This window comes from Miniopterus natalensis, chromosome 19 (genome assembly GCF_054644295.1).
Source record: "Miniopterus natalensis isolate mMinNat1 chromosome 19, mMinNat1.hap1, whole genome shotgun sequence".
In the NCBI taxonomy this organism is placed as follows: domain Eukaryota; kingdom Metazoa; phylum Chordata; class Mammalia; order Chiroptera; family Miniopteridae; genus Miniopterus; species Miniopterus natalensis.
This window is the reverse complement of record NC_142099.1, coordinates 14,976,462-15,120,640: the sequence shown is the minus strand read 5'-3', so window position 1 is coordinate 15,120,640 and position 144,179 is coordinate 14,976,462. Positions and strand designations below refer to the sequence as shown.

The 144,179-nt window shown below is 36.9% G+C and overlaps 2 protein-coding genes across 3 annotated transcripts in view; one reads left to right on the top strand and one right to left on the bottom strand.

The window, feature by feature from the left end:
* NTMT2 (N-terminal Xaa-Pro-Lys N-methyltransferase 2) overlaps positions 1-15,681 on the bottom strand; it is a 17,330-nt gene extending 1,649 nt beyond the window's left edge. Inside the window, exons 1-2 of the mRNA XM_016221326.2 lie at positions 15,489-15,681; positions 4,818-4,993 (exon numbers count right to left, since the gene is read on the bottom strand). Coding sequence (XP_016076812.2) covers positions 4,818-4,993; positions 15,489-15,642 — 330 coding nt within the window. The 5' untranslated portion in view covers positions 15,643-15,681. The remainder of the gene's footprint in view (positions 1-4,817; positions 4,994-15,488) is intronic.
* Positions 15,682-38,987: 23,306 nt separating this feature from the next.
* Positions 38,988-139,725, top strand: KIFAP3 (kinesin associated protein 3). Of its 2 annotated transcripts, XM_087827751.1 has the most exons (23): positions 38,988-39,045; positions 45,172-45,303; positions 49,815-49,969; positions 53,262-53,317; positions 53,867-54,008; positions 56,802-56,901; positions 58,168-58,292; positions 60,454-60,552; positions 63,396-63,574; positions 68,030-68,192; positions 82,224-82,324; positions 88,878-88,986; positions 90,184-90,296; positions 90,674-90,839; positions 91,396-91,521; positions 93,389-93,487; positions 96,126-96,211; positions 106,613-106,802; positions 112,471-112,570; positions 116,562-116,569; positions 122,297-122,316; positions 134,839-134,847; positions 138,687-139,725. In XM_087827751.1, the coding sequence occupies exons 1-23, from the start codon at positions 39,014-39,016 to the stop codon at positions 138,759-138,761; spliced, it is 2,385 nt and encodes a 794-aa protein (XP_087683877.1). In that variant the 5' UTR covers positions 38,988-39,013; the 3' UTR covers positions 138,762-139,725. The 2 variants fall into 2 exon arrangements, with proteins under 2 accessions (XP_087683877.1, XP_016076931.1); XM_016221445.2 differs by lacking the exons at positions 116,562-116,569; positions 122,297-122,316; positions 134,839-134,847.
* Positions 139,726-144,179: the final 4,454 nt, after the last annotated feature.

Sequence of the window (144,179 nt, the reverse complement as noted above, 5' to 3'; positions counted from 1 at the left end):
AAATACAATTTTAGGAATTCATGTGTTGGTAATTTTCTCTAAGAAATGGGTCATTGAAAGCCCTATGAAAATAGAACTTTGTTAACTGTAACTTTGGGTCAAACCCACTGCTAAATGGACCTAAACTATAGCTTATTACTTTATTTTAAAAAGCAAAGAAGTGAGAGCCTTCCTGAGTTTTAAAAGTACTTTTAAAATTTATTCAATGAACACAATTCATATTGATAAAATTGAAATTTTAGTTTTTTTCAAAACTGAATTGGGGGGCTCTGAATTATCTACTCTTCTGGTATGGATGGTAATTTTTAGGACCTGAGCTGAGGGAATACTAGGATTTTACTTCATTCTCAGGCCAGGATTTTACTTTAAACCTGGCCCTGAATGCCATATAGTGCATTCAGGTGCATAAAAGGTGATTGCAGCAAAGTGTCCTGTGTCTTTTAATGCTAAAAACTGTTCTCTGCTTTTGTACCAGACACTGCATGATTCACTTGACATAAAACCCCCTAAATTTTTTAAAGTATGTCTGTGCATACTTAAAAATGAGGGTGAAGGATGGATAGATAGGTGGTGAAGGTAGGGGAAATCAACCAATGTAAACTTTCTCAAATTTACTTCTATAAAGTGATATGTACAAATATGCCCACATACATGGCCAGCTGAATCTTTGAGATACCTATACATATCTATCCATCTCTCAAAGATTCAGCTGATATCATTGATTGGGCCACAACTGGGACTGGCGCTGAGGAGGTTTTGTGCTAGAAATGACAGCAACAGGATACTTGAAGCTGCCAATAAAGATCTCCAGAAGAAAGTCTACTCTTGATTTTTCGGGAACTTTTAAGGATTTAAAAAAAAACACACAAGAAAACCACATTTGGCTAAAGATCAAAAGGTGAAATCTGAGCAGAAGGAAAGATCAGAAATGTGCTTTTCGGTCCACCCAGAAGGCCTTCCTCATAGTAAGAAAAGTACACAAGGAAGAAAATGAAGCAAGTGTGGCTTTTCCAAATGGAACGATAATGTCCCTGATTTACTGAGCGCTTATAAGTAGCAAGCTCTTTGCATCTGTAACTAGAATAATCAAAGCAAGTCCATAAGACAATGATAATTCCCCACTTTGGAGGTGAGGAAACTTTGATTTCTAATGCCACACAGTTAATGCCAGAACTTAAATCTGAATAGGGAACTGTGTGACTCCAAAGCCAGTTCATCCTTAGGGTTGTCACCTCAACTACCAACTCTGGTTTCCTAAGTAGTGTCTGTCTAATGCCGCGTCGAAAGGAATTCCAAGGCTTCATTCACACTCAGCAGGAAAGAGACCTGTGATTGATTGGTGATGTCTGCCTTGGGTATGGGAAGGGCCCATGGTAATCCATGGGACATTTGTTTGCCATTCCTACTTATGCTATGCCACCTCCCACGTTCAAATCTTATAACTTAAACTAATTTAGAAAAAAGGCCTACACTAAAGGCTTATGTTGGAACAGCTGTAAAAGAAGCAGCTTCTAAGTAAATTCATAACATAAAGAAGATGGGGGAGAACAGGGAGATTATTATAAGCTACGGAAAATGTCCAGTAGAAATGTGTGTGCTCAACTGGAGATTATCATTACAAATTTTTCTTATCATTACTTGCCCCCAGCCTCTATGATCATGTTGCTCACATGATTATAGCAGGTGGTTTTAGAAGGAGAACCATGGACCGATAAAGCAGAGAGGCCTCCGAGCAATATGCCAGAGGGTTGATTTCAAGAAGATTCTAACAGCTGAACTCCTTTTTCTCAGTGGACAAATCAGGCTGAAGCTCCCCTGGTTACAGTGAGGAGGGCCTCACACTCTCAGCGTTCCTGTCATTCTCCTGAGAGGCCCTCGAAGGGCCTCAGCACAACCCTAGAGTTTTAAACCACTCATGCCTGATTCTCCTACGTCCGCAGGCAAAGAAACAGGCCAGGAGAAGTGAAGCGTTTGAAATAGAACTCCCTGGAAAACTCTCCTACTCTGATTTGTATTTTTTTCACCAGTTTAGACACGTGGTATTGACTACTGTTATTCTTGAAATGATGGTTGTTTACAAATAGAAAAGGTGCCTTTCACTAGAATCCTGTGTACCTCTCGCCTCTCGCCGCTGTCGCCTAGTTCTCTCTACTCCCTGCCACTCCACATAGTTGGCACTGCCTCCCATATGCTGGCACCACGTTTCTTTCTCTGTCTCAGCCTCACGCAGCTCCTCCGGGAAGGGGTATTTAAAGACTGGTCTCAGGGACGGCATCACGGCTTCTTGGACACCACAAATGTCCGGAGCAGTGACTGTATTGAGATCTGATGCCCTTGCTATCCTTATACATATGGATTCCTATAACATAGTAAAATACTCATAGGAATTTCACTGTAGTTTTGATTCTGCACATATATTTTGTTTTGAAGAACATTATATCAAGTTCATCTAGTGGAGTTTAAAACTAAAATGGAAGTGCTAAAGGTCACTGTATAAAAACCATGAAGTATACATATCAAGTTAGACCCAGAGTTTTTAGTTGTGCAATCTCTGAGAAATGTCAAAAGAGAAATACCAGCAAATACTGATATTTTTTTACAAATTGCCATCCCCCTCCCCAAGAAAGTTAAAACGGAGGAAAGTTGTCAGCTGTGTCATGGACATCATCTTGGTATCATTTATTTGCTAAAGTTAACACATTTGCAACAAGTTTGAACACCTTTTCCCACAGTCCCATGTTACTAAGTGTTGAAAGGAAAGCTAAACTTTGAATTAGACAATCTGACTTTCCCTGATTAACACAAGAGTAAATCATGTCAGATCCTCATATTCCTTCTCTACTTGTACCTTGACCTGGATACTCATTTAGCAGATTATTAAGGTCAAAGTACCAAAATGTCATTCTTTAAAAAAAGACCATGTTTGTACTTAGAGGCCACAGCTTCACAATGAGTCTTGTCTGCTAAGAAGGACTCCTCATATTTGTTTGAAAAGAGCAGCTCACTCTTTCCAACATAAATATGCAAGCACCAGGCTATTTCCTTTCCCAAGTCCGTGGGCGTGTGGATGGGCCCTGTCAGACCAGCATCCCTGTGGTCAGCTTGGCATTCCACGCGGAGTGACAAGACAGCTGGATTACTAACTAAGCCTCTGAAATGCACTGGGATCAAAGTCAGCCTCACCACCGGGCAAGCAGGAGGCATTGCTCTCGGCCAGACTGGAGGAGGGTTGAAGTCTGTGGTCCATAAAAAAAAAAAAAAAAAATTTAAAAAGCAGGGATTTTTTTACTTCATGAGACAAATGGAAAAAATATGTCATGGTTAAGAGCAGGGAGTTTGGTGTCAGACAGAGCTGTCTGGGCTTAAGTTCTAGCTCTGTCTCTTTCCAGCTGTGTAACCTTGACAACTTAACCTCTCCGAGCCTCAGTTTCCACAACTGTAAAAGCAAGGATAATAACAGTACTTACCTCCTAGAACTGTTGTAAAGAATAAACTAGAGATGCTTCTAATGAGTTTAGCAGAGTGGCTGCCCATTCTCAGAAAAGCGCTCAGGGAAATCAGTCAGTGACACTGATTTAGAAATACTCCAGGTTAACCTGACCTATAAACAGCCTTGGCCAGCAGCCCCAGCTCCGTAGTCCTTATGGCTGCAGTTGATGTCCAGACACTTTGGCCCCAATGGGCACTCCATCCTGATCCTATTTTCTACTTAGACACTCGGTGCTCCGGGGAAGTTGGCTGGGAAGAGAACTTCACCTCAACACTATGGATAGTCTTAATATTATTAAGTAAACTGACAACCTAACCCCAAATATTTGTAATATTTACAATGTTTCCTTTATCAGAATAAAATCAGCTCCAAGTTTCAAGCAAATGACTTCAGAATGAATTGGCACAAAACCTGCTTGCCAGTTAGGACTTTATACCGTCAGCAGGACCAACGGCAGCTTCATTGTTCTGACAACTAAATGAAGCTCCTTAAAATATAATGAATGTGTTTTAGGAAAGCCTGTTGTTAGTAGCAGTAGCAGTAAATTAGATTTGTTGGGTGATAATTATGTGCACTAAAGCAAGCATTTGACACATTGATCTCATCTGATCATCACGTGTCCATTGGGGCAGGTTGTATGTTTATGCCCTGATCAGAGGTAAGAAAACTGAGGCTCAGAGCACTTAAGTGACAAGCCCAAGGTTTCTTATACACTAAGTAAGAAGCCATAATGACTCTAGAGCCCAAGATTTTGGCCCCTACTCTATACTGTCTCCATATGACATGGAAGTAAGGAAGTAGAGTTTCACCCAACACAGGACTACAAAGGGATCACAGTCTTTCAAGGCAGTGTCTGAACTATGTATAAAATAATATAAAGAGATTCTAATGTACTTATCATTTTTAAACCAAACATAAGCATGCATTCCCTTACCACATCAAATTTTTGTGAGAGGTAATCAATAAATCACCCCAGGATCCCAAATGGCATGATCTCTCATCAATCCCTTGATTGTTAACTAGTTTATCTATGAGACTCTAAAAGAGATGTCTTCTTAACCTCCAAATTGTAATATTAGCACTGCTAGTTCACCTTCCCCTGAAGCATGAGCGATTAGATGGTGCTTAGGAGAGAGAAATGCCAAGTGGGATAAACCAGTGTTTTGATGTCACCCATCCTTTCTGAACAGTTTAAAGCACGCTTTCAGGCTAAACTCTTGGCTGCACCATACGGCTTTAGTATGACTTAAGTCACAACACAGAAGCATGTGAGCTCAATGCTTGCAAGGACTTTGCCTCCTCACCAAGCTGTGGTTGGATAACTCACCCCAACAAATTTTCTAAGGAATTCTCGAGAGGCCTGGATATCTGGGTTGGACAATTCAATGAAATTTCCCATCATCCCCTCTTCTGTAGCTGGTACTTCTTGGTAGTAGAGTTTAGCTCTGGCATAGAACTGCATCTCACCATTGATGACTTGACTTGTTAAAGCATACAATTTCACTGCAAATGAAACATTAATACTTATTAATATTTCTATGACAGAACAAATTCAATCTTATCACACATTAATTTCTTCTTAGAAGCCTGCATATTTATGTTCTGGAGGAACAGGCACTGGTTTGAACTTCGAAGACCTGGGTCTGAGTTGGCTCAGTGACTTACTTGCTTTTAACCTTGGGGAAACTTCTTAACCCCTCTGAACTTCTGTTATATATGTATAAATCATAATCATGTGGCATTTTCCATAGTTTAATACCCTATGGTTTAATAAAACTATACCTTATCACTGTACTAAAAAGTTTAATAGTGTTTGCTACAGTGGAATATAAATGTCACAAGTTTTACAGTGAGTTTTATCTTTGAGCTCCAAATGTTTTATGAGAATCTAAGGAGTAGCTATTTTTTCATCTTTTTTCCAAGTAACTCACACCCAAATACCTCTTTGTACCAACATTATAGAAAATGTGCTTGAGCTCTATCTTCTGGAAATAAAATAATAAAAAATATATAATATTTATTGAGCAGCTATTCTGTATCAGGTAGTGGGCTAGAAACATTATACTATGATATACTGTGTCATTTCACTATTTCAGAAACCATATGAGATATTATTTTAAGACACTTATTTTTAGAAAAACATGTGTTCTGACTTCTTAAGGGTAAATGACTCTGCATTTAAGTGTGTTTTGTAAACCTAAATGCATCCTTGCAAATATAAAATATTTTCATTAGAGCATATTCAGGAGGAAATGATAGAAATTGGATGAAAGGGAGGAACTTCTGGTTTAAGACTGTAAGCTGAATGCAAGCATTTGTCTTCCCTTCTTCCCAATACTCGCCAAGAATTATTTTAATAAACTCCACCCATCACAGTGAAGAAAATGAGAGGGGGCCATTGATGGACTCATGATTTCATCAAATTTCTGGAAGACATAGAGCACATGGAACAAAGCTAAAGAACTTGCAGCCCAGTTCAGAAAGAACTAAGAGTTAATAAAAAATCTGTCTACAGACCAACCGTTGAGGGGACAATTGCACCCTCCCAAAAGCAACAGGCATCACAGCTATAATCCTGGAGGTAGGAAGTGGGGATATTTCTCTTCTCTATATATTGAAAAAAAATTAGATGAATTGCCTAAAGATAACTAGACCAGTTAGTGTTGAGATCCTAGAACACCACTCATTTTGGTATATAGAGGACTCCAAGCACCTCACCTGCTCACACCCATTCAAAGTCTGATAAGATTGTACCTGGACATGTAGAGCTTATCATCCTTTCTACTCAGAGAAGAAGTATATAACAGAGGAAATGGTCTCCATTACCTAGAATCACTGACCCTGTCCTTTATTCCGAACTGTGGATAAAGAATGATTTCCAAACACATGGGGGTAAAATGGCAGCTTGAAAGACAAAGGTAGATCTGAGCCCAAAGGAAATGGAAATAATTCAGGAAACCAATGAGAATTTAAACCAAAACTATACAAAAAAGCTCATATTTTTTGAGAGCTGTGAGAACTGTTGTATTCATAAATCAGTGATAAGATGCTAAGAAAATGGTAATTTAAACAATAACAAAGACTTCTTAGAAATTAAAGTTTTGATTATCAAAAACTTTGGGATATAAAAGTGAATAAACTTATCAAGATATAAACACAAAGAAAGATACGGAAAACAGAAGTAAAAAGATTAGAGCTATAATAAAAACTTAATTCAGGAGGTCCAACATCAAGCTGATCAAGATTCTCAAAAACAGAGAAAAATGGAGGGAAGAAAATTATTAAAGAAATCGTATAAGAAAATTTCCCAGAACCAAAAGAGATTGTAAGATTCAGCAAGTACCAAGCAGCATGGATTAAAAATAATAATAAGTAAAGGATTTTTACATATCCTTGGGAAATTTGAAAAACACAAAGAGTAATGAGAAGATTCTAAAGATATTTAAATATCTTTAAATAAGAGTAGGGTTGCCAGGCTTAGCAAATAAAAATACAGGACAGAAAATTAGCTTTGAATTTCAGATAAACAATAAGTTATTAATGTAAGTATGCTCAAAATATCACATTGCATGGTGCATACTTATACTAAGAATTTCTTATTTGATTATCTTAAATTCAAATTTAGCTGGCATCTTATTTTATCTGGCAACCCTGTCTAAAGGACTAGAATCAGGTTTATAAAAACACAAATCTCATCAGAAACACTGAAAAACAATGGAGCAGTGTCATTAATATTCTGAGGAAAAATTATTTTGAAGCTAAAACTTAATCCCCAAATGTGAACGACTATTTACCGCCTATGGATTCATTCTTCAGAAGTTCCTTGCAGCTATATTTCAGCCCAATGAGGGTTAAAATCAAGAAAAGATATGTGATGAAAGATGATGAAATTAACCCAGGAATCCAACGAAAAGAAATCTCCAAATCACAGATATTTATCAGATCTAGAAAGAAATAAGTTTCTATTACAACAGAAAACATAGGTTTCGAAAACAATATCTTCAAGAAGTAGAATGAACTGGATTCTGGACAATAGAGTAAATAAGAAGAAAGGAGACACAAGTGATATCATAAGAAAAATGTATTTTTAATCTGAGCCACCAAAAATAAAAGATAATTGAAAGCTCCAAGCAAAATATGCAACAGTACAAAAATGTTATGATCAGGATATGAAGCAAATCAAAATATGACATAATTTTGAGTAGAAGGAATATAAGAAAAGAAAATCCATTTAACCTTAACTAGGAACATCTTTCTCCAGGTAACACCAAGATTGTGATATTGGACTAGTGCACTACTTGGCTCTGAATTGAACAACGATTACATTGTCCCAAATTTTGACTCTAAAAGTTAAAAATCCAATAAACACTTATATTGCAATGTTCCATTGTAATATGTTCCATCTGTGTAGTTATATCAGTCTTTTCCAACTTGAAGACATTGGAGCCAATGTTTGGGCCCTTCAATGATCATAAATTTGCTGAAAGGGATACAGGAATCAGTTCCCATGTATATCATTTTCTAGAGACTAAAAATATTATGTGCTATATCTCCCACATATATTATTATACAAAGATTGTTATTTTAAAAGTACAAATCTGTTAAAAGTATTAATAAATATATAGACTATTTTTGCCATTTTATACACAAATTAGCTACTGATTAAGAACGTACAACATTGAAAGGAAAGTCCTCATGTTCAGAAACACTGGGAACCACTGACCTAACCAATCTCCCGTCTCTAGCACTTGGTAAAGTGTTGTGCAAGCAGCAGGTGGCTCAATAAATGCTTATAAATTCAACAGGGATGACAAAAATCAAGCGTAACCATCTCAATAACATGACTGTTCCAAATTTCCCTGTATGTCTCAGCAAACCAGGCTAGGAAATCATAGTTCATCAAGTCTTCCCAGAGTTGAATGCTGCCTTGGATCACAGGCAAGCCACAGCTCAGAGCTCTCCGTGATCCAACCAAAGCAGCAGAACAGCCACACTCATCATCACCTGCTTAAGTCAACTAGTTGGTGGAGTCTATTAAAACCCTGAATCTGGAAATGGGAATGGTCCATTATACCAGCAACATTTAGACCACAAGTGAATGCCAACCTCAGCAGGGGTCAGATTCAATAGGTAAGTTTTTACGGTTATGGGCTTGGGCTCTCATTTTCACCTAATTGACAGGAGCATTTCACTAAAAAGATATATGAGGTGTCATGGCCAGCCCTAGGTTCTCCCCTCCTGATAGCTCCTGCTGTGGTGCAAGTTGACTCAGATAAGGTAATCAGTCATCCGCCCATGCCTCTTTGTTAGAGAAATACATCTAGTGGCTTATTCTTATAGGATTGCAGTATCTCTCTGAAACTTGGGATAGTCTAAGACCAAGGCTAGATACTCTCAGTTCTTGATATAATATGGTACTCATTCCTTTACCTACATTTTGAGCTGAACTCCCAAAGACCTTCCAATGGTTTACTTGTTACAGAAAGAAAAACAGAGTACAAGTTCATTTTCCCTGAGTGAAAATAAAGATTTTGTGATGTCTCTAAGAAAAATTATATTAATTGCTTCACACACATATTTGCTATCTTCTTTTTAATGGTTGGATATAGCTATTTCAGACTTTATTTCAGATGTTAGACCTACTTGTCAAATGAAGATTGATCTCAGAATCTCCAGAGGGTATATTGGCAAGGTTGAGACAGTAGGTTTGAAATGAGTTAAGACAGAATATTGGATAAAATTAGCCTTTTATTTATAAGAAAATAAAGTCCAATTAGGAAATGCCCTTATGAAATGTAAAGCCTTACATAAAAAGATTTCCCAATTAGTCATTAAAGAAGTAATGGTTAAAATGGAAGGAAGAGTGGGAGGGAAGAAAAGAAAGGGAAAAGTATCTGGGTACAATGGAATATTATTCAGCCATAAAAAGAAGGAAACTCTGCCATTTGTGACAATATGGTGGACCTTGAAGGCACATGCTAAGTGGAATAGTCAGACAGAGAAAGACAAAAACCATATGATCTTACATATATGTAGAATCTTAAAAAAAAAACCAAATGCATATCTATTTTTTCACCAACAGGGGAAGGTGGGAAGTGGGACTTTATCTTGTTTCTGGTGGAATCCGAAGGTCTGGGTGTGCAAGAATGCTAGAAAGTTGTCATTACCAAGTCTCGGAATGGTCCTGAGAGTCCCTCTAGGTCTTATTTGTTCCCTGTATGCTTTAGGTGTCTGGTGTTTCTCATCTCTACCCTGAAAGTTTTAGAGGGTTTTTTCCTTTTCAGCTGAGGGCTAGTTCGTTGTTTCCTAAATTCTTTTCAGGCTCCAACACAAATGAGGCCAACAAAGCTGGGGAGGGAGGGAAAGCCTTCCACTTCAGCCAGGATCCATTCAAGTTTCCACCACATGTCTCATCCCCTGGCCACTTGGCTGAGTGTCTTCCTGTCTGTTCCCACTTGAGTGTTGTACCTGACCTGTTATCAAGCTGTAAAAGGCCAGAGCCGGGCAGGTACTGGAGATTTTTCCTGATGAGGGTATGCAGCAGGAGAGTCAGAAGCTGACTCAGCAGCTGCCCTGCCTCCTCCGTGCCTCTCTCTGCAGCGCCCTGTAGTGTCTATCACGGTATCCCACCTTCCCCTGAGGTGATGTGTGGGTCTCCCTCCTACACTAACCTCTTCAGGGTAAGGTACATCTTTTCTTTGAAGCCTCAGCACTTGCTGGTATGCTTAACACATAGTAGGCCTCCTTTGAGCGTTCACTGAGTAAATGAGTATTATCTACTGAGTAAATGAGTATTATCTACTGTTTTGTACTTTGAATAATACAACAAAATAGTGAGGGCTATAAGGAAAAGCTGACATAAGCACTCACAGCTCACCCTTTTTGTACAGTTTATGAAATATCTATCCTGCTAATTACGCATACCCAAATAATTAAAAAATAGTAACTATAATTTGTCAGGCATGTCGATATGACTACATATGCTAAGCATGTGTATCTAACTGAATATGTCATATGAATGTTATATCTACAGAAGAAAACTAGGCATTAAGAGATTAACTGAATTGCCCAAGATTAAGCAGCTAAAGAGTGACACAGCTAAGATTTAAACCCAGGTCTATTTAAATCCAAACCCATATCTTATCCGTCTCTCCCTGTATCTGGAAGTCTTCTAAATAAAAAGGGAAATCATCTGGTTCTTCATTTCTTTAAAGAGAAAAAAAAATGATCTTGCTGCATTTGCATTGTAAAGGTCACAGTAAACATTTGAAAAATGTATCACTGTCCCACAAGTTGTGAGGGATGAAATCAATTCGAAAAATGCTAGCAGTTGTATGCTGACTTTCATCTGGAAGTTCCAAGTGTCTTACAGGAAATGGTCTTATTAACTCTGGCTTTTCATTGTGATGGCAAATGGGTGAGCCTTGTTCTTAATGTCCGCCTCAGAGACTGATTCCTCTAAGAAGAGGTAAGTGAAAGGAGGTACTAACAGTTGGTGGGCACCACCTATGTGCTGGGCATTCTGCTGGGCAATTTCACATCGTCGCTTCACGTTGTCTCTTTTAAGCCTCACAATGATACTACAAGACAGGGGTGAAGATCATCATTTTACAGATGAGTAATGAGAGTGAGAAGATTTGGTAACTTACTCCGTGTCGCACAGAAGTAAGTGTTACAGCCATGTCCTAACCGACACCTGTTTAAATGCAAAGCCTCTGTTCTTCCTGCTAAACCACATGGGACCATTATTCTAACTGTGACATTAGATTAAGCCTTTAACAATGTCAAGGAGTAGTGATTCTTGCTCAATTTCTAATTAATAAATATTCAATGACTTCTGTGTACTCAGGCTGTGGACAGTGCTAGGGGAATTATTGAGGGGTGGCTTACATGAACATCTTCGGTTGGGCCGTATGTGTAAAGACCCCTTTGAGCACTGGCATACAAACGGGAGGTTTATATAAATTGTTTTCCTATCCTCCTTCCTGTTTGATGAACAGCCAACTTTGGAAAATTCATTCACTCCACTGAACTTGGGCTGGTGTAACTAGATGGTGTGAACCGACTCACTGGCCTGCCTCGTTGACAATCTCGCAGAAAGCCCATGGCCTTCCTAGACTGTCCTTTACATTCCCATCAAATCGGAAAATGTGGTGAAACTTATACTGCGGCCCACACCATCGGTCAAGTTGCCCTTTCCACTGGGAGGCGGCACGATTGTGTGGTTAAAAATGACAGACTTCTGGGGTCAGGCTGCCCGGGTTCTGGTCCTGCCCCACCGCCCCCACCACCAGCATGTGACCTCTGGCAAGTGACGGAACAGAACGCCTCTGTGCAGCAGTTCTTCAGATGCAAGGTGGGGAATAGCACCACCTAATAGGGATGTCGTGAGTATTAGCTGAGATAATACACGCAAAACTCTGAGAACAGTATAGGCTCATTCCCATTTCTTTCTGAAGACCTGTTGTACTCAGTGGAGCAGCCGGGTCTTCCACTGGAGAGTGCAGCCAGGGCTATCTCAGTAAATGTCGCCCAGACGGAGGGTTGCTGCCTAGCGGGCTGGTGTGAGACCGGCTGCCTATCGCAGGCCGCTGGAAGGAGGAAGGAAGGAAAAAAGGAATCAAAGGGTCTGGGCAGCCACCGCTCTTCCCATAATCACCCCGAACAACAAGCTCTCTGTGCAGGCCCTGCAGTAGATCTCCCCAACCTTTTCAAAGAAGGGCTTTATTTTCACTTCTGTGGAGCCTTGAAATCATCAAAAGGAGGGGCAGCCACCTCTGAAACACCCCAGCAGAGCTGGGGAGGGAGCACATCCGCTGGCTGAGTCCCGTTTCCAAATGGAAAAGCTTAAACCCACTGTCGCCTGAAACTCCCTCCAGTGAATTGAGCTTATCGTCTGTAGTACTACGTGTTCTAAGGAAGGCTGCCTGGTGGTGACTTTAAGGGCCCGGCTCCAAGGAAGGAAAAGAAAAAACTAACACGTATTGAGCATTGACTTCTTATCTAATTACTTGCATTCGATCCCTTGCCCCCTGCAGCTTTGAGGAAAGTGATGCTCAGAGACTTTAGTAACTTGCAGAGGTGACTTCTCTATCAACAGCATTGTCAGAACTTGAACTCGGGACTTTGGTGACCTGCCATTCATTTTTAGTAAGGAGCCGTTTAATTTGCTTCACAGGTTTTAATTGAGTTCTTCCTATGCGCCAGGACCCGCGGTAAATGGTAAATATGTGGACCAGCAGAGGGCAAAACGGATGGGCCTCTGCTCTCCCAGCAACCAGAGTCCAACAGGGAGGGGAACTGCCGCATGGAAATGCGTCCCGTGAATACCCCTTATAATCCCCTGGGACAAGAACCGGGGGCGGAGCAAGTTCCTCAAGGGTTTGGGGAGCCTTCTGATGGGGTGCAGGTCATCCTGGCAGATGAGACATATGTACTGATTCCTTTCTGCACCATTAAGAGCTTGTAGAGCTCGCTACTTTAGAGGTACTTCAGCTTCTGCCATGAGAAGAGAAAAAGCTGCAGAAAATCCGAGTATTCACAGAGCTGGGAGCCTGCTTCCCTGCACCCTCAATTTAAAGTTTTTGAGGATTAACAGTTATTTATAGATTTACCTCCATTACCAGATGATAAAACCCTGAAGAACAGAGACAGTGTCTTATTGTTTAAATCTTCTCCAGTGCACAGAACAGAGTTCCATAAATGTCTCTTGCACTGAATATAATCGAACTGATTCGAAAGAAGAAATGTCTGGTGTTTCTACCTCTAAAAAGCAATGATTTCCCCTGCGACAGAAACATTTACTAGAGACCAAATATGCATGTACCCCTCTCATCGCCCAGCATCCTTGCTGTCAGGTAGGGGCATGTGACTGGTCTGGGCAACAGTCTCTAAACAGATGTAATGTATGTCTTTCTAGAACAAAATATTTAAGGGCTGGCCGGCAAACTTTTGGCTCCTTTCTTCCCTTGCCATGGTGACTAGCGATGTTTTAGGTGGTGGAGGCTTTACCATCTTGGATCCCTGAATGCCGATGCGGAACATAGCCCTGCCCCCTAATAACACATGTTGGAATGATGTAGCCAAAGTGAAAAATAACCTTCTACACGTTTGGCCATTGAGATTTCGGGGTGAATTTCTTAGTGCAGGCTAGCCTAGCCCATACTGACTAAAGTAGCCCTCAGTTGTTAAAATCAAAGAGATGCTTGTGGAAGCTGGGCTGTTAGTCTCAGGGGAAACTGGGCTGAATCATAGGGCCAGAGAAAATAAGCAGTACCCATTAATGGAAAACCAACTAAGTAAAATGGAGTCATCTTTGGTTAGAAGCAATTAATGGTTTTCCAGCTGTGTTTATGGAACCCTGTGGGTGCTACAGAACCCTGTGGGAACCCAGGACGCACTGATGAGGCTAAGAGGGTAGAGCAAGGGAGCAGACGATTTTCACTCCTTCCTGTATTTTACCTTGGCCTTCCCTGGAAGACTTCATCAAAAGGCTTGATTTTAATAGTAATGTGGGTGTTTTTAAGTTTGGAAATCATTGATAAACCATCAGCGCATTCACAAAGGAAAAAAGTAGATCAAATCAAAATGACTATTCTAGGTAGAAAAATAAAAAAGATTGAAGCCAAATGTAAATTATACTCTATTTGTCCCAGATAATTTTCATCCGATTTTCAGAAAAGACTGTTTTATTCTTACTTTTTAATTCATTTTCCACTACTTTCAGAGACGAGTTCCTTTTCTCTCTGGTAATTATTTTTAAAACTTGGGAGCCATCTGCCCTTTATTAGTTATTGTAATTGATGTCCTAAGAGAATTATTTATAGGCAGTGTGACCTACCAGAAAGAGCCCTGGTCTTTGGTACCTAGATGAGATCTCATAATCTCTGAATTTTCTTTTCCTCATTTCAAAAAATAAGATGGGGGTGGGGGAGAGCAGGGAAAAAAGAATGATACTTACCCTATATATCCCATAGCATGGCTGTGAGGGTCAATGAGAAACTGAGAAATTTTTTATAAGAAATATATAAATATTACATGAAAGTATATGTCTAGAAATAAAGATTCCCTCAGAAATGAATTCATAAAAAGAGACTTTGGCAGGCTGCTAGCATATAGCTTCTTGACTGCAATACAAAGACTATGTAGCCCCTTTCACGTCTGGAAACCTTGCACATCAAGTGCACAATGGGGCATTCAGGCAACCTTAAGAAAACAGACTGGGGCTGATACATACGCTCCCGCTTTCTCTGCAGGGAAATATAAATCAAAGGGGGACACTTCACTCATTAATTGGAAGTTATTTCCTTTTCAGTGCTGTTAAGAGTGGCCTGAAGTGACCGCTTTCACAGAGGCTAAGAACAGTCATGCAGACAAACCAGATAAGCTTTTTATTGCCCTATTGTCTAATTCCTCGAAAACTAGAGGAAATAAGTAAAATGGAGATGCAGTGCTGCCCCAATTTTTTTCTCAATATTCAAAGACCAAACTAAAGTCTGCTCCTTTTAAACTCTCTATTATTCTGACTCAGAAAGGCCAGAAAGGATCGTGTGGAGTGTATAAGCACACACACACACTCACACACTCACACACACACACACCAAGGATACATTGATCTGTTACTACTGGTTAGTTTTTCTTTTTAACTCTTAGTTGATACACTACTGCATTAATACTCTCATCTTTGAGTTACCTAATTTTCCCACCTTTATGTTCTTGAAAATATTAAAAACAGAAATTAGTTTCTATAAGCCTGGTACTCAGGTAACCAACACCCAGAAAAGCAAATCACTGTGCCCAGGGATGCATGGAACTCCCGGAATAGAGGCTGACTCGCCAAGCAGCACTTGGCCTTTGCACTCTCCACAAGGAATGTCCTCGTGGGTTCTTTGTGTCTGAAAAGTGTCCTTGTTCTAACTGCTTTTCCAGAAGCCCCACGACCTCACACAGCCGCTTCAGTCATTTCTCCTTCCTTATCGGGTAGCTCTGACTCACTTACCCAAGGGAATTTTTTCCAGCAGGTAGAGATAGCTCTGAAAGAAGTCATTGCGAATGGCTTTGTGAAGGATGAAGGACATGCTGTGTCGACAGAGGTCATCGTCGGTCTTCTGCCAGCGGGATCTAAAGGCAAAATGGGCTCCCAGGTGGGCCATGGAGAACGGGGATATTATTATTCCTGCAGAGAAAGGAAGCTTGCCTGACTGTTTCTCTGAATTAGCTTTCTCTTCCTACACGAACTTGAGACTGTCATTTTAAACCAGTCCCCTGTCCATCTATATCAGGACGGGCCGTCATGGGGCATGGGGGAGGGGCAGCAGGCACCAGAGGTCAGGCTCTTGGCACTTCCACCCGTCTGATTGCTTGGGCGACACCACTCCAAGCCAGCAGGTGCTAAGTAAAGATGGAAACAGGCTGAGTGAGATCCTGCCTCATCCAGGAAAAAACACACCTCCCTCCTTCAGCTGCCACTTCAAACGCAGCAGCACAGCCTCTAGCACCCTGAAGATTTGCTTTCACTGGATCCCTAAATTGCAGTGGCTTCGTTTCCATTTCAAAGAGTTGTGAATATTTTGCAAGGGATCTTGTTCCCTGACTTTCATCCACTCCTCCTGGAACACACTGAATCCTCAAGTTACAAGAACCCTTCAAAGTCATCTGAGCCACCCACACTCCTTTCATCAGTATAGTGTCGCCCAAATCATCTCATAAAGATGGATATGTGTTTCCCGTTTTGAAGGATCTTGAAGAGACACAATTATATGAAAGTCTATTTTGATGCTAAATACCCTCTGTCAGCAAACTTTTCCATCCAGCTTGCTCTAAACAACACCTTGTCAGGGAAGCCTGTTCCTTTCTCTCTGCCTATTGTGGATGTGATTTTCCTCCTAAGTGCTCATTTGGTCTCTGAACTGGATATCTTCCGATTGTCCCTCCAGGTGCACCCCCAGTCTCCCCACATTACTGTGTGCCCCGGAGGCTGACCTGTATCGACAGCATCAGTGGACTGTCTTGCCCTCTGGCTTCTGGGTGGGTTCATCCAATGGGCAGTGCCTGCAGGAGCCTCAGGGAAAGTGAGTCAACTGTGCATCCCCCTGACACCTTCCCTATGGAGATGCCAGAGGCTGGCTGCTTCAGATGGTGGAAAGTCATGACTCCTGTCTGGACATCTTCTCTTCGGGTTCTCATAGCTGTTCCCTCCCCTTACTGCTTCAGGCTTCAGGTTTGTGATGTACCAGGCTGCTGCAGACCTTGGAGAAAACCACTACTCCTTGTAATTTCCCTAAACTTACCCACACTTTAGAAATAATCCCTTTATTGCCCGGCGGGGCATAGCTCAGCGGTGGAGCATTGACCTAGGATCCAGGAGATCGGGATTCGATTCCCAGTCAGGGCACATGCCCGGGTTGCGGGCTAGGCAGCCAATCAATGACTCTCTCGTCATTGATGTTTCTATCTCTCTCTCTCCCCCTCCTTTCCTCTCTCTGAAATAAAGATGTGTTTAAAAAAAATTTTCTTTAAAGAAATAATCCCTTTATTAAACCAACAAATTCTCAACTTGTGAATGCCATCTGTTTCCTGTAAGGACAATGGCTTCCATCATTACCTGTTTAATGTTCCTAACAAGAAAAGCTATTAGAACTCAACGTTCTATTGTCCCCATGCCATGTGCAACCACTGACCACTCCTTGACCCCAAATACACACACACACACACACACACACACACACACATACAAATGCACACATTACAGTAGACAGTTCTAAGATGGCCCCTCATGATCCCTACCTCCTGCCTGATATCCAGACCTTTGTGTAACCTCCTTCCCTGAATGTACGCTAGAACTTACTGACTCCCTTCTAAACAATAAAATATGCAGGCGTGATAGATGTTACTTCCAAGATTAGGCCATGCAAACACTGTCTTGGGCTACATCTTTTGCTCTTTTGCTTGCTTGTTCTGAGGAAAGCTACCTGCCTGTTGTGAACTGCCCTACGGAGAGGCCCACATGCCAAGGAACTGAAGCCCTTAGTGCAACAGCCCAGGAGGAACTGAATTCTTCCATCAACCTTGAGTGAGCTTGGACGAAGGTCCTTCCCCAGCCGACCTGATAAAAGACCTTGAGCCAGCTAAGCCACACCCAGGTCACTGACCCACAGAAATCAATGTCTGTTCTTTCGTGCGGCTAAATTTTGAAATAATTTGTTACGACACAGCATAGGATAGCTAATTCGCACATCATCAGTAAAATATTTTTAAGATGTGGAACCCAACCATGATCTTTCTTCAAGTTTAATTTGTGTATTAATCTTTTACTGGGATAGGACGCCAGGATTCCATTTGCTTAACTTTGATTTTCCTGTGCTTCTATTTTCCCCTTTCCCCTCTGTCCACCTCAAGGGCCAGCCATTTAATCGAGGGTAGGGGGAGGCTGTTTTTACCCATGCCTTCAAGAATTGCCCAGTTTGTCATCTGAGCTATCCATTTTGCCCTTGCCGTAGTGCGTGGTTGATGAGTGCATTGTGCAGCCTCAGGCCAGTCCGTATACGGTGTCCCTCCAGCCCCGGTGTTCGTTTGAGAGCGGGCACATTATCCAGATGTGTTATTGCTAATGCCAGCTGGAGTTTGGTTTTCTGTGCTAGCAGCATGGAGTCTTATCTGACATAAATGCCATCTTGCCTCATTTTTACTTTGTTGATTCTCCTAAGGATGGAGATAATGTAGAAGATACCAAATAGAACAGGAAACTTCAAGTGAGAATATTTCATGGTGTTAAGAAGAAAGGCTCTTAACTGGAACCTAAAAGATTTGGCCGAGACACTCATTTCCACCACTCACACACTGGGCAACTTTGATAATTTCTCAGTTTCTCTGAGCTTCACTTCCCTCTTTGTAACTTGAAGATGATAATAGCATAGACCTTATGACCGTTGTGAGGACTTAATATACTCTATGTAAAACAGCACAGTGAGTATTCAATAAATGCTACCTGTTAGCATTGTAATCTTTGAGTAAAGTTGATGATACGCTATAGGTCTTGAAAATATTTTCTGTCTCTCCGGGTCTTGTTGGGTTATACTCAGTGTGGCACTGTCTTTTATGCAATGTCACCTCATACGTAGGAGATTATGCGTAGTTGATGCACCTAAGAGTTGAATGGAAAGCAGTTCAACTGAAATGCACTTTGGGGGCTCCTTCACCTAGCCTTCAGAACTTTCTGTCGCTGGGGGGAAACTGAGCGACAGAAGACGACGACTAAGGGATCTTCTTTGTTACTCGGCTTCGTCAATACACCCAACAAGAGGCAGGCTCTTAACCCCAACATTTTAGTGATGTTTTGATAACCTCCCATCTGCTGAGAAGGTCAGGGTGTTAGGTCCTAGGAGAGAGCCTGGCAATCACCGACTCCAGCTCCTCAGCATTCCTTATTTGGAAATTGATGTTGGCACATTTCTCAGCTTTTACAGAACTAATTTTCTTTCACTGTAAAATGGACATTAATTACTTGTTTGGAGACGGATTATTAAGTGATCTAAGATCTCTGTATTTCAGAGCCATAATTTCTGAGTGGGGATGAAAGACCCATTGGTTTATACAAAATGCCTTTGTGAGCTTTTATTTATCTCTGTGAGTCAGGTTAGATTTTGTGACTGCGTCTCATACTGGCGTAGCTTACATCAGTTTCTGGCTCATTGCATTTGTTTCCTTCTGTGAATAATCCTTCTCTCACAGCTGAAATGCTCTACTGGCTACCACCTCACACGGCTCTTGACTGAGCGAATGAGGTTGTGCCGCAGTGAGCGAGGTTGTGCTGTAGATCTCAAGTCTACCACGGGCATCCCATTTCGAGGCAGGAAAGGAAAGCAGTGAATGTAGAGGAAAGAAATACGACTGTAGCAAGAGGAGGTGCTAACTCTTGAGTTTCTCCAGGTTGGTTTGTCTTCTCACAAGGGATCCTTTGGTGAGGAGTAAACTACTGTTAAAAAACAAATTAGCATGGAGACAGACTCAGAAGTAAGAATGATAAAGGAAGCATGAAAGCCCTATAGGAAGCGTGCTTATTTGGCAGTGTGTAAGCTAAATATTTGGGAAAATCCACTCAAGATAAAATCCACTCAAATTAAAACTTCATAATATCGTGAACTGAGGTCAAGAAGATTCCTAGATAAACCCCTATTAATCTACAACTTATATTATTCAACACCCCACCCTACCCCCCAGAGAACACTTTTTGGATGATCGTGGCGCACCTGCTTCTCAATTCAGCAGACAATTGAGACACTCGCTTCTACATGGCACTGTTAGACTCTTGATAAAAAATTAAATGTTATTTTCTTGCTGAAAGTAGTATTAACTTGCAGACACTTCTAATAGTAACAGCTAAGTGCTTTAAATAGTAATATCTATTTAGTCCTTATAACAACCCTAGGAGGTCAGTGATACACCCATTTTACAAATGCGGAAAGTGAGGCTTAGAAAGATTAGGATTAGCTCACATCACACAGCAAATGAATTGCAGAATCAAAATTTGAACTAGAATCTGAATATATATATGTGGTGGCTGAAACAAGGCTGAAAAAAAGTAATATGTCAATAGCTGAATCAGGATTTCCCAGCTCCCCACTCAGGGAGAAAATAAAATAAATAAAAATAAGAATAAAATACACTAAAATGGAGTAAAAAAAATAAAAAGATTATATATGTATGTGTATATATATATGTTTGTTTATCACTTTTTTAAGATAATAAATTTGTGTTGCTTTATTGAAAGAAAGAAAGAAAGAAAGAAAGAAAGAAAGAAAGAAAGAAAGAAAGAAAGAAAGAAAGAAAGAGAGAAAGAAAGAAAGACCAAAATCAGCATAATTAACTTTCAGATAAAATTATCAATGTATGTTCTTATATACAGTTTTGGTGAAAATTAATGGTGAGAATACAGAAGGGGTCATTCTTGCCTAATAAACGTAATGCATATTTGTGCTAAAATAGGCATTTAAGTAGACTTTAAGCTTGGAATGAGAGATCAGTATGCAAAATTGGGCAAACAGACTTCACTGTGTGACTCTTAATACAGACCACCAGGCCTCCCTCCGCCCTGTGCTGGCCCCGCCTGACGTGAAGTGTTTGCCTTTCTTTTTCACGCTTTGTTTAAGAAACAGGCACCTAATCAAAGTTAGCCCTGATTATAACTTGGAAGTCATTAACAAAGCCCATTACCTTCCAGGTGCTTGGAATATATGGTGCAAGAGGAAGTTGAGATGATTGTTTTCACCCACTCGCAGTGCTTTGTGGAGAACAGAAAACCTGTCCATTGGGTGTCTGAACCAATCAGAGTCAAGGTCAGCAGTCGGGTCTCAACAATCATTATTAAATGAAAATGGGGCTTGAGATAAATGACCCTTTGCAGCTGAAGAAATATTTAAACCCATAATTTTCAGGTTAAGTCATTCAATTTAACAGACGGAAAGGCTGGAGTGACCCTTGAAGGACTCTTTCCTGTCTTACTGAGGAGGGAAAGAATTCAACTGGGCTGGTTGGCTCTCATTAGGGGGTTTGACTTCCCAAGCGTTTAGATTTTATTAAAAAATGCATTCACATCTTTAATAAGGGGGCTAATACCCCTGCCTAAAACATCTGTTTGGGGTGTGTGAGTGTGTACTTTTCTCGTTTCCCTCCTTTATGATAATTGAAGAAATTATAAAACATTCAAATTCATATCAAACTTTCTCCTTTAAAATACAACAATGCTTGATTTCACACAATTTAATCTTTCAATATCACTTCAAGTTGGTAAAAGTGCATAAAACACTAACCAAGAAAATTCATCATCTTTGCACATTTTCGCTAACCAAATGACATTAGATAATTCTTAATAAAAGAAAATGAAATTATAGTTCTTTCTTGTCCTTTTATTTTTTCCACCACCATTTATACCCTCCTATAAAATGGGGGGGGGAAATGGTAAGAAAAAAAATCTGTTCTATTATCAGTAAAGTAGCAAGAAAGTCTTATTGTTGGAAAATTTCCATCTGAAATTATTTCTGTGGGGCTCTTCTGCAAAAAGAGAAAAATACGCGTATATCTTCAATGAAGCGAGCCGCAGCAGGGAAACCAGACGTGAAATGGTGGAGATGGCCAAGGGCTGTCACTGGGGACTAGGGATTAGAACCTGGTCAAAGCAGCAAATAAAAAAACTTTAAAAAGCTCTTAAAAGAACCTGACAAGGGAAGCTTAAATCTTATTTAAAGGGCTGGGTTGTACTAAACCTTGAGAAATTCAGTCCTCTGGAGAACTATATCTCACTGAGAAAGGCCCGTGTAAGTTTACCATGTAGCCAACACCTAGACATTGGGCCTCGGAGACCACTAGGATAATATTTCCTCTGGATTAGCACTGAAGCTTGGAAGTGACATTTGTAAGAGGCAGGCTTTAAACTCCGGGGCTTTTCCAATTACAAAATGATCATTCTGGGGAGGGAAAGTGCTTACTGCAGAGAGGGCTGCCGTGATTTATGTCTCGGAGAATCTTCCCTTTCACACAAAGCTACTTACTCGAATAGGTATGTTTTGCTCTTCCTTCTGTTCTTAAACTAAAGTTGTCTTTTGGTTGATCCTAAGAGCAGGGTACATTTGTTTCCTTGTGTTTTTATTTTTTCAGTTCCGCCATGTCCAAAAGAATGATTGCGCAAATCCCAGTTACAGGTGACATCAGCAATTAAAGTGTGCACGTCGTGGGGAACCACCATGAAATGCCAACGTTGGGCCATAGCAGCCTCTGGCGGATCCGTCCCTGAGCAGACTCTCTGCCCTCTCCAACTGCTCTGTCTCTGATGGAGGCCAGACAACAAGGGAGTGAGGCTGAAAAGTCGCCCCTCCTTTATTCAAGGTATCTGGGATCCCCGTGAAGTCTCCTATTATTCCACGTATAAAGGGTGCTTTGGATGAATTAATATCTAGTGACAGCCCGCTCGGTAAACTTCCTGACTCCCTCGGGTCATTTCCCCGGCCTGGTTGTGATAGCTCTTTGGCCAGGATGTATGTTTTGAGCAGTTGCGAATATGGACAGGTTCGGGGACATAATTTAAAATAGTGTATCTCTCTGTTTACATCCACGTGCACACATCCGGGGCATCTAGAGAATAAGCACACAGATTTGCACCTGAAGCCAAAGGAAGTCTGCTACCTTTGGTTCCACTTCAGAGCTGCAGGCTGGATAGTAATTGACTCATCTATTTTACAAATCTGTGGGACCTGCCGGTAGTGGGCCCAAGTAACAGATCGCGGCTGGATCACAGCAAATCCATCACCCCTGGTAGAAAAACAACTCCTAGATTTACTGAGCATGTCAGTGGAATGAGTGTTACACAGAGAATTCTTCCCTCTCAGAAATAAAATAAATCTTGAAGCCAAATGTCATAAGCCAAATATGAGAAAACAATAAATTTTTTTTACATTTCCACATATTTTATAGAATAAGGATTAGAAACTTGGCATGAAGAAATTCCTGGCTTCAACCCACCTCTCCACTCAGCCCTCACCCGGCTGCTTCTCTTTCCAGCCTTCATTTCCTGTCCCTGCCCTCATCTCCTGAGCTGCTTTTCTCTGGATTCTCAAAGTTTTTATCCAGACCTGAGAGTCACAGCCAGGTCTTGAGTTGCAGGAAAGTTTTGCAGACACTCAGAGGACTTTTACCAAATTTTACAAAAATTTAGGATATACCCATTTTTAGAAATCTAAAAATTGGTGCTTCTTAAAGTTAGGAAACTCTAGAACCACATTTAAAATCAGCATTAAGCCCTGGCCTGTGTGGTTCTGTTGGTTGAGCGTCAGCCCATGCACCAAAAGGTTGCTGGTTCGTTTCCCGGTCAGGGCACACACCCAGGTTGCCGGTGTGGGAGGCAACCAATCGATGTTTCTCTCTCGCCCTTCCTCTCTCTCCAAAAAATCAAATTAAAAATCTTTAAATAAATAAATAAACTCAGCATTAACCTGTGATAACAGAATAATATTAAATTAATATTTAAAAATGGTGATTGAAATAAAATCCCAGATCTGAAGAGCCACACGAGGCAATTATTGAAAACAAGAGGAGGGCGAGCAGGAGAGCAGGTGTGCAGATCAGCTCTGACTTGATAGAATTTAGTGCATATCATCCAAGGGGTGGGGGGACAAACGGCAAAGTTTAGGACACTAACAGTTTGGGGGAGCCATGGAACGTTGGTGGTGGAACAGAGCTAATAGAAAACGAAAGCTGATGCCTAAAGACTATTTTATACCTATGGGTCCATTTAACAATAGTCTTTTTTTCCTAACTTTTCTTTTTCAATTACAGTTGACGTTGAATATTATTTTGTATTAGTTTCAGGTGTGCAACTTAGTGGTTAGACAATCATACGTTACAGAGTGGTCCCCACAGTATTCCGAGTACCCATCTGACGCCACACACAGTTATTACAATATTACTGACCACATTCCTTCTACTGCACTCTACATCTCATGACTGTTTTGTAACTACCAAGTTGTACTTAATCCCTTCACCTTTTTTATCCAGCTCCCCAACCCCTCCCTTCTGGCAACCATCAGTCTGTTCTCTGTCTAAAAAGTTGTGGTACATATATACAAAGGAATATTACTCAGCCATAAAAAAGAATGAAATCTTACCATTTGCGACAGCATGGATGGGCCTAGAGGGTAATATGCCAAGTGAAATGTCAGACAGAGAAGACAAATATCATATGATTTCACTTTTATGTGGAATCTAAAGAACAAAATAAGTAAGCAAAATAGAAACCGCCTCCTAGATACAGAGAACATCTACCATGATAGACACTGTACTAGGCACTAGGGGTCAAATAGTGAACAAAACTAATCCCAGTCCCTTGTCTCCGTGAAGCTTACAGTCAGTCCAGTGGGGGCAAAGGGAATTGGCAAGCTAATCCCCTGCTTGGGGAGGCAGGGCCTTGGTGAGGAGTGCTAAGGGGGGGCACACACACTGTGAGAGCCCACCCAAGGTGGATGGGGTCTGCTCAAGGAATGCTTCCCTGAGAAGGTCACCCTTGAGCTGACTGAGGTCTGAGGAACAAGCAGGAGTTAACTAAAGCAGAATTACAGGGCAAGGAGGCTGCTCCCTAGTAAAGTAAGGTTTTGACAGTGTTTCTGGTTGTTTTTTAACACAATTCATTGACTTAATAGTTGTTAGGACTAGGATTAAAAAATAATAGAAGCAGCAGTGTGAATGGGTGATAACTTTTTCTCTGCCCCTCCCCCCAGCTCTATTGAGGTGTAATTGACCAATAAAAATTACATATATTCAGGTATACAATGTGACGTTTTGATATTTGTATACATTGTGAAATGTTTCCTCTAACCTACTCATCTCAGTTACTTTTTTTTTTTTTTTGGTGAGAACAGTTAAGATCTAGTCTCTTTGCAAATTTGAAGTATACGATACACTGTTGTTAACTATAGTCACCCTGCTATACGCTAGCTCTCCCAAATTTATTCATCCTGTGTATCTGACACTGAAATGTTGCTTGTTCACTCCTCTGTTCAGAGGAGCCTGCTCACGCCCCTTGCAGGGCTCTGTTTCCAGGCTCTCTCCCACTTTTAGAGTGTGGCTTTGATCCTAAAGCTTATTAGGCAAAGAAAGGATAGAAGAGCAGAGGGAACAGCTTGTGCAAAGGCCCTCTAGCTTAGGCAAGAAGCAATCTGTGCTAAATTTTATAGATTGTGTCAAAGAATTCTGTCTTCATTCTCAAAACATAGAAAGCCATTTGGGGCATCTGAAGCAGAGGTAAAGAAGGGTGAGATCACCAGGTTTGCATTTTGAAAAGATTCTCCTATCTACAGTATGGAAAACAGATGGAAGGAGTAACATGATGAAAAGTTTGTGTACATAACCTTTGCCTCAGAGATGTTGCCAAAACGGAGGGCCTCTGTCACATTATGTGGAAGAAAGGCAAAATAATCACTTCTCAGTTTATTTACTCAAATGACATTTATTGTGCACCACCTATGTACTGATTCAGTACTGAGGCTAGATCAGTGACAAAGTAAAATCCTCTGCCCTCCTAGAGCTTCCGTGATAGACAAAATATAAAAGTAAATAGTATAAATGTATGATCAGGATAGTCCTCTTTGAGAAGGTGTGTTTTAAGCAAAAACTTGAAAGAAGGAAGGTGTGGCCTTACAGGTGTCTGGGCGAAGAGACTTCCTGGCCAAGGAGCAGTCAGTGCAAATTCACCCAGGTAGGACTTGCATGTGTGTGGGACAGCTGGGAGGCCACTGTGCCTAGAGCAGAGTGGACATGGTGGAGGGAAGCAGAGATGAGAACAGAGAGGTAACAGGACCCAGAGCGTACACCGTCTTGAAGGACATTAGCAGTGCTCTGAGTGAGATGAGGGTCATTGTAAGGTTGTGACTAGAGGAGTGTCATGATATGACTCCCTTTGTAAAAGGGTCACCCCCCTGCTGTGTCGAGAACGGACTGTGGAAGGCAAGAGGGGGAGCAAGGAAACCATGAGGGTCTCTGCAGTGAACCAGGTGAGAAATTATGATGGTTCAGACCATCATCACTGGACTTCCGAGTGGCAGCAGTGGCAGCTAGAAGACAAAAATAAGGGAAGATTTCCAAAAATCTGAGAAAAACTATTGTAATATTGAATTCTGATATACAGCCAAGCTATTGATTGTGAAGTATAGGAAGAATAATTACTTTTTTGACATGGACTAAGGCACCATTTCACAGGAAGATAGCAGAGAGTATGACACACCAAAATGTGAACCAAGAAGACATGGGATTGTTCATTCTAAATGAGACAAAACTCTTACAATTCTGTTTGAGTGAAGGATACAACGATCATGCCCTAGCTGGTTTTGCTTAGTGGTTAGAGCATCGGCCCACAGACTGAAGGGTCCTGGATTCTATTCTGCTAAAGGGCATGTACCTCAGTTGCAGGCTCGATCCCGGCCCAGTTGGGGCATGTGCAGTAAGCAACCAATCGATGTGTCTCTCTCACATCAATGTTTCTCTCTCTCTTTCTCTCTGTCTCTTCCACTCTCTATGAAAAGCAATGAGAAAAAAATATCCTCTGGTGAGGATTAGAAAAAGAAAGGAAGAAAATATTCATAACAAGTAAAGCTAACATAATGGGGGAAAATATTGTATACCCAATCTATCTCAAGATTAATAACAATTCTTCTTAATTCCGAAATTCCCTACTCCAAGCATCTTTCCTAACTTCTTACTATAAGTATTAACACTATGTTTGGAAGCAAAAATTTATCCAGTATGTAAACTTGAGAGTTAATGTCTACACAATAAATCTGATTTTCTTCAATGAAGGTACCTGCCTCTCACGAATGCTTATTGGTATATTGATTTGGTTGACAGTGCCTTAATTTTATGAAATCATTCATAGTACTCCCACAAGGAGTTGTGATAACTACACTCACATTTTAAGACCCTGAAAAAAAATTAAATGATTCAGAAATGATGTACTTCAGTCTACTCTGTGTTGTGAAACACTAATGAGAACTGGTCAAAGTAGTGGGCATTGATAGCATTTCATATATATATGTGTGTGTATACATGTTAAAATATAATCTGTGAAATAAATTAAAGTTGTGCTAGACTTCAACCGATTTGATTTTTATGATGGTGTGTAATACCGTACAGCTAAGACATCATCACGCTCAATTTAAATCTTCAGCACCATGGCCAGCATCTGTTTTGCTCATAAACTTTTGCATAGGCTAACAGTGAATAGCACAGGTAACATTTGATGTCAAAGTTTAGAAAACCCTTTGGTCAACCAATCAACCATCCATTTAATCCCTGGATTTTTTCTTCTTCCATCCACACTCTTGTTTGAATGATTAGCATCATCCTATGTTTATAGTAATACTATATGCAGTTCACTTTGTGTGTGTTACCTGCCATTGAGTTGGCTGCAACTCTGGGCAACCATATGAGTGAGTGATGCCCACAATGTCCTGTCCTCAACAACCCTGCTCAGCTCCTATAGACTCATGCCTACGGCTTCTTCTATGGATTCCACTTTACTAAACTATTAACATAGGTTAATGCAATCCTATAGCTTAAAAAGAAATATTTATTATAAATATGTAACTTTAGTGTCCAATAAATGCAAGTTTACCCTGACTTACTGACTTTACTTATTACAACAAGTCTCCATTGAGTAAAAGACAAACTGCTCTAAGTTTCTAGGAACTGAAATGGGCTGAGAAGTAAGAGACAAATGTGAGAAAGACACAATTATGTATCTCAAAACATCCACACTCTACTGGGTGATAAATACAAGAGTAAAGCAAGCTATACCACTGTAATACAGTCTACAATCTAAACAAAAGTGCTGGGGGAGCCTAGAAAAAGGAGAAATGCATTCTACCTTGAAAATCAGTAACTATTTTCCCAGGAGAGGTGGCATTGAAAAATGAGTCAGACTTTAAAAGGGAAATAAGCAAGAGAAGAGAAATCCAGAGGAAGCAGACTGCGTGAGCTAAGTTCCAATAATGAGAATACACAGTAATTTGGTGTTTCCAAAGCAGTCTTATATAGCTTGAAAAGAGAAGTTGTGGTGGATAGACTGACAAGGGAATGAGGTGGGAGATTGGAAATGTCCCCCAATGGCATGCTAACATCTAGAAATCCAATTAGTATGCTGAGGAGATTGTGTCCTTGTCAGGACAGGTGCCAGAGAGCTGTCTCTTTTTCTCTCTTTCCTTGTGCATACACCTTGAAAAGGCCATAGGAAAATGCAGTGAGGAGGTGGCTGTTTACGAGCCAGGAAGAGTGTCCTCACAAGGAGCTGACCCTGCCTGACCCTGACCCTGACCCGGCCCTTCAGAATGGTAAGAAAGTACATTTCTGTTTAAGCCACCCAGCCTCTGGTAGTTTGTTGTGAACATCCAAGCAGACTAATGCAGCTTGTAGGTAATAGAATGTGCTCAACTTCTCTGACTCCAAATTCCAAGCATTTCTTACAGTGCCAAGTATTTTTAAATCTAGTGATCTGGCTCGATAAGAAAAATGCACATGAAATAGAGAGGAAAAGACAACAAGTGATAAAATGGTCAACTAATTATTATGAAATGTAAAGAAGGGGTATTAGTGGAGATTCCATAGAGGATTTTAGGATTGGTACCACTTTAGCTAGATGGTAAGGTGATGGTTGGGTGGAAATGGTAGAGAAAATATAAAAAAGAGCAGAAATGAGTCTGCCAGTTTGGGCAGAAGGCACTTATATTTCACAGGAGAACTGGGATCTGAAGCACGATTAGTGAGGTAAGACGAGTTGTGGGCTTGAGATGATGGCAGAGTCTAAGGTGGGTCCAGCAGAAGTGCATCACTGTGGGAATCACCTCCACCTTGGGGCGGCAGTGGAGCTAGGGTTTCCCCTGGTAGGACAGAGCACCTTTACCTTAAAAACCAGGGGTACACTGATGCCTACCCCCCCGGAATTCAAGAGGCTCCTCTAGGACAAGAGTTTTACCAGAGGATACCTCACTAAAAAGGAGTGTTTAGCAACGATAGCCATGGCCCAGAGTGAGAGCACTCTTTAGGAATTAGGAAGCAGAAAGAGCTCTAGAGAGGTCAGGAGCCTATGACAGGGATGGGTGCCACCGTGTATTAAAATGTACCCAGGATTTGTTCTAATCAGGTGTGGTGAGGCTGGCAGATAAGGAGGTGGCTGCCATTGAAAAAACAGTTTATTACCTACAATTCCCAAGAAGAGGGGCACTCCACAGCTTGCAGGGCCCCACGGGGAAGCACTTGGGTAAAGGAAAAAAGGGAAACTGCAAGCCAGGGCCTTTACTGTGGAAAGGAATGAATGAGGCAGGGTAAGAACACCGTTAGTTTAGTATCAGATAGTTTGAATAATTTTGGCGGGCTCTGGGCTATAGGCATGGTCCCTGGCTTTCTGGTCCCTGACCCTGGGTGACATAGAGCAGGGAGACTATTGGCTTAGTGCGTGAGAGTTTGATAAAGAAAGTGATTGGAGGTATGAGCTTTGGTTGGTTGGTTTGCATATCAAAGGTGGGCTCATAAGCAAGTTTGCTATCTCTAGTAACTAGCTAACCCTGGGAGGGGCAGTCCCTCCCTGAGTCCTCAAGGTCCCCAAAATGACAAATATGGAAAATTTAAAAAATACGACTAATATACAAAATACTACCCAAAATGTGCAGGATGAAAGAGTAAACTGAAACAATAGGTAGAGTCAGGAGGCAATGTGAGCCTGATATCTGTGTCTTGAAACAGTTGATTTAGCCACTTGGATTCAAATAGATGATAGGTAGGTAGGTAGGTAGATGATGATAGATAGATGATTAGATAGATGATAGATAGATAGATAGATAGATAGATAGATAGATAGATAGATAGATAGATAGATAGATAGATGATAGATAGATAGATAGATAGATAGATAGATAGATAGATAGATAGATAGATAATAGATAGATAGATAGATGATAGATAGATAGATAGATAGATAGATAGATAGATAGATAGATAGATAGACAGACAGAGTGTTTTTTTCCCTTTTGTCTTAAAGGGGCATAGCATTCCCAGGCTAAGTTTGAGGACAGCCCATAGGTGGTCATGTAAATTTATGAATACATTCAAATAACTATTTTCAGAAATTTATGAAGTCATTTAGGCCTAAGCAGGGTGTCATACTTCACCAAATCATCCCTTTGTGGGTTGAAACAATGTGCTTCCAAATTTATAATTACATTCAGGTATTGACTTACTTAACTTTCGGTCTCTGGCCCAGTAACTTTTAATTCTGAACATATATTTAAAACAGACACAACTTTAAACCACATTTTATTAATGGGCTCTGTTTTCAATGAGTTTCTTTGTTTAAGTAATGCTACTTTGTGCTTGATTTGGTTAAAAGCTATGTAAAATCCCTTGAACCTCGAATGTAATATTATGTCTTAATGCCATTCTCATTTATGGAAATATATTGGAGGAGCTGAAATATTTATTCCCATTCTTTTTTTTCTGTTTGCCCCCCCCCAAAGAGAACCAAATATGCTTCTTTAAAGCAAAGTGACGATTTTTGATACAGATTTATTTAATTTTTTTTAATTACATAGAATAATCAAACATGAGCATTAATGAGAAACATATGTGAGGCTCCAAATATTCTGGAAATGAATGCAAAGCAGCATTCCAATCAACACGGGTCAGGTTTCCTGGCCTGTTTCTGCACATGCGAAATCAGAGAGCCAAGCTGTGAGCGTAGGTGTGTGACCGTTCATGCCTGAGGGTCTATCTGTGTGTGTTGTGAAAGGCCGGCTTCTGCTGCAGCTCCCAGCAGCCTAGAGAATCAATCTTTTACATGGAGCAAGACACGCTCCAGGATATTAACACTCTACCATTTCCAAGAGCCTCTGTTCACACCAGCTCCAGAGGAAACACCATGAAAGAAGGAGCCTCAAGCTGCTAAAAAGCACACAAAGCAACAAGGAGAAACAGTTCCAAATCTCATAAAAGTGGGAAAGGTTTCAAGAACAACTGCCCGTTTGTTCCGAGAGTGCCCACAGAGCGGGAGGGTAAATAAAACTCAGTACCTGTTAGATTTATGGGCAAATAATCATTATCTACTACGTGTCGATGAGTGAAGAATAATTTTATGCAAACCACAATAAGTAAATTCAAACAGTGCGAACTAAGCCTGCACAGTGAGAGCAGGAAGTTCAGGGAGGGGAGAAAAAATAAGGAAATGGCATTTTCTGTGTGGTGTATCACCAACCTGGGAAACCCATTATAGAGCCAAAAAACTGGAACAGGATTTTATAAAGGCGCTGGCTTGAAATAGAGCTATGCATCCCCTAGGACTTGTATGGTGATTTCATACCTTCAGCAAAACTCCGCTCCCCAAGATCTAATTACTAATTGGCCTTACGTAGAGGATTATGGAGAATTAGTAAATTGGAGTTTTTACATGACAAGTGTACAGTACAAATTCTTTGGGGGCCTTCATGGCACATTCAATTTTTGAATGAATCGGTTTCTGTCAAGTATCAGGAGCCAAGCACCCTACCCAATGAAGCTTGGGATTTTATGGACTTGTGTCTCAGAATGTATAGCTTTCTAATCAAAATAGTGCTTTTATAAGATTTTTCAAAAGCAGGACGTTTGATTTTGGCCTAGTTTAAAATCTCTTTAAATTGGGTGGGTTTCAAATTGGAAAGCGAAACCAGGGTTTTCAGGTTCAGGTTTCACTTACTCCGTATCAACGGCGGCTCCCCGGGTGGCAGTGGGAGAGGAAAGGAGGCTGTAAAGGGCTATATAGGGCCCGTAAGTAGATTCATTAAAGTAGGACACCGATTTACTGGGTTCCATCTGAAAAGCATGCGCGTATTAAAACACTGAGGAAAATGTTCTCAGAGCAAGACGAGTGTAGGTTTTAGTGAAACTAATTTTGTTTAAATGGTTTTGCTGAATTCAAAACTTCAATGACTTCACACTTTGGCATAGTAGCATAGCATAATTAAATGAGTTTGCTGAAGCTTTGAAATCAGAAACAAGTGGGTTTAAGTCCAGGCTCTGGAGGAAATGAGGGAGAATCAGAGAAAGGAAAGAAGGGACAACGGCGGGGGGGGGGGGGGGGGGGGGGAAGAGGGTGCATTAAAGAATTTCTCTGTGCCGGGCATGTATCAAGGTGCTTTCATGTATATCTATCTACTGCTGCTAGCTGTGTGATTTGGAGCAAATAACTTTACCTCCTTGGGCCTCAGGTATCCCAGGTTGGTGATACACCACACAATACTCTCTCTATAAATATATATAACTATATACATACACACACACACACACATATATATATACACACATATATACAACTATCATGGGATTCTAGGAAGATGGTGGTGGCAATATAGCTTTTGGGTCCTCTAAAATCACAGCATTAAGTAGACAGTACCAAAAAAAATTAAAACTTAAAAAAAGTTTAAGTAAAAAGATAGCACCTAGATAGAGGGCAAAAACAAAAACCCAAAAAAACTGGGCAGCAAGGTACAACAGAAATCTCAAAATACACAAGCAGGTAGAGACAAATTCTGAATAGCCACAGACTGTTATCAGCATCTGTGAGGGAAAAAGCAGAGGGAATAGCAATGATTCTAAAAAGCACCCAGCTAATAACCTGAACAGTCCAGCAGGTAGATTTGAGAACAGTGGCTGAATCTGAGAAAGGTATTGTTCACCCCAGCAGTATGTGAATATAAAGTACCTGCTGTCAGCTCTAATAGGGCGAAGCAGCCTACTGCCTAGGAACCCTCAAACCTGACCCATCAGAACAGGGCCCCATCATTTAGCAAGAAAAAGACGATAGAGGTCAAGGAAAGAAGACACAAATAAAAGTGGGGAAAGGGAACAGAACTAGGAAGTCTCAGAAAACAAGATGCTATATTTTTAACATTGTAGGCAAACAGCAGAAGAGGAATGTCTGTGAAGTTAGAAATGCTGCTGTTAATACTGGAGTTAAATCGCAGTTCTTGAGTTTGGCTGAGAACGAATCCAGAGCCAAGAACTCTAACTCAAGAAGCTTATTTAGAAAGTCACAGAAGTAAAAGAAGTGAGCCAGCTGGGCCGCATGGACTCAAGAAACAAGTTACAGAAGCAAAAGAAGGGCCTTGGAGCTCAGGAGAAAGAAAACAAAGGTAGGTGCCTAGGAAGGCGCAGGCTTGCTCTAGAGAGTGGGTGCACTGAGTCCCTTATCTTAAGAGTTTTTGTCTGTTTTTTAAAGGCAGGAATTCTATGGGAGGTCTCAGGAGAGGATCACAATAGAATACTCATCAGCTTTCCAGGTGTGCCCCCTCGGGGTCTTGGTCTCTATTGATTGGTCAGTGCTAGGGTGGCAGGTTATTGGTCATTGCACCTGGTCCTGATGTCAGCCATGGCATCGCTTTGTTTGGTTTCGTTGTTTTTCTGGGCCTGGAGCTGAAACACAACTGAGGCTGTTATCTCTAGTTTGACCGAAACTCTGTCACTGTCGTTAACAGACCCGAGGCTTTGTTCCTAAGATAATTTGATGTTGATCAGAACCTCATTGTCCTGAGGGCTTAATGCTTAAGGTAGTGGTCATGCAAGGGCTTGTATTCGAGTCGTACAAAGCTATTCTCCAGCTGCCTTGTTCCTCCTCTAAGGAGTTCTAAGCCGCATGGCTAATGACATGCTAAGGGAGGAAAGGTCACCCTGGAGGTGAGGTCCTAGCCTTTAACAGTTGTTTTCTCTAGTTTTGCCCATTGCTAGGCACCTGGGACTTTCCACCCTGGTGACATTCCATACCTGGCCTATTGTCCCTGCTCTGCTCATGCTCACTGCCTACTCGATCACTGCTACACTCTAAACATTCAGGAGAGCTGATTTCATAAAAAATTAACAACAAAAAATGTATCGAGGTCAAATCCCATATAATCACAATGAAGTCACACCAGAAAGACATGAAAGAGATCAAAACTGTAACTTATCCTGAGAGAACCCAAACTATATTAATGATAAAAAACATGAAATAATAATGTAAATCCGAAGAAAAGTCAGAAACAAGCCAATACAAAGAGCTTTCAATGGCCTGCTTTGCTTTTTCTTTGCTCTGAGTAAATCGACCTGCAAAATGAAAGAGTAGTGTGTCCCTTTAGTTTATATTTGACTTTCCAGTTCAGCCTTTTCATGTTTGTTCAACTTTAATGATATTATAAACGCAAATGTACTGGCAAGAGAGTAACCTTGGAATCAATCCTAGCCCAACATCTCAAGGTCTAAAAACAAAAGGTATTCTGGGAGCCATGAAGATATTTAATACGGTAAAATAAAACCAATCTCGCTAAAAACGTTTAAGCTGTTAATGCTTCCTGAGCTCGGGTGGAGGAATTTTCACCAGCAAGTCCTCTTGGTTACAGTGGAGATTATTTGGTAGGGTCCAGTCAAGAGGACATTCAAAGGAAAGTGCACATACCTGAACAAAACAAATGTAGTAAATGGACAGTCAGCATTTTGTGCACCTTGTTTGGTTTTGGTGATGGCGTTCTAGCACCTTTTATTCAGAGCAATGTTGACATCCTCTCAATTGACCCATTTGGAAAGAAAAAGAAGTTCATATGCCAGTGAAGGGGAGAGGCAGGAAGAGGTGCCTTTTATGAACAGAGTGGCCGGGGGTCCCCACCTTATTTTTCGCCTCTCCCTCTTAAAAAAAAAAATGGCACTGTGGGCATGGTATTGAAGTGCAAATGAAAACTAAATGAATTTTAAATGTTTTGTCACTAACACACACAGGGAAGATTCTGACCTTATTTCGGCCATTTATAAGGGCCTTTGATATACAGCTAGTTCCTCTCCTGATATAGTAATGACTGTGTTGAAAAGACATGGGCTTGGCAGGAAATTTCCAAAATCAGAAATAATTCTGCTTCCAATATGCAGTTATTTTTATGACGTAAGTGCTGTCTACACACACACACACACACACACACACACATACCAAAAAAAGGAAGGAGGGAGGAAGAAGGAAGAGATGGGTGGGGAAGAGGAAGGAAAGGAAAATAAAAGTTAAAAATGTTAAAGTCAAATAACATATGATTTCATTTCTGCCTCATTAAGGGCTGGGATTATCTCACCCATTGGAACATAATATGTTTCGACCCTGGGAGCACCAATTCATTTCCCACCCACCTTGACAGTTCTTTCTCTGACTGGCGTTGCTAGGAGGCGGTCTGGAATGCAGGCCAGTTCCGGTTCTGCCTTTTATGACGCAGAGGGATGTCACACACTCAGGTTATGGCACTATCTTTCTTCAGGAGGTGAAGAGGAGAGACGTTCCTTGGGGACCAAATAGCTTTCAGTTCATTCCAGCAGAGGTGTGTATGGCAGCTGTTGCTCTGTGCTTTCCAGCTCTAAAAATTTTCTAATTCTGCTACTAAGACTTCAGGAGGGAACACTTCATTGTTAATTTGGCCATTGCCTGACCTGATCCCATCTAGACTACTTCTTTAGCTCTGAATTGTGCCTGGAACACACAATATGCACTAAAAAAAAAAAAAAAAAAAAAAAAAAAAGTATGTTGAACAAGAGATTAGATTTACTTAATATCTCTAACTCAAATAGAAATGAAACTTCCATCATTGTGAAAGTTTATGTAATTGAAGGAATAAATTGAAAAGAGATGGTGTGGCATCTTCTTTATAAGAACAAAATCAATAAGTAAGCAGTTTAAAGTAACAAAAGAATACTTGACTTGGGATATAGATTTGGGAATATGAGTGAGACGCTTGGAGTAACCCAGTGATGTCATAATTGGCTTATATTAGTTGAAAATAGAGGTTATGACCATCAAGAAGAGGTGGTATTTTATTTTAAAGGGTCCTTTTCACTGAAATCTCCTTTGCATTAGGCTATGCAACAAGAGGTCAAATTAATTTGGAAAGTGAGAAGATGAGTGCATTAATAGCCAATGGATGTGGGCTGTTTGGACCACATTGGCCATTTGATGACATCCCAAAGGCAGTCACAAGGTAAGAAAGGACTTCCTATGGCCTTTTGAAGCAAATCGGGATTAACATTTCAAAGCAATGTATTTGGAGAATAAAAAATGTAATTCTTACACCTCTGTTCTATGTTGGTGTGTGGATAAAATATAGAACAATCAATATTGCTAAAAGTAATAAATTTCAACGTATAATTTTCCTGTATTAAAACACTTCCATGGCTCCTGATGTCTGAAGAAAATATCCAAATATCACATTTTCTTATACCAGGCCCCCCACAGTTTTGCTCCTCCTGGCTTTTCCAAACTTATTTTTCGCTGCCCTCCCACTTGAACCTAATTCTCTAACCATCTCAACTAAGTACACAATGGTGTTACGTGCATGTGTGTCTTTGTATATATTATTGCCTCTCCCTGGAACATCACTATTATGCTCTCTGCTAAGCCGATTATTCATCCTCTGTGAGCCCTTCTCTGAGCCTCTCTGCCATGATAAGTGGATTATTTCCTCCTTTGTGCCGGTGTTGGACTTGCTTCTTGCCACTATTATTACAGTCATCAATACGTTTGTTATTTGTTTACATACCTGGTGACTTTGTGTTCCTTGAAAGCTGTCATGGCATCTGATATAGCAACAGGTACCAATTATTAGCTTTACTACATGCCAAGCACTGTGATTGGAAATGTAATTGGAAATCCGTAACTTTATACCATTTGAATCACTTACTGGAGAAGATAGAGCTATAAAAAATCATGTCCGTAAAGTACAGTAAGTACATAGGAGAACAGACAAGGCACTTGAAGTGTGGAGCTTAGGGAAAGCTTCCAAGGGGAACAGAGTTTTGCAGAAGGAGCAAGCTGCAGAATCAATTCCCAAGGCAGTGCAGCCTGAATCCTATAGCTCCAAAGCCCTCCGGGAACCATCCTCGGAATGTGGATGTATTGCTGGGGTGATCTGTATTTAAATGATTCTGTCATCGGTGGATCTATGGAACTTCGTATTCCTTCTCTCCCCGAGTTAAATTATAAGACCATGAGGCAGTAACCGCTTTTTCTCAATACATTTAAACTACTCACTGCTGCTATCAGCATTCAAAATAAAAGTTGACAAAGTTAAGGATGAAGTTGACATAATAACCTCTGGCATTTTCGTGTAATTTTACAGTCTACAAGACTCTCACAAAATATTAACTCGTTTTCTCCTAACCTCAATTTTTTACAGTGGTTATTTATTCCAATTTTTCTGAATGAAGACACAGAGAGCTTGATTGACTTGTCCAGAGTTATATGATTAAGATATGGTTTTCAAACACCTAGTTGATAACAATTACTAGCATTTAAGTGATAATCACCCTGGTATAAATTTATATAACCCTGTCATTTAACACTACAGTAACTCTAAGACCTATGAACTATTATCATTCTTATTTTATAGATGAGAAAACTGAGGATTATACTGTTTACCTTGCTCAGGGTCAGAGAGTAAATAAATAGCGCATTGGGTACTCTTGTAAAAATTTACATCAGTTTTAAGAATGAATATTTGGGAATAAACATAAAACAGGAAGGCCAGTTAGGAAAGAACTGCAGTATTCCAAGTAAGATGTGGTTAGACTAGCAGGTAGAAGTGGAAATGGAGAAAAAGAGCTGGATTGCAGGGATATTTTAATGGTAGAATTTTGTAATAGTTTAATTAGAGGCATGATGCAGGGGAAGATGTCAGAGTTAGCTCCAATTACTCTTCCCTGGAAAACTGAAAGAATGGCTGCAACACTGACATAAATAGTGCTGCTGCTGGGAATGGACAGGCAGATAAAAATAATATCTCTTAGCAGGTATGGACTATGTCTCTATATTTAATATTCCATGTAGGGCACTGCAGTAACACTGCATTTGAAAAAGGCAGTGGAATAACTATGTAAACATGGCCCTAGGTGACTGAAAATATAGAACTAGAAGAGCCACAGGATTACTGCTGAGGAGAGGAAGTGGAGGTGCCTGCTTTGTATCCCTAGAGCCTGCTTTGGTGTTGGGCACAAAGCTGGCCCTCAATAGTTATTGACTAATAAATGAACGTGAGTCATTTGCATAGATGTGACAGCTGAGCCCAAGGGATTAGGCGTAAAAGCAGATGACACTTGCTAAGGTTCAAGGACATCCCTTCTTCCCTATGGCCTGCACTGCCAACAGTGGCCTGCCTTAAAAGAAACAATTCCAGAAGTGCCTTGATTTAGGGGTAATTACTGGAGGACGTGGAGTTTCACGAGCTGTTTTTGTGTGGGGGTGGTCGTGGGGGTTCATTCTAGATCTAGGGTACCAAAGTGGAATGTAAAGATATGGCGCCGAATCAAAGCTGCCACTAACTGTATTCATTCTGCACAAGGGTCAGACTGTCCGCACTAGTTAGAGCTTCTCGGGGCAGTTTCTTTTCCACAGTGTCGCCCCAAAATAAAAAACCTCACTTGACAGGTTATTAGCTGAGGGCTGGACTGCTCTGTAGCATTCTCTAAAGGAAAGGTTAAGGGGCTCCCTTTCCCTCTTTTCAGGCTGAGGACCTGAAATTCTAAATTTGGGTGACTGGGATGATTCTTCCCAACTCCCATCCCCAAGGGGGCGGTGACCAGGCGGCCACGCCTGAACCACCGCCGCCCGCGTCCGCAGCAGGAGCCGCCAGGCTCCGCGGCACCGTGCGTCAGATTAGTCCCAGGGTCCAGCGCCTCTTACTGAGCCTGCGCACCGTGGCGCCGCCGAGCGGGCGCATGCGCCTTGAGGCGGGGCTGGCTGCGGCGTCTCGGAGCGGGTCTGGGCGGCTCCAGTGTTTTGGGGCCTGGGAGCTGTGGGAGGAGCCGGCGGCCTCACCGTGGTAACTGCATCCCCGCCCGGGCTCCTCCTTGCAGGCCTCGGGCCTGTCATCGCCTTTGGGGGTCCGGGGACTTTGGCCACCGTTTCCGGAAATAGCCCCGCCGGCCTCTTTCAGACACCCCCATTCTCCCCACGTCGTCGCCGCCGCCGCCATGCAGGGGGAGGACGCGAGATACCTCAAAAGGTGACTCCCCAAGGCGCAGCCCCGCCCTCCTGGCCGCGGGCCCTGACGATATCCTTAGAGGTTCTTGGGGTTGGCCTTGAGGTGTCACTGGGCAAAGCTAGAAGCTCAGGAGAGGGGTGGGCGCCGGAGACGTCACGGAAAGGGAAGGGGAAGGTGCGAGGGGTCCTGAGGCTCTGCAGCGCCCACCTGACTCGGCGCGGCCCGGGCAGCGCGCTCGGCGGCTCCCGGCGGCGCCGCCTGGTTCTGGCGGCGAGAGGGGGGCGGAGGAAACCCCGCGTCCCCCTTCCCCTTTCCCGTTCCCACTCCGCATTCCCCCTAATGGAGCAATCCCGTGGGGCCTGGGAATGAAGTCTGGCGCCTCTGCTCTCTATCTGCAGTTTGGGGTTCACTGCCCTGGGGTTCTCGAATGATGAAGGGGAAAGAATCGACGGCTTTTAATTTACGGGAGGCTGGGCTGAGATGTTGCTTTCCAGTCTTTCTCCTTTCCTCATCAGTTTCACCCATTTGACTGCCGTGTGTACAGGATCATTTTTTGTAGGATCGTAATTATCAAAAGGTTTGTCCAGGAGCTTGATGTGGAACAGGCTGTAATTTTCGTTTAAAAATATTTTTAGTATCAGTGACTCTTTAAAGAAAACTGTAAATCTGTCGCGATTATTGGTTTGACTGCTGTCAAAGATCAGATCATCCCTGATGAAAAAGATACCTCTCAGTGGACCAGGAGTTAGCAGCGATCCAACAGAAAAAAAACAAAATTAGGACGCTCCATTTTTAAAATCCCTGTTCTGATTGAGTAGATACCTTGGGAAAGTCACATGTATTCTTTTGGACGCAGTTTCCTTATCTAAAAACGGAAAACCAGGCAAATATTACCTTGTGAGAGGACCAAATGTGAAAATACTTTTAGGAGATAAAGCATGCATGTAAGGTGGTAGTATCATTTATTATAAGTCATAATATACTTTCACTGAATTTATTTACCCTGGCTTGGCAGAGCCCAGATCATTACAGAAAGATCTTCTCATCTTTAATAGACTCTTAAAAGGGATTCAGCCAGACTGTCAACCAACTGCACTGTCTTTGCAGGACTAGGCGTCTATTGCCTGTCCTCATTTTGCATAAATATATCTGAAACTGTCAAATAACCAGGCTTCATTAGTAACATTTTTAAAAAGAATACGTAGTCATAACAAGTGTATATTCAGTATTTATTTCCTCACTGAGTTTTGCTTACATTCATCTTTTCGATATTTTTGATTGTCAATTTTGTGACAGAAGAAAATAAATTTTTTCTTTCAACTTTAAGATTATTCTAGAGCAAAGAGCCACTGTTACAACATTCACGTGCTTTCATGTAATATAGTTATGCCAGAAGGTAGTTTTTCTTAGGCTTCTTGTACCTATTTGGACCCTTAGGCAGACTATGACTTACAACTATTAACCTATTGCTTACTTTTAAAGCCGTATTATCTAGAGTTCAAAAAATAAAACCAAATGAGTCACTGTCATGTTTGAAGTAAAATAAGGTCAGAATCTGGAAAGGTTGAAATATACACTTCTCAATTTTGTCTAATTTTGACAATGTAGATAAAAAGTCTGGATGACCTGCTTTCAGATTAGAAATATGCAGCTGACTGACATATAGTCATACCAAACTGACAGTGTATGATGTCTGACAGAACCTCCCATTTTAATTATTGTTTCTTTGATGGTTACATGTATTCCTTTTGTAATTTTTTTACTTTTATATTTTGTTTTTAGCAAGACAGCAGTATGTTTTCAGTCTAATGGATTCACTCTAATTAACTTCAGTGATTTCATTGTAGCTATCACTAATGAAGCTCTTGTCTTTATGTATACATGTGTAATAGATTATAGAAGCAAAAATTGGGTTTCATTTTTTGTTCTGCTACCAGTTAGTATTTTGATTCTATAGCACTTAATAAATACTCACCACATACCTAGTGTATGCCTAGCATTGTTTTGGTCACTTGTGATTTTTTTATTTTTTCCTCCACTTAAAACTCTGATGCCTTTCCATTGCTCTTAGAGTTAGAGCACCTACCTTTTCAGCTTCTTCTCTCTGCTCCCATCCCTCCCCCAATAATTCCATACTTCTGCCTTACAGAAATAACTTCTTTTAGATGCCTATGTGTTTTAGTGTTAGGTTCTAAATGTCCTTCCCATTGTCTGGAACTTGCCTTGTTTACGTAGTTAACTCCTCATCTTTCCTGTTTTAGCTTAAACATCACTTTTTCCAAAAAGCCTTTCTTGAGCCACCCTTTCTCACCCCAAATTCTGGGTCAGCTATGCCTCCAGGGTTCCCATGATATATATCTAATACCTTTTCTTTACCCACTTACTACTTTACTGTTACTGTTTTTCCTGCTTATCTATAAGCTGCAGAAGGGTAAGGTACTATGTATCTTACTTACATTGTATCCCCAGCACCCAGCACAGTGCCTGGAATATAAGTACTCAACTAGTTATTCAATGAAGTGAGAATAGACTACAAAGAAAAATGGGCTAAATCATATAGGACTTATGATCTGTAGTAAAGAGTTGAGACTTATAAAAGCAATGGGTAACCATGGAAGGATTTTTAAAGTGAATGACATTCATTCATTCATTCATCCAGTAGTTATTTGAAATCCTACCATGTAAAAGTCACTCAGCCAGGTGATAAAAAGTATTAGATGAATGAGACACTTTCCCTGCCTTTGTGGTGCTTATAATGTAGCAAAGAATACAGACTTTGAACAGTGTATTATCAGAAGTAATTATTTTATTGTATTTATGATGTGATACAAGTATATGATAAGTTTGTGGCTTGTGTAAAGCTTTTTTCACACAGTATAATTTTTCAGCATTCATTCATGTTTTAGCATTCATCCCTACACTACTTCATTCCTTGTAATAGCTGAATAATAACCCATCTTACAGATATGGCATATTTTGTTTGTTCATTCATCTGTTGATGGACATTTAGGCTGTTTCCATCTATTGACTACTATGAACAAAGCTATGAACATTCGGTACTATTTTTTGTTTAAACATCTGTTTTCACTCTTTCGGTGTATTTTCAGTTGTTGCTGGGTCATATGCTAATTATATGTTTAACTTATTGCAGAACCACTGAACTGTTTTCCACAGTAGCTGCACCATTTTGCTTTCTTACCAGCAATGTATGAGGGTTCCAATTTCTTCACATCCTTGCTAACATTCATTTTTTTAAAATTATGACTATTCCAGTGGATGTGAAGTGATATCTTACTGTGGTTTAGATTTACATTTCCCTAGTTACTACTGACATTGAGTATCTTTTCATATGTTTCTTGGCCTTTGTCTGCCTTCTTTGGAGAAAAGAGTTCTTTATATTTTCTGGAAATTGGACCTCTATCATATCAATGATTTGCAAATATTTTGTCCCACTCTGTGGGTTGTGTTTTCACTCTCGTCATAGTGACCTTTCATATGCAAAAGTTTTAAATTTATATTTTCTTTAGTTGCTTTTGCTCTTTTAAAAAGCTTTACACGGCCCGGCTGGGCGTGGCTCAGTGGTTAAGCGTCGACCTAGGATCCAGGCGATCAGGGTTCGGTTCCCGGTCAGGGCACATGCCCAGGTTGTGGGCTGCAGCCGATCAGTGACTCTCATCATTGATGTTTCTGTCTCTCTCTCTCCCTCTCCTTTCCTCTCTCTGAAATCAATAAAGATATATTTAAAAATAAAAAAAATAAAATATAAAAAATAAAAAGCTTTACACGATCATTGATTTTAAAATTCCACTCCCTCCCTCCCCTTTGTCAACCAACTCGTTCTGTATATCTGTGGGGTCTGTTTCTGTTTTGTTTATTCATTTGTTTTGTATTTTTAGATTTTTATTTCAGAATAACATTCCTTTGTATATATGTGCCACATCTTCTTTACCCATTCATCTGTTGATGGAAACCTAGGTTGCTTCCATGTCTTGGCTATTGTACACAATGCTGCAATGAACATAAGGGTGTGCATGCATCTAGTGTTTTTGTTTCCTTCAGATAAATATCCAGAAGTGGAATTGCTGGATCATGCAGCGGTTCTATTTTTAAGTTTTTGAGAAATCGCCATACTGTTTTCCACAGTAGCTGCACTAGTTTACAGTCCCACCAACAGCGTATGAGGGTTCCCTTTTCTGCATTCTTGTAAGCACTTGTTATTTGTTTATAGCCATTCTGACAGGTGTGAGGTGATATCTCATTGTGGTTTTGATTTGCATTTCCCTGATGGTTAGTGATATTGAGCATCTTTTCATGTGTCTGTTGGCCATCTGTATGTCTTCTTTGGAGAAATGTCTATTCCAGTCCTCTGCCCATTTTTTAAATTGGATTGTTTGGTTTTTGGTGTTCCTTATATATTTTGGATATTAACCTCTTGTCAGATTATCATTTGTGAATGTCTTCTCCCATTTAGTAGGTTGTCTTTTCATTTTATTGATAGTTTCCTTCACTGTACAAAACTTTAGTTTAATGTAGTCCCATTTGTTTATTTTATATTTTTTGTTTCCCTTGCCCAAGGAGTCATATCCAAAAAGATACTGCTAAGAGCGATGTTGAAGAGTTTAATGCCTGTGTTTTCTTCTAGGAGTTTTTGTGCCTGTATCATTCTGTTCTGATTATTGTAGCTTTGTAGTATAGTTTGATATCAGGGAGCATGGTGCCACCCACTTTGTTCTTTCTCAAGATTTCTTTGGCTCTTTGGGGTCTTTGTGCTTCTATATAAATTTTAGAATTATTTGCTCTAATTCTGAGAAGCATGCCATTGGTATTTTAATAGGAATTGCTCTGAGTCTGTATATTGCTTTAGGTAGTAAGGACATGTTAACAATATTAATCCTAATAAATGAGGAAAGTATAGCCTTCCATTTATTTGTGTCTTCTTCAGTTCTTCAGTGTCTTACAGTTTACAGGTTTTTCACCTCTTTGGTTAAATTTATTCCTAGGTATTTTATGCTTTTTGATGTAATTGTAAATGGGATTGTTTTTTTAACTTCTCCTTCTGATCATTCATTACTGGCATATGGAAACACAATGGATTTCTGTATATTGTTTCTGTATCCTGCAATTTTACTAATTAATTTCTTAGTTCTAATAGTTTTTTGTGTTTTTTGGGGGGTCTTTAGGGTTTAGTTGCTTTTGATGTCATTATTTAATAGATTCAGTGACATGGAAGCATAGTTGAGACTGACGAAATGTCAGAGGGATGGAGGGGGGCAGGGGGGATGGAGGGGGAGAGAGTAACCAAAGAATTTATATGCATATATGCACAACCCAAGGACATGGACAATGGTGGGGAGAGTGACTGGAGAGGGGGAAGGAACGGGGGGGGGCGGGGCATTGGGGAGAAAAAGGGACATCTGTAATACTTTAAACAAAAATAAAAATTAAATTTAAAAAAAAAAAAAAAAGAAACTATTCCCAAATCCAAAGTCAAGAAGTTTTGCCCCTATGTTTTCTTTTAAGAGTTTTTTAGGTTTAGCCTTTATTTTTTAAATTTATTTATTTATTTTTAGGTGTAGCCTTTAAAATTATTTGATTCATTTTGAGTTAATTATATGGTGTGCAGTAAGGGCCCAATTTCATTATTTTACACATCCAGTGTCTCAGCACATTTGTTAAAAAGATTGTTCTTTCCCCCAGTAAAAGGTCTTGCCACCTTTGTTGACCATATATGTAGGTGTTTATTCCTGGGCTGAGTTCTCTTCCATTGATCTATGTGTCTATCTTTCTGCTAGTACTTCACTGTTTTGATTACTGTAGCCTTGTAGTACATTTTGAAATTGGAAAATGTGAGTCTTACAATTTTGTTGTTCTTTTTACAAGATTGTTTTGGCTACTCAGAGTCCCCTGTGTTTCCACATGAATTTTATTATCTCTTTTCCATTTCTGTAAAAAAGGTTTTGAGAATTTGATATGGGTTATATTGAATCTGTAGATCACTTTGGGGAATGTTGCCATTTTAACTGTAAATCCAATTTAAATGCATATGTTAATCCAGCCCACATGTTTTTGGAACTAGAACCTAGATAAAGACCATAGCATTTTATGAGTTTTTGATCCATCTATGCCTGTTTTTATTTTACATTGCAGGAAAGTTAAAGGAGGAAATATTGATGTACATCCATCAGAAAAAGCACTCGTCGTTCAATATGAAGTGGAAGCTACCATTCTTGGAGAAATGGGGGATCCCATGTTGGGAGAACGAAAAGAATGCCAAAAAATGTAAGTTTTCTTTACCCGTATGCATTTTGAAAGTTGTGAACCTTATACAAATTTTATAGAAATCTGAAATTATTTAAATCTGCACAAATGGCAAATGTTTATGGCATACTTCATTTTAGTGAAGCAGAGACAACATTAAACTATAGATACAGATATATTTATTTCAGGGAAGATCATGTCTATGTAAGCTTAATAGGAACCTACTGAAAAACACGTGTTCTGATTTACCCCATTTGTAAACACATATAATAGAATATAAGCTAAAATTTGTGAAATCCATTTTAAAAGTTATGTTTATGTGGGAATTTTTAGCTTAATTTAGGAAATTTGTATTTTGGGGGATCCTCCTTTTTTTTTTTTTTTTTAATGTGGGAATCCTCTTTTCTTCCTTCTTCCCTGGAATTGCAGAAAGTGGTATGATTTCCAAAATTCCCAACTGGGGCATGCACCTTGCATTCATCCCTGAAAAACCTGGCCCTCTAGAAGATCCCAGTAAGACAGGCATTTTCTGACACAATGAATTGAGCTTATGTCTCCCAATACCCTACACACTGTCCTTTCTTCATTTGTAATACTTTGAGGAGCACCTTGGGAACTGGCCTCTTTCATTAGTCTGCAGTTGTGCTGGTAATGATCTCGCCTTCCTTCCATAGTTGTCTGGAAGTAAAAGAAGTCTGAGATTACCTAACACTCTCTCCCAGCCTTCTTCCCACCATAAAAAGTTTGGTTTGGGAAGTAGTTAAAAAGAATTTTAGTGTGTTTCGGTGGTATTAAGTGTATTCAGACTGCTAGGAGTGCATGTGATAGTATTTAGCACACTGAGAAGCACTGAATTTTATTCTGTATAGCAGTGGTTCTCAACTGGTTCTGATCCGCCCTGTCCACCCTCCCCAAGGTGACATTTGGCAATACCTGAAGACATTTTTGGTTGTCAAAGCTAGAGCAGTGCTAAGGGAATTTAATGGAAAGAGACCAGGGTGCTACTGAGGATCCCACAATGCACAGGGTAGCCACCTACAAACAAAGAAGTATTTGGCCCAAAATTTTAATAGTGCTGCAATTGGGAAACTTTGGTGTATAGCAGCCCAAAAGAGCAGCTGCCTAGTATCTATTAATATCCCTAATTTGTCTTCTTCTTGGGTGAGGAGACTAAATCACACAGATAATTCATTAAAAATAACTGAGTCTTCGGATAATTTGCTAGATTGAAGAGAAATACACTCGTATGCACACATACACGGTAGATCCTAACTCACATGCTCACATATTTTTGTGTTTTCTCACACCTTCTCTCTTCCATTTGTGTGTTTGTAATTGCTGCCTGAGTTTTGAACATTTTGAAAATGTGAAAAATTTCTTGACAACTTATTAATTTGACTGCCAAATAGAAGCCAGCAGAGCAAGGTCTTTGCCTTTAGAACCTCCTACATCTACATTTCATGAGAGAAATATAGATTTTAGTTCTTGAGAATGCAGTCAGCAACCTTATTTAACTAGAGTTAAATGAGAATGCTGTTAGTGTTTGAAAACCTGAAATCTTTCTAGACAAGGAATGCATTTACTAGAGCATCAGCGAGCTAGAAAAAGTTACTACCTACTGTGGCTGCAGTAAGTGGATTTAAACATCCATAAGGGAAAAACCCAAGGACCACAATTTTGGGACACTCCGTCCTGGCTGCACACGATCTGGAGAGCAATCATGTTGTGGGACCAAAAGCAGAATGTGGCCTGTTGATAGCTCAAGAGGTTTTATCAATGGCAGCAGCTGGGTTGGGGGTTGGGGTGTTTGGAGGGGACACTCATATAGGTTGAGAGAGGTATAAAGTGAAACTGTCATTAAATTTGGGTAGTCAGTCGGGAGTGAGGGGGTGGGGGGGAGAGATTAACCAAAGAATTTATATGAATACATGCATAACCCATGGGCACAGACAATAGTGTGGCGAAGGTCTGGAGTGCGGGGTGAGGTGGGGTGGAAGGGGGCAATGGAGGGGAAAAGGGGGACATCTGTAATACTTTCAACAATAAAGATAAATTTTTTTAAAAAGCCTAAAAAAAAAAAAATTAGGTGCTAATCAGTGCCATGGCCCAGGTCAAGAAGACTTGTATTTTAGTCTTCTTTATTGGGCAAAGGAGTATATAAGCCCATCTTCAACAGAGTCCCAGTTTCTGCAGATTTCTTTATGAGAAACTGATGGTTATAGTCTAAAAATAATGAGTATTTTTCTTGTGAATTTTTGGTGTTCTTAATAGATATGGGCTGCCTAATGAAGATTCTAGTTTTTTTATTATAGGAATAATACAGTAAACATCCAGGTAACATTTTCTGAAACACTAAAAGAGGAAAATCTGTCTATTACTGTTAATGAAAATAAAATGAATCAGATTGCTAATATATATGTTGGTAGAAAATAGATCTAAAAAGAAATAGAAAAATCTGGTAGAAGTATAAAATGGTACAGCCACTCTGGAAGACAGTTTGGCAGTTTCTTCCAAAGCTAAACATAAACTTAGCATATGATCCAGCAATTGTGTTCCTAAATATTAACCCAAATGAATTGGAAATTTATGCCCACAAAAAAGCCTGCACATGAATGTGTATAACAGCTTTATTTATAATTGTCAACAGTTGAAAGCAACCAACATGTCCTTCAGTTGGCAAACAGATAAGCAAACAGTGGTTCGTCCATACAATCAAGTATTATTCAGCACTAAAAAGAGACTGACTAGCAAGTTATGAAAAGACATGGGGAGACCTAAAGGCATATTACTAAGTAAAAGAAGCCAGACTGGAAAAGCTACATTCTATATGATTCCAACTACATAACATTCTAGAAAAGGAAAAACTAAAGTAAAAAAATTGAGGTTGTCTGGGGTTCAGGGGGTGGGGGAGGAGAGAATAGGTGGAGCACAGAACATGTATAGGGCAGTAAAACTATGCTGTATAGCACTATAATGGTGGACACATGACATTATGCATTTGTCAAAGCCCACAGAACTATCCAACACAGTAAATCCTAATGCAAACTGTGGACATAAATTGATAATGTATCAATATTGGTTCATCAGTTGTAACAAAGGTGGTAATAACAAAAAAACTGTATTGGGGGGTTAGTGGACGTATATATGGGAACTCTATACTTTATGCACAATTTTTCTGTAAACCTAAAACTGTTCTGAAAAAAACTAGTAAGAAATTTTAAAAATATATGTTTAAAGTGTTTCTATTGTGCCTCTTCTTAATCAGATTTTATAGAATCCGTCAAGATTTCCATGGTCCTAGATAAAATTAAACATGGAAAGTTCTTTGGAGAGTTTTTCTCTGAATGGACTCTCCTTTCTACCTCTGTCTTCAGATGTGCAGTAAAATTATACAGAAATATAATCAAGACTTTAAAAGACAAGGTAGAAATGTAAACAACCAAAAAAATTCAAATAAAGGGACAGAGTATTGCTAGGGTTCTTGTTGCAAACATTAGAAGCCATTGTAGCAAATTTAAACATAAAAGGAATTTATTAAAGGCTATCAGGTAGTTTGTAGAATCCCAAGAGGACCAGGCTTAAGGATGACTATATAGTTGTGAATAATTTCTAACGCACCCTACTCAACTTGTTTCTGGAGAGAACACCTACATCTGAATGATGATTTCACAGATGCTTAGTACAGGACCTTTTTCTAACATCTGTGTCCTTGCTGCCTCTTAACACCTTGATATCTCTCCAAATATTGGCCATCTTTACCAAGAAATAATACTATACAATGGCTACTTTCTTATGTTTCTCTCTTTGAATCTGAGCCTTGCATGAACATATCTGCTTGAGTCTTCACCCTGAACCTAAATTTATGTTTTCATAGCTCTCCGTGGTGCTATAAATTCATGTGAACGGGCAATTGTTTCCAGACTCTGAACAACCTTTTTTTAATTTATCTTCCAGTGAATCTCCTGGACTAAATTAAAAAGGAAGAAGAAGCTGGTTTATTATTTTTTTAATGTACTAACAAGTATAAAATGTTCCTCAGAATTCCTCATATAGGCTTTAAAATGTATCCTGCTTCTTTTCTTCTTCCTTCTACATAATTTCCACAAGAATAGCTGAATCCGAAATGATCAATATTATATCTTGTGCCTAACTGAAAAACATAAATGATTTCATGACTGTGATCAGAAAGTGATTCACTTTTGGCAACATGAATTCTCACATCCAAAGACTAAAGACTTTATATGCATTACATCAGAAAGACTGCTTTAAAATGAGGTCTTCCAAAATGCCATTCTTCCTGGAAGAGGCTGATGTAGGTTTTCTGTTCCTTTTGTTACCACATTTGTCCAGCTCAAAGAAAATCTTTGCTTTGCATTGTTCTAAGACTAATTATATCTAACACTTTATTATGTTTTACTAAAAGAGTCTATGTAATGTACATTTAAATGCTTTATAAATTATTTATTTAATGAAACATTGTTTACCGCTTACTCTAATAATACCTGAGTTAGAATATTCTGATGTGCTTGCAGCATTCGTCTTAAGAGTCTCAATGCCAACACAGATATAACTTCGCTGGCACGGAAGGTGGTTGAAGAATGTAAACTCATTCATCCCTCAAAACTGAATGAGGTAGAGCAGCTGCTCTACTATCTCCAGAACCGTCGCGATTCCTTGTCAGGAAAGGGTGAGTTCTGACTTTTTAATTCAAAACCAGACTTGTTTGACTGTAGTTTGCACTTCAGATAAATCTTTGTGTGTGTGTGTTTTGTTTTTGCTAGTTCTGTGAGTAAGTAAATGAAAGAATAGACAAGCATACTCGTTTTCTACACGTTGAGCTTTATATTAGATGGTTCCAACAAAATGATGTTTCTATTTCATATTGTGTGTGTGTGTGCGTGCGGGGGCTTGGGTGCACATATGCTGAAATAAGGAATAAAAAAGCAAATATCTGTCATACTGATTCTGGAATAACAAAAGGAGAGAATTTGTGGCAGAAAACCTACTTTCTCTACTCCAACTAGATTTATGTTTTCTCAATTTCTTATTGACCTTTAGTTTATTATTTGAATGGATGACTTAGTATTTAAATGTTAAAATATATGTCATATGCTTTAGACTATCCTAAAGATATGTTTTCTAAATCTTTCTTAGGAAAATATCACCTTTTCATTCCTCAATGTCTCTGTTGCTATCATTCTTCTATCTTCAATTCCCTCATACAAGAATTAAGCCATTATAATATTAGAGCTAAGCCTGGTTGGTTTTGTTCAGTGATTAGAGCATCAGCCCACAGACTGAAGGGTCTCCAGTTCAGTTCCCATCAAGGGCACTGACCTCAGTTGCAGGCTCAATCCCCAGCCCAAGTTGGGATGCATGCAGGAGGCAACCAGTTGATGTGCCTCTCTCACATCGATGTTTCTCTCCCTTTCTCTTTCTCTCTCTCTCCCTCCCTTCCTCCCTTTCACTCTCTCTGAAAAGCAATGGAAAAAATATCCTCCGGTGAAGGTTAAAAAAAGAATTTTTTTTAAATAAATAAAATAAAATATTAGAGCCAAGTGATTGATTATTTATAGACGACATTTTCAAATAATCTAAGCCAAAAATGAAACAAAATAAAAATGCAGACATTTTAATGCAAAATCATCTCAGATTATTGAATGGTTGGTTATTCCATTGCATAGTATTACTTTTACATGTCTTTTTTCACCATGGGTGAGTTCCAAAATATGGTGCCTTTGAAATAACTTATAAAGGATTAAGTTTTGATTGTACTAAGTAAAAAAATGGAATCGAAAATTTGTTTAAACTTTTTTCAAGTTAGTTTTCTCTCTCTATCCACAGCAAATAAAATGCCTTGTGCCTAACATACACTTTTATTAGTTAGCCCTAAATACAGTTTTTAACTCACATGATCAATAGGTTTTTGTTGAGTGAATTGGATGGCTGTGAACTTATTTAAAAGCAAAATTAAGCATTTTGAACTTAATTGCTTTCAACTACATAACTGGCACTCGGTGTATACTTGTTAATTATTAGTAAGTGCTATAAGGGAAATATCAAGCAGAGTTTTATTTTTTTTAAATCCTCACCCAAGGATATGTTTTCATTGATCTTTAGAGAGAGAGGAAGGGGGGCGGGAGGGGGGGGAGAGAGAGAGAGAGAGAAAGAGAAAGAGAAAGATCTGATTGGTTTTCTCCTGTATGCGCCTGACTGGGGATTGACCCTGAAAACTTTTTGGTGTACGGGATAGTGATCCAACCAACTTGTACCACCTGGCCAGGGCAAGAAGAATTTTTATTAAATATTTTATGTTAGTGTATTCTTGCTAAGATGTCTATAAATGATGAGAGATAACATTTTCAATAATTTAAATAACTTCAAAGTGAGCAAAGTAAATCCTGTACTTTTTAAAGATGTGTGTGTACTTATTGTGGGTGGTACAAAATAGTTAAAATTGATCTTTACTAATGCCAAATTAATATAATTCCAGTGGCATTTATAATAAAATATCTTTAAACTAAAGAATAGCTTTTCACTGAGTTTTCAGAGTAAATCAGTCTTCTCATCTCCTTCCTCGGAAATTAGGGGAATATGAGGAAAATTTTCGTATCATCATATATGGATAAGTTAGGTCAAATTAATATATTTCTCTGTATAGGTATTAATATTTGAAGACATATGAAATGCTATACTATATTAAATATATACTTTTTTAAAAATATATTTTTATTGATTTCAGAGAGAGGAAGGGAGAGAGGGAGAGAGAGAAACATCAATGATAAGAGTCTCATCATTGATCAGCTGCCTCCTGCACTCCCCTGACCACCGGGAATCGAGCCTGCAACCTGGGCATGTGCCCTGACCGGGATTCGAACCTTGATCTCCTGGGTCCTAAGTCATTGCTCAACCACTGAGCCATGTCTGGCTGGGCTATAGTTATTTTTAAAAACTACTTTTCTTAACTTTTTACTTAGTATTCACTACTTCAAAGTCAGAAATATTGCTCTAGAAGTGAGTGAAACAAAATAATAATATGTATTTGATTATATGATTCTTTACCTTAAGCAATTTTTTCTTTGCTTAATTAAAACCACTGTCATAATTACTTATTTGAGGCAAAATCTAGCTCTTGAGAAGCATAATCTTATCTATAATGGCCACTATTCTCTGAAAACCATCAAGGCTAATTTCTATTATATATAAAACATATTTGCTAATTACAGAATCAAAATTTGGTACTATTTGAACTTATTTTAATGTACATGCATTGCTTGGGTTAACCCAGATCAGTGAAGTAGTTTTGATAATTTTTTGTTAAAAAATGAAATTCTGCCATAAATAAAATAATTGAGTATACAAATGGCTCAAAATTGTGTTCAACACCTTTGGATACTCTTGAATTTATTTGGAAACAAGTGAGGATTAACACAAATATTAAATATTTGCCTTTTAATTTATGATCCCAATTTTACTTGTTTAAAAGAATCAGCAACTACTCTTTATTTTAGCTTTTAACTTTACCCAAGTTATTTCTTTTTCTTTTTGTTTGTTAATTTTATTTTAGTTTTAATACTACTCAACTCACTTTTTCTTTGCCTTACTGATTTTTATATTCCCACTTAAATGTGAATTAGGCGGGGGAACGAGAGAAAAGACTTTTGCTTCTTGTTGGCCAGTTTAGCTATCTACCCAAAAAATCAACCAGGGAGGAAGTTAAAAGTGTTGCCTGACATAAGTTGGGGAATATTTGTTTTTATTTATTTATACCCTCCTTAGTGTATTCTCAGTAGAACAGATGGATTATAGGTGAGCATTATTTTATACATAGGAAAAAAAGATTATTTCATTAACTTCAGTTTTAAGATCCCCAGCTTAGCTAGAGTTAATAAGCTGCTGAAAATAAAAATTACTCAGAAGTGCTAAAAACCTGGTTCTTCTCATTAAAAAAAAAATATATATATATATTTTTTTTACAGAAAAAAAAGAAAAGTCAAGCAAGCCTAAAGATCCACCTCCTTTTGAAGGAATGGAGGTAAGACTATATTCTGATCTAATAGAAATCTGATTGTAAGGTGTTCCCTTTTACCATCAATAATTCATACAGTCACATTAAACAGATGTATAATTTTTAAAAAATGACTGAACTTAGAAGTGCCTGAAAAGGTAGAAAATCAGTATTTAATTGATAAAGGCAAAATTTATTGGGTATGTTTTTTAGATAATTTTGATAGAAAAATAAATTGTGAAGTGTTTTAAATATTTTTTATGTTTTGAAATATTGTTCATTGTAGTGATACAAGTTACTTTGCATCACATTTAAAATATTTTATAATTGACAGACCAGTTTTAGAGTTTATATATATCCCATTTTATCATATGGTTTATAATTACTTTTGTATTAGAGTCCTAACACCCAAAGGTCTAATTTCCCCCTCTACAAAAAGATGCCTACTATGAGTCCTTTGAAAACTTGTGTATTACTATGAAAGTCAATATATTGATCACAAAATATCATTTCTTTGACAGTGGCTCTGTTCAGCATTATTGTTCTTTTGGAGTACTGTCTCCCTCTTTGTTTCAGATTGATGAAGTTGCTAACATTAATGACATGGATGAATACATTGAGTTATTGTATGAAGATATTCCTGACAAGGTTCGGGGTTCTGCTTTGATCCTGCAACTTGCTCGAAATCCTGATAACTTAGAAGAACTGCTATTAAATGGTAACTTATAGTTATAAATATTAAAATTAGAAAGAAAATTATTTGCCTTTGGCTGTTGCCAGTTTGACTATGATGTGTTTAGGTGTTGATATCTTTGAATTTATCTTGCTTGGAGTTTGTGGAACTTCTTGGATGTGCAGATTAATGTTTTTCAGCAAACTTGGGAAGTTTTTAGCCATTATTTGTTAACTATTCATTGTACTCTTTTTCATTCTTCTCTCCTCTTGGAACTCCCATTTTGTTTATTCTTGCTGAAGTCCCCCAGGTCTTTGAGGCCCTGTTTATTTATTTTTCATTCTTTTTTCTTTCTGTTCCTAAAGCTAGATAATTTTAATTGACCTGCCTTTACATTTGTTCTTTCTTTTTCTGGTTCATATCTGCTGTTATGATTTTTAATGAATTTTTTATTTCATATATTGTAATTTGCAATTGCAGAATTTCCACTGGTTTATTTTTTAATAATGTGTATCTTTTTATGATATTCTTTGTTTGGTGAGACATTCTCTAACCTTCTCATACTTTTCTTTAATTCTTTCAGTATGTTTTCTTTTAGTTCTTTGAATATATTTACAATAGCTGATTTTAAATCTCTGTCTCATAAGTTCAATATCTGAGCTTCCTCATGGACAGTTTCTATTGACTGCTGTATTTCCTGATTAAAAGATATACTGTCCTATTTGTTTGTATATCTTGTATTTTTTATTGTTGTTTTGAAATAATGTTGTGGAAACTCTGAAAATCTGATTCCTACTCCTTCCAGGGCTTATTTTTGCTGTTCATTTGTTTAATGAGTTTCCTGGATTATTTCTGTAGTGATTAGATAGAGATTTCCTTAAATGCCTGGCACTGCATGCCCCAGCCTTTGCTGAGGGGCCGTGTGTGTGTGTGTGTCTGTGTGTCTGTGTGTGTGTGTGTTGTGGCATGTCTTCAGTGCACAGGCAGGTAGTTTATACCCTTATCTTCACTTTCTGCTTGTACATTGCCTTAAGGTTGTCCAGAGATGAGAGATTAGGTTCTTCTCTGGTCTTTCTCTGGCAATTGCATATTCCTGCACATGTGCATGGCCTTCTAGAATCCCAGAAATATGTTGGAGTTTTTCAAAGACCCTGTGAATATCTTTTTCCAATTATTCCTGTTAAAGATTTAGGTCAGCCTCTTGTTAACTACAACTGGCAAGGCTGCTGCACATAACTGCCACGTCTCTACGAGTAGTTTTCAACAAATGCCGTGGACTGCACAGAGCAAGCTCTGAGTCAGGTCAAGTAAAGAAAACGCTGAGAACAGAGCTTTTCAGCAAGCATCCAGATGGATTAGAGAGTGCCAGTTCTCTGGAGTAGGGATTTGGGGTGCACCAAACTCTTCTGCCTCCTCCAGTTGCTGCTAGGGTGTTGTTTTTCAGAGATACCATAGTTGTGATTTTCTTGTGTATTTTGTACATTTCCTTTATTATATTCTCTAAAAATTCATAATGGAATTTTAATTATGCCTTCTATAAACTCTAATTTTCTTTTGGCTATTTCTTGATAGCTCATGTATAATTCCTGTAGCTGCAATTTTATCGAGATATTTCTCTATTCTATACTAAAGGATAAAAATGAAATAAAAATTGAACAGTAGGTCACTGACCCTATGCCTAAGTCATGATACTATAGTTCATTAATTCCAAAGTATATTCTATGAAATCCTGTTTCCTCTGGTTTATAGTGGTGAAATGCCCAGATTCTTTGTTAGGTAGGACTTTTTGGAGCTTTTTGTCTATTTACTTGATTCTAGAATGATTTTGGAGACAAGTATATATTATATGTGCTCTGCATTGTGAATATGAATAACACGAAATGCCATTACAGGATTTTTTTAGTTTGTTAAAAAATTTTCTTACAAAGGAGATTAATATCATAGTGAATTCTTATTGTTTCATAGTCTGAATAGCCTGAAAGCTCAAATTAATTGAACACTTTCATTACAATGATAAATACTGATAATGTAGTTCATGAAGTATAATAGATCCTGAGTGCCAAAGAAAGTTCAATTATGAATTATATATAACACAGATATTCTATTTAATTTTTATTATTTTAAGAATTGGTAGGCCATGTAACAACACTAATTTGAAAACAGTCTCATTACTTTATGTTTACTTAATATGTGGTAATTCTTGTTAATTCATTAATTTCACTTTTCTCAAGATAAAAATCTAGCATGGATGTTTATTAATCTACCCTGAAGCTAATTTTGTGAAAGATTTTTGTTTTACTTATGTCTGTTGGCATCGATTTAACATGATATTAAAATATTAGACTTATTATTTTGTGTATAACTTTTATTTGGTTATTAATTTGCTTTAATGGAGCTAGTGTTAGCCTGCTAAACTGCTCATTATGTTTTTAGAGTTGTTCTAGTTTTTTTACTTATTCACAAACACCTTAAATCAGATGTTAAAAAAGAAAAAAATTGGTACTGCTGTAGCAAGATTATAAGTGGAAATTCAACTCAAGAAATAAATGGTCTTATTATTTTATTGTCACCCAAAATATATTTATACTACTTTATCTAAATCATATTTTATTTTCCTTTTTACAGTAATAGACTTAAAGCTGCATGTTATGAGTTTTCAAGTAAAAGTTGAACTTCAGTTTTAAAAATAGCTTTCTGTGTTGGAAAGAAGCATCCTACTTTTTGTCCCAGTTCTATCTTAGCTTTGTTATTTATTAATAAGTAGACATTTAAAACCAATCACTCTTTATACCAGAGGCAAGGTGAATGATTATTTTTGCATGTCCCATTTTTCTTTAGAAACTGCCCTTGGTGCACTAGCAAGAGTCCTGAGAGAAGACTGGAAGCAAAGTGTTGAATTAGCTACAAACATAATTTACATCTTTTTCTGTTTTTCCAGGTAAGTATTAAAATTAGAAAATACAAGTACTAGTCTATCTGTATTTCTCCGTATGTATGACATTGGTTTAGAGTGTAGATCATTGGTTTACTAAGTCCTCTGTGTGTCTGCCCATGCTTTGCCTCTGAACTCTTACTCTATTTTCGATCCTCTGTCCTCTCTGTTATTCTGTCTTTAATTTAGTCTGTACTCAGCCATGCATGTACATGTGAGCACGTGCATGCATGTATGCACACCTGCCCACTCATCACACGCACATACACAGAGTAGGATGGTATAATTGTTTAGAGTTTAAGAGTATGGTTTCTAGACATAGACTGTCTGGGTTTGAATTTAAGCCCTGCTATTTATTAGCTGTGTGATCTTGGCTACATTACTTAACTTCTCTGTGCCTTGGTTACCTCATCTGTAAGCTGTGAATAGTAGTAATAGTATCATCTTTCAGGTAGCTTTTAGAATAAAGTCTGACCCAGAGTAAGTGCCAGTAAATGTTATGCATTCATATATATTATTTTACACGTATATTCTTTAGAAAGATGTTTATTGAGACATTGTAAAAAGTCTCTAGCTAATTTCTAGAGAATTGCCTTCCTCTAGTCTAAAATTATGTCCAGAATTAGGTAATAAATATTTACTGAATAAATACTTGGATGAATGAATTGTCTAGGAAACATATGTAAAACATGACTGGTAATACTTGTTTTAAATGTTTTTAATTGGTTTTAGAGAAAGAGGTAGGGAGCGAGAGAGAGAGAGAGAAACATTGATTTGTTGTTCCACTTATTTATCCATTTATTGGTTCATTTTTGTATGTGCCCTGACTGAGGATCGAACCCACAACCTTGTCAAATTGGGACGATGCTCTATGCAGCCAGGGCATGATTGCTAATACTTTCCTACTTTATTCTTTGGTATCAGTTTTATTTAATAATAGTACTGTTATAGTATTAGTTTTGTTAGATGGTAGTCTGAAAATTTATTTTGATAGTATCTGAATAGTTTAAATGGTTGTTAATTATAAATGTGTTTTGTTTAATTTCTAACTTAAAAATAATTTCATTTTGGGTCAGGGTAATATGTTAAAATATAGTTAAAGGAATCTCATAATTTCAAGTATTTCTAGTATGCTATGGGTATATTTATTTATTGAAATATGTATATCAAATTTATTTTCTACACTGTTTGTACTAGTGTTTACCCTAAACAAATTTCCTGAACCCACAAAATGTATTCCATTAAATACATACTAAAATCTCTTCTTTAAAGCTTTTCTCAGTTTCATGGACTTATCACTCACTATAAAATTGGAGCTTTGTGTATGAATATCATTGATCATGAATTAAAAAGACATGAGCTTTGGCAAGAAGAACTTTCTAAGAAGAAGAAAGCTGATATCCTTTTAGAGTGGTATTTCACCCCACTGTTGTTGCCTGTTGCTATGAGGTTTGGATAGTTGGGATTTTTTTTTCTTTTTTTGCATTCACAGTACATGAAAAATGCAAGAGTGTTTTAAAGGTTAGGTGAAGATTGAAACTGTCAGAATGAATATAATTTGACATATACTTTTTTTTATCTCGTTTCAACTTTGGTTAGTCGATAAGATAGAGGGAGTAAAAATTAGTGGTCCTGGATATTGAATTGGTGAATCTCTAAGTAGCTACACTTATGTGCCCTAAGATCCTTTGGTTAGCTCAAGTCTCGCTCATTACTGTTTCCTATGTAGTTCCTTCTCTGTAATAGGTGATTTTGATTGGAATGGATGTAAATTTGGTGATGAACCTTGTTTTAAACTCTGTGTTTCTAATCACAATAATACTTTTCTTAGTACATACAAATTTGAGAGGACTACAAAATGATAGAACTATGAAAAGAATCTTAAAGATTATGTATTTTTAACCTGTCTTTCAATAGAGGAATCATTTCTGCAACTTCCCTTACAAATGGGTTATTTAGTCTCTTCCTTAACAATGTCACTGCTTATTCATTTAGCTCTTTCTGTGATGTGGTATTCTATTTATTATAGTGTTCTTTGCTTAGTGTACCAAAGTCTACTCCTCAAGAACTTCTATCCCTGGGTTCTAATCTTGCATACTAAAGCAATATAGAATAGGATATTTTCTTCAACATCACATGTATTATATTTGAAGATATTTATCATATTGCCTCTACAACTAATTCTTCTAAATTGAGGTCCTGGTTTATTCATGCCTGTCCTTATATGACATCTTTTGCAGATCAACAACCAACCCATACTGATAACTTTCCTTTTATCCCCAAGTGTATTGATCTCTTTTAAAAAGTTAAAATATTATTCCTATTGTTCAAAGTGTCATATGTTTCTTTCCCTCCCCATCATGGAATCCCCAAGACACTATAAAAATGCACCCTCACACCTCACACATACATAAGCTTTCACTTTACTTAATTAGGATCTTTCAAGGTTTAGAAATTTCCTGAATATGCTATAATCTTCTGACATTACCTTAAACCACATGGATAACTCAAAATCCTGGAGATTTTAGATTCTTTCTGGAGTCCCAAGTCTCCTGAATGTACCTAAAATTCATTTAAACTGGAGGGGTGCATAGAGGACCGCTAATGAGACTTTAAGGAACCATTAAGTTATACATTGTTATTGTTTGGTTCCTGATACTTTCGGACATATCATATTCCTATAATTGTCAGATACCATTGGTTGTTATATGTACCATTATTTATGAACCACTAATGAAAAAAATGCTTCCATTAAACTCTGGCACATTGTGGATTATAAGACACAATTCTGGAGATGTTATGATGTGGGAAAATGTGTCTTAGAATCCCTGGATTACAGTAATTGAAGGAATATAAAATGAACTATCAGAATTCTGGCCATTTATCTTAAAATATTGCTATTTTATTAAGTTTTAAGTTTCTTTGTGTTTTAATGCAAGTAGCATTCAATAGGGGAGTTGTTTTTAGAGCTTGGGGATTTTAAGTCAGACTGAAATAACTGGTTATTTTCTGCAGATGTCCAGGAGACTGTTTGGGGCAATAAGATGTAATTTTAAAATTTTGTTTACCTCTAACTTTGGCATATTTCTTTTTTCGCATCTGTTCTGAAGAGGGTGCTAAAAGGCTTTAAACCTAGTCCACGTCCTTTGACTATTCTGGGCATCTGTGTGAAGTGGAATTCAGTAGTCTGTTAACTAAATCACTCTCTAAGGCAGTAATCATTTTGGTACATGGACCCACTTGCCAATCTGTTGAAAGTTAGAGACTTGTGCACATACATAAAATACTAGCATGTGATTTCTGGGGATTCAAGTACTTGTTGAAGCCCAAACATGTGTTTACCCAAGGACTCGAAGCACATCCTTGAACCCTTGGTTAAGAAGTCCTGTTATGACACAATTAACACAACTATTGTGCAGAGAATACCGTTTTAGTTAAACTGTTAGAGTAAATAACTGGATAATGTTGCACATACAGTTTAATAGCGCTATTCTTCATAGTATTTTCCAGTAGGGTTTCTTTGTTTCAGTGAATATGGAAGATCCTTAGCTTGTTTACTTGATGAAGACCCTGAAAACCAAACCTTGAGAAAAGAGTATGAAAAAACCTTTAAAAAATACCAGGGGCTTGTGGTAAAACAGGAACAGCTCTTACGAGGTACGAATTCTTTTTTCTTTTTTTTAATTTATATTTATTGTTGAAAGAATTGCAGATGTCTCCTTTTTCCCCCATTGACCCCCTCTACCCTGCACTCCCCCCCACCCCACCCCAGACCTTCACCACAGTATTGTTTGTGTCCATGGGTTATGCATTTATACATATAAATTCTTTTGTTAATCTCTCCCCTCCCCACCCACCCACCCCTGCCTTTCTTAAACACTGAGAAAAACAACATGCTTACTCTACTTTTAGTTCCATTTTTTGTCAGATCAGTAAAGCTAATACCAGAATAATTGAGAGTTTTATACATTTTAATATGCTACAAATTCTGTGTCTTTAGCATCGGTAATAATGTTTTAAATTTTACTGTTTTCTACCAAAAGACCCACTCAGTTTTTAAATATATAGACACTTGTTATTTATTTACTCAGAGATGATTTTTAATCCATTGTGTGATCTTTTCAATAGTAAGAATCTTCTCTCAAACCCTTACATACTTAAATAGTGAATTATTTTGTTGCTTTCGTAGAAGATTGATATAAAAATTTTCGAAGTATTTCTCTTTAATAAAAAAGAGTCTTCTTTGGGAGGTTATTGAAATTTACATGTTCACTAGTATGGTTTTGCATTCATGACAGGCAAAATCTTACAAGGGTTAGTGAGAATGATCTGGGGCTTTCAAGTGTACATTCAGTTTTTGCTTTGTAGCTATTGATTTTTTTCAGCTTTAGAGATATAATTGACACATGACAGTGTAAGTTTAAGGTATCAATGGGATGATTTGATCTATATATATATTGCAAAATGTTTACCACAATAAGGTTAACACATCCTTTACCTCAGGTAATTACCATTTTGTTGTTACTGTTATGGTGAAAACATTTAAGTTCTCTCATAGCAACCTTCAGCTGTATAATACAATATTGTTAATTCTGGTCATCATGCTATATGTACATTAGATCCCTGGAATTTATTCATCTAATAACTGAAAGTTTGTACCATTTGACTAATATCTCCTCATTTCCCCCCACAACTCAGCCCCTGGTAATCGTCAGTCTGCTCTCTGTTTCTATTAATTCAACTATTGTAGATTCTACATATAAGTGAGAACTTAGAGCATTTGTCTTTCTCTGTGTGACTTATCTCATTTAGCAAACACCCTCAAGGTCCATCTGTGTTGTCACAAATGGCAGAATATCCTTCTCTCTTTATAGATGAATAATATTCCATTGTGTGTATTATATATAGTGCATGTGTGTATGTGTATATACATATAAATATATATGTGCGTGTGTGTGTGTGTGTGTGTGTGTGTGTGTACATATATATATATATATATGATGGTTACCAAACGGGAAGGGGAAGGAGGAGAGGTACTGAAGAGTAAAGGGGGTCAAATATATGGTGACAGAATGAAATTTGGCTTTGGGTGGTAAACACACAATGCAGTGTACAGATGGTGTAGTATAGAAATGTACACTTGAAACCTATATAATTTCATTAACTAATGTCACCCCAGTAAATTTTATTAAAAAATAAAACGACATGTTAGATATAAACCCAAATATATCAGTAATTACATTGCATGTAAGTGGACTAAATACAATTTGGATTCTACTTTAAGAAAAAAATCGGGCCCGGCCGGGCGTGGCTCAGCGGTTGAGCATTGACCTAGGATCCAGGCGATCGGGGTTCAATTCCTGGTCAGGGCATATGCTCATGTTCTGGGCTGCAGCAGATTAATGACTCTCATCATTGATGTTTCTATCTACCTCTCTCCCTCTCCTTTTCTCTCTCTGAAATCAATAAAGATATATTAAAAAAAAAAAAAAAAAATCAGTTACTATTTATATATTAACTAGTATAGTGCCTGGCATACAGCAAGTATTTAATTAGTGTGAATTACCTTTCCACCTCAAATATTTGTTAAATAAATTTAATATTTATACATATTTAAATATATTTAATATTTATGCATACATTTCTTCTATTCATAAGAGTTTAGAAATAGTTTTTAAGAATACATGAAATGAAATACTAAAATAATAAAATTGTGGCTCGAGGAAAGCAAAAATATTATGTTGACCATTATAGCCTACATAATTCTGACAGAAAGCTTTCAAGTCTTAACTCTGAAGCTTTCTGTCCATCAAGAAAAAATGGACATTTTCCCATTACATAATTCTCATTGTCAAGAAAGGAACAATTATATGAGTTATGACAACCTAGTTGTTTTTATTACAGGTATCTAAAAGAAATTTTACTTAGAACTAGTAGACAGTGACCTCAACTTTGTCTAGTATAACAATTATATTACTGAATTTCATATAGTTTTTTTCTGTAGTGACTATCAGAAAATCATTTTGAAAATGAAAAATGGTTTAGAATCCTCAGATTCAGCTCTAGCTGTACAATACATTTTGGATTATAGCTCTTTTTAACATAGCAGCCCCTAGTTGCTGAAGTTTTACCTTGTTTTCTACATGTTTAAAATTATTTTTCCCCATCTGCCTATTTTATTATTTGCTAACATATTCCTTTAATTTCCATTCGATTACTATTAAGTGCTAAGCTCCAAGAGAGTAGGAATCATTATCTTATTTTGGTTATTGTGCCCTTCTCAGTATCATTAGAATGTTATTTTATATATATGTTTTATTTTATATAACATAGCACTCAATAACAATAAATGTTTTCTAATGAATGAATTAGTTAAAATTTTCAAAATAATATATTCTCTTCTAAGAACTACCTCTGTTACTTTGGTGAGTAGGAATGATCTATTCAGTTATTGATTCAATATGCCAGTCTTTTAATTCTCATCTGTTTTACTTTTCTAGTTGCTCTTTATTTGCTTCTGAATCTTGCTGAGGATACACGCACAGAGCTGAAGATGAGGAACAAGAACATCGTTCACATGCTGGTGAAGGCTCTTGATCGGGACAATTTTGAGCTGCTTATTCTAGTTGTGTCATTCTTGAAAAAACTCAGCATTTTTATGGAGAATAAAAATGATATGGTAACTTACATTGAAACAGTCCATATTTACCATTTTCAAGTTAGAATATTTTGATAAAAAGTAAACACATTATCCCCCTACTGAGATAATTCTGAATGAAAGTTTAACAATAGCAGTAACTCCCTTAAATGGCTTTACTGGAAATATATTTCATGTTACTGTACTTTATACTCCAGATAATTGAAGCTTATAGAAAAAGATAAGTCTTTTTCTAATACTGTATGAGAATGAATGTTTTTATGTTAAACATAACACATAGAAAGTAATTTAAACTTAAGATTGTGCTTCAGAGTCATCTGCCCTTATATTGTTTTTCCCTGAAGTATTTTTTTCTCCTGCATTTCTGATATTTGTGTATGGAATTTCAGTTTAGCCCAGTCTTTTCTTTCTCACCTACTGTTTCAACTGGGAGGCACAAGCTGCCAATTCTGCTCTTAGTATCCCTTCTTTCTATTCCACGTGTCATTGTGCCAGTTCATGCCCTCTTTCTTTATACCCTCTTCATTTCTTGTTTGAATTATCGCAGCGGTCTTTGAGACATACAAGTTAATTGTGTATTATTTCACCTTCTGAAAAATATGTATAATGCAGAAATATATAAAGATAGAATAAAAATTACCTGCCTTTGCCATGTTGTTAAAAAGTCTTTGTTAGAACAATGTTTTATTAAATAGATCAGACATTAGCCTTACCTTGTTTTCAAATATCTAAATTGTTTATAATTTTAGCTATTATAAATAACACTTCAGTGGACACATTTGTACATGTATCTTTGCCTATATTTCTCATTATTTTCTTAGGATATATTCCTGGAAATGAAATTATTGGCTCATTGGCCTGACCTCCACTGAGGACCATTTTAGAGCTATATGCTAATATAAGTCATTATGTCACTATGTATTATTAGTATAAATGGATTCTCCTTTACATAGTCTAAATATACAGTATTTCTTCCTATTCTTTTTTCTTCTTTTAAAATCAAGTGAACTAGGAAGTAGCTTATGCTTATCGAATGATACAGTATGCTCTTTGAAGACCTAAGACTGATTTATCAGCTTTAATAAGTGCCTTCAATCTGATACTTGAAATATGAAATTTTATTTTACCCACAGGTGTTTAATATCTGTCAACTTTATCATTAGTATATAATTATTGATGGTCACTGTATGTCTGATATTGTTTTAAGATTGAACTTACTTAAGAGAGATTAATGAAAAATATTTTTTAAAATTGACTGATCTTATATTTAAGAGGAATATGATGGCATGGGGATATATATACTGCTGAGGAATTAGAGTGTGGTAAATAGTTGCTTCCCCTTGTTTTAAGTTGAAGTATAGTCTTCCATTTACATGTTTAGATTAAGGTCACCTTTAGTAGTAGGTTCACAAAATTTAAATTGATTTGTCATCAGCATGTCTATTATATGTTGATTAAATTTATATTTAATACACATATGTTTATTCTATCAAAACTTATTTCAAGAATATTATTAAAATTATTTTCTGGTAAGATCAGAGATTCAGAATATAAAATGTCTCATCAAACCTCATTTTTTATTAAGGAGGAAAAATGAAGTTCAGGAAAGTTAATCCATGCATAAGAATGATTAGCCAGATTTTTACTATAGATGGTATGCATTTCACCTTTTATTGTAGAATAAATGCATTTTATTTAAGGATATTATATAGCATCAGGATTTTTAGAGCTTGACTGGACTTTACCTCCATGTTTAGATTTAGTGAATTACCTCCTAATTTTGCAGATGAAATAGCAGAGGATCAGAGAGGTTAAGTAATTTGCTCAAAGATCTCCAGGTTATGCTTCCTATTCTTTCTCTTTGCCTTCAAGAAAAATTTTTTGTCTTTATGTTGTTGTTGTTTTAAAAATAAAAAAAAACTTTTAGCAAGCTTAAGTATAAGCAACTTTTAAATAGCTGCCAGAAACACGAAAAAGAATTACTTAAAGGCTGAAATAAATTTACTCAAAGATTGTTCATAAGCTGACCTTTTACATAGAAAGTTTAATAAAAGAATTAACTATACATTCCATTTTATAGATATACAATTGAGAGGGAATTACTTGTTGAAACAATTACTAAATTTAGCCTTTTGTATTGAGCTTTTATAAACCTGAAAGACATGATTAGAAGGCTGTGTCTAGTGCTTAACTTAACTGGTTGGACTACCTGGCAATTTTACATTCCATTCTCTGCAGTGGAAATACAAATTAATTTTTTTAAAAAACTCTCCAGGTTACTTTATTATAAAGTTTTCTATAACACCAGTATGTACTGTTGCTTTTTCAAAAGAAAAATATTACTTATTATAATTAGTAACAGGTGAAGCCTGTGGCAATTTTATTTAAAAGGAGTGGTGGGGAGAGATGGCTGATCTATTTGTGAGGTTGTATTATTTATTTAAATAATGTGTTCATTTTAGTGTTGATGTGAACTAATATTGACCTTTTTAGAGTTATATTTTTAAAGGAAATTTAGTTTACTTTAAAAATCCTTTAATTAATAATTTAAATTGAATTTTTGTATTTTAATACAGTATAACAAAAAGACATTAGAATATGATTTTAAGAGTAACAAAGAGGATGTATATTCTTTGGGTTAATTTCTTATTAAATTTTGAGAGTTTTTTTTTATATTTTGAATATGTCTTTTATCAGTTATATGTTTTGCAGATATTTTCTCCTAGTTTCTGTGGCTTGTCTTTTCATTCTTCTATGAAGAGCAGAAGGTTTTAGTTTTTATAAAGTCCAGTATATCAAATAACTTTTAATGGGTTGTATTTTGATGTTGTATTTAAGAAATCTTTGCCTAACTTAATAATAAAGATATCTTCCTACATTCTCTTCAAGAAGTTTTATAGGGTTTATGTTGTTGCTCTTTTGTTTTATTAGTCTGTGATCCTTCTGTTCTTAGTTAATTTTATATATGGTCCTAGGTATGCATTAAGATTCATGTTTTGAAACGGATACTCATTTGTTCCAGCACCATTTGTTGAAAAGACTATTCTTTCTCCACTGAATTACACCATAATGAAATTGCCTTTGTACCTTTGTTGGAAATCAATTGGCTATATATGTGTGGTTCTATTTTTGGACTCCCTCTCTCTTCTGTCCCATTGATCCATGTGTCTGTGCTTTCACCAATACTTCTTTGTCTTGATTACTATAGCTTTATAGTAAGTTTTGAAATCAGGTAGTATATGGCCTCAAATGTTATTCTTTTTTAAAATTATTCTGGCTATTTAAGATTCTTTACTTTTCCATATCCATTTATAATCAACCAGTCTGTTTCTTTAAAAAGTATCCTGGAATCTTGATTGGGCTTGCATTGATTCTATTGACAGTATTCAATATATTAACCATATTGGATTTTCAAATCCATGAACGTGGTATAGCTCTCCATTTGTTTAGGTCTTTCTTGATTTCTTCCATGATTTCAAGTTTTTAACATATATATTTTGCACATATTTTTTTAGACTTATACCTAAATATTTTACCATTAATAATTGTAGTTTTTATAAAAGAAATTAGTTTCCTGTTGATTTTTTATTGCAGTATAATTAATATATAATATCTTATATTTTTGTGTACATCATAGAAATTCAGTATTTATATACATTACAAAATGATCACTACAGTGTTTAGTTACCATCTGTTGTGATTGATAGTATATAGAAATACAGTTGATTTTTATATATTGACCTTGTGTCCAATGACCTTGCTAAATTCACTTTTTAGTTGCAGTGGCTCTTTGTAGGTCTTGGGGATTTTCTAAGTAGAAAATTATATTATCTGTAAATGGAAAGTATTATTTGTTCATTCTAATTTGCATGCCTTTTTTTTCCCCATTGTACTAGAGAGGGGCTCTTTAGTATGATGTTAAAAAGGAATTCTGTGTGTGGGCTTTCCTGCCTTGTTACTGATCTTAGGAGGAAAGCAGTGTCTTCTACTATTAAGAAAATGTTACCTAGGTCTTTTGTAGATACTCTATCAGTTTAAGTTCTGTTCTTTTCTAGTTTGTTGAGACTTTTTATTATGAATGAATGTTGGATTTTGTCAAATGTCTTTTCTGCATTGATTGAGATGATCATACGGTTTTTCTTCTTGAGACTATTGATATAAGGAATCCTTGAAGGCCAAGACAGGATCTTGTTTGCTCTAGCACTAGGCTGGCACTTAGGTGGTATTCCATGTGTTTTCAAGAACCCGGTATAATTTGTATTCCAGTTGATGCTGTTAGGTAAAGGAAGGAAGAGATGATGTGGCAATGTATATTTTCACCTCAAAAGTTTGCTTTCAAAGAAGTTTATGAATTAAAATGACTATATAGATTAATACATAATTACTTAGGGTACAATGGAAAAATAATTATTTATAATCTTTTTTGTCTTATTGTGCAACAGAACCTCACTGTATTTGTATTATTATTTTACATAGGTGGAAATGGATATTGTTGAAAAACTGGTAAAAATGGTACCTTGCGAACATGAAGATCTGCTGAATATCACCCTCCGACTTTTACTGAACCTGTCCTTTGACACAGGACTGAGGAATAAGATGGTACAAGTTGGACTGCTGCCCAAACTCACCGCACTCCTAGGTATGCTTTTTAAAAATGATTGGCAGTGCTCTCAGACTTTCCAGCATCCCTGGAAAATTGAGTGGTGTGTTGAAAAGTTGGTCGAACAAAAATGATTCTGTCCTTTGAGAACTTAAAAATAATCAGAATGAATGAAAAATTACAATGTGCCAGGATTCCCCTGATGCTGTAGAATACACTGGAATAGAAACTGTTAACTCAGATTTCATTTAGCCATGTGAGATGAAACCAATGTGCAATTACATATTACTACCAGGGAAGCAAGAGGGAAAATTATTTTCTCTTCCGCATTTTTTTAAAAACAGCAAATATTTCTTATATGTTGCCATACTTTTAAAATACTCCTAACAACTACACAAATTTGGTGCGCCTTTTTGTCATTAAGTAGAAAAGGGCATTTTTATATAGTGTGAGTTAGAAAATATTGTATTGGAGGATTCAGTTTATAATACAGTATTTTCTTTTAGCTATTAGCAGGATATCTACATAGCAAGGATGGATGCAAGTGCTAACTTTTCTGTGCTCTCACATAATGCTTCTTAGCAGAGTACTATGCACCCTTGATCTTGATCTGTTCAGTGTCTTCCTTATAGGCACCTGCTACTCCCCAATACATGGTTTATACTGTGTCCTTGCTGAGCCCCCCACAGTTCCCTAAACAAGCTCTTTTTATGTCTGTTTATCTGCTTTTCCCTTCTACCAGAAATGCCATTGCCATTATTAACCAGAGAGCAAATTCTCACTTTTAAGACTCTGTTCCTTTGTTTCAGTATTGCATTTTCTTTCTTGTTTTGTAGCGTTCTCCATAGAGTCAAACATTTTGTAATAGTTTTCAGTAGTAGTGGGACAGTAGTGCAATGATTTAAAAGTAATTTTATCCTTTGCTATCTAATCCAGTCTGTCATTGACATCATTATTTTCTTTATAATACTAGTATTAACATTGAACATTTACTGTGCCAGTCATTTAGCTCTGTGCTTTAATTACATTATCTTGTGGAATCCCCATCTGAGATCTGTACTCAGGATGACATAGCTGATAAAAAGCAGAGCTCAAATTCCAACTCAGGGCTATCTGCTGCCAAAGTTGGATTTATTAACTACTATAGGAAACTACTATGTACAGTGATATTAAGTGGGCTATGATTAAGTAGACTAGGCAGAGCTATAATTCAAAAATCCAGTTCTCCAAATCCCCTTAAAAATAAGTTTTAACTTATTTCTTACTCTTTTCTCAGAATAGGAAAACTTTTAGTCTATTAGCCCAAGAACGTTTAGTGAATTGGCCAGTCCACAAATACTGCACAGGACTTTTACTACACATTTTAGAAGAAACGCTGTTGAGTAGTACTTTCAAAAATTGCTTTTGGGAACCAAAGCAATACAAGCATTAGTGAAGAACAGAAAACTTTAAAAGTAAGATTGGTGGGCCTTGCATTTTATAACGTGACTCTCCATTTATTGTAATCCAGCAGAATTATGTATCAAATATTAGGTCAGATTCTGGTGTATGAAGATGAATAAATTATAGTCCTTGTCCTGAAGGAATTCATAGTCTATTTGGTTTTTTTCAATATCCAGTCACCTACTCTTATGAAACATGATTTTAAAGAGATTTGGGGGAAATTACAGGATACTCATTTCATATTTTGCTAACAAATATCCCTGTCTTTTGTTGCTCACAAGTTATTGAATTTTAAGCGGTTTGTTGTTTTTTCAAATGTTCATATATCTTTTGCTTAATAATTTTCTTTAGTTCTTCCTTTTCATTCCACTTACAAGCCACGGAAGCAATTTCAGTCATTCATAGTAAACAGATAGAGTATCTACTGATCTTCCAGGGTCAAGGAAAGGGAGAAAGTGTCCATATTGAAGAGAAATCAATACAAACTGGAGAAAAAAAAAACAGTGCCTTCAACTTCTGTGAAGTGCTTCAGAATGTCTACAAGTTTATATCTATTACTTAGTTCACATTCTTTTAATTTAATTATTTTCATGGCACTGTTATTTTCACCTTTTTTTATTTAAATTATGGGTTTTCATAAGTTTCTGTAGGCTCCTTATAAGGTGAGCCTATGAAAAAAAGCATATGCCAAATTCCAAGTAACTGATTCAACATGAACTTTTGTAACATAAAATCATGTTGTTAACTTTATTTTGTCATGTCCCCAAAATGGCCCTTTTATCCATCACTATCCAGGAAAAGCCTATCTAATAATGTATTAGGAGGATAAGCCTATAATTATTAATAAACAACCCTAAGACCTCAGTAGCTTAAAAAACAATTGTTTATTTCTTGTTCATATTGCATGTCCATTATGGGTGAGTGGAAAGTGCTGATCCATGTTAGCATCAGTCAAGGACACAGACTGGTAGAGCAGAAAAATGGGAAATTGCAAACTTCTCTTAAAGGCTTCCACTTTAAGTGATAAATATTATTTTATTTACATTTTCATTGATGAAAACAACTCACGTGGCTGTGCCATACATTAAGGAGGTGGGTAAATGCTTGGAAGGATTAGAACTGGCACATTGATGAGCAAGCAGCCTAATGATCCTGAATTGTTTTTTCAATTTTTCTGAATTTTAACTGGGTTTTCAGGATTAACCCAGACTCTCTTAAAAAGTACACCCTGAGACATTATAGCAAATACAACCATATGTACTATATCTAGCAGCTGTAGTAGTACAGAGCACACTGATTAAAAGCTAGAATTATGGAGCCAGACTTTATGACTTGAATATTGTCTTCATCAGTTACTAGCTATATGATATTGTGCAAATGACTTAACCCATATGTCAGTTTTCTCATCTCCAGTATATAAATAATAATTGTACATATTAATAGGGAAGGATTAAATGAGATAATGCAGTAAATGTTAGGGAGTTATACATATGTGAAATTATTATAAAAATACACAGAATACAAACAATCAATAGCCAGAAATGGGTCTTTTTAAAGTTTTCCAGGCTTACACCATTAGAGATATTTAATCATTTTGTATGCAGGTCTTTTAAAATTGGTTTCATCCTTCCTTTGTTAAATATATTCTTAAATTTCCCTTAATGACATGAACATAATTTAAATTTTTATTGAGAAGCAGTATCGTGTAGTAGTTAAAACCACAGGCTTTGGAGCCAGAGAGCCTGGGCTCAAGTGCTCTGTATTAGCTATTTGGTTTTGTTATCATTGATTCAGGTTTGTAATTCTGGAGATAATTTATTATACAAGGCTGCAAATATTACTGTGCCCAAGTATTTCCCCTTGCTGAACAGCCCCTGAGTGCCATGTATTTTAATTTTTATATGCAGTTTTCCTGTTTCCCCTCTTGTCCTTGGCTGTCACTTTTCATTTCTTCTGCACCAGCAGCAATTCCATAGCAGCAATTTTCCTCTCCTCTAATAATATAGTTCTAATCTCTTGTGGTCTTGGAAACCGACAGCTGAATTTATTTGAAGTGTGTATTTTGTTAAAAATGAATTCCAAATGAATGCCCAAAGGGTTCTCTTCCTAGTAATGTTCTCTTCCTAGTAATGTTTATTGCATGAGTTTTGCAATGTTTCTTTTGACTGTGAAGAAACCTATTTTTGCTTGATTGTGCTCTCTGCTATGTTCAAAGAAATGTTATTCAGTGTATAAATGATTTCCTGATAAGCAATTATTGGAATGGTCATTTTTATATTTGTTAATGTAAATGTTACTTGTGTGGAAAATTAAATAATTAACTCCTAACACAATAAACTAAACTTCTCGATTGAGTAATGAGATGTTTAATATCTCTGATCTTTGGCCATTATGATTATATAGAAGTTGTAGCACAGAAGCATTATAGAGAAACAGATTTTAAAGGGATAGGAAATAATTCATCTAAAGCAGAGACTTTCAAACATCTTTTACCCCAGTCTATAGTAATACACATTTTACATTACAACCCAGTACTCACACGTATATGTGATGTGTGATGTGTATGTCCATATGTGCATATTAATATACATGATACTTTATGGATATATATTATACATTTAGTTTAATATGTATAATTTTTAAAGTCTTCACAAAGAAGTATTTACCGTATCTATGTATAATGCACTATATATATATTTTTTTAATTCTACTTATGACTTCCTCATTGATTTTATGTTCTCCAATTGATTTTGATATTCATTTGAAAAACATTGAACTAAGAGAGTGATTAGACTTCTTTCCTTTCACATCTTCAGAACTATCACTGCCTCTCCTGGACTTTTAATGTGTTGATCAGTTGATAGCCTAAATTGTTCTAGGCTATTCTTTGGCAAATACTTGGAGTGATTACGTGGGAATAAAATTTTTTCTGAAATGGAAAAAACCCTCTATAAATCAAATAGTTAAAGAATTTGGACTGCACGCTCTTCACTGTAGTCACAGAGAAGGAATTAAAGAGCATGCAGTAGAATATGAATGGTCAGTTTGCTTTTTTCATTAGAAATAAATTCATTGTTTAATATATGTTCACATTGACAGATGACTGTTTGAATTAAAGAATTACCCATTTTATATATAGAAATTACTTATTTTTAAAAGATGCAGAAAATGCAGAAGTACTGTTGTAGGGCTATACATGTGGTAGAACTTTTCAGAAATGATTTTTAAGGGATGCTGTTTCAACTGGAAATACTATCACATTTTAAGTAGGTTTTTTATTGTTATTTGGGGACCCCATAACTGAAAAATCTTTTTATACTTAATAATAGATTACTTTAACTAGAGTACAATGAATCATGAATCTTTCAGGTTCCAATAAAACTGTGCAATGTGAACATTTAATCCCCTTCTCTTGTATCCTGAAACATTTAACTAGTACATTGCGACCCCTGCTGTTGTGAAAATTGCTGAATAACTGAAAAAATATATATATATATAATGGAGGGAGGTTCTGTGATCTGAGTAATTATTACAGGCAGAGGAGAATGTGTTACAGTTCAGCCCTTTTGCCAGGTGAGGCTCTGAGTGAACTGTAACTCAGTATTGCCAAATTTATTTTAATATTGTTTCATCATACAACAAAGCATTTCATTTAAGAATTTTTAATTTTTTCCCTTTGATGTCAGAGACACATAAAAAGAAATAAGAAATTTTAGAAATTATTATTTAAATTTTTCTTTCTCCACTTAATCCTGAAATTGGTTTGAAGAGTTTTGATGTTTTCTGAGGCATAGAGAATGGCATTCTCCCTCAAAATGTTTCAGAAATTTTATTTCAGTTTGTAGAAAACCTTATATCTAAGTATTCCTTGTTTTTTTCTTAAATACCACCAAAATTCCTCATTTCTTATTTTATTTTTTGATATGTTATTTTCCTAAGACTTCATAAGAATCCTAAAGTTCTCTCTGCCTAGTTCAGTGTCAGTTGCAAATCTTTCCAGTTCTGTTCTTCCCTGTACTTGACATGGTTACTTATGCCTAGTAACTTCATGTTTTCATTGGGGACACCTATCGTAGCCATATCATTGTGCAGATGTGATTATATGCAAATGGAGTTGGACCTGGAAAGCTTCGCTTTACTTATCCAATTGATAGACAGTTTGTTCAGGTTTTTATGATATTGAGTTAACTTTTTTAAAGTGTTTAAAGATTTTTTGGCTCATCTAAGAATCAGATAATTTAAAAATACATTTTCTTGTCATAAGTCCTTAAGCCATTTGACCTTGATGTGTCTCAGGAGTGCTTCCTTATGTCAGAATATCCTGGGTAGGGAGATGGCAAGGAAATTCCTTGTCACAGTGTATTCTTCAGTTCCCTGGAGAATGCACTGATAGTGTTTCAAAAGCAGCTTGAAAACTAAATCTTCTTAGCTTTTTGTCTGATGCACCAGGAAAATGATGTTTTTGCACCTCTCAGTTGCTTTAGCTGGATGTTTCTTAAGCCGAGTATTGTTTGATGTGCTTGGGGATGATTAGCATAGAAACAAGCATAAATAAATGCATAGTGGAAATGTGTTCTTTGCAAGAGCCTAGTTCATCATGACATTGGTTCATGCATAAAGTTTAAATATCACATGACAAAGACAGTGTATTACAGAGTGTATACTTAATAATTTTATTTTTAAAACTACCAGATTTCACTGGTGAATTCTTTCAGATAATTTTGAGTTTATTTACATTTTTTTCTTTGTGAATGATATTAATACGTATTTTAAATTGAGTAATGTTCTGAGTTTTCATGTCAGCTTTTCAATTTTTAACTTGACTCCAAAGGGGTTTAAACTCAAGGGAGTAGGCCTTATAAAATATGTAGGTTTCATCAGATGTGAATTTTTTCATTTGTTAAAATAAAAATCAAACAGGCACAGCCAACCTAATGGTTAGAAGATTAGGTAGCTGCCCATAAATTACAGGCAATTACCACTTTTCACAATTTTGCCGCTATTTTGTAAGTCTTCCCTGTTTATCAGGAGATTATAGAAATTTAGTGGTTAGCACATCAGTTTTCAAACTTTTGGTCTCAGGAACCCCCTTCACACTCTTAAAAATTATTGAGGATCCCCAAAGAGCTTTTAATTATGAGAAGTTTATACCTATGAATATTTATGGTATTCAAAATTAAAACTGAGAAAATTTTTAATATTTATTCATTTTAAAGTAACAAACCTGCTACAAGTTGACATAAATATTTTTATGAAAAGTAATTTTTTCCAAAATGAAACAGAAAAATGGCATAGTTTTATATTTTGCACATCTCTTTAATCTCTTTAAAGTAAGGCTTAATAGATAACAGCTGGCTCTCATATCTCACTTAGCAGTCTGTTGTGATATATATCATGTATGTCATGTATATCATGTTATATAGCTTCTTATGAAAGAATGAGAGTTTAAAAAAAGAAAAATAATACACTAGTATTGTTAAAATGGTGTGATGTTGTGGATCTCCTTTAGGGGTCCTCAGAGCACACTATGAATTTGAGCATTCCTTTAAAGCTTTTAGTTCCTATTAAATGAAAACACTCCTGGTAGTAATAATTCACCAAGAGTCTCAAATTAGCTGCTTAAATACAGCTAGAAGACATGTTTGGTTTTGCCAAAATATATTTTCTTAATCTTCTTTTTGGATTTCTAGGCATGACCGAAACCCTCCCATTCCCCTAGGATAACCTTTATTTTCTCTTAATCTTAGACATTTAGTTACATTTCTTACCTTGCTTTTTGCCCATCAGTAGATGAATGGATAAAATTTAAGTTAAATCATGTCATTTCTCTGCACAGAAGTCTCCTGACTTCCCATCTCAGAGGAAGAACCAAACTCCTTATAAGGGCCTGTAAGAGTTTTAAGTTCTCTCCTCGCTCCTCCTCACCTCTGTAACTACAGCTTGTAGTTCTCTCTCTCTTTCTCTCTTTCTCTCTCTCTCTTTTCCTCTCTTCTTATGCTAAAGGCACATAGGCCGAAGTGCTATTCTTGAACCCACTAGGCACACTCCTCCCTCAGGACTTCTGCGCTTCCTGTCCCTGCTGCCTAGAATGTTCTTTCCTAGTCTTTGCGTCATTCATTTCCTCACCTCCTCAGGCTTTGCTGTCTAGTGGCTGTATGTAAAATTTCAGCCCCTGGCTCCTGATGCTCTTTGTCCTGTCCCTTTCCTCTTCCTCCCCAGTACGTAATCACCACATAATGTATCTTTCATGTAATTACTTTATTTCTCGTGTCACCATCCACTCACCATCACCATGTCCCAGGCCTCAAAGACCACAAGCTCCATGAAAATGTAGAGTCGTGTCCATTGTTTTCACTCCTGTATACCCAGTGCCTACAACAAGGCCTGGAACAGGTAGGTTCTCAGTAAGTGTTGGTGGGTGGCTAGGTGGTTAGTGCATGAAAGGAACACATGAAAGGGGTGAACTTCTGAAGAGCTGAGCTCAAGTCGTCTTCCTTCCCTTCACTCTAGCTGAGCCACCTTAGGAGACTCGATTAATCTTCACTGAGCCTTTTGTCTTGTTCAGAAAATAAGGGCATAAAATAGGACCTAGGTCATAAGACTGTTACGCGAAGCAGATGAGAGAATTCATAGAAGGCCTTGTAGAAATGCCAGCTACGATGAGGAGGAGGAAAAGGGAAGGGAGGCTTTAGGGCTATTGGCTGCTGAGTGAAAGGGAGCAGGAGCACAGAAAAAGTCTTCTTGCTCTTCGTTTTGATTGTTTCTAGGGGTTTGTTTTAAACATTGCTGTCATTTCGCTTTCATTACATGATGTAGATATCTTGAGTGGATTGTGTAAATTTGGGGCAGGAGTCTTCTAATACTATAATACTCAAAGTATAAACTGTTACTGGTCTGCTAATGAGTAAATCCAGAAACTGAGAATAAGCATTCAGACACTTACAGCAGTTTAAATAAAATTGTATCTTCTGAATATAATAATACAAATTTTGAACTTATATTTTGCATATCTTTAATTTCATTTTATTATACTTTACAAAAGTATTGGTCTTTGACACACTGAGAGAAAAAATTAAAACCTGGCCCTACACCACAGATAGTTTGAGAAGCACTACTTAGATGAATTGACAGGTTTCATCTTGGATTAGCGTACTGTTCTTTTAAAGTATTCAAAAGTCCATATAATGTTGAAGCCAGCATCACAGATGACCATGCCTTGCCAGACTTTCTTAGTTCATTATGAGCAGAGACGAGAATGTTTCTAAAAATTGGGGAATTGGTAGTGTTACCTAGAGATATTGCTAAGCTTTTCAGTATTTATAAAAATTGTAATAGCTAAAGGTCAAACTCATACTCAGTAAGTCTTCAAGTGCTTAACTTGTATTAGGCACTTTAACATATAATTTATAAATCTGTGTGCGAGTTAGCTACCAAAGTTAACTATCTCAGACACTTTGTTAAAGTTGCCCTTTCCTTAGCAGAGCCGCCCTGGTCAGTGTTCACATGTCGCGCTTGAGTATACGAGTATGAGAGTTTGAGCCATAGTTCAAATCTTGATTCAAATTCCTATCTGTATGTATGTTGATTCTTCATAATTTGAGGAGTGTGAGTCCATGCTAATTTGCATGGCCGATTTGTGCTTCAGCTAGCGTTGCCGGTTATGGCAGGAAAATAAGATTCCCAGGTTCAGTAGCGTGCTGTCATGCCTGCCTCACAGTCCCACATGAGTCATTTCACAAACGGTCCAGATTTTAGTCCGAGTAACATTAGACTACGTTCTTTTCACCGAAAGATAAATTTGAGTTTCTGAGGTTTTCTAAATTCACACAAATGTCGCTGTATCCTGGGAGGGGGCCCAGAGTGGTTTTGAGAGGAGGAATGGCACCTGGTTCATCTTGATCTATTACATTAGGTAATCTGGTTTCAGGACGTTTTCCAAGGCTGTAGAAAGGTTTTATCAGCATGTCAGGAGTCAGACCAGGTCAAGAGTTAAGTGATAAATGTTTGATTTCTTCCTGTTGAGACAAGTCTGATTTCCCTTATTGTTGGAGATGGCCAGAGCAGATACTGTTGGACTCTAAACTTTGATCACTTAAAGATTAAGGGTTATTTTCTTTGACCATTCTGTCATAGGTCCTTAAAAGAAAATTGGCAAAGTTAAGTTCTGAACACCTTTGAAATTCCTCTCCATAATATGAAATTTAGTTTTTTCATTACATATCAAGACTTAATTTTTAATTTATCAGAAGCATCATAAAATGAAGAAATAAAGCTTTCCTTTATTTTGTGAAGAGAGCAATATTTTATAAATGACCTTTTCTGACTTGATTATTAAAAACTATTTGGAAACTGTCAGAATAATGTTTTCCAATTAGGAGGTGTTTTGGTTTTTTTTTAACTAGGTTGCCTTTAAGAAGGTTTCCTTAAGAAACTTAAAGTAGATTTTTTAATAACTTCATTTAGCCTGTTTATTACAAAACTGTTATGGAATTTCACACATCTGTTTTGGAACGCAGGTCCTCATAGACCACTGCACTGTTTCTCAATTTTAATAGGCCCCGTTATCCTATAAATAAACCTACATTTTCTTACCTGATCAAGTGAGCAAACAATAGGGGTGAGATGTGGCAAACGCTTTAACAAAAAGCACATGTCTAGCCGTCAGGGTGAGGTAGAGTCATATCAAGATTGCTTGAAGTTATTAATGGCAGTAAAATTTATGCTTCCTCCTGTTTTCCCAATTAAATCAAGAAGCCTTTTTTCTTAAGATTCTTCTATCACCAGCTGGTTCCAATACTCTGTGTGTGAATATTGCCTGGGGTGTCTCCATTTCTAGATGGTAAAGGCTGGCCAAAGCACATTAAGTCAATGATGGGGACCCGTAAGCTAGAAAGCAGGCATTGTTAAGGGCTTTATTTTGGTCTTTATCATTTGTACCACAAGCATGCATATTTTGTAGGGTGTATTATAAAGAAGTTGTTGTGGTATGCTCTGGATGTAATAAAAGAATACTACAGACAAGGTAATAAAATAACTGAAAACATGTTGAAAATATTTGAAAAATAAGCTACATGGCAAAATGTATAGTTGTACATACTAAAAAAAGAATGCAACTGCATCAACAGTGTTGGATTTTAGAATACTTACTTAGTGAGTGCCTATTACTGTAACAGAGCTATTGAGCTTAATGGTAGATTTATAGTTTTTAAATTAATAGGACATAATATCATTTATCCATGAACCATTGTATCAAAAAACTGTTGTTATACTTCTTTTCATAATGATCACTGTAACTTGTAAATTGTCATTTTTCCCCCACAACTCATGGTTAAAAACTCTTGGTTTTTACCTATTTATCTCAAATTTTCACTAGATTTGACTGTGAACAAATATAAAATAGCAAACTATCCAGTGTAGTTGCATTCTTAAAAATTGTTGTCTCCAATTTCAAGTTTTAACTAAGGCTATCTGGTTATACTGGGTATGTCTCTGCAGTATGTGCTCTAATAAGTTAAACATAAAATTATGTGGAAAAGTAACAAAGATGTTCTAATGTACCTTCAGTATACTTTTAGTATATTTCACTATATTCAATATATGTGTTTAATAACTGTTGCAATTATTTTTTAAGTGGTGTTTTGCCTGTGGCATTTCACTATATTGATAGAGCTTTAAGGGCTCTAACTCTATAAGAAACTTAAAGACAGTTATGACTCTTGAATGTTGTCTTCACATAGACTTTCTAGGGGTAATATGTCACCTTACTGCTACTCTATTCTAATAGAGGGGTGCTTATATTCCCACTTCTCTTTATCTTTTCACGGAGCCTTTGTGACTTCAAAGGGAGCTTTCTACTTTGAACGAAGACATGGAGTGTAGAGGGAATGAGAATCTGGCTAATGATGTGGCCCATAACTTGTGTTCTCACTCTGTTTTTACAAAGTGTTGGGCTGGGTCTATTGCAGAAGCGGAAATTTGGCCTCGAGTTCTGGTGTTCAGAACTCATATTTCTGCGTGACTGAACTGTGAATGGAAAATCCCAAGTGTCTTACAAAATTAGTGGCTAAATGGTGTTTTTACTAATCACTTCAGAAATGAAAAAACTGAAGACATTTTAAAATTCAGAACCCATCAGCATGCGTTTGCCCTTTAATTGGCAGAATATCGATCGTGAGAGCAGCCCGGAGAGCTGATTTTTTTTTTCTCCTTCAGCTGTCCCAGCTGAACTACAGCTGCAAATTTCTTTGGAAAGAAAGAAGTAAAAACAAAACCTCTTGACTGTATTTTATAAGTGCAGTAATTCCCACAAAATCAGTTACTGGAGTTAATGACCAGTTTGTTAAGGCATTAACTGCCCTCAGCTGGGAATGACCAATTTTGGGGGAATAGCTGCACAACTGCTAAGATAATTCAGGAACACTTTCAAATAATGATCCAGCTAATTAACGGTGAATTCCTGTGGAAATCCTATCGAAGTACTTATGACCTCTGCATTTAATAGCCAGTGAGTTCATCATGATTCATGTTTATTACCATAAATACCAAAAGAAGCGTAATGACTAGGCCATTTTTTTTCCACCCTGGCCTTATTACTTGAACAGATTTGACTAATCCACCTCTACTCATTAAGGCCTACTTCTCAAAATATTCAGTCTTTTCCCTGCTCTGCTCAGAATTCACAGGGCGTTTGGTGCTCTGCCAGCACACCGACGATTGGCAGCCTGTTTTTACTTGGGATGCTGTTAGGGAATAATTGAGGTCTGTAAGTGTTGAAGGAGCCCTTTTGAAATGCTTGCCATTTGTAGGATGTGGAGGAATCATAGCTGGTTAGCTGGAGTTTATGGTTCTTCGTCATGAATTCTTAGGAGAAAATCATACCGTCCAACCCCTTGAATTAATTTAGGATATACAAGATTGTTGGGGGGTGGGGTTTTTTTTAGGTTTATGTTTTAAGAACTAAGATACCCTTTCTTTCAATGAATAAAGGAGATTACTAGCTTATAATAAAGGATAAGCTCTTATTTTCCTTGGACCATTTAATCTCTCTTACTGGCTGTTTATTGCTACATGATCTGCAAATTAGCCTTTAAGTAATAATAAATGTTGGCAGCCAGAAAGCCTCTACTTTCTGTATGCAGCTGTGTTTGAAGAAATGAATTCAGGTTATTTCTAGGCAACTTCTCTCTCCAGGTATTCACTTTTGTCCTAAAATACTTTGTCTTTTGTCACAGCTGTCAGGTATCTGCTAGATGTCATAAAGTTATAGGCTGTATTTTTATAAAGTTAATCATTTGTATAATTATTGAATCGATGAATAAGGTACCTGTGGTTTATATGCTGTAATCTTCATTCATATATTGCATTTCTTTAGAGAAGAAAGGTGACATGTAACAAGATTTGAATTAGAAGCATCAAAGTAACATCTGGGTAACAAGACCATTTATGGAATATTTACATTTTTTTCTGAATAAAAGAGCAAGTGTCAGTTTATGCCCTTTTTCATTCCCTAAATAAATATGAAAGGGATGAAAATCAGTTTTATAGGTATTTGCAAAGCAATTGATTGAATTCTAGGGAACCTTTACCCAAACAAAATCTAGAAAATGTATCAGCAACTTGGGTTATATAGACCTCTGAGTACAGTATTGTAGTCCCTTAGATCTGTCATCACCTCCTTTCCCACTTTCCTCAAGGTAAAAAAACCTCTGGTGTAGTGCTAGTCATATTCCAGTTTCTTTTGTTCAGTTGTGCTCACCCCAAATTGGAGGGAAGGGAGTATGGGGGGAGGGGGAAACACCTATAGGTTTTGTTTGCCTGGCACATGCTCCCCAAAGATACATGAAGTCATGTAGCTAATTGGGAGGCTCATCTTCAGTATTCTCAGACTTCTCTCTGTGTCCGTTCATCATCTTCATAGCGCATCCTCTCCACCACCATTCTCACTGTAGGAGAGGAGTTAAGTTCTATCACACACAAGGAAGCGGGAAAGAAGGAAGAGAGATTCACAGTGTTGGTGGCAGCATTGGTGGTAGAGGAGCATACACTAATGACAGTAATCTATACTGTGATGATTTCCTTTTCTCAAGCTTATCTTTGTTAAGGAATTTAGAACCCAATGAGAACAAGAGAAGAATGAAGCGTTCTTATGAGAGCCGAGCCTTGCAACATAGGGCGACTCTCCCAAGCCTATACTTCTGGGATAGCAAAGCCCAATAGGAAAGCGTTAAATAACTTTTTTTTTTTTAACTTTGATGTTGGTACTGTATGTTTCCATATCCATATAGTACAACTTACATCAAGTTTTATATTTTAAAAAAATAAGGGTGGGGAGGCCAATTATATAGTGGGCTACTGAAAATTATTAATTCTTAGGTTTGGACCTAGTTTTTAATCCAAAAATGTATCTTGCAAAATACACATTATCTTTTGGAAACTAGAGATATTTCACAGGTAGTTTGCTTCAGACTTGGGAATTGAAATAGGGAGCTTGAAATATTTCTAGAAGAGGGTTACATAAGGATTTGATTCAGTAGTTTAAAAGTTTTAATCCATTAATTGGAGTGATTTATCCCAAAAAATTTAATCATATAAATATCAATCACCATTTCCGTGATTTCTTATTCGTAGGCAATGAAAACTACAAACAGATAGCAATGTGTGTCCTTTACCACATAAGCATGGATGACCGCTTCAAATCAATGTTTGCATACACTGACTGTATACCACAGGTAAGTGATTTCAGTGTTTTTAAAAAGAGCAGTCCAAAAAATTTTTTTTCACCTTTTTCTCTCATTTTCCATATGTCCTTTTACTAAAAAAAAAAAAAAAATCCTTAAAAAACCTCTTATAATATAAATTTGTTATGAGTGCAAACAGTATAAAATGAAAATAACTTTGTTATACCAAATGCAGAGATAATCAACTTAACGTTTTGGTATATTTCCTTTCACATCGTTAAAAAATAACATTGGGATCCTATGCTCTATGTAATTACAGATTGTTTTATTTACTGAACAGGCCGTAAGTATTCTCCCATGTCATTGAACATTCTTCAAAAATTTCTAATAGTTGTATAACATTCTGTTGCATAAATGTACCATAATTTAAATATAGTTAAGTTGTATGTTTAGGTTTCTTCTAGTTTATCATATAAAAACAGAGGTAAGTAAATGTATATAAGCAAATGAAAAAATGTGGAATAAATATCATAGTATACAAATGCTTATCTATATCTCTGATTTTTTCTTTAGTTTAAATTCCTAAAAGTAGAATTACTAGGTCAAAAGGTATGAACACTTGTGTATTTGATGCAATGTGGCTAAGTTACCTTCTAAGAAGACATAAGTTTATATTTCCAACTAGCATTTCACTTTTAACAACACTAGATATTATCATATCTCTAAAAATGGAGTCTCTTTATTTGCAGTCCTATGAATACTGGTGAGGTCAAACATTTTTTATATTTATTATACATATTATAATGTTATAAATTATTCCTTCATGTCCCTTGACAGTTTTTCCATTGTTGTGTTAATATTTTCATAGTTAATAAATAAGATTTATATATATATAACTATTTGAACCCTTTGCCATATTACAAACATTTCACAACTTTGTCACTTGCCCTTTAATTGTTATGGTTGATGGTTTTAAGTTCTTTGCATTCTCTGATGGGAAAATTTCATCAAAATTATTTTATTTTTATAGCACTGTTCTCAATTCCTTGATACATTTCATATGTTAGGTCTACTTGACTTCAGAGAGTTTAGTGATTTTTTTTTTTTCATGGACTGTAAGAGTAGAGATTCTATACATATGATTTTACTCTTAGGGAATTTACATTCATAGAATAACTAGTGTTTCATTAATCTTTATTAAACTGAGCTCCAGTAATTTGATTATCTGATGACTAAAACGCTGGTTGGGGCTGATTTTTAATATTACATTATTTTCTGTAAAATGGTTTTCTAAAATAAAGAAAATTGCAGGATGTATACTATATGATAAAATAACACTTTTAAAAGCACTTTAGAAGAATATGAATAATAGTTCATACTTATTAAAAGTAATTGCTCTTAAGACTCCTAAAAGGCAATTTCTTGTTAGCCTAATGTAAGTTATTAAATTTGTATTACTTGAAAAATAATAAGTAGTAAAAAAAATAGACCATAATTTCTCTTTTTATTAATTGACCATCCTCCTGTTCATCCCAAATCAGTAAGACACTTCTAGAATTGAATTTCATATTCCAGAATTTTAACACGTTATCTACATGTGATTAAAAAACTGATAAAATCTCAAGGATAACTTCTTAGCCTTTTATGTCAGAAGATAAGCTAATTATGTGTGTTTATAGGAAATAGACTTCCTTTAAAGAATATACAGCATATTTTATCTAACAAGGCAAGCCTTTTTACAGAGATAACACATGTCAGACTGTAGCCAATGCGAAGTGTAATCAAGCTTTTTGTCAAACAAGTTTTCAATAAAAGAGTAGCCATGTCAGAGGGAGATTACAGGTGATTTACTACAGTCTTACTCCACATGTTCCCAGGGTCTCTGCTTTACAGTTTCAAAGGGTGTTCCTTTTTCAGTCCCATTTAGTGTCAGAACTTCATTGACTACAGGATATGAATTGGAAAGCAGCCAAAGAAGAAGAATATCCTTGCCTAGATTGACTGTTTTTATCCAGATTAGAGTTTTTTAAAAATAAAATTGAATAAAGGAGAGAAATGTAAACTGAAAAGGAATGGAAAACTTATTTTGTTGACTCTTGATTTGGAGTTACCTTTCTCTCTTAAAATGTATAATCTCAGACATAAAATACAAAACTTTATTCTAAATAAAGAATCAGAAATAAGAGCCTGTTTATTTTACCTTTGCGATATTATTTTTATCTATTAGTTGACAACTTTGTGTGTGGGAAATTCTCGCATACCTTTTAGAACAATATTCATGCATGTTTTCTTGCTAGATAATTTTCTAACATCAGACATTTCTGCAGTGAGGTTTTCGGAACATTTTATGATATATATTTTATGAACAGAATCTTCTAAATATATTCTAAAACTCACTTAGTAGTCAACTTTTTTTTCTTTTTAAAAGTTCAAACCTTATAGGAATATGTGAGGTTATATTATCAACTTATGTCATAAACATCCTGAAGCTTTTTAGTATGATGTCATATTATGAGAAAACAAATGATACTCTAGAATATATTTGTTCCTAAAGGCTATCCAGCCTATAACTTGTACTTTATAGGGCTCAATTTTTATATATTTAGGGAAAATAAAAGAATGATAGAAAGCAAATCTGGAATTAAATTGAAATTTTCAAGCTTCCTTCAGGAATTAAAAAAATTGTCCTTTCAGAGTTATTGGCTTTTTGAATTAATGTTTATAACACCAGTAAAGCTTTATACTCATTTGTGACAACAGATTAACCTATTTATTAAATAAAACTATATCAGGTTCAGAATATTTTAGAGTTAATATAATACTCTGTTCACTTTGAGATTATTGTTTAGTAAAGATCACCAAGTATTGCAAACACAGTTTTCAAATGAGAAGGCTAAAAGCACTTTGGAAGGGGAAAGCGGTGGTTCAGCAGCTGTTCATATTCATCTCAGTGATCAGCAAAGTGCAGTATGGCCATAGTGTTCCATTGCGTTAGAGGGATATCAAGGAGCTTTTCTAAGCTATAAAGCACTGTACAAAAGTAAGGTACTATTAGTAAAGTAGCAGATCTTTTCTCATTATTTTGGACCCATTCATAGTCCAATTTAAATGCTGCTCTTTTTATATGTGTTTTATAGGTTAAACCTATAATTAGATTAGAGTTCACTTTTGAAAATTACTTAACATTCAGAGTAGGTGATTATATATTCAATGTGTCCTATAATCTCTGCCAATATTATGTTGCTTTGCTTCTTTTGTACTTTATTGCCTCTAATTATCCAATATATTCTAATTTTTTCCCTATTATGTCAGTATTCGGCAAAATTTTGGGGCTGGGGCAAGTCTGTCTTTACATGTGATCTTAATGGTCTCAGTGGGTGAATTGTTTTAGGTAAGCATACTTGGGGATAACCAGGAGTTAATAGTTGTATTCTAATAATAGTTAAAAGTACACATTAACAGTTCATTGTTATTTAGACCTCTAAGATGCATGTTTTGTTTAAATAGGTGCAAATGCCATCCAGATGCTTATAAAAGTATTTATTGGTAATAGAGTGGCCAATCAAACTACATGTTTAGGTAATGATGTCATGGTGTTATTTAATATTTTACCCTAGAACAGTGTGCAGGGATCTTCATAGTGATCCACATGTTTTCCACCACAGTTGTCCTGTTTGGCCCGTCTTTGATCTACATGCTTCTTTTTAGCTGAATGCTGGTAAACGTCCTTTCTGACAGCCCCCTTTGCTCCTGCCTGCCATTATCTGCTGAAGTTCAGAAACCAGAGCATCACTTCAAACAGCAGAGCTAGGGAGTAGCCAGTCAGAAGAGATTCCTGAGGCATGCAAAGTTCTGCCATAATCATTCAAAGATGTTTGGGCAGGGGGTTGGGGGTGGTAGAGGTGTATGTGAATACAGAGAGCTGTGGGGGTTGGCCTCTGGTCACTGGTAAATAAGTAAAGTCAGGTGCCAGAGAGTCTAGACACAGTGATTTCAGTCGTGGGTCTTTGGTATCTGATACTCAATATGGGACTTGTCTGATTGAGCACTATTGCCTCTTCATTGCACAGGCTGAAGCCCTTTTAGTGCCTTCCTGTTAAATTAGTAAAAGATGACAATGGGCATAGTTAAAGCAGAACAATCTAGTTTTAATATTTCCTAGTTGTCAGCAATTACACTTACTTTTGAAGTGCCATGGGTAGCAGTCAAATTTAAGACATCTTGCACATAGAGTTCGAACTAAACTATTATTTAAAATGTGAATGCTTTAATTAAAGTTGAAGTGTTTCTCTTTCTTATTATGAAAAACTAATTCTATATCATGATACATTTAATTCACATTTAGTCCTGATTTCTCTTGATTTTGGGGATTGAGGGGTGGATAAGATTTCAAATCATACGTTTGTGTGTTTTTAATCTATCTCCTGATTATTTCACCACAGGATGTAACATGGAAATTACAAAAATAAAAACCCTCAGCTTCTAAACATATCACTTGTAACTCCATTTTTGAAGGGCAGTTTTCATACCACAAGGTTAATTTCAATTAAATAGCAACAGATATTTTGCCTTCTTAAAGCTTTGCTTTGATATAACATATTTTGTTATTACAAAAAACTTGTATCAATAAGTTTGGAAGAAATCTATAGTAGGTTTATAATGTATATGACAAACATACTAATTACACTAATTAGAGGATTGTCACCTACATTTTTATTTGTCATTTAATTTTAATTGGCAGTTAATTTATAGATAGGTAGCAAAACTGTTAAATGTATATCCAATAAATTTAGATTACTTTATAAGCCGATAACATTAATTAATAATTCTTTACCCAAAGATTCCATTAGCAGCAGCATTTGTGGTTAAAGAGCTGCCCTCTGGAAAAAGGCATGATACACGCCAACCTGCTATAGTATTTTGTAGTTTTCACTGTATAGCAGATCATATATATATATATACAGTTTTATTAGAATTATACCTAAGTATTTTATTTTTGGAGTAATTGTAAGTGGATTTGTGTTTTTTATTTTGGTTTCCAGTTGCTAGCACATAGAAATACAATGATTTTTGTGTGTGGACCATGTGTCCTTCTTGAGACTTAGACATTATCTGGAACTAACATAGAGAGTAACCAAAGCAAGATTTAACAGAATAGGGTCTAACCAGGCAACAGATAGTTATTATTCACTTAGTGGATATAAGGCACACAGGTTTCCGAAAGGCATGTTGATCTAAAAAGGTATTTCTCCAAGAAGAAACATAAGGTATTTTTAGGTTATGTATTAACTTCTATATGTTGTTAGCTATTTGACTTAGGGGAAAATATCTTTACATAATATACAGTATGGTAATTTGCTGATTTACTAATAATAGAAGACTAGCTTCTCAAAACTACAACACAAAATTTGTTCATCTCTCCTCTGTGATAGCCCCTATCTCTTATCATGACAAATCTAGATTACTGCCAAGTGGCATAGGTAGCCTACCTTTCCCTTCCTACTTTTCTCTCTGTGGCTTCTCTGACCGTCTCCCTTTTTCTTAACTTTAAGTAGAATTCTTTTCTCATTTGATACCCAGGCCCAAATAGTTTGATCCAGCCTACAGCTTTAGTTGTCAACCATATGTGACAATTCCTAAAATTATGCCTCCAGTCCAAACATTTCTTCTAAACTCAGGCTTGCATTTACTTTTACTGAATAGCTGTACTAGGCTCTTAAATAGGCCGCTTAAACTCAACATCTAAAACCAAAATCACTCTCTTCCCTTTAAGGTTCTCTCCTACTCATTTCTCTTTTTTGGTAAATGTCAGCACCACCCTCCATGTTGGTGCAGAAACCTGGAGTCATCTTTGACCAGTCGTCTCCCATAACCCCAAAATCTGGACAGTTATTCAACCCTACTTTGATTCTTTTTGCTAAGAATAGCTCCAGCCATCCTACCTCTATCTCCACTACTCTACGTTGGCTGGGAGGCCATCATCTGCCTGGATGTTTCCTCTACCCTCCTAGCTGGTGTTTTCCTTACCCTATTTCAGCCTGTTTTCTACATTGGCCAGATCTTTCTGAAACCCGGACCTTATCCTGACACTTTCCTAATTTAGAAGCTTTTAATGGCTTTTCATTATCTTTAGGATGAAGCTCTAAATCCTTAACATGTGCTTCAAGACCCTGCCTGATCTGGTTTTTACCATCTTCTCTCTCAACGCTGTTTCCTTCACTCCAGTATGCTTGCTTTCTTTTAGCTCTTCAGTGGAATCATGTTCTTTCCTGCTTGTAAATTGTCCAAGGTGTTTTCTTTGCTCAGGATGCTCTACTTTTACACAACTTTAAATTCCTTAAATGCATACGCTTTATTTAATATTTCTTTTGTATTCTCCACTTTCCTTGGAAGTTTGTATTTACTGCAGAGCATCTAGTAGTTCATTAACTATTTATGCATTTAGTTATTCAATAGTGAGAGAGTGTATCACTGCTATGTGTTGAAAATGTAATTGTGATATATTATTTACAACATATGACCTAAGATAACACATTGTGATAAAAGAGTGATTCAGGGGGTTTTGTGTGTTTTTGAGTAAAATATTCCCTGTGCTTCTTGCTAGTTAATGAAGATGCTCTTTGAATGTTCAGATGAACGAATTGACTTGGAACTGATTTCTTTCTGCATTAATCTTGCTGCTAACAAAAGGAATGTACAGCTTATCTGTGAAGGTTAGTGCCTTTGAGTTTCATGGATAACCTCTATCATATAGCAATTGGCATATGATGGAAAATAAATCATAAGGAAGTAAAATTATAGCTATAATACAAAAGGTCAGATAGACTTAGAATATTCTTACACCATGAGTAGAAACCCTTCAGTAACATTTTATAAACCAAGGTCAGTTACCCTTGAAGTTTGATTTTTAAAAATAGTTTCTAGATGAAACAAAACTTTTTAATTTGCAAAGTAATCTATTACAATGTAAGATAGTACAATAGAAATGTGTTAGGTATTTATATGTTTGTATAATATCTTCACAGAATTGCTTGCCATGCATTATGATTATTTCAGTGTCTCCTTGATAGTTTTTTCTCATGTGAAAAATATACATGTTTGTTACATAAAGTGCATATGAGCAGGTAGGAAAAAAAGTTAAGTCTTTACTCTCACTATTTAGAGGTAATCATAGGTAAAATTTTGGTGCAATGCTGCTACATATTTTTAAATTAAAATGGGTTTCTTCTATGTGTGGTGATATTTTTTAAAGTTAATAGTATATTGAATATCATTCCGTGTGATTAAATACTTTTATAAAACATAATTGCCAATTGCTGCAGAATAATCCATTGAAGGATTTTCTATAGTTTAATCTGCTAATTTGGAAGTTTCATGTGCTGCCACTTCTTTTCTGTTACAATGATGCAGAGATTTTCCTTTCTCTGAGGTTTTCCACATTTCCATTTTTATATTCTTAGGATGAATTCTTAGAAGTACAGATTTTCTGGGTCATTGAGCATGTACATTTTTAAAACTTGTGGCACATATTCCATACACAAAAGAGCACATACTGTGAAATTCCATTTATGTGAAATTCCAAAACAGGCAAAACTAATCTATGTTTAATAAGAAAGAAAAGGAAGAGAGGAAGAGGAGGAGGAGGAGGAAAGAAGAAAAGTGATTATATTTGGGGAGAACAGGATTGGCTGGGGCACAGGGAACTCAAGTGAATGGGAATATTCTTTATGTTGTTGCGGGTGTGAATTACATGGGCATACGTTTATCAAAATTAGTCTATTGGACACTTAGGATTTATGTGCTTTACTGCATGTAAATTGGGGGTTATTTTTTGTGATCTATAAGTAAAAAAGTGATTAAACTTAAGTAAACCTTATTTTTACTGGGGAAATCTGGGTTTTCTGTACCAGGGAATGGGCTGAAGATGCTCATGAAGAGGGCTCTGAAGTTCAAGGACCCACTGCTAATGAAAATGATTAGGAACATTTCCCAGCATGATGGACCAACTAAAAACTTATTTATTGTAAGTATGTAGTTTTTGGCCTGCTGTCTATTGAAATGGCTTGAGAATGGAAATTTTACAATGCAACATTTGGAAATGTGACTTTTACTGAGCTATCATCAAATATTAACTCATGACCCAAGTTGGCTTTCGATCATCAACTTCTTTATAAGAGTAACTCCTAGAAATTTTAGTCTAGGTTTCAATGTTTTTGTTTTATGATCCTGACCTCTAGCTCTTCCATCCTCACTCCAGTTTTCTTGCCTCAAACCAGCTCAAAATTATTAAAACGAGTATCACTTTTGATACCTATTTTTCTTTCCCATGGGTTGAATTATTAGAGTGGTTCTTATGCAGAACTCATTTTAAAATTTGTATTAAAATTCTATTTTCTTCAGGATTATGTTGGGGATCTTGCAGCCCAGATCTCTAATGATGAAGAGGAGGAGTTTGTGATTGAGTGTTTGGGAACTCTCGCAAACTTGACCATTCCAGACTTAGACTGGGAATTGGTGCTGAAGGAGTACAAGCTAGTTCCATACCTCAAGGACAAACTAAAACCAGGTCTGTGCTGAGCATCTCACTTTTGTCTAACCATTAAGTTATTTCTTTGTGTTGTGGATAAGGCTGCTAGAGCAGTATTTTTTACCATTATTATGGTAACACGTCTTCTCCCACACCTCTAGTTCTTGTTTCTTTGTTCCAGAAAGGTGATCACTAGGCCTTCTCTTATATGTGTGTACTCTTTTTTCCTAACAATATTTCCTAACACCTTCCTCATTTTGCCTTCTTTCTTATTTTTTTTTTATCCTGCCTTTTTAAAATTACCAAACGCCATCCCCTTCTGCACACACATGTACATAAACACACACACAAAGTTCTTTGGGGCATTCAAGTGAGTCTTCTGTTTTCTGTGTTTAAATTTTCATTCATTTGTATTTCCAAAAACTAATTTCTACTTCTCTGCTGCCCGCCCCCATGACTGTCATCAGTGAACATGGAAATTTGGAAAAAGACAGATATATAACCATGTTAAGGATTTATAAGAACTGATTTAATAGCTTTTAGTATCTTTTATTTATTCTGTGCATGAAAACTTTCTGTGATTTGACTTTATCAGGTGCTGCAGAAGATGACCTTGTTTTAGAAGTGGTGATAATGATCGGGACCGTGTCTATGGATGACTCTTGTGCTGCATTGCTAGCCAAGTCTGGGATAATCCCTGCACTCATTGAATTGCTGAATGGTGAACTATAACTTATCTTTATTTATTTTTATGCTAATATATTAGCAGGTTATGAGTTTAAGTTTTCAAATATAAAATAGAGTCTGGAATTATGAAATCTTATTTATCTGTTACATTAATGATCTTATAGCAACTTAAATTGTATGGTTATAAAAGTGAATTAAATATAACTCTTACTGGGATTAGCTAGGGTAATATCAGAGTTAAGAACATTGCTACATGGAACTTTACCGTAATCTAGGGCACTCACCTGCTGATATTTTCCTTTCTGAACCCAAATAGGTCACTAGTAAGTCCAGGTCTCTGACTCTAGAGCCCCACTCTTATTGTCTGCCATACCACATGCTCTCCCTCGTACCTTTAATATTTCTGGTCCAGTCTTATAAATACAAATCTATGCATACATATGCTTAACCTTCCTAGATTATTCACATTCTCAGCTACTATCCAGGTAAGTAAAAGATTTTCTAACTCAAAGGAAAAAAAGGATATTGCTATTAAGAAATTCAGGACCAATTTTAGATACTGCCTTCCTCTCATCGTCCTTGAACAACTAATATCCCGTCATTTCTTTTTCCTGTTGACTTTGTATTTGGATCTCCTATCTTGTGCAAACCCTTTTTTAATATTTTGATTTCTAATCAGGAAAGTTTATTTGGAAGTTACTTTTAAGCATCATTATCCTCCCTAGTTCCAGACGTAGTATTGTCTTCTAAACTTTCTTTGATGAAGAGAATGTTCTTTACCAGTGCTATCCGTCACACATGACTATTGAGACTGAGAACCTGAATTTTAATTAATTAATTTTAATGTAATTAGCTACAGTGGCTTATGGTTACAAGAATGGACAGTGGAGGCCTACACAGGGCCTTCCCCTTCCCCTTGTATTACTCTGAATGGGTTTGTTGCTCTCCGTATTGCACACAAAATGTATTCATCTAATGTTATTCTATTAGAGCCACATCTTCTAGGACCTTAGATTATTCTGCTCAGGCTGCCATTAACTAAGTTCCACAGGCTGGGTGTCTTAAACAATAGAAATTTCTGGAGGCTCGAAAGTCCAAGATCAAGGTATCAGCCTATTTCATTCCTGGTGAGGAAAATAGAACCAGATTTATTTCACGAATTAGAGCTGTTTAAAGAATTCTTATGATGGACAAGGAAAAAAACAAGTGGAGATGTGTTGCTGACTTGTTCGGTTTCTTCGTGTAGGTGGCAAACTACAGAGAAAGCTACCAGGAAACACTGTTACTGTTCTCTTAAACCAGTCTCATTCCTCGGTTCTTTCACCCTGGTCTTTTGAGATGAGTAATCTCAAGTAGTCTGATTTAAACTCAGATATGATATGATTTCTCTTTTTCAAAATCTCACTTCCTTTATCTTTGTACTCCAAAGTAACTTAACCTATTTAGTTTACAACCAAATATACTAAAACTTCTGAAAACATATTTTTAAAACCCTGGGCATGGCTCAGGGGTTGAGCAATGACCTAGGATCCAGGAGATCGCGGTTCGATTCCCGGTCAGGGCACATGCCCTGGTTGCTGGCTCGATCCCTAGTCGGGGGCGTGCAGGAGGCAGCCGATCAATGACTCTCTCTCATCATTGAGGTTTCAACTCTCTCTCTCCCTCTCCCTTCCTCTCTCTAAAATCAATGAAGATATATTTAAAAAAGAAAAAATAATTTCCTCACTGTCATTGTCATGTAATTTAGAAAAACACCTAAGACATAAATGACATATGCCACCCATATATTATAAATAATTGTCTTTTATCTCTCTCCTTGTCACTTTAAGATTTTTTATTCAGTGTTTTAAATTTTGTATATAAACATAGTATTCTTTTATTTAAAGTTTTCTTTCTTTCAGCTCAACAAGAAGATGATGAATTTGTGTGCCAGATAATTTATGTCTTCTACCAGATGGTTTTCCACCAAGCCACGAGAGATGTCATAATTAAGGAAACACGTATCCTTTCAATGTTTACAATAGATAATGACATTTCACATATTCACCAAAGATGCATCTTTAGGTGTTTTTTTCTTGCAAATGTTCAAATAATGTAGAAAATATCAAGCTTTGAAATACATTTAGAGGGCAAGCTATTTTTCATGGAAGTTATTGTCCCCAAATCAGTATACAGGTAGAATATTTTGGGGACAATTTTATCAACTTGTCAGGCTGTGATTCCTAAGGAACTTAACAAACATATCTGAACTTCCTTCTCTGTTACCATGACTTCTCCATCGAGGTCCTTAGGACCATCCTTAGTCCTCTTTTCATCTTATTTTATTCCCTCTGCATGGAAAACACATCTATTTTCATGACTTCAGCAACCAACTATATGCAGAGTATTTAATATTTTCATAACCTCTTTCTTGAGTTCCAGGCTAACTGCTACCTGAATTTCTTACACCTACCTAAAGAGACATAGTATGAAGTACCCTAAGAATCATTTTAATCACATAATCCTAAAGGTAATTTTTAATTACCTTTTACTATTTACTAGCTGCAGGACCTTGGATAAGCTACTTCACCTGCTTGAACATACAATCTTGCATCTATAAAATGACCATAATATTATTAAATAGCAAGAGGGCCTCCTTATAGGATTATTATAAGTACTAATGGATTTGAAGTGCTATAGTAGTTCAAAGCAGAGAGTTACTCAGTAAGTGGTAGTTTATTGCATCTAAAAGGATTCTTGATCACCTGGAACTCAAGAAAGAGGTTTTGAAAATATTAAATACTTTGCATATAGTTGGTAGCTGAAGTCATGAAAATAGGTGTGTTTTCCATGCAGAGTGAATAAGATGAAAGTTTTAAGTGTTAGATGTACTCAAGGAGTTTATAGACTATTAGAGAGTTAGACAATTAAATAAGAAATATAAAATTATAACCCAGTGTGATCACTGTCATAAAAGTCATGTGCAGAATACATAGGAGAGGATATATAACCAAGTCTGGGGATGTCAAGAAAGGATGGTAGTGGAAGTGGTATCTAAGCTGAGTTTTTGTCTTTGCTTTTTTTAAATTGTGGTGGTCTGCTTGTTTGTGGACCAAAAGAAAAATCTGCGTTAGAAATCCGCTGCATAAAATTCTTCATTACCCGTGTGAAAAATATAAATTCTGTGGCTTAGCATACATACCCCTTCATAACACGACCTTAACCTAATTTTCCAAAGTTCTCCATTTAACCTCACTATACACAATTTTCTCTTAGCACACTAAATTTTTCATCATTTATCAGACATGACCCCTACCTTGTCATAACTTACTGCCTCTTCAGGTGCCTTGTCAACCTCAAAAATATTTCCTTTTTTTACCTGACAGTCTCCAACTCAGCAGAGATAAGGTTATGAGCTGTCTTCTGAGTTAAGCCTTTCTAACCCTGTGCCTCCCTCCTTCCCAGCAGGAGTAATAACTAGTTCGCACTCTTGAATAATAATTTGACAGAATATGGACTCCTGGCTTGCCAGTTATTTCCCTCAGCAATTGGAACGTATTTTTCCACTGTCTTCTGGCTTGAGTTGCTGCCAATGAGAAATCTGTAGTCTACTAATTATTGGTATCTGTCCTAAAGTCTGATGACAACTTACTTTTCTTTCCGTTATAAGTGAGTCCGTCTTTTTGCCAGGATGACCAAAGGAATGTTTCTGTTTCTTTAAAGCCACGTAGTTTTATTAGAATTTGATTTGGTATTTATCATCCTTGCTTGATTTTTCCAAGTATGCAAATGTACTCTTTCAGTATATAGTTTTGTCTTTTTTTTTATTTCAGGAAAGTTTTCTTGAATTATAGTTTTTAGTATTTGTCCTGTTGCTTTGGTTGTCTCCTTTGACATTTATGCTATGTTGGATCTTCTTTACCTATCTTTAATACCTGTTTCTAATTTTTATATCTTTTCATTTGTTCTTTAATTTTAAAATTTTTCTCTTTTTACCTTCTATTTCTCTTATACTTTTATCTATTATTTTTATTTAATCTTGTGTTATAAATTTAGTTTTTATATATCTTAAATGATTTTTACTTTTATTTTTCTTTCCTGAAGTATTTTGTTTCAGATTTTTCTAGTTCTGACTTATATATTCTTTCATATACTGTTGTTTTCTCTAATTATTTTATCTCTTTTTGAGATATCAGATTGCAGGCTTTATCTTTTAAGTAAAAATATCTTGTTTTCCCTTTCTTATAATAACCATATAGGGAATTTGACTATAATTCTTTTCTGTTGCTCTTTTAGTGTGAAATTAACTTTTCTGAACTTTTAGCAGGGCCAGATAGATCAAGAAAACATTATAGCTACACAGCAATAGAGCTACCTCTTCAACTATTTTCCCATTTTCAAAATATGACCTTGTACTTTCTAAAATTTACTGGCTATTTTTCTTACACATTTTTATCTAGGTTTTTTTTCTTTCTCATTCTTGTTTTTTAAACAAATGAAATATTAAACGTTTCTGGTCATCTTGTATTGATGATTTTATTTCAAAATTTGCAGTTAAATTTCAAGTTGTCATTTGAATTTAGAGAAATGTGGGATTTTCCAATAGGTTTAATAGCCTCAATCTCAAATGTCATTTGTGTCTTTAACCACTTTATTCAGAGGCTCCAGCATATCTCATAGATCTGATGCATGATAAAAATAATGAAATCCGAAAGGTCTGTGACAATACATTAGATATTATAGCGGTAAGTAATTTATCTTGCCACACATTTGGGGAGAAAAGACATTGTACACCTATTTAGGACATTGCATTCAATGTAAAGACAAATTTGTCTTTTGGTAAAGCTCAGAATTTACACTGATAAAAAATTCATTTTTAAAACATTATTAAGACTTTTGGCTCTTTTTTTAAATATGTTTTTATTGATGAGAGAGAGAGAGGAAGGAGAAGGAGAGGGAGAGAGCGAAACATCAGTTGGTTGCCTCCAGCACACCCCCTTTCTGGAGACCAAACCAGAAACCTGGCCTTGTGCCCTGACTGGGAATCGAACTGGTGACCTTTTGGTGCACAGGATGACATTCAACCAACTGAGCCACACCGGCCAGGGCTCTTAACTTTTAAGTATAAGCTTCTTACATAAAGAGGTTTTATATAGATTTAGAGTTTTAGGTATGTTCTGCATGTCATCTCAGAATCACTTGTTTTTCAGAGAAATTATTGTGTAGGAGCAGGGGAATTGATGGCAATTTCTGCCAGAACTAAACACAGTCACTTTGCAGTTTGGCCATTAATTTTTTTAATAAATATATCAACTATTTTTTCAATTCTCAGAGATGTATGTGAAGCATCTATTGCATGATGGTCACTCAATATGCTCTTTTCAAACCAGACCAAAACTCAGACCTAGTTAAATTTATATGTAGAATTAAATCTCTGGATCAGTATTTCCCTTTTTTTAGTACAGATAATTATATTATTTTCTGTTCATTTTAATTTTTAAAATGGTATGGGAAGATTGTCTGTTCACTGTTTGGATTTTAACTGTGAGAAGTTATTTGGAATATATATTTTAACCAGACATATTACTATGTATAGTTTAAGGTTATCCTGCAAATGGCTGAATTTGCATTTTAAAACTTCATGTCAAGACAGTTAACTGAATGGGGCAATTAGTTGAAAGGTCTGGGGTTGGACAGTGTCATAAAGAGGGAGCTGCCTTTTCCAGTACAGAAGTACCTCATCTGTTCACTTAGCCGAGTTCTGAACTGTGGTGCCTTATTGGGTTTGGACTCAATTTATCAGCTAGCCTCAGACCACAGTTACACTCCTAGCTTGCTGGACCTCCTTATTTGGGAGAAATTTGAGGAGTGGGTATTTTAACACATCAGTAAAAAGACAGCTTCTCGGGCCACTTGGGACATAGCTGCCAGTCTTAGGTTCTTTGAGCCCAGACTCTATTACTGATCATGACTCAGGGTGCTATTTGCTTGTCCTGAATCTTTTTCAAGAGTAAAAAAAGAGGAAATTGACTTAATTTGAAACAGGGGAAACTTTGATTAGGCACAGCAATGATGATGAAACACTAGAAATAGGCTGTCAGGGGAGAATGTTATGTCTCTGTCCAGTTAGATCAGCAAAAACCCAATAACCAACTGCCTAGGATGGAAGTGGATGAGATCTCTTCAGACTCTTTTAACCTCTAGATTTTTATTTCCTAGTATCTCAGATTGACTATGTCCTATACTAATAAAAAATCCCCCCCAAAAAGAGAGAATGAGAATATTCACAGCTTAAGGCAACTTATTTTTAAGAAAACAAACTTCTTTTTCACTCAAGACAGGACAGCATGGAATAGTACTAAGAAAAATTAGATGCCTTACAAGCATTAAGGAAATAATGCCTTCTGCAATAAAGTACTTGTCCCCAAAATTATGGAAATATTACATTAGTGATGATTGTTTAATGTATTTGGGCCCAAGCCCTGGATTGGTGAACTGAAACAAATGTGTGGTGGTAGTAGCCTTTGCACCATGGAGTATTACATATTTGGTGATGCGGTCTCTGTGGCCTCATCAGCAAGTTGTCACCTGTCTGACTAGGCCTTAAATGTAGTTTCAGGAGGCAGAGAATGGGGTAGGTGCCAAGAGGAGCAAGGAGGCAAGGAGAGAGGAGCCTAGTAGCTTCTTGGTCTGCAAAGGGGATTCTGTGGCAGTTGACCGTTGCCTTTTCTCTTCCAAGCTTTGGGAATCTTGAAGGGAAGAGCAGAACCCTCTCTACAGACTGAGCTTCTAAAACCCAGACAGACCTTTACCCTTCAGTGCTTCAACTTTGAAGTATTTGAGAACCACATAAATTCTTCCAATTGCCAAGGAAATTCCTCCCCTGACTTTACTGGGTTTTCATACATGTGATACATGTTTATAAAACACATACTGTTTACCTACTAAGGTATACACTAGGACTACAAAACTCCACAACATAAAGTCCCTAGAATGTACAGGTTTACCATCTGGATTCTAGAGATCACTAGGGTCCCATCGTCTAGACGTGAGCTGGCCTTCCAGGAGCAGTATGACTACATGGCCCTGCCCATCCATGTTCCGTACCAATGGCACATTGTGGCTACAGGATGTTTACAGGAAAAGGAATGTACCAAGTTCTCTAGGAAAGATTGATGTCTGTTGTCTGTAGTCAGCCATAGGCCCATGTGATTTGGTACCAATACAAGTTTGTATTGCTAACATTTTTAATGGCAGCCCTTTTTCTTTTAGGAACTCTGATCATGGGCAGATTGTGTGTATTTCAACAATCTGGAATTAATAGCTAGCCCCAGTATTTTAAACTTGGAAAACAAGGTTGTATCTTCATTCCAGGGTAGACAAAATCATATTTAATAAGACTGATGTATTGAGATAAACTAATGTAGGTTTACATGTGACCTCTGAGACCTCAATTGTTATGGTCTCCAAAAATTAGAAGGAAAGCCTGTGTCAGACAGAAAAGCTGAGTTTATTAATAATATTGCCAGCAAGGGAGAGCACTTTAAAAATGCCTCATACATCTTTAAGAGGGAAGTTATAGAGGAAGTTTCCTAGGGGTAGGAAGAGGGTTAGCATTAGGTCAGATTATTTCAGGACAGGCTTTCAAAAGCAGTGAGTGGGTAGGAATTGGGTAAGATTAGTAGACGATAGTCACTGTTAATTGACTTGCAGGTTGGTTATAAACATAGAGCAGATTTCTAAGTTGACAGAAGCTTCTAAGATGTTCTTTCTAGAGTAGTTGAAGTTCATTATTCCTTGTTTCACAGTCTTGGTAAATTTTCATTTCTCAGATTTGTAAGTTTGACTTTTATGTCTCAGTTCCATACAGTCAAATTGGGTTTAGTGAGATAAGTTTGGTTAGCCTTCTTTTAGAGTTCATTTTTACATTGCGTAAACCTGAAAGGCAGACATTTAAGGTATTTTTTTCCAGCTTTTTAGAATTTACATATTCACACACACACACACACACACACACAGACCAGATCCTTGAATAATGTCATTTCGTTAAAGTCATTTCTTTATAATATTGAGGAGATGCCCTAGGAACTTAACTTTTGTTTATATCCATTAGCCTACAGTACAGTTGGTTTAGTATGTCATTTCACTTAAAGTCACAGAACATATTGACAACATTAAGTGAGGACCTACTATGTATTGTATATATGTATATGTATATGTGTGTAGTATATGAATGTGTGTGTATCCCTGCCAGTCCTATGCATGTTACTTTATTGTTTTTTTAATTGGCAACAGTTGGATTGAAAAGGCTGCAAGCATAATATGAAAGATAAAAGTCATGATTTCTTGCTTAACTACATTTTATGTAGTTCTATCTTTTCCTTTGTGGTCTGACTGGACATGATATTTAAAGTGATATTACACAAATGAGCCCCCTCAGTGCTTTAAACAGAGATTGAAGAGATAATTCGACTGTGAGGTCTGGTTAGGAAATGCCACAGTCAAGACTAAAGGGCAGCACTTAGGACAGTACTATTGCAAAATAGGCAGTATGTGCATTAAAGTCAGCATCTCTGTTATGTACATGTTTAATTATGTGTATCTACATATGCATGTTGTATAATATCATTGGGCGAAGTCATTTCTTAGATAGAAAAGGCATCTTTTTAGCAGCTACTAACTTAACCTTAATGAGCAACTAAATTACTCTAGATCTGCTTTAATTTAGTATGAAGAATTGTATTAAATAAACCATATTACATTCTCACTTAGGGGCTGCCACATTAAAGGAGAAGGAAAGTCTGTTTTTCATCAGGAGTTCTAGGACACAGAGCAGATCTGTGTAGCTCTGTGTTATCCTGTACTGTGTTAATCAGATACAAGGTGTGACGGAAGCCAGTGACAGTTTTCCTGATAGTGAACAGGCTCTGATAATAGGCTGGCTAAGGCTTCGTACTGTTTCAGGGGTTAAGTAGTAAACACAACGATATAGGACTTCAAAAAAGATGGCACATTCCATAGAAAGTCAAACCATAAGTTTTTCATGACACTTTAGAATTTATGGAAACTGAGCGCTTACGATCATAATGTCAGGAGCTGAGGAGAAAATAAAAGACATTGTGTGTGCACCTTTAAATATTAGACAAACTCAAGTCTCAAAGTGAGGCTATCAGGGTGCACTCCTTGTGAAAAGAAGCATTTCAAAAATGAGGAAATAAACTACAAGTGTCCCCCAAAAATGTATACACACTGTAACAGTTGGTAGCTCAATTCTGAAAATGAAGTGTATTTTTTTTTTTTAAATATATCTTTTTGTTGATTTCAGAGAGAGGAAAGGAGAGGGAGAGGAGAGACAGAAACATCAGTGATGAGAGAGTCATTGATCAAGCCCGCAACCGGGCATGTGCCCTGACCGGGAATCGAACCCCAATCACATGGATCCTAGGTCAATACTCAACTGCTGAGCCACACCCAGCCAGGCTGAAGTGTATTTTAATAAACACTGCCTTTACCATTATTCAAAGTGTGCGTATACATTTTGGGGGGACATCCTGTATATTTCTAGAGTATTTCCACAATGGCTTGACAGATTGTTATATGTCTTAGCTGTGACTTAACTCTGACATCCCTTAATTTCCATAGTTACTTCCCGATAGCGAGGGGTAATGATGGAAGAGCGAAGTAGAGATTTGGAGCAGAAGGGTTTGAGGAATAGATGTGATTGACAAATGTTGAATTCATTAAATTTTTGACACCAGATATTCATTTAGAGCTGCCATTTACCTTTGTAAAATAAACTTATACTGCCAGTATTCTTTGGTTGTGGGGGATAATGATTTCAACAGCTTTATGAAGTAATTGTATTAATCATAGACTTTTGTTTATAGAATGGAACTTGAGTAAATCTTAGATTTGTTTCATTTTAGAAATGAAGAATCTGAGACAAAAGATATTAAAATACCTTTAGAAGGTTAGATACTTCTCTTAGTATCAGAGCCGGAACCAGAACGCAGGTCTCCTAACTCCCAACCCAGTGTTCTTTGCATTAGACCATGCCATATTAATATACATTAATTCAGACTCTGAGGCACAAAGAAACTATGGCATTGCCATGGCTACTAAACTTTGCTCATTGAAGATTATCATAGAAGCTGGCTGAGGCCTGGGATTCCAGAATGCTGGCCATTGGAGTAGGGTAAAGCCTCGGCTGCGTTTAACTGAGGCGGAAGAGAAAGAAACAAAACAAAGGTGTGTGTGTGTGAGGGAGAGGCAAGCAGAGACCACAGCTGGGAGGAGCTGCAAATGTAAGATTGTTAGCATGTTTTGTCTTTGGAAAATATGTCTATTTTATCTATTTTCAGATTGTCTTGCTTACATTTTTAGTGTTAAAATGACCTTTCTTTTCTAAAATTATAATAGTAGGTAGCAGTTGATTTACATTTAATGTCAGTCTCCAACATTTGCTTTTGAACCTTTCTTAAAGTCTAAAACTCTAGGAGCCACAGTCCTAGCCTATTAACTATACTTGCTGAATAGACACTCAGCAGCCGTTAACTAAAATATTTTATTTTCAAGAAACCTGGAACATAAAAATTAGTGTTTCAGAAGCATAAAGATCAAAAGCAAGCAAAACAATACTATCTCATTTCACTCTAACCAGTGTTTACTACTAAGGAAAGAAGAAATGAATTATGTAAGCGAATTTTGTGTTCTCAGAACAAACGTGCTTCATTCCAAGATTCTATATTTGGTAAACACTCGAATACCTGAGGCTGTATTATCACAAGGTAGAGCAAAGTTTTATGGCACAAGTATACCTTAATAATGTTTGATACTTAGCCTCTGAATTTAAAATACATATGTTTTAAAATATTTTCCAAAGTTAGCTGTTAGTACTGGAGCTGAAGTCATTGAAAACTGGTTCTTTTTCATTGTGGTTCTATCTAGGTAAAGGGACTGTGGGTATTTTTTCTTATAATTTTCAACTTTCAATACTGAGATACTCCAAATGTTTTTTAAAAAGTCATGGTATAGCTGCTTGAGACTTTAAGGTCTCAATACTGCCTGGTCAAGGTTTTTGCTGTTATCTTCGCTGTGCTCTGTACCAACAAGCCATACATATGTATTAAATCTCAAAGTCACCTCTTGTGAAAACTCCACTTGTCATTGTAGTGGAGTCATTATAGCCAGAATCAGGAACCATTGTTTGATCTTTTGCAAAACATAATTTTCTATATCCTAAATGACCCCACAGCTTGGTATAGAATAGCATATGCTGTCTCATGTTTCTTGAAGGAGAAGCTGGGTTTTTCATTTGTTTGTTTCATTTTGTTTTGTGTCCGAAAAGCTGAAGAGACAGCCGTATGTTTTCATTGTGGCATCCTGTAAACAGCAATGCATGTGTTAACCTTGTTAGTCACAGAGAATCAGATCCAGGGCTTTACTATACAAAACATTTAAAAGCAGAATAGAGTTACTTTTAATAAGGAAAACGACAGTACATTCTGTATCCTTGCTACTCGAACTTTTTCGCCTTATAATAAGAGATGTCCTGGGCCTGTGGGTTCATTCAGTCATAAATGGATAAAAGGAAGAAGACAAAACTCGAAAGGAATTCATATTAGTATTGGGGGTAGTCTCACTGCATTTGGTGGTAGGTCTGTGCCCAGGACACTGACAAGTCAAGCTTTCGTGTCAGAAGTTAGCCAGGGATGCTCATGGATATTTGGGTTTGCGTGTTGGATCTCTGTAATGGAGTCTGGGTAGTCTCTACTTAAAAACTCAGGCATGCATGTTTAGGCTCATTAATAACAACATTACTGTAAGCTTGAAAGGCGATCAGAGGCTTAATTTGAAGGGCTATTTGTGAAGAAAACAATATCTTTGTTACACATTTCTACATTTATTAAATATGTTTTATTATTACAGTAGTAAAACCTTATGAGAAGGGTGTGAGATGATAACTCCTAGAATAAGCATGATTTTTTGTGTGTGTCTGTGCAGAGCATTACTTTCTCCACTTTATGAATATGTGGTTTAAGAATTTATTTTTTAAGTTATACCTGCCTCTGTGATATTGCAGTTATTGGTAAAGAGGCAAGTTTTACTCTTAATAGAATAGCAAACCCTGTATTTTATAAGCTTTGGGCATTTGACTGGTTTGTTTTGTTGTTTTGTTAATCGTCACCTGAGGATATTTTTTCCATTGATTATTTTTTTCAGAGAGAGAGTGGAAGGGAATGGGGATGGGAGGAGAGACAGAGAGAGAGAGAGAGGGAAAGAGAGAGAGAAACATCGCTGTGAGAGAGACACATCGATTGATTGTCTTCCTCACCCGCCTTCATGGCTGGGGAATGAAGTGCTCAGGTGACACTTTGCCACTGAGCCACACCATCCAGGGCACTTAACTGGATCTTAACTCCTGTTCTTACACTAAGAATCCATATGCTTGAACTTAAATTGTAATAAAACAGTCAAATCATATGTTTTTCTATCATCTTTCTTGAATACTTCTTCATTCAGATCATCAGATTTTAAATTCTTCTACCAAAATGAAAAGTTAGTTTTATACCTTTTGCCAAGTGAGACAAGCTAGTATTCATAAAAGAAACAATACCACTTAAATTAGTTCCATCCAGTATTTAATGTAGATTTATTTAATAGGATTTCTGGTTTATAAGGCATATCCTGGAAGTTTTGGTGACTTATAACTAATCTTTTAGGAAAAAAACAACAGTTAGAATGAAGAATTTCTTGCCCAAAATATCATTTTTCTTTTTTTTATGCATTAAATTCTTTATTTTAATGGACAATAAATTAATCCTTGTCTTCTATAAGTGTATATGTGATCATTCTTAAATTAATATGACAATCATAGTTTTTGCAGCTAACTATGAGCACATACACTATGCCACATGTGGAACCAAAAAATATACTGTACTTTTGAAGTCATACACTTCAAAGAGGTTCAAAGTTATATTTAGCATTTGGGCTAAATTATTTTAAAGCTAATCACAGTGCCCATTCTGCATAATTAGCACCACAGTATTTTATTTCATTTTGGAATAAAGTGATCCACTAAAATCTGTAGCCAATGAAACTACTTGTAACAACATCTCGGTGCTATTATTTTTTCAACTCCCTTTTTTCCAAACACCCTCCCATGTGTGGCCAGGTCAGAGAGAACATGATTGAGAATACAGTGCGTAATATACTTACCAGACCAGAAGCTACTTCCTCCCATATCATTGCTTGGTCAACAATTCGACCCCTTCATAGAATCTGAGAGCTGAAAGTTGACCTTGGAGGTCATTCATTATACACATTCACTGAAGAATCCGTCTACAGTGACCCTGCCAAGTGTTCATTTACTCTGTTTAATTGCCGTTTCCACACTGCTGCGAAAGATTACCTCAGTGTTCTGGGCCTCATTTTCTCATAGTACCTAACTTAGAGGGCTGTTACTTCAGTTACTTAAACAGTAAGGTGAACATTAAGTGTTTTCAATATAGGTTTATAGGTTTTCTAAATACTTTACCTGCATTTTCTCATTTTATCAGAGCAATTTCTGTGATCAATGGTTGGATGATTGTTTAAATGATTGTATCTAATTGCTGTAACCATGCCAACAAGAAGTAGAATTTGGATTTAGGATATATTGTTTATATCTAAATTGTCAATTTCAAATATAGGTTAGCACTGAAAATATAACTTCAAGTAAAAAATCTTCAGTGATTTAAATATTAAAATTATAACAGTTGAATTAATAAATGTTTATTATTTTTAAAGTAAAATGTAATAATGTTTATTATAGCTCTACTTTTATATTATTTAATTTTATATAATTATATTTGGACATAGATTGACAACTAATAAGGATAATAGATAACTATTAGAAAGAAGGAAAGCTTAATAATTCAGTGGCAGAATTGCCATTAGCAAGTACCATAGCCCAATATCTCCTGCCTCCACCAACCTCAGTTGAACAGGAGCATCTGTATAGTTTCAGAGATGTACAGTTAGAACACACAGTCTGAAAGCTGACACCACTAAGAGATTTAATGATACTGTGAAACTTTTAAAATTTAACAGGTAAATTATTAACAAGATAATAACAATTACCTTTATTATAAAATTTCAGACTTATTCTTACATCCCAGAAATTCATTCTGTGATGACAGTTTTTGACTTGAGCCTCAGCTTTGGATGAAAATTGCTCAGCTATTTGACTAAAATGTATATTTGGTCCACCTCTTAGTTATCATAATCGTGTTGATTATTGGAGGACGGTACTATTAGCTGGCATTTTCCCACTCCTTTTTAGATAACTATAAACAAAACTGTGAAAGATGTGACAGAGGAATTTGAAACTGAGAACCCTAAGATTAGGATAAGAAATACCTGAAGCCTTTTTTTTCATCTGTGCCATCTGTGGTACTGTTAAGTGAATACATTAGTCAGAAGTAGCCATAACCTGTGGGAAGAGTTGGAAGCTAGATAAGTTCAGCTGTAGTTTATAATAACTTACCTTTTGTCCTTCAAAACATTCAGCACGATGTTCTCTGTGAACAGCTATCAGATACAGCAGTTAACAAGGCCATCTTGCGCCTTAGGAATTCATGGCTGAAACAGGAGATAGACATATAAAGACATAATTATGACTAAATAATATAACATTATTTTGTTTTCCATAGTAACCATTTCAGTAGTTAGGAGAAATACTTTAGTAGCGCTTTTTTTTCCTGCTGAAAAGTGTTATCTACACAAAAAGACATAGCAAAAGATGTAATGTTAATGCATCCCCACCTGTCATTAGTGCCACAAATAATTATAGCCACAAAACTCTTTGGAAGCTGAGGTCTGATTCCTTACCTAAGGTCTCATGATAAAGAATTTGTGAAATTTAAGCTTTTCCAGTTTTTGCCATTGCCATTAGCAACTGGTAATGCAAACAGAGATGTCTTTAATATATGTATTTGATTTTTATTGACTATTATATAAAATAATTATGAACAGGTATTTTAAGTGTTTCCTCTGACCCAAATGAAGACTACCCAGATTCTCATGAGATAAAAGTACTGTTGTCTGAGTGCCAGGGGAGTTCCTTCAGAAGCTTAAGGAGTAATAGTTGACTCTGTTTTCAACAGGAATATGATGAAGAATGGGCTAAGAAAATCCAAAGTGAAAAATTCCGCTGGCATAACTCTCAGTGGCTGGAGATGGTCGAGAGTCGTCAGATGGATGAGAGTGAGCAGTACTTGTATGGTGATGATCGAATTGAGCCTTACATCCATGAAGGAGATATTCTCGAAAGACCTGACCTTTTCTATAGCTCAGGTAAGATGGTAACCAGTTGTCTGCAAGCTAGTTTGATCTGCCAACTTTGCTCATTCCCAAGCTTTGTAAGCACTTCTCTTAGTATATAAATGTCTCCTACTCATGATTTCAGACGTAACATCAGTACACACCAAGCAAACCTATTAGCTCACTGTTATTTTTTCCAGAATCATTCCTTTTGTATTATGTGATCTCCATTAAAAAGAGGCTGTGGCCAGGAAAATTAATTGCTCTTAATTGAGTACATTCTAGAATATATAACTTAAAATGACATCTTCAAGATTTCTGACTTCTGTTTGAAAATGTAATATTTATTTTTCTTTTTTAAATGTATCCCTTACTAACTTATATTTGGTTTCCCCTGTATTTCATTTTAACAGTCTAATTTTGCCATGGTTTTGCTTTAGTTTTGAAGTAGTAAACTCTGGTTACTGGTTGGGATGATGTAGGCCCTTCGTAGCAATAGTGTTTTCCCTCTAAACTCTGCTGTTTCAAGGTAAATCTTACATGTTATAACCTTGCTGATTCTGCCATACTGCCTTTTTCCAGGGATGAGTTTGGCACAAAGATTGGTAAGTTTTTGCATATTTTGGCTTTTAGTGTGTTTCACAGTTGCCACTATTAATATTGCTTCATTGAAGCCATTTAGTTGAGGAGTGGAAGGAAAGGATTTCTAATTAAGATCTGTAGCAGATTAGAAATAAAAAGCATGAAAGTAATTATATTTGAATTAATGGCTCACTTTTTTCCTACTATGTAGTGATTCATGTGTTTTCATAATTGTGGATTGTGCAAATTGCCCATAAACACTGCATTTTTTTATATTTGATATAGATATTTGAATCCTGGAAAATTGATACTTTACTTTGAAAATTAAATAGATTTCTTCCTAACTGAACTTTACAGTAGTTATGAAATACTGCTTTGTGTTTCAAACCAGATGGTGTAGATCATTAATTTCAACCAACCAAAATTTCTTCATTCTGTAATGGCAAGCAGCTGTTCCTTACATATTCAGATATTCATGAAGTAAACTGATGTAAAATATATATGATATGAATTTTTGTTAATAGAAATCAGAATTTCTTGGAATCAGATTTCTTGCTTTGAAGATTGATAGCTACTTTTCAGTGTGAATCACAGTTTTCAAAACTGAGTAAAACTTTTAACCAGCACAGTATTCAACTTTGTTGTTTTAATACAATTATAATTTTAAAACATATTTCTAAAAAGTTAAAGCATATTTCCAAAATTAATTTATTTAAATTAACCTCTTAAATGAAAATCATAAACATTTTTATGTAAGATATTTTATAATTAAAATTTACTACTTAGGCTTTTGTAAAAATCTAAATTAAATATATTTTTATATATCAAAATTTAGAAACAGCTACCACTGATGGAAAAATAAATAAATTTAAGCGTTTGAGGGGTTGAAATATTATCATTTGTTATACTCATGGTGGTTTTTTAATACCTGTAGCCTGATGATATGGTGGACATTTGACAGTGGAGATTACATTGCTGTGAATTTAAAGATATAGTTCTATATATCGAGCCATCTGTTTTTTAGTTTATTAATTATTTTACCTAGTTCATTCTCCATGAGTAGTTCATCTACTAAATCAGTCTCTGTTGTATCTCTCTGATGTGTGTCATGGAAATCCGGATAACGCCAGCCTTTTGTCTCTTATTGTGTGCAGTTGTATCTTCAGAAACTTCAGAGAAATTTGTAATACTACAGATTTGAAAGCCATCTTATTTAAGTCCCTGGATTTCCATGAAACTTTAGGCTTCTTCCAATAAAAGCAGGTTTGGTAGCTTTTTAGCCACAGAGGTTAAGTTAAGTGGCCCATAATTCCCTGAGTCTTATCTTTTACTTTAAATGAAATATCATTTGCTACTTGTTAGTCATTAGTATTGCCTTCTATATATTCAAACTGTTAAATATGTCCCAATGTATCTGTTTCTCTCTTGCTTTTATTTTTTTTTAAAGGATCTTAGTATTGTCATATGAAATAGGAATCTGGCATTTCCTTTAGTTACGGTATTTTTTCCTTAGAGTCTAAAATTATTATGATTGTAACCACTGATTAACTTCCTTTTCTGTCATGAAAATTACGCTGTTTGCTTTAGAACTTTTACCCACAGAGGAAGCATATTATGGCTCATAGTGAAACTGTACTGCTACTGCACACTTCTAAATCACTTTTTACCTTTTTGTTGCTGTTCATCAACTGTGGTGAATCTTACTCCTAGCATTTGACATGTAAATATATTTCTGGAATACGAATCTTAAAATGGTTTGCTTCTGCCTCAGAATCATTGTAATACTGTAGTTTGCATTTACGTACGTGTTTCTGCAATGTGTCTTATCAGAGGCAGCCAAGTAAGTCATAATTCGTCGATTTTAGTCACTTCTTTTTCTCCATTATTGATATGTTTTCTCCCACGCAACCACAATTTCACTTTTAATTAGTTCACCAAAGAGTCCAATATTACGTTTTCATTTGACTTTAAAAAATAAAGTTTATTTCAGTAACAATGTATAAGAAGGTAATGTTTTTGTATTTTTTTCTTTTGTTCACAATGTGTATACTCCAGTTTTTTAACTGACTCAGAAATCAGAAGGCTGATAAATTACCTGTGCTGACCAATTTCCTTTGATTTCACCCTCATTCTAGTACCTACCCCTTTTAGTCATAACCATATTTACCATCATTACTCAGAACACCACAGAAAGGTGTGTTGTATGTAACCATGGTATAAAGACCTCATATAATTTAATAACCTAAATGTAAGTAATGCTCTGCAGCTTACAATGTGCTCTGGTATATGTCACCTGTCTTCTGTTTGTTCTCTGGTTATTTAAATGGGACAAGAAATTCTCCGGTTCCTTGTTGCTACCTTTGAAGCAACAAGGCCTGAGAAGGACACTTGTAGATTTATCTGGAGTTTGTCATCAAGAATAAATTATTCCCCTGTAGTATTTCTAGAAAACAATTACTTTTGGATTCAGAATGCTGAGAAACAGATAGTTCCGAAGAAGTTGGGGTGCTTGAGTGGAGGGTTTAATTTAAGGTATAATTTAACTTTATGAAGTTATAAATAAATTCTAGTGAAGAAAGATTGCTCACATGTCAGAGTTGCCTAGCTTTTGTCAAGCCATTAAGTGCACTGTAGAAGCTGTGGTTCACAGAGTGAATTGCAGTGTCCTAGAAGTATTAAAAAACAAGGTCAGAAGTATAAATTTTCTCTGTTTTACTTACATAATATCAGGCCTATTATAATGTTAAACTAGTTGTATTCTGGGTTTATAAAACTTCTGGCTGAATCTTTAAACTGAAAAATATTTAGTTTGATCTGCTTGATGAGCTCCCAGTTTGTAGTCTGCTCTGTGTTCCATTTCTCCTTTTCTCCCCATTTTTCCCTTTGAAGATGACAGGAGCTCTGAATCAAAATGACAATGTTGTGAATTTGACAAGAGTTTTCTATTTAATTTCTTCCTAACCTGGCTCACTTCACTAGGTCACATTTCATGTAAAAACTTTTAAAATATAATTCAGGTATCTTGTTATTTAGTTGTATTTATACGAATGTAGAATCTCTGCTTCTACTGGCATGCTGAATATCTTTGTCTTCATTTTCAAACTGTGGCATACATTTTATTTTGGCATTTTACTTAGCTTCGTTCCTCTGAAGTTGGCAGATTTCTTAAACTCTGATCCTCAATTATTTGGTTTTAATTTAACAGAGGAGCTTGTTGATTTTTGTGGCCTTAACCTTATTAATTTTAGCCACACTTTCACAAAGTGTTAGATTCATATAAATTTATTTTTTTTTAGCTGCTCAACTCTCTGTGGTATCTTGACATTTCCCACAATTTCTTTTCTTTTTTTAACTTTTTTTTTGTTTAGCTGGTCTTCTATTTATGGAATCTTTAACTTTTAGAGAACATAGAAACTGGTCTAAATATATTATATTAGACACTTTTAAGCTACCTCTTAAGTATTTTAAATTTACTAAAGTAATAAGACAGATAACAAAGGTATTCATTAACAATTCAACAATTAAGTAATAATGTAAGTCTTTATGGATACATGTACCAAGTGAGTAGTACAGGAGTCTGATGGAAACACAAGTCACCTCACTTATTCATTTGCCAACTCTATTATTTTTTTCCATTTACTTGATTTTTAATATCCTTACTCCTGAAACAGATCTTGTCATTAATGCTTACATATATTTCAAGACTCAAATCAGTTACACTTCTGCCTCCCTCTCTCCCCAAGCAGAATTCTCTAAGCCCTGTGGACACGGCAGTCTCGCTGCAGCATTTCTGTCTCCAGCTCTCATTTGGTACATATACCATTCCTGTTGTGTATCATTTATTAGTGAACTATATTATTTAATTGCATCTTAAGTGTTCGTCATTTATTTCACTTAATGTAAGATCCTTGAAAACAGAAATTAGGTTTTGTAATTTTTGTATTGACCACAGGACTAAGGAAAGCATTATTATGCATATGGTAGGTGTAAAATAGTCATCTGGTGACTGAGTAATTTACTTACCATATCCCAAATTTATAAAGAGAGTTGTGAGTGTGACCTAACCAATATGTATCTAGAGGTTACCTAACAACCCAGAATACTTTCAAACTAGGAAACTTTAAAAGGCTTCAGAACTTTCCAAGTAGTTATTACAAAAGCCATATCTTAAAATACATTTATATTTGTTCTATGCATAGTAACAAATATAAATTAGATCTTTTTTTCCTCATATTATTCTTAACTTGTTCAAAATTCTATCAAAAATAGGTTATCTGGATTCTTAGATGGAGCAAATAAGAAAATAGTGTTATTCGAAAATCAATAAGAAATAATAATACAGACCTGGATTTAGGAAAAGAAGCACTTTATAGTCAACGGAAAAGAACTCAGAAAGCATAGTGGTATAGAGCCAGTTAGTGTAAGTAGTCAAATGTACCTGACCACCTAGGGACTGCTGTATAATAACTGATGCTTATAATGAGGATTGAGTCGTCGAGAACCACTTAAATATGTTCTGTACACTTTTTAAAAAAACAGGGTGTGTAAAATATATTTACAAAGATTTCTAACCCAAGTTTGTGTGTTTGTGTTTTAAGGTTTGTCAAGCATTGCTTATTTAGAAATTCACTTATTTGAAATATCTAATTCCCTAATCATGTTACGCAAATGAAGCTGTGTGGGTATAAAATGTGGGACATACTAAAGTTTTGCACTTTGCTGACACCATGCTATTGAATGTCTCCTTGTCTTCACTCATTCTATTTCCTCGGCCTAGACCATCCTACTATCTGTCCCTCCCTACCTTGCCTCACCCCTTTCTCTTTTGTCATTGTGAGCACCCTGAAGGCAGAGGTGGTCTTACTCAAGGTCTGTACTAATATAGTACTGCCACATGGTAGATGCTCAGTAAACGTTTGAGCGTTGTGCTGGATTGTTGTAAAGGAGCACACATATGTAGTCTTCTGTTCACACTCGCAAGAGGAGAGCATGTCATGCTAACATCTTTCTTTCCAGGTTAAATATGCGGGTTATTTTCTGTTGTGTTGCTTGATAGAATAGTTTCCTTTTTTAGTCCCTACAAGTCTGTTTTACTAGTTACCATTTTCCTTTTTTCTAGATGGATTAATTACCTCTGAAGGAGCCCTAAGTCCAGATTTCTTCAATGATTATCACCTTCAAAATGGAGATATAGTTGGGCAGCATTCATTTCCTGGCAGGTAAACAACCTTTCCAAATCTAATATATGTTTCCCTTGTATTTAAAAGCTAGAATTCTTATCATTTCTCATTTTTCTTTTTTCGTTAAAGAGGAAAAAATACTTAATATTTTCAAGATTGTGCTTGCTTGATTTTAAATTAATTTATGAAGCCACATTTTCTTTGCAAAAAAATTGAAATCACAGATCTGAAAAACATATATGCTTCATCGCTTTGGAAAATCCAGGTTTTCTATTGAAAAAGACAGTACTTTTGTCAAATTTATGAACCCAGATTGTTTTCCAAAGCCTATAAAATAAAATAAAGAACACAATACGTGTACTTTAACAATTATTCAGACAACACTGTCTTAGCAAGTTAATGCTTTGATTAAAAACTTTTCCTCCTTGAATGGCATGCAAATAAAATATTTAAAGGAAAAGAAATCTGACATATCAGCATTGTTCTACAATTATAAAATTTTACCAGAATGTATAAACAGTATTTTCTCCTTCATATCATTCCTGGAGGCATAATATTTGAATTTAGGCTGATCGTTGAAATTTCACATTAAATTAGTCTCAAATGAATAGCTGTAGTCTTATTTGCCATTAAGACTATTTTTTCTTTAAATTATTTATTTAATTTCTTCTTATAAAATGGCACTTTTCATTAACATGAACTATTTTCTGTTTGGAAGATGTGTTTATGCATTTTTTACTTGAAAGAATACAATTATGACTAATATTTTATAACTCTTATTGATGACTTATAATAAGCCATTTGATCCAACAGTATTACAGCCATTATTAATCATCTGTTGTATATAATCTATTCTACAAATACTCATCATATTTATTTTAACCTTCCCAGCAATGTTTTAAGGCAAGTATTGTTATAGCCATTTTACAGATGAAGAAATCAAGGCTCTAATAATTTAAGTAACCAACTCACACTATAGGATATTACAGGAAGTAATTTGAAATCTGGTCTATATGTCTCCATAACTTATGTTCTTTCAAACATGATGCCTAATTTGGAAGGAAACATAGCATACTATGGTGACCTCTGAGCTTTTGGTGTGTTTTTTTTTTTTACCACAACCCCATTAAGAAATTCCTTTCATATTGCAACCCAGTGCACACATACACATTTTTTTATCTATATGTATACACCTGTATATAATGTAGAACAAAAATTTCTTAAAACAGCAATTACTGTTACTATCTATAATACACAATGACATTCTGTTCTATTATTTTATTTTTGAAATGCACATTGCAACCCACTATATTAGTTTCACAACTCATTTTGATGGTCAGGACTCAAAGTTTTAAAGCATGGTGGAAAACGTTGTATTACATGAAATGCGATATATGTAGTTCAGTATTCTGTAGTGGACTTTAAGTAAATAATAGCACTTTAGAAATAGTTTTATTAGTGTACTGGATTATCATGGTAAGAAACTCCTTGCCTTAGGAAATAAAAGTTAAACATGGTTACATACCAGAAAGCATATGGCTTTTGATTACTTCTGATGTTTCTGTCTATATTAGCTATAATTATTTAAATAGAGGCTCTGTTTAATCATTATAACTACTATACTCCCATCGTGGGACAGTTCCCTGCACAAATGTTTTCTAAAACATAATTGGAAAAGGAAGAAATCATTTGGGTTTATAATCCTAATATTTATATGGAAGATTTTGCTGATGGCATTTACAAGGTTAATTATTCTACCATTTATGTTTCGCTGTGAAGAAAGCATTTTTGTACCTCCTTCAGATACTGCCAATCGCCAATCTAAAGAAAGCAGACAATACTGATTTATTCATTACTTATTCGAGAAAGACTTGCTTTCATTTTTTATATAATTATGTGATTTTTACGAACCTGAGCATTTTCATTAAAATTGAATATACAAAACAATGGACTTACGAGCTTAGTTCAGCAAAATTTCTCATTTCTGGTTTTCAAAAATAGTTATTTTATAAAACAATAAGCCATTTGAGCGACAACTGTACTCAGTGACTGTTATGCACTCCATCCAAAGATTTCAGGGTTTTATTTCTTAATTCTGTTAATAACTCTTTAAAAATGACTGGGAAAACTCTCTTACCTTTGTACCTTCAGTTCCTTTACAAAGGTAAAAATATTTAAATAGTGTCTTTTATATCATAAAAGGCACATCACAGTAATGTTGGCTTAAAGGATTAGTTAATAAAACGTACTATAGACTATTTTCAAATCAAGAGTGATATACTTATATATTATAATCATTTTGATTTGAGAATTGTTTGCCCTTTAAAAAGAACTTCCCCTGAGAAAGTTAAGTCTTTCATCTCTTGTCCTTTGTAATTTTTCAGGCCTTAAATCACATAACTGTATCGTTTTCTTTTTTTATTTCCAGGAGAAATAATTTACAATGAATTTCCTTAGGGTTCTTTTGTAGGTAATAGATCAAATAAGAAGGGACTCTCAGTTGGATCAGCGGAGATGCAGAGAAGCCTAGCCCAGACTTGGTGGTTCTGTCTGCATTTCCTCCTCTGGGATCATTTACTCTGGCTTTTATTCAGTCGTTTTTGATTGGTTAGGGTTCTCTTCTAATAGGATTTCTGTGCTCTTCTTTGATAGTAACAAACCATAGATCTTATCTGGCTTATTTTTTAATTCTGTAAAGATTTAAGTATTTTAAATTGCTACATAATTATTCACATATTTTGGCATGAAAATTTTGCCACAAAATGTCCCAGATGTGAAATTTTAAACTAATGGCTACCTTTCAGCTTCTGATATCCAATAGGTAAATTTAAAGCCTATTAGAGCAAACAACATTGACTTAAAATACTTCTTTGGAAAATTTTTATTTTAACTGATTTTAAGCAAATAGGAGTGTTTCTTAAGAACTATAAGCAGGATGTTGAACTCTTGTCTTCACTTTCACTGTGGAGACGGAACAAGCTGACTTAATGGCAACATGAAGAACTTGGGTTAGTTATGAAGAATGTCTTGGTTGAATTTTGAATATTGAAAAAGCTGATATTTAAATACTTTTAAAAAGAGGAAGTGTTATATATTTTAAGTTGTTTTTTAAATAGGGAAATTGTCCAAATGACTTAAAAATTCTTTCCCTCTTTCTTTTCATATATCTTTAATAGGTAAGCACTGTCAAGTTATCTGAAAAAAGAATAATAAAAAAATTAATGTATAAAATGTGAATTTTTAATCATTATCATTGTTTTAATTTTAACATGAAATAATATGGCAGTGACAGGTGACGCGCTCTTTAGACAGTATTTATGGCTTTTCAGTCTTTGCGGGTTTTAACATATCAGTGTCATGGTGTTCAGGTCAAATAGATGATCCCAACTTCCTGCAAGGTAAAGAATAAATTTCTAATTTTCCTAAGAGTTTTTTTTTTAATTGTTTAAAGAAAAACCCTTCACTTTCTTCCTAAAATGGCAAGATTTAGTAATAGGACGTATCTGATAAAATGAGGAAACCAAGCCAGACTTAGAGAGCAGTTCACATTCGTCCTTTCCTTACAGCCCCAGTCAGGGGCCCATTTTAGCCCGGAGGCCTGCGTCTTTGTAACACAGCAAGGCAGTGTAAATGGAAATGCTGAAAATTGGAAACTCATCTATCCCACTCTACACGGGAGACTGGATGTCTGCTAAAATAGATGTGGCAGTTGGACTGCGAATCCTGGGTTTTAGACATGCGTCACTATCAGCCTGAACCTCTGGGCGCCAGAATTTCCCGACATTTAGAGGTAATGCAAAATACATTAGGGCTCCAAGGCATTAGCTATAGAGTTGCCAATCCCAGAGGTCAGATGTAAATCTTCCCCTCCCCAAATCTGAACTGGTGTTAAAAGTGAAGTGGAACTTGCTATTGAAGCTAATTAAAAATAATAGGAGTAAGGCTAGCTTTTCTCCCCCTTTTTACCATGCATCCATACCATATTTTTGGACCGTTTTTATTATAACTCTTACTTTTCAAGACTAACAAGAACCTCATGTTGAGTATTTTTAAACTGCTTCCAGCTTTTACAAATCAGTTTTTGTTGCAGTAAAAATGGTCCATTTTTCTTTTATAGGAATCCAATTTTCATAAACTGGAAAAAAATTACAGAGGCTGCTTAGGTTTCCTTGGGGCTTTGAACAGTGTTTTTCAGAGGGAGGGCCTGGAGTTCTTCTTTGTAGTTGCCACAGTGATGTCATTCACTGACCATTTCACTAGAGCCTGGAATGAACTAGATGTGTCGTTATCTGAGCCCTCTGATTCTTATACTTTCATTTTTCTGTGTCTGTCAGCCTGTTTCTTCTTCCTTTTTTCTCAGAATACGTTGGCATGACCTTTTCTGTGCATTATATGAATTATATATTACAAATACGCACCTTTTAATTTTGTTCACTCTATTTTTTTCAAACATTAAATCAGTTGAAATGTTAGTTTTACTTTTAAAAATCATGCTGAATAGATGTAACAAATTACGTATTTCCTTAATATATAAGAAATAATCTTTCATTCAAATTTTTAAATGTATAATTTTACCTAAGACAAGGACTCCACCTGTAAAAACCAGACATTTCTGTAGCTATTAGGCACCTTGATTATACTCAGCTATTTACTCAGTTTTTTCACTTGAGAGAAGCACCTCAAAATCATATATTCCCTGTCTAAAACACATTGTGTAGTGTTTACAAACTACATATTATTTCTAGAACTCCATTCGATGAGATTATTTCAAAACAATTACGCAAAAAAGAAATGAAATTGTTCTTTGTTACAACCCTTAATTTGGCCAATCCAAAATTTCTTTTATATTGAAAGTAAATATGCCTATAAAGTCCCTTCTTTGATAAGTCCTTTATCCATTTTTAATAGATAACCCAAACTCTCCCATTTGTTCTAACAGTTTAAGTTTTAGTGACCTTTATCACTGTGGCAGTAGTACAGGCACTATATTAAAGGATCCAAAAAAAGTGAAAAGGACCTTCAGGAAATATTTCCTTTGAAAGAAATTGAGACCAAGCATTTGTTCCTCAGTATTGTAAGAACTAAATGTATTGGCAAATACTTATGAAATCTTTTAAAGATAATCATTAACTAAAACACTGCTTTATTTAGTGTATTATTAAATTTTTATCAAAATAAACATCGCCTTTTTGTTACTTATTAATGTCTTTTATTTTTCTCAATAGAGAACATGCTTCATGAAACCTTTAAAAAAAAAACACCTCTTAACTTCCATAATTTTTCCAGACACAGTGGTTACAAAATAAAGCATCCAAATTCTATTTTACCTATCAATTGCCAAGGATTTTTTAATGCTAATACCCATGTATTGAAGCAAAGAGGTATTCTGATCACCTCCTGAAGGCATTTAAATGGATGAAATCGTTGTGGGATGTATTTGGTAACAGAGAACAGGAACCTTAAATTGTTCACTTCCTTTCAGTCTATAACTTCATTTCTAAGACTTTATCCTTATGAAGTAACCAAAGATAAATCCTGCATAAACAAATAAATGATTGTATGTCAAGAAAACAGAACCATTGAGTGTAGTGAGGTACACTTACCTAATTGTGGAATAAACATTATTTTCAGCACCTACTTTTATGCCACATGATTTTGTCCACGTGTTAGATTATATTATATCAGTGTTCTGATTTAAGTCAGTATGAAAGTCAAAATAGGCACAAATAGATACATTTAGCAACAGATCTTCACTTAACATAAAATTCTTCACTTTTTTAAGAGTTGACCACAGACACTTTATAGTTTGCTGCTTTCTTATTGAAAATTATTTTTTGATGAAAAAAACATTATTCACCTATGATATTTTGATAATGTAAAATTGAGTATATCGCTGCCATATCTGTAATTCCAGTAGTGAAAGTCCACAGTATGTTTGGAACATTTAGTCATTCCATTTATATTCATTTGAATGTATGAAAACATTATGACAACAGATTTTTTATTAAATCTTAACATGTAAATATATTTTTTTAAGTCAAGTCTATTATCAAACAATATATAAAATTTAAAAAAAAAAAAAAAACTTACTGAGCACTTATGCAAGGCACTGTTAGACATTTTATTTCCTCTTAGTTCTTGATTTGCATAGGTTCCCTAATGCTTGTTCTGGACTGTATTTGGTTTGGGAGATTTGCAAGAGTTGCTTCTCTGTTTCAGTGGAATTTTGTTAAACCATGATTAAAACACATAGAGTGTTCTATAACCTCTTTATAGAAACAGCAGGGTTGAGTAACATGACAGTATTCTGTTTACTTTTTAAAGTCGCAGAATATATTACTTGATCTGAAAATACCCAAATCTCTGCACATTTTTATTACAATTATATTTGGTTATCCACATGGCATTGTTTTAAGTAAAGCATGTATTTCAAGTTCAGTTATAAGTGCTATACGAAGGTATAATCAATAGAAACAGTTTTAAGTTCTTCCCACTTTCATCTGTATTAACCAATCAGAAATGAGTGGTACAGTTTCGTGAAGTGATATAACCATTCATAAGAAATAGTACTATATGACAGGGAAAATTATATCTGAGGTAAGAAGTGGCCATTTTACTCCCAAACTCGTGGGATGGTGAAAACAGAACAAGAATGGCAGAGCCATAAACACAGTTCTAACTAGAAAATCAAACCAGTGGTTTTCACGCTGAGACTCTTGTTCTAACATAATCCTTATATCAAATCACATTTTCTTTCTAAATACTCCCATAGCAATTCTGCCAGTTCTTTTTTTATTACTTCAGAAAATGTCTTAGGAACCTTCTAAAAGTTTGAAAGAATACAATGTTTAAGGCTTTTTTGGCGTCTAAATGTAAGTATAGAAAGACTAATAACTTGCATTTAGCTAGCATTTACATCATCATGTGTTTCATTTGATCACCAGCAGGTGTGTGAGGTAGATAAGGCAAAGAGTAGTAGTATTGTCCCTATTTTAACAAATAGAGAAATTAAGTCTAAGGGATTTTTAAGGGACAAGCCCCAAACCAGAAGTTACTAAACAGTGAAGCCTTTAAGCTTGGTGAGAGCCAGCACTCTTAGGATTACACCATTACTGCCTCCAAATGCCAATCCGTTGTCTTCGTCTCGTCTCACAGTGAACTGTGCCTAGAAAGTTTTAGAACAAATGTTACTACAGTCCAGAGTAAGATATGTAGGTTTCATTGTATGACATGTTGTTTACCTATTTTGCCTTAGTATATTTGACATGGTTTATTGCAAATTGGTGCTTCAGAATAGAGGAAGGTTGCTACAAATGTATTAACACCTTAATTATTAGTTCACTACCATGAGACCAGTCCTAAGTGGTTAGGTCATAAAGTCCTCTGCAGGTTAACCCATTTGTATAAACAAATGAGAATGAAATGAGTGGGATAATCTCCGTCTGAAGGGCAAGTCCTTTGTTTGGCTAACTAACCAGTGTTCATGTTTATATACAGGATGCTATTGTTTTGTGCCTATAAATGAATCCTTATATATTAGTCTTATTTGTTTTTTATAGAGACAAGTTCTTTCTAGGCTTGAAAAGGCAAAGAAATTTGGTTCTCTGCTTGGACACTAATGATTTGCATTTCCCAAGGAGAATTGAATTAGGTTTTATTAGCAAATTGGGCCTATAACTTTTAAGGCCAAATTTTATTAGATTATCACACATCAGCATTAGCAAATTGTAAACTTTACTGAAATATAGAAATAGAAGTCAAAAATCAAGGCTTAGAATTCTGGAAACTTGGGAAGATGTTTTATCCTAGGGAAATTATACTACTGGCTTGGAAAAATATTTTAAGTGATTTACTTTCCTTTGAAATTTAAAAGGAAGAAAAGTTGATAACAGAACTGCCCTCATGAAATTTGTGTTAATCTTTGGTCTGGTGATCTGAGCAGTTTGGGGGGACTTACACATTAGCTGTATAATAAGTCCAAAGGTGCTCCCAGAGAAAACCAGATTTAAAATAGAATGTATTGTCACTTTCTTAGGACTTTATTTAGGAGAAGAAATTCAGCATAACTGAGTCTATAAATAAAAAAGTAATCTGAATATGACTAGATCCTATAAAATGTTAACACATCAATTGCAGTGTAGCTTTGAAGAAATGGCGTGGGAGTTAATCCTAGAAGAAATGGCGTGGGAGTTAATCCAGTCGTGACTGAGAAGTTAATTATATCACCACCGTTTAGGAGTGATTATCTAGTGTTAAAGTTCATACATTTTTATATGTATTAAGTGCATTTTTGTTGGCTGTGCAGATATATAAAAATTAGTTGTAAATTTAAATGGGAAGAAAATAGAAAGTCCTTCAGCAAAGATGACTGCTTTTATAACATATTTGACCTATGGAATGCTTTTATTTTCAAAACAATTATGAGGTTTTTTTGGGGTTTTTTAAGGGAATGGTATGGAAATTGTCATTATAAAGGCTTGCTTAGTCACATTCTAATGATAAGAACAAAATTATAAGCAATTTGATTGATAAGCACCACCACCCATCCAAGAAAATAAGAAAGAAAGGAAAAGAGAGCATGTCATCTTTTGTTTCATTTAAGTCTGGATTCAGTGATACTGAGCTTACTCCTAAACTCAGGAATATTTTCTAATTTAAGGTTGATTTATTCTAGCCTGTCTGTGTTTTGATTGACTTAACAATGTGATTTAAGTATTTATGAACAATTTTTAAAATTTTATGTTAGAAATGTTAAGCCAAATATTTTTTCTTAAATATTTTTTGAAAAAACAGATGAAACCAAGAACCTATGGGATTTTAAATGTAATATTAATTAATTCCCATATTCTCTATAGTCCTTCCAGATGTGCTATTACCAATAGCTCACCCCTCAGATATGAGCCACGTGGGCTCTGTAAACTGATTTGCACTTATTTTGAATAGGAATTATACAGATTGCTGATGAATTATTAAAGCATGTATTGCCAAATAAATCTAAGAGCAAAATATTAAACTATAGTAAATGAGAAAGGAATGTGCACATGAAGATCTGCCTGCTTTAATAAGTTTAGCAGTTAACCTTCTCAGTTTCAACCAAAAGAAAAGAGTTTCTCTTCTTTTTTTTGTTATTGTGTTAAAAAGGCGGGGCGGGGGGGGAAGGGGTCTATAAAACTGCTTACAGAAATATCTAAGACAAAAACAAGGAAATAAAATGTTCTAAACTCAGCCGTTCCAAACCACTTGAGCTGCTATGACAGCTCATAAAACAGAGTAGTTTTTAACTGGGCTCTGTTTTACATTGCCAAAGTGAATTTTCCTTGCAGGAAGTAGCCAGAGGGTTTATTTAGTTTCCAGTCCATGGCTTTGATCTTTCTGTACTGTCACATCTCGGGTTACATAGCTCTTTTTCACTGCAGTAAATCTGCAACAGTTAATGAGAATAAAATTTCCTCCTCCTTACTGATCACATGCTGTTAAATGCCAAACCATAGCCAACTGCATATTTGCAGAATTTCAGCTACAATGTATGAAAACGGTGCAATCAGTTTAATCTTGTCGGCTTTGTAATTCATTTTATTGAGCTTTCTTTATTTTTAAGTGACCTACTTTATCAAGTAAGTGGTTGCAAGGCCAAACCTGGGAGAAAGATTTAGAATGTTAACAAACAGAGGAGAAAGGTGTGCATGTGTTGAGGAGGTGGGTGAGGGGGGTCGGGGCACATGCATGTGTACCACCATTAAGACTCCAAGTGAGTCTATACTTTAGTGCTTCTGAAAGGCCAGGCCGTTCTTTCTCTTCAAATAAACTAGTTTGGTAGCTCTTTGATTATGTTGCATGTTCAGTTTCAACATAAATTTGCACTTAGTGTTTATTTAATAAGCCAGAACATTATTTTTAACTTTTGATTAAAGATTCCGTAGTATTTAATGGAATTTAGAGGATTTCAAAAAACTTGGTCTCTACATTATAAGAGCTATTCTTAAGTTAAAATTACATTGTTAAAGCATCCATTGAACCATCATATCAAATGGGGCTGTATTCATACTGGAAGTATTATAAATATTTGTAAAATAAATCAAAATTTAAAATCACACTTAAGGAAACTATTTTATACATCATTAAACATCTTCATGCTGAAGTAAAATAAAATCTCATTATTTTTTATTTGCTTTTTTTTTCCTTACAATGAAACCTCTTGGTTGAGGCATTATTTGATTCAGTCAATATAGGTTGTTAAATTTATTTTTCACTTATACCTTTTATCTTTTTTACTGTCTTATTTTGTGGTTGGTAACTGGAACTTATCTCCATCAAGAAATTCACTCTTAGAAGACCATTTTAGATGATAACCATTGATAAATATATTTTATTAATATACATTTATATAGATCATAATAACATAAATAAGTATTATTAAAAATCAGCTTCTAGTTTCTTAGCATTAAAGTCACATTTACTGTTATCTTATAGCCATCTGATTCCACAGAAAAAGTTATTTGTATTCTCATAAAAATTAAAATGTTGAGTATAAATCAGTAGTATGTAATACCCATTCATTGATTTAGATAACTATCATAAAAACAATAACTGAAATTGTATTGAAACTCAGAATAATATTTCTAAATTTGGGCCAGCAACGTCAGATTTCCTGATAAAACAGAGGACCCACTTGGGAAAGTGCCTATTTTTAGTTACCCAAAGAGAAAGGAGTGATTTGAACTTTTTAAAAGAGAGGCGCAGCACTACCCCGGGCCTTTCAGAAGGTGTTAGATAGAATGGAGAACTGTTGAACTGTAAAATAAGCCGGTCTGTGTGTACTTAAACGGAAACATCGGAGTTCCCACGTGGAGGAACATGGTGGCGGCTCAAACAGAATTTGAGACCTGGGAGGGGGCGCTGTTCCATAGTCTGCTGCTTCGCTTTTCCGTAACATTCAATCGCATCAGACCCTTAGTCCATCACCCACCTGAAGTTCTGGATTCCAAGTCCACAGAAAATTTCTGCACAGGATAAACATTAATTTTTTAAAGTTTTTATTGTTCTTAAACTTCAAACAAATAAGTGAAATTGGTCAGAAAAGTTTGTTTCTGGAACATGAACAGTCCAGCCCAGCTTTAAATGAAATTGCTGGAAAGAATTAGAAGCAACTCAGGCTTCAGTGTCACTTAGACTTCATCTTTACCCTAACTCAGTTACTTGAAATGTGATTCTCTAGAATAACCGTCCGCGACCTGTCGGCGAGTGACCATGATGGCACTCGCTGAAGTATCTGTTCCCTGAGTGCCGGCAGCGTGCTGCTCGCTGCTCATGGCAGCCTGGTCTGCTGTGCCCTTCGCAGCTCGGGTGGGGAGTCATTAACAGTGAGGAAGCCAAAGCTTCTCAAGTTAAGCAGCTTGCCCAAGGTTTCTTCCCACCGCTCAGCGTCTGCTCTTATTCCCACCCACCTTTCCTTCCTCCCTCCTACAGTGAAGGAAGTGTCCTCTGCGCAGAGCCCAGGCAGGCCGTTCTGCTCTGGCCCCCTCCCCTTGTTGCCTTCGCAAGGACTTCTTTGCTGTCATCTCTCTTCCCTTCTGTGGGATCATTTCATCAGCTTATGAATGTTACCTGGAATCACTCTCATGGGCCCCACATCACATTCCAACTACTGCCCATTTCTCACTGCCCATCACACATACTTCTCAGAAGTCTCCTCTCCACTCTTCACTTTCCCCAGTCTTGTCAAGATCACCAGTGTCTTCACCTCGCCACATCCAGTGACCCTCCTTCATTCTCAGCAGTGTCCAGGTCCTGCTTATGAAACTTCCCTTTTCAACTCTCAAGATACTTCCTTTTTCTGATTTTCTTCCAAGCCCCTCTCCATTCCTTCCTAATGTTTTCTGCCGCTTTAAATGCTGGTTACTTCAGGGCATCGGCCCTGTTCTGTATACACACAGTTTTGGGGGCCCTCTTCTCTCACTACACCATCACCCAGAGGGTTTCATTCAGATCCCGTGGTTTTAAATACTATGTTTTAAAAAGCATATGTTTTATCCGAGAGCCCTCTGAGCACCAGCCTAGTCCTCTCACTAACATATCTCATTGATTGTTTGATAAAATCATCAAACCTAACCTTTGATTTCCCGCATGCAAACAGGCTTCTCCCCTAATCTTCCATCTCAGTCCATGTCACCACCCTTCAGCGGGTCAGGCCATCAACGTTGGAGTCTACCTTGGTTCCTCCCTTTTCCTCGCCCACACCACTGTCCCCAGTGCAAACCATCTGCAAAACCTGTGGTGTTCATTTCTAGACTGTGTCTCAAATTTGGCTGTGGTGTTTTTTTCATTTCCACTGTTAGTACCCTGCCTAGTCCAAGCCACCAGTGTCTGTCACCCAAACCATTCAGTAGCCTCGTAATTAACTTCCCTGCTTCTACACTTACCTTCCCTTGCAATGCATTTTTTTTTTCTCTGTAACCATTATGTTCTTTTTAAAGTGTAAATGAGATCCTGTCTCACCTGCCTTCAGTGGCCTCCCACACTCCAATATTAAAGTTTAAATTTCTCACCATGGTCTATAAAGTCCTGCAGTATCTGACATTAACCCACTTCTCCAGCCTCATCTCCTGCAAGTGGCCTAATTGCTTACTAATTCCACCCCGCTTGAGCCCTTTTCCAACCCTCAGAAACGCACCAAGCTCCTTCTCACCTCAGCACCTTTGTATTTAAGTTGAAAATTATTTTGACTTTGAGCAACTGGTTTGTTCTTTCAAGTCTCAGCTCAAGCATCACTCCCTCGAGAGTCATCCTGACAAAACTACCAAAGAAGCCCCTTCTCCCCCATCCTGTGATTTTATTACTGTCTGCCTTAGCACCCTAATCATTTAATTAGTTAGTTAGTTAATCAGTCAGTCAGTTAGTTATTTTTTGTTCACTTATTTACCTTCTTCCACAAGAATAGTCTCCAGAAGAGCAACTTGTCTTATTCAGAGTTGTGCCCACAGGGCCTGGCACACACTAGGTTCTCAGTAGATGTTTGTTTGGTGAATGAGTTATCAGGGTCCAAGCCGGCATTCAAACACATACATGTCTTCCCCCATTTCCTGGGCTGTATTTTATTTTCAGTGTTAACTTTTTCACAGTGTCTTAAATTTATATTTAATCTTTACTATTTCAGTATCATCCTTTCAAATGTACAATGTATAGAGTACAGGGTGGGGCAAAAGTAGGTTTACAGTTGTTCATACGGAAAATAATACAATAATTAATAAATAAGAATACAATAATAAAGTGTTCCGTGTACTCACAACTGTAAACCTACTTTTGCCCACCCTGTATTTATTAAATATAGAATCAAGATACACACACTCAGTATTACATGCTTGTATTACAGCATTGTTGGTAGGAGCCTGTGCTATGTGGGAGATTTTTTAACGACCTATGTAAGGTCAAAACGTCTTTTGAATTGTAGCGTTTTATATAGATGAAGATGCCTGCCTCATAGTTACGATCAAGTTAAGAAATCCTCACTGCACGAGAATTATACTACCACATGTCCCACTGAGGACACTGAGAAGCACTCATCTTACCGAGCACCCGCGCGCTCTGTCATTAACATTTTTTTCATTATTGGGAAAAGGAACTTTTAATATCCCAGTATTAACAGGTTTTGTGTGATTTTTCATCATCAAATAGCCCACATCCTGTAGAAACAAATTCTATGCTCTGCTTCAAGTGGGTAAAGGGCTTCCTTGGTCTTCTTTCCTGTCCCTGGGTCTTAACTAATGAGCTGTCAGTAACTAGTAAATCAGAAGTATAGCATATGTGCTGTCGGAGGTTGTTATTTCCAAAAGATATTTTAACTCTTAAAGTGTCTGTGATGACAGATTAAATTAACTTTATAGCATATAAGATAAAGATATAATCAAGGTAGGGGATGTGCATTTAATGTTTTCTTTTAACTGTGATGGTCTGGTAAGTCACTAGAATTTACATAGGAGTAAATTCTTTGTTATAACAGTAAGCTCTTTGGAAGGATTGGTCCAGTCGGCAGCTTGTTATGACTTTGTAATAGAGATAATGCTTCTTTAGAAACACATCTATGTCCTACAAGACATAATTTGAATAATCATGAGATTTGAGAAAAGCTGTTGTATCAAAGAGTTTATTATAAATGTTGATTTTTTTTGGTGCCTCCCATCTCATGAGCAGAGGTTTAACTGAGTAGAAATCTTTCATTTTACGAAGGGAGGGAGGGACTAAATGGCTATTGATGAATTCTCAAAACATTCAGTAGAGTTTTAGATTACAAAGGTTTGTTAAAATGGATCCAGTTTTCTCATTTTAAAGAGGCAATAAACCTCCATTGATGATTATTTGAAAATGGAGGAGATGTCTGGAGTTAAGAGGATTAATTATGTACTATAGTTCTGTGGATTTTACCTGTAGGAATTTTAGGCCAATATGCAGCCTTTCAGTAGTAGCCCAAGTCACTTGGTAATCTCTGAACTACTTCATGCCTCCATCAATTAAATAGAACTCAAACCTATTTCAAAGAGACAAGTAGGGCTCTGTAATAGAATCTAATTTCAAATGCTATTTGTTTTTATATTTGAGAAGAATATTAGTAATTTTCTAAACTTTATACTTCTATTATTAAAGTTAATTATTGGTCAATATAAAATCTATGTATGTGTATGTCAGTTTTTACGTAAAAGCTACATATTTCTATGGTCTCATTTCAGACCAGTGAGACACAATCTACAAATGCTTTCTTGTGCCCTTTGATTAAGTTAAAGATTAAAGTATTTTTAATAGACTTTTAAACAGGAGCATGATTGATGATTTCCTGAATATCTTCTCTTTTGTGGACATAAGTCTGCATTCTACCTCATGTAATGTAATGAAACGTACACACACACACACACACATATTTTAGGCCTATTTTCTTTGTGTAGCTTTACCTAAAGTTGATACATCCCACTTTTTTAGAAATTCTTTCCATTTCAGGTTTTTCCAGCCAAAATCAAAGCACCTTCATATTGGCCTGTCAGAAATTAAAAGGCAAAGCAATCTTAAAAAGGAATCCAGACTTGTGTGGACAATATTGAGTGGCTAACTTAGAGCCCCTCAAATGAGAACGAGGGGGAGGCTTCTAGGGACATAGTTAGGCAAGTAAATTTTTAAATTGCAACTGTAACTTAAAATTACAACTTTTCAAATTGATACAAGAAACCCATAAAGCTATATTTACATGGATATTAAAACTTCATGCTGAGATAGCTTTTGAGGTGGTAAATGAACAGGAATTCTTAAAAGTCTCTAAAACATTTTTTTAAAAGGTTTCTGGGTTTTAAGGACTTTATAACTATTGAATTATTATAATTAACTCGTTCTCTGTATACACAAAGGGGAAAAAGAAACTATTACAATTTCTTACTGTTGCAACTTGCCTTTATCTCTCAGATTCTGGGGGAGGGAAGTACTGTTTGCCATCAGCAAGTGGGCACCGTAGTCATTTAAAATAAATCAGTTTGTAATCTTTCCTTATCCTGCATACTTGAAATAATTAATATAGGTATACAGTTGACCCTTGAACAGCGCAAGGGTTAGGGATGCTGATCTCCAAGGCAGTAAAAAATCCGCATGTAACTACAGTCAGCCCTCGGCGTACGCAGATTCCCACCCGGAGTTTACCTTTGAACAATGCGGCTCCAGTGCTGGTCCATTGAAAGACACTTGTGACCAACCACGAAGTTCAGACCTGCATTGTTTAAGGGTCAAGGCACCTATGTAAATACTGCCTAAAACCCTATTCTGCCCGTAATCTCAAGAATGTAAGCTGCATTCCCATCTCCAGGGAGAGTTCTCCTCACCTTTGCCCAGCTTTGCTTCTAAGTCCCGGATTGTCAGGTTGACACAACCCCAAGACAGCAAACATCCCAAAATGAAAATACCCCACCCTAAACACTTCTGTGCCTGCACCCTTTTCAAAGAGAAGCCAACGCTATAGCAGTCAACCTGAGAGCAGAAATGTGTGCAAGGTAAGAAGTGATGATTTGCGTGAAATAACCAAAAGCCTTACCCCTGATTATGTACTTCAAAATAAACTCACTAAATATAAAATCAGACGAGAAAGCATGTAAAGAGCCTTTGCTAGTGTTTCTCATCTCTAAAAGTGTTGTATCATTTGCATTAGTCATGACACAGAATCTGAAGGGTTTTGATTGCATATCCCGTTTATACAAGGTGTCCATTCTCGCTAAGGTAAAAGGAAGGTATGATTGGCCATGGCATTATTTTAGTGCAACAGCAATTAGTTGCCTGTGCTTGGGCATAACTCTCTATGAATTATGTAAGAACCCGTGAGGGTGACCAGAAAGCATGTGTGAGAAGTGTGCCAGGTGTGATAGAGATCTCTTCACTGTCTGGATTAGGTGGCAGGAGCCAGGATTTTCTAAGTATTTTAAGGAAGGCTCTATTATTTTCATATGTCACAACAATAACAACACCAAGTGTGTAAGAGTCACTATACCGTTCTTGTAAGAGACTTGGACACACAGTCTCAGGGCAGACAGATGTTAAAAGGTATAGCCCTTATTCTTATTTTACAAAAATCATCATGACAAAGAAAGTTACAGATACATACTGAAACAAGTTAGCAGTAGAGACAGAAATCATGTCCAGATATTCTGTTTCTGAGGTCATTGCACTCCAATAACTTGTAAAAAGTTCAGGAGTTAAATTCATATTTAAGTTAGTGTTGCTGAATTTAATAAACATAATTGCCAGTCCTTAAATTAAGGGAGGGAAATGCCTACATACATCAGTATTTTAAAAGTTTCCTTATGTTGCTTTGAAAATAGTTAATTTAGAAGATGATAGTAGGGTACAAGTAAAAAAACTATTTGTTAGGATCGTATACTTATACTTTCCAATCTACACTGACTTTGCTTGGTATCAACTCAATGTGCTGAAAGGGTGCTTAGCCCCATTCTGTGAAAATTATAAGAAAATACCTCATTTCATCATCAGAAGACTGCATCTGGTTGATTAGAAGGACTTAAGTCCATCCGTATCTTGACAATCTAAAGTTAGCCTTGGACATAAGTAGAAAATGAATTCAGCTTGGATTTGTTTGTGTATTTGTTTTTACAGATCCATAATATAACATATTCTCAAGGACTAAGAGAGCTCGTAAAATTTAAGAGTGGAGATTTGCTTTAGTACCTGTTCTAGCGCTACATGCAGTGTTGGTACAGGATATAGTATACTGGGGTCCTGAATGCTCTAGAGGTCACCAGATGGCTATGAAATATTTATCTGACCTGTGTTGATTACTGAAATTACTGAGTTAGTGGCTGAAAGTGTTTGTATAACACTGCCCAACACAGAGGTTTTAAAATGTTATCATAATGCAAGGAAATGCCTTTTTATTGTACATTTGATCATATAAACTTACTGAAAGTCATACTTTCATGCTTAGCTGTTTTAAATCATGCACTTTGAATTTGTTTAAATATTATTTCTGTTATCCATTCTTGTACTCTTAATTTTAGAAACATATTAGTTTGATTTAGCTACAAAGAAGTCTTTACTTTTCAACCACCATTTGATTTTTATCAGCAAAAGATAATTTGTAGGTTATTTAGCCTAAAAATTGAGACAAGTAAATGAATAAGTAGACATGACATAAATTGGAAACTTTACATTAAGTTTCTTATATTTGATAAGACTTTTGAGTTTTTTCACAACAAACATTTATCCACCTCTTATGTAAGATAGTAAAAGAAAGTGAAAAGTTTCAAAACTATATCGAAATATTCCCAAACTATATTATTTATTTAAGCACTTTGGAGACAAGGTTTTAACAGAAGCTTAACAGTAATTTCCATTTATGAGACTGATATGTCAGTAGGGATAGCGTGCACGTTGGGTAGCCATGGTACCTCGTTGACTATGTCCATATGTCAGACTGCTGTTTTATAAAGAAAGACGGAGTTGATACAGCCCACTTTGTGTTAGTACTCCTGATCACCGGGGGTTCTGTTCCAGCTCCTGAACGTGTTCATTTTGATAGTACATTATCACTTTAAGATTCTGGCTGGTGCTTAAATTACACTAACTGGAGGTCATTATTCATATTTTAACTGGACTCAAAAGTTTTTAGTACCAGCATCAACTTTTGAATTATGCTCGAGGTCTTAGACTTTACAGCATGTTTAGTTTCTTTTCATTTCTTATTAGTATTTTTCAGTACCTAATAGTCTCCGGCTCCCACCTCCAACAAGAACTCTCCTCTCTGTTCAACATCAGAAACATTTTCCTCTTTGGCATGTGCTTTCTCGTTCCCCAAGCAGTATAAGCAAATTGGAAAGTTCAGCTGTCATTCTTGGAAGGTCATAGATCACACTAGCAGCCCAAGTAATCCAAGAGGTTTTAAGTATCATAGCATTTAGTTTAAAGTGAAATTTGCTCTGACAGGGCTGGCAGACCAATAGGAAAAAGAAATATTTGTGCTTGGAGAAGTGCATATGTAGAGACCAAGAGTATAACTGATGGCTGGAAGTGATTTCAGTCTAAAAAAACAAATCATTAAGAGAGTGCATAGGGGTAAAATACACAGTTCATATTTTAAAGACTCTCAAAATGAACCAGCAACGAAGGTTAGCATTACAGAGTAATTAGCTGTGGTGTTCGGCCTTTAACTCACTCAGTCCCAGACAGGACGGTTAAACCATCCCTGTGAAAACATTGCTACTCACATTAGAGTCTCTACGCTAAGCCTACAGCAGTAATTTTTGTACCTTAAGAAGCAAGGGTATTATGACAGATTATATAAATGTTGAAGCAGTAACAGACAAACAGTTATTCAAAGGAGGTGCTAATGACTCAGTTTATTGACCTCGGGGTTACTTAAGCAGCTCGGTGAGTTCCCGCACATTTGGGGGTGTGAAATGAGGCATTGCCCTGATACTACAGAACTGCCAGTTGCAAGCAGTCCTTGTACCTCATTGAAGAAATGGAAGTTAAAGATACTTTCATTAAAAGATTGCTGTAAAAAGTTGGAGACCACTTATAGATTTAAGTGAGTGATCCCACCAGCTTGGAAACCACATCTGAGAGCTTCCACCAGGTACCTGTTAGGGTATTTTTTCTGTTAATTGCTGCAAAAAAGAAAACATCTTCTAATGGCTCAGTTGTTTCTTCCAAATCCTTGTTCTCGTGAAGACAGCCAGTCTCGAGTCACAGGGTACAAAGCCTATAAATCCTTTCCCTGACTGCAGAGCAGGGAAGAGTAAAGTGGGAGCGGCGTCCAGCAAGACACAGACTGAGCTGACTCGGAAGGGCCCCTCCCACACAAATGCGTAGAAAAGGCGGGCGAAAGGTGACAACAGTTTATCACTTATGGCCAAGTTCACAAAGATCGGAAATACCCCCAGTGACACACGTGCACAGAAAGGAGTCACCCACAAGAAGACTGAACTAGGTATAGGTTTCGCAGTGTAGAGGATGGAGCTGAATTCCCTGTATAAAGTCGGGAACATCAAAGCGCTGCCTTTTTCTCACCAGTTGAAAAGAGATCTCGTGATTTTAATTCACCAGCTTGCTCCATATATATGAGTAGTTTCAGAATTGAGACTGTATAGTCTAACTGAGGGAATCCCAAGTCCAGAAATTATTAAAATTGATTCAGGACAATGAAATCCCCAGGGGCTTGAAAGGTTATAAACAAATAAGAACCTCTCTGTAGAAATATTTCCAAGCTCAGGGGCCAAGAGACAGGCCCAAAAACAAATAAACCTGAACTTGAGCCCAATAAAATATTACAGAGCTCATAAAGAAAGGACTGTCATGAAGGAGAATTGTCAGATGCAACAGTAGGAGTCAGGATGCCCAAGAAGCAGAGTTAATAGAAAAATCTCAGTGAGACTGTAAAACATAAGAAAGGTAAAAGGATAGAAAACTAAATGATGATATAATATGAAGAAGTACCAGCTGTAACATCTCCACATAAAAATACCAGTAAAATAGACTCGGAAAATGCTTAAACAACAGATTAAGATGTGTAATGAGAGAAGTTAAATTGAATGATATACAGGAGCACTAATAAAAAGGATTTTCTTTCTTTTGTAATAAAGTCATGACTATTTTACACATGCTTCTCCCATCATTAGTACAAGTTAGTTTTTGTTGGAAGCATCTCAGTATAGTAAGTAAATTAAAAGAACCTGCCAATGGTATTTTTCCCCTTAGAACTGACAGATGTCTTTTTTTTTTTTAAGTTTTTTAAAAAATAAATTCCACGTGATTACTTTAAACACAGCTTCCCACTACTCATATCATTTGTCCCTGATTTTGGGGGGAAATATTACTTAGCTTGATTTCACTAAAAATATGATTCTTTAATATTCTGTAGCCATTAAGTTTTATCATAATAAAAGGAAAATTGATAATCATGCATCTACAAGATTAAAGAAAACTAAATGGGAAATGACAGCTGACCCTGATATGTATTGGTGAAGCCCACTGAAAACCGCCTAACTGCTCACTTTCTCAGTAACACGAAGGCTCAAGTCCAAAGCAGCAACACCTTTGAGCCACACGAAATAGGGGCTTATTACATATAAATGATAGGAACGAGATGCTGCGGGCAGCTCCATGAGCATTGTAGAGGCCGTTCTACAACAGTAGTGCTTTTGCTCGCGAGTATGTTACACTGGTTAGTGTCCAAGACAACAGCTCTTCTAGCATTTTGATAGGCCCTGCAGCCACTTTGCATGTGCCTGAAAGATACTCCTGCTTAGCTCTAAGTAAATTGTTTCAACTTATAAAGTGAAGACATCAATTATATGAGAAAGCAATGGAAACCACGTTCTGTCAGTGGTCAATATGCGGAGAAATTTAAGTTCTGTAAAGGTTGCTTTAAAACTTTGTAAAAGTGCAATACTCAGTGATATGACAAGCCCGCCATCTAGTGGTTGATCTGTAAATTACAAACGCTTAGATCTCGATTTAATAGTACATCACTATACAAACGTTAGGTATAATCTTATAGACATTATCTCACTTAATCAACACTTCCCTTGTGACTGTATAAGAACATCGAGAAACACATGTTCACTCTGCCACGATAGTCCGCCCTTACTACTGAACAGAGACACAAACCTGATTCGTCTGCGTGGGACACCGCAGCCTCTAGTTACTGGACGGAGCGCATTCCCATAGGAAAGGGGCAAAACTTGTTTTGTTCCCAACTAACTATAACTTCTAAATTTTTCAGCCAGTTTTGATATTCTTTCCCTTTATTCTCAGTTCCCAAGTAAGTGTATAACTCAAGAAAAAGTTTTTTAAATCCTAACTTTTGGTCGTGAACTATGGCATATTGGTCATTGTTTTTCTGCCAGTGCCTCTCTGAGCTCTCATTAATGACTTCACACATGGACAGACATAAAGTGCTCCTAAATGTTCCCCATGCTCTTGCCTCTCAACGCCTCTTATTATCACAATTGTCCTCCTAAAGTACAGAAGTAAGTTGTTCCCCTTCTTAAAAACCATGACAACTCTCCAAGTGTCTAGTTCTTAACATGGCATGTGAAGAACTTTCAGAATCTATCCTGACCCCCCCCTTCCTAGCTTTATCTCCCACCACTTGCTTATATCATAAACCCAAGACTTTCACCATAACGTATCACTTGCTCAATCCCAAAAGAATTCCAGCCTTTGATTATCTTACGGATCACTATTAATAGACTCACTATTCCCTGTGCATAAATTTATTGTCATAAAGGATTTTGTCTTAGGTAGAACAGAATCCCTAAAGAAAGACCCAAAGTTAAAAGAAGAGATTCAGCATGGTAGTTATAAGTGAAAATTTCATATGTCTGTACACAGAATTAACACACACATTCAGTGTAAGCCACTTTGTGGCAATGACGCCTTAGAGAACTTGTTTAAGATCAGTGCTGTTTCAGCCTACATTGGCAGAGTCGGAAAGAATCTCACTGTATTCTATGCTGGTTCCAGACCACATTATAAATGACACATTTCACCTTCATTTTAAGAAAAATACTGAAAAAGTGAAGTTATTTTAGAGAGCAAGAGAGGTGGTAAAGGTTTTAGAGACCATGGCATGAGGAATGACTAAACAGGAGTTGTAAAATAGATATTAAAGAAGAATCTGACTTCTCGTGTGGCTCCGGAGGGTGAGTCTAGGACTGACAGAGCCAGACATCAGAGTGGCGTAACAAGGGACTTTGCAACAGTCCGCTGTGGCCGTGAGTGGCACAAACTGCGCCCACCGTGGAGCGAGGCCTGTGTTCCGGGAACAGGGTGGCCCTGTCAGGGATGCTGGTGCGGGGAAAGCACGGGCTCTAGACGATTTCTGGAAGTGTGTCCAACAAGGATTCTGTGAGCCTGTGGAAAGAGAGCGAGGCTGGAATTTATTCTTTTCTATTTTTTAGCATCCATTAATATATTCACTATTTACTCTGCATTCATTTTACTGACTAGGGGATTTCAAAGAAGGAAAAAAAGACTTGTGTTGCTTTTATCTCATTTTAATAAAATAACGATAATACTTTTCACTTACGCAGCACTTTTCACCCAAGGATTTCAAAGTGCTTTACAAACATGCACTAATTAAGCCTCCCAAGCAGCCAGAGGTAGGTGGCTTTCCTCCCTTCCTGTGGGAATGTCAGCTCTGGCCCAGAAGTTCAATGAGAGCCTCAGAGGGCCTGGGATTGCTCCCCGGCTGCTGTCCCCCGTGTACTGTGCTGCATGTGATACGTCACCTGTCATGGCTGGATTCCTCCCCCTCCATTATCTCAAGTTTAGAATTCCAATGAATGCTGTTAAAAATTTATTTGAAGCCTTGTAAATATTACAGAAAATCCAGTCTTCTGCTTGCTGAATGCTAATTAGATTTCTAAAGGTGTTTTGGGTTTTTTTTTTAAATATAGGTGTAGTTTTATTTTTTTATTTTTTTTTAAATATAAAATTTCTTTTATGAAGAATTTGTGATTTTCCTTTCTAGGTACCCAAAAATCATTGTTCTTGGATCACAAAATTTAATAGCAGATGGAGTTGGGGGGCCTTACCTTTCCTAGTTGTCTTTTCACAACAAACGATAAACATTTTCATTGAGCTAGAATTATATATTTTCAGGAAGAGATCTTGTATTGTGGTATCCTTCTAATTTAAAGTTCTAAAATCTGATATCTAGACATTGAGAATACAGGTCAGATAACACTACATAACTAGTCCTGGGAAGAAAAAGTGGCCTCGTTGTGGCATGTTCTGATCTGGAGGGACACACAGCTTCTGTGGATAGGTCAGGAGGCCCGGGAAGAGGACCTGCACATGCGGAGACACACGGCCGTGCGGGATTGAGACCCGTATAAACAGCCAGCTGTACACTTGCCCGAAGCAGCTCAGTGGTGCAGGGCGAGAGCAGCTGCGCACCCCACGCCCAGGCGCCCTGCTTCCAGGGTCCCCGGTGAGGAAAGGCAAGCGCCTTTTGTGCTCTTGACTCCAGCGGAGTCTTAGTGCGTTGGAAAGCAGTGTTTTTGCTGCAACGCTTCCCTTTTATATTCGTGGTCTGTCCCTTTCCAGAAGATCTTCCCTAAAGAGCCTGTCCCCTGTTTAAAGGAGAACTTGCTGTTGGGCTCTCCTGGTTTTGGGCCAGATTCAGCATTAACAAGGCCGCATCCTATCCCGCAGGGGTAAGTAGGGTAAATAAATGTCCACGCGTCGCAAAAGAATGGAGTTGGCTTCAAATCCTCCTTCTCTGGAAGTTCAAGACGCTTTGTCCTTGACATTGTATTACACAGAGATCTCTACGCAAATAGAACTTAATCACAGGAAACCTGCAGCTCAGACACCGCAACTCATCAGAGCTCTAGGCCGCGTCTTTCTTTCCCTGACTGGGGTGCAAGTTTTCACCAACAGTGCGACTGACATTTTTAACAACTATAGTATCCACCTGTCAATTTACAATGGAAAGTATAGCCATCAGGCAAATCAGAAAACGTCTCAGTTTCTTCTTTACCCTGTCGGCAAGCCCCATGGGAAAGCAGTGATCAGAAGTTTGCCTGTGGGTCCTAGAAATACAAAACTGAAAGTTTCGCAGTTTGAATGTATAATGATCTCAGACTCTCAGACCCTGTATTAAGGCTCCTTCCTCAGTGAGGACAAGCTTGTCAGGATGGTCAGGCGTTGTTAGAGGTCACCCCAAGGAATGGCTTGGGCAGTTCTACCAACACTGCCTCGGAAGCTCCTTGTTCTGTGCCAGGGGCGGACGGACTCCCTTCTGAGGCTCGTCTTCCTCCCTCAGGCAGTTAGTCATTTGTCACAGTTCCTCAGCGAGAGCTTGTTTCCAAGGTGCCTTTGATATTTCTTCGCTGATCTGCTGTGTGCTGCTTGTTTCCAAGCTCTTGAGAGAGATCTCACCATAGCCCTTAGGTTGAGAAAGACAAAATTAACAAGTTTAACCTAAGTCTGCTGCTGCTCAGCCTCAGAAGAGAGGCTAAATATGTAGGGAGTGGCGGAAGGCGGGTAATAGGTAGAAAGATGAAAAGGAAGGTGAAACCCACAGCTCTGCAGTCACTCTTCACATACGGAGAGTTGTTCAGATACATATTTGTTAGCCTTAGTGCTTCAGGAGAAAAATCTCAACAGCCAGTTCCCCTGATTTTAAACTGAGACAGGTGTACCTGAGCTCATGGACTCCACTGATTTCTCAGACATCTTGAAAGCCACCTCTGGAGTAATATTTCCCTTCATATAAAATTTAACCTTCCCGTGGGACCAAGGGAGGAGGGGCGTGCTAATATTTTGCCATTTTAAGATGAAATTCAGGCCTAAAAATTTCATAAATTATAGATGAAGCCCAAAAGTTTGATTTATCTGGCATCACTCACTGCAAATGCTCACCTAAACTTGTTTCAGAAATTCCATTCCCGAGAGGTAGATGCACATGACTAACACGCCCTATTATATTATGACTCTTTACATTTAGTACTAAGTCCTATCCCAGCACACATGGGCACACACATTATTTAAAACCTTGATAAAGTTACTTCTAAAGTGTTTTCATCTCATTTTGAGCTGTGAGAGGAAAGGAAGTTAGTGGCTATATGGGTATATTGTTTAATCATATTGAGATTTTGCTTATAAGAAAAGTGTTTTCCATCTAATATAATCTCAAATCATCTTAAGTCATTTAAATATATTTATACTTTTAGAGTTTACATTTCTGCATTATAGACCCTTTCCTTTGATTGGAAATGAGCTCACTGGCACCCACTGCATGAGCTGTGCATGAGCATGTTACAGTTGCCATATTTGCCTGGCAAAATAAAGCTCGTGGTTTTGCTAAGTGTTGGGTAATTCTCTGAACCTTAAAAAGTGCTCTGGAGAACAGATTCTCATCCAAGTAATTGACTAATGGATGAAAATAATTTTTTTATAAAGTAATACTCAGAGGTCATCCATTGTCCAGCTGTCTATAACTGAAGGCTATCTTTGGGCTTCTATTTCCATGGAATAAATTGAACCAAAATGCATAATTTACTTGCTGTTACTCAAAAGAAATGTACTATTGAATAATTTTTTGCACTGAGGAGTCAGAAGGATTGCAGATCAAATGTGGCTCACTTTGAAATTCTGTGAAATTTCCTGTCTTCTCTCTTTACTCACACGCTTAGTGTGTGATTTGGCTCTGAGTGAGTGTTTACTGTTAAAATCAAACTGTGTCCTTTCTAATAGTGGATCAGTCCTATATCTTCATATGAAAGAGATCTCATTATAAACAGCAAAATGCACTACGGTTTTATTCCACAGCATTGTATTTCTGATCATTGCTAGCAAGTAAAATCTTTTCATATTCTGGCATAAAAGCCATATATGAATGTAATTTATTGAAACTTCTCTGATCTGTCCTCCTCTTTGTCTTGGTTACCTGATTACAGTGGTTCCCAACATTTTAACACACATTCTTACAAGTAAATATTTATCATACACAGTTTTATGGCTGTATTTATAAAGGATTAATATCCACATCAATCACTTCCACTGCTAGGAAGAGAATCTTGAGGGTGTAAAGTCCAATCCTCTTATTTGACCTGCATTGTGGATGTGTGATGAAAAATATAAATTCTATTTCTTTTTCTCTTTTTAGCCTTGGAATGGATGGCTTTGGCCAGTCGGTTGGCCTTCTCGGACGCCCAGCCACAGCGTATGGATTCCGCCCTGATGAACCTTACTACTATGGCTACGGATCTCGCTAAAGTCGTCCCTTTCCATATGTACCCTTAGCTTAGGAGAAACCTGTGTGGGTTGGGTTGACTTTGAATCTTGAGCTAATAATGCATGTTGATATTATTGCGGTCTGTGCTTGTTTTTGTTGTTTCATGTTGTTAGCTGCAGGTTAACTCCACCCTCTCCATCCTGTGTTAAGCACATCATCGAGCCACACCTTGATGCTGGATAACATTTCCCATGACACTCAGAAGTGGATGCTGAAAAGCAACTAGACTGGAAAACAAACACTACATTATGTACATTAAGTGACTAATTTAATTTCTATTAAAAAGAAACAAAGTGAAAATGAATTAGAGAAAGTCATGTGTTTCTATTTAGTGTATTTCATTAGGAGTTACATGCTTATATAGGGTGCATATGAATTTTATTTTTCCCTGCCCCTTTTCCCCCCTTGTAAACTCTTAAGTATTTCATGTGACATGTGCTTCCCTAAAAATTTATAAAAAGACGTCACCATTTTATTCCACGCCATGTGCCTGAAAGGTTGCTTCCCAAAGTTATTAACTAGGAGTTTTCAATTAACAATGGAACATATGCCATAAGTTATGTTATATATGAGTATAGTCTCTTCAGCCATTTGAATTCATGCCCTTCTGATTTTAATATAGAAAATCTGGGACATCTATTAGTATGCATGAAACTAGATTCATATTGGGCTTTTATTTATGATTTGTGAAATCTGAAGTATGGAAAAGCTAATTATAGGTCTCATTGAGGAAAACTAAGGAACAGTATTTTGCTCACTAAGATACTTGTTTCCCATTTGCTCACTTGTTATTATAAGATAAATTGAGGTAATAAGAAATGAAAACATATTGTAATTAATAATGAGTTTTAAAAATAACTGTTATAATACTGAAAATTTACTAAAGCAAATAAAATAGCTATAATCTATAGATATTTGCTTGAATACTTGCTGTGGGAGAAATTATGTGTGGCTTTGTCCTGGAGAAGTCAGATGACTTCTGTCCTTGTGTTTTAGATCTCATTGATCTGCTGCACTATTTATTGGCTTGATTTGTATTCTAAGCATAGAATAGTAGCGCTGGAAAGAGCCTTTGAAATAAACCAGTCCATCTACCTACTTGAGAACCAATCACATAAAAACTTTAAATATAATCAACAGATTTTTTAAACTACCTCCTATGTCTAAGGAAGAAGATGATGCTTCTGAGGGAATATGTGACTGAGATATGATTTGTGTGTTTGAACTTACAACCTAATTGATCTTTCTGAAAACATACATTTGTCTTAGTTTCTATTTCAGCCACAGAATATTAAAGTTGGAAAGGGCCCTAGAAGCAACCCTGTCAGATTCTTTTGGTTGAAGGAACTGTAGCCAGGAGAGAGAACATGATTTGCCCAAGCTTATCTATTTGGTCAGTGACATAACCTGTCTCCCTGCTTCCATCCCAGTAACCTCAATACTAAGCAACTTGTCTTGTTATTTGCCATATGTACAAAGATTAAATACATATAATAAGTGACATTAATAGAAAGACAAAGCAAACATTCTATAGCTTAACTTCCTACGCCCTGTTACAAAGTGCTTGGAAGAACATCATGTGAAGTATCTAATGCACAGGAAGTACTCGACACGTGTTAGCTACTCTTGTTACATTACCTTGTTTTATTTTTTCATAGAATTTATCATTTGCTGAACTTATCTTTGTTCACTTATGTGCTTATTGTCTGTCTGTCCCCCTAACCCCTAAGATGTGAGGTCCATTGAGAGCAGAGAGGTGGTTTTGCGTGCTGGTGCCTCCCTCACCTCTGGAGCAGAAGCTGGCACGCACAGTGAGCCCTTCACAATGAGCAAGGAGTGAATGTCAGGGAAAATGAGCCGCTGAGCACAGGTCCGGGTTCATGAACCGTAGCATGAAACTTAAATGGGGCAGGGCACTTTGAAAAACTAAAATAACATTTCTAGCCCTAAGGTACTAGCACATCTTCAACCCCTTAATTAAAAAAAACTAAAAAAAACTTTATTTGGGCCACTCAAACAACCGACTCTTCTGTAATGATTGTTCCTTCTTTTCTTGGTGGTCAGCACAGGGCATGACACAGAAAGGGTGTGTGTTAAACACCTGTGGAATAAACAGTCTGCAACATGAGCTTACACGCTCTAGAACATGTATACTGTGTTGTAAGCACTTTCTCACAATGACATGGGTGTCATGATGTCTATGGTTGGCTTTAAACTTCTTCAGCATGGGCAGTGTGATGTTCTGTGTGGGTCAACTGGTTCAGGGTATGCCCTGGAAGCAAGTAGCATTCTGGTAACTAGGAACTAAACACTCCAGGGGTAGCAAGCTAGCACCAGACCAGAAAGGCCACATTCCAGAGATGGAGCTACAAATACTTTAACCACCTTGATCTCTGATGATGCCGGGTATTTTACTAATTATCATAGTGTCAGAAAAGGGCTTTTATCGGCAGAAACAACAGTTTATAATCACAATGTACATTAGAAATGCTGTTTAAAAATTCAAGATAGGTGCTTTGCCTAAAATATTTTAGAAAATGCTCCCTCTACTCCTGAAAAAACAGGGTCTAAACATTCAAGGAGGCCTCCAGCTTTGGGGATGTCATCTGAGGCTTCATCCGTAATGGCCCCGGCCCTGTCACTGGTCTGGAAGATTTGTTTGCCAGATGCTGATGCCAACGACCACAATGATGATAATGCCGCCTCCAGCAGCGGTCCCTCTGCTGCTCCACTCTCCTGCAAGGTGGCGGTCAGGCCTCTAGGGGGCGCCCTCGGGCACGGCCGTCACTGTCCACGTGAGACCACCGAGCTTGGAAACATGGCTGGTCCACATTCTAAACCATAAACATCAGGTTTGGAAGACAGGACAAAAATGTAAAGTATCTTATTAATTTTTTATATTGAGTGCATGTGTAAATGACAGTCTTCTGGGTCTACTGTGTTAGAATATTAAAATTACCTTCATTCTGTTTTAAATGTGGCTACTAGAAAATTTTAAATTACTTATGTGGCTCGAATTCTATTTCTATAGGACAGTGCAGACTTAGTACAGAGAGCTCGGCTTCCGCCTAATAGCTATTAGGACAGATTAAATGCGATTTGTGTCTGCCTCCTTATAAGTATTTAATACATTTCTGATTAAGCGGCAACGGTTGGTCCGCTAGTTGTTTTCATGTAACTTGGTGAAGAAATTGTGGGCTCCTTTATCCATCTTAAAGTTTCAGCTACTGTTATCGACGAGGAAGAACCCAGAAGTTTTAGGTGATCGGATGATTTGGGTCAGCTGCCGTCTGTGAGGTGGTCGGCGCCTTAAGTAGGGGCGATGGGGACCACGACCGTGCAGATGACAACAGGGAAAAGAGATCGCGTTTACACCGAGTCGTGTGGTTTTAAAACTATTACGTAAATCCATTTTATTCTCACGACAGCCTATTAGGTTGAAACCATTAATATTAATTATAGGTCCCAGAGTGCCAGTGTGACCCTTCCCTGACTTAAGTGTAACTTCAGACTTTCGGTCTCCAGGGCGCGCCCCTTCGGGCCGCGTGGCTCAGCCAATCAGAGCCGCGGCGTGCGTGGCGTCACTGTCCTCCGCCCCGCCCCTCAGCTCTCCGTTAGAAGCGACCCAGGCCATTTTTGATTCGGGCGGAAAGCAAATGAAAACCCCGGGCGAAAAGCCTGAACGTTACAGTCTAGACTAACTGGCGCATTCAACTCAACAGCTGAGCGAGAGGAGCCCTGCTCACAGCCCACCAGGCTGCTGCGAGCAGCGAGGGAGCCGCGAGGCGGGCACGGCGCCCGCCCTCAAGATGGCCCCGGCCCGAGCGTCACCTATGCGGCCGCTCTAGCTCTGTTCCGGGTTCGTGAGCCTCGGTGGTGGCGTCGGAGGGCCGCAGGCTGGCATTCTGTCCGGCTTCCGGACCAGTCTCTATGGTGGCGGAGGGACCAGACCCCAGACGACTGTGGGTGTAGTGGCTGGAGCCTCACAGGGGAAGCGAGGGTGATTGGTGTCATCAGGGGGCGAAAAAGGGACCAGAGCCAAGACCCTCGGCCGCCTCCCGCCACCTCCGGCAGGTAACAGGGCGCCGGACGCCGCGCCCCTGTCCGTGCGGCCCGGACGCGGGGAGGGGCTGGCGATGGGCGGTGGGCGCGCGCCCGGCTCGCGGGTCCGCGCTTGGGGGCGAGCTCGGCGCGGCCCCGCCGCCGGTTGAGCCCGGCCCGCAGCCTCCGCGCATCCCCCTGCGGCCTGCGGGGCGCCCCCTCCGCGGGGTGGCGGGGTCCCGGCCCAGGGCGGCGCTGGCGGCCGGACGCTGGAAGGAAGCGCGGAGCCGGGCCTCGCGGGCAGGTGGGACAGGTGAGGGGCAGCCCGGCGACGCCGAGCGCCCCCTCGGCGGCCGCGGGGGGCTGGGTCCCCTGGCCCCAGGGCAGGCGGTGTCGCCAGAGCAGGGGGACCCCTGGACACCGCCTTCGTTTTGAATCCTGGCCCGGCCCTTGCCCCAGAGGCCCCGCAGGCGCCCGTCTGGGCGTCCTGCTTTGTATTGAGAATAAAGACGAAACGTTTGCAGGAAACCACGTGAACCCTCAGAGTCGCCCTGAATTTCGGAATCACTGGCACCGCCGTTCTTAAAGCTCATGTGCAGCCCCGTGTCGCATCCCCCCTCTTGTATCGCGGTCAGCTGGCAGGGCTGGAGCGCGGGACGTGCACCCGAAACGGACCGAAAAGCCAAGGACCCCAAGTGACGTTATCACCAGATAACAGAGATGCCAGCCCTCACAGGGTGACCTTAGAACTCACAGGGCAGGCCATTATCGTTGGCACTCCCAAGCTAGGGGACCTGGGACCAAGATCCTGGAGGCTCGTTGTTGGGGAAAGAGCAGAGGGACAGCTGTTCAGCAGAGGACGCGGGTGCCCAGTGGCCCAGACCAGAGCTTTTGGATCCACAGGTGGCCCAGGAACTTGGGGTGCTGCCCCAGGACGCCAAGGAATGGAGGACCACAGGCTAACACAAAACTATGACCATATTCAAGTCAGAAACGGCCTCTGTGATAAAACTGGGAAACACTTTGTTGCAGAGTGGAGATGGCAGATTCTGCCCTACACTCATGCTCACAGCACAGTGTTAGGGTGTCCTCTCCCTTCTTGTGACTTATTTCAAAGCTAAAAGATTTTGTGTTTTCCCCTTCACTCCTCAAAACGAGCGTTTTGGAAATCCAAATGTTACTGTTTAACGGTCTTACATTTCAGTAAGTCCATTTGAGCCAAGTTACCCTTTTTAAAGCACTGCTTATGGCTCTTAGGATACAATTGTGTGGGGTAAAGAATTAACAATTACTGCTTTTAAGACATTCTCAAATTGTAGTCAA

What these genes read in the sequence shown, in the direction of transcription:
- KIFAP3 (XM_087827751.1), top strand. Translation starts at nt 39,014, where the DNA reads ATGCAGGGGGAGGACGCGAGATACCTCAAAAG. An exon ending in ATCTTTTTCTGTTTTTCCAG is followed by an intron (nt 56,902 to 58,167) that starts GTAAGTATTAAA and finishes TCTTCTTTAAAG; the next exon opens with CTTTTCTCAGTTTCATGGAC. An exon ending in CAAACTCACCGCACTCCTAG is followed by an intron (nt 68,193 to 82,223) that starts GTATGCTTTTTA and finishes TCTTATTCGTAG; the next exon opens with GCAATGAAAACTACAAACAG.